Source organism: Solanum dulcamara, chromosome 8 (genome assembly GCF_947179165.1).
Source record: "Solanum dulcamara chromosome 8, daSolDulc1.2, whole genome shotgun sequence".
Taxonomy (NCBI): Eukaryota; Viridiplantae; Streptophyta; class Magnoliopsida; order Solanales; family Solanaceae; genus Solanum; species Solanum dulcamara.
The window spans coordinates 71,071,040-71,186,604 of record NC_077244.1 but is presented as its reverse complement, the minus strand read 5'-3'; the positions used below and the strand labels follow the sequence as shown (position 1 = coordinate 71,186,604).

General features: G+C 33.7%; 12 protein-coding genes and 1 non-coding gene across 20 annotated transcripts in view; 7 read left to right on the top strand and 6 right to left on the bottom strand.

Annotated features, from left to right (window-relative positions):
• Positions 1 to 3,182, top strand: part of LOC129898547 (probable LRR receptor-like serine/threonine-protein kinase At1g74360) — a 4,191-nt gene extending 1,009 nt beyond the window's left edge. The window contains exon 2 of the mRNA XM_055973129.1: positions 1 to 3,182. This exon is cut by the window's left edge and continues 303 nt beyond it. Within this exon, the coding sequence (XP_055829104.1) occupies positions 1 to 2,951 (2,951 nt within the window). The 3' untranslated portion in view covers positions 2,952 to 3,182.
• A 10,219-nt stretch (positions 3,183 to 13,401) lies between these two features.
• On the top strand, positions 13,402 to 15,412 carry LOC129899528 (uncharacterized). The gene is made up of 2 exons (XM_055974529.1): positions 13,402 to 13,594; positions 14,902 to 15,412. Exons 1-2 carry the CDS (start codon positions 13,439 to 13,441, stop codon positions 15,127 to 15,129), a joined length of 384 nt encoding a protein of 127 aa, XP_055830504.1. The 5' UTR covers positions 13,402 to 13,438; the 3' UTR covers positions 15,130 to 15,412.
• Positions 15,413 to 29,599: 14,187 nt separating this feature from the next.
• LOC129899598 (uncharacterized) lies at positions 29,600 to 35,104 on the top strand. 3 transcript variants are annotated; one of them, XM_055974608.1, is made up of 5 exons: positions 29,600 to 30,033; positions 31,801 to 32,041; positions 32,462 to 32,651; positions 32,727 to 33,131; positions 33,369 to 35,104. In XM_055974608.1, the coding sequence occupies exons 1-5, from the start codon at positions 30,029 to 30,031 to the stop codon at positions 34,892 to 34,894; spliced, it is 2,367 nt and encodes a 788-aa protein (XP_055830583.1). In that variant the 5' UTR covers positions 29,600 to 30,028; the 3' UTR covers positions 34,895 to 35,104. The 3 variants fall into 3 exon arrangements, with proteins under 3 accessions (XP_055830583.1, XP_055830581.1, XP_055830582.1); XM_055974606.1 differs by having other exon boundaries at positions 32,462 to 33,131; XM_055974607.1 differs by lacking the exon at positions 29,600 to 30,033 and adding an exon at positions 30,132 to 30,242 and having other exon boundaries at positions 32,462 to 33,131.
• Positions 35,105 to 37,216: 2,112 nt separating this feature from the next.
• LOC129900525 (uncharacterized) lies at positions 37,217 to 39,426 on the top strand. The gene has a single exon (XM_055975521.1). It carries the CDS (start codon positions 37,543 to 37,545, stop codon positions 39,013 to 39,015), a length of 1,473 nt encoding a protein of 490 aa, XP_055831496.1. The 5' UTR covers positions 37,217 to 37,542; the 3' UTR covers positions 39,016 to 39,426.
• Positions 39,427 to 39,543: 117 nt separating this feature from the next.
• Positions 39,544 to 43,590, bottom strand: LOC129901107 (lysM domain receptor-like kinase 3). Its single transcript, XM_055976223.1, is given in 10 exon segments — positions 39,544 to 39,768; positions 39,884 to 39,982; positions 40,252 to 40,390; positions 40,531 to 40,628; positions 40,912 to 41,063; positions 41,290 to 41,395; positions 41,476 to 41,565; positions 41,666 to 41,805; positions 41,902 to 42,125; positions 42,667 to 43,590. Coding segments are annotated over 10 exon segments (1,905 nt in total). The 5' UTR covers positions 43,359 to 43,590; the 3' UTR covers positions 39,544 to 39,603.
• A 3,612-nt stretch (positions 43,591 to 47,202) lies between these two features.
• On the bottom strand, positions 47,203 to 49,779 carry LOC129900445 (transcription factor PIF7-like). Its single transcript, XM_055975415.1, has 6 exons — positions 49,597 to 49,779; positions 49,113 to 49,518; positions 48,706 to 48,792; positions 48,459 to 48,524; positions 47,848 to 48,282; positions 47,203 to 47,492 (listed from the first exon to the last, which is right to left on the bottom strand). The coding sequence occupies exons 1-6, from the start codon at positions 49,728 to 49,730 to the stop codon at positions 47,400 to 47,402; spliced, it is 1,221 nt and encodes a 406-aa protein (XP_055831390.1). The 5' UTR covers positions 49,731 to 49,779; the 3' UTR covers positions 47,203 to 47,399.
• A 2,337-nt stretch (positions 49,780 to 52,116) lies between these two features.
• LOC129900599 (remorin 1.4) lies at positions 52,117 to 53,693 on the bottom strand. Of its 3 annotated transcripts, none has more exons than XM_055975610.1 (5): positions 53,623 to 53,693; positions 53,032 to 53,222; positions 52,684 to 52,852; positions 52,463 to 52,544; positions 52,117 to 52,392 (listed from the first exon to the last, which is right to left on the bottom strand). In XM_055975610.1, the coding sequence occupies exons 2-5, from the start codon at positions 53,177 to 53,179 to the stop codon at positions 52,201 to 52,203; spliced, it is 591 nt and encodes a 196-aa protein (XP_055831585.1). In that variant the 5' UTR covers positions 53,180 to 53,222; positions 53,623 to 53,693; the 3' UTR covers positions 52,117 to 52,200. The 3 variants fall into 3 exon arrangements, with proteins under 3 accessions (XP_055831585.1, XP_055831584.1, XP_055831583.1); XM_055975609.1 differs by lacking the exon at positions 53,623 to 53,693 and adding an exon at positions 53,312 to 53,600 and having other exon boundaries at positions 53,032 to 53,225; XM_055975608.1 differs by lacking the exon at positions 53,623 to 53,693 and adding an exon at positions 53,312 to 53,600.
• Positions 53,694 to 54,973: 1,280 nt separating this feature from the next.
• LOC129898619 (heparanase-like protein 2) lies at positions 54,974 to 61,540 on the top strand. Its single transcript, XM_055973227.1, has 10 exons — positions 54,974 to 55,590; positions 56,406 to 56,662; positions 56,753 to 56,789; positions 57,004 to 57,187; positions 57,570 to 57,718; positions 57,816 to 58,049; positions 58,589 to 58,778; positions 58,869 to 58,994; positions 59,123 to 59,222; positions 60,932 to 61,540. The coding sequence occupies exons 2-10, from the start codon at positions 56,453 to 56,455 to the stop codon at positions 61,316 to 61,318; spliced, it is 1,617 nt and encodes a 538-aa protein (XP_055829202.1). The 5' UTR covers positions 54,974 to 55,590; positions 56,406 to 56,452; the 3' UTR covers positions 61,319 to 61,540.
• Positions 61,541 to 61,788: 248 nt separating this feature from the next.
• On the bottom strand, positions 61,789 to 66,315 carry LOC129898620 (SNAP25 homologous protein SNAP33-like). Its single transcript, XM_055973228.1, has 6 exons — positions 66,150 to 66,315; positions 64,415 to 64,963; positions 63,839 to 63,932; positions 63,554 to 63,690; positions 62,460 to 62,557; positions 61,789 to 62,142 (listed from the first exon to the last, which is right to left on the bottom strand). Exons 2-6 carry the CDS (start codon positions 64,904 to 64,906, stop codon positions 62,043 to 62,045), a joined length of 921 nt encoding a protein of 306 aa, XP_055829203.1. The 5' UTR covers positions 64,907 to 64,963; positions 66,150 to 66,315; the 3' UTR covers positions 61,789 to 62,042.
• An 11,523-nt stretch (positions 66,316 to 77,838) lies between these two features.
• Positions 77,839 to 81,291, bottom strand: LOC129899510 (uncharacterized). 3 transcript variants are annotated; one of them, XM_055974505.1, is made up of 3 exons: positions 80,991 to 81,291; positions 79,663 to 79,810; positions 77,839 to 79,561 (listed from the first exon to the last, which is right to left on the bottom strand). In XM_055974505.1, exons 2-3 carry the CDS (start codon positions 79,802 to 79,804, stop codon positions 78,120 to 78,122), a joined length of 1,584 nt encoding a protein of 527 aa, XP_055830480.1. In that variant the 5' UTR covers positions 79,805 to 79,810; positions 80,991 to 81,291; the 3' UTR covers positions 77,839 to 78,119. The 3 variants fall into 3 exon arrangements, with proteins under 3 accessions (XP_055830480.1, XP_055830482.1, XP_055830481.1); XM_055974507.1 differs by having other exon boundaries at positions 77,839 to 79,516; XM_055974506.1 differs by lacking the exon at positions 80,991 to 81,291 and adding an exon at positions 80,551 to 80,925.
• Positions 81,292 to 84,440: 3,149 nt separating this feature from the next.
• LOC129901873 (U1 spliceosomal RNA) lies at positions 84,441 to 84,600 on the top strand. The gene has a single exon (XR_008769971.1). It is a non-coding gene; the product is annotated as a U1 spliceosomal RNA (small nuclear RNA).
• Positions 84,601 to 92,907: 8,307 nt separating this feature from the next.
• LOC129900143 (secreted RxLR effector protein 161-like) lies at positions 92,908 to 93,510 on the top strand. Its single transcript, XM_055975088.1, has one exon. It carries the CDS (start codon positions 92,908 to 92,910, stop codon positions 93,508 to 93,510), a length of 603 nt encoding a protein of 200 aa, XP_055831063.1.
• A 2,390-nt stretch (positions 93,511 to 95,900) lies between these two features.
• On the bottom strand, positions 95,901 to 99,147 carry LOC129901652 (UDP-glucose 6-dehydrogenase 5-like). 2 transcript variants are annotated; one of them, XM_055976899.1, is made up of 2 exons: positions 99,055 to 99,147; positions 95,901 to 97,485 (listed from the first exon to the last, which is right to left on the bottom strand). In XM_055976899.1, exon 2 carries the CDS (start codon positions 97,478 to 97,480, stop codon positions 96,038 to 96,040), a length of 1,443 nt encoding a protein of 480 aa, XP_055832874.1. In that variant the 5' UTR covers positions 97,481 to 97,485; positions 99,055 to 99,147; the 3' UTR covers positions 95,901 to 96,037. The 2 variants fall into 2 exon arrangements, with proteins under 2 accessions (XP_055832874.1, XP_055832875.1); XM_055976900.1 differs by lacking the exon at positions 99,055 to 99,147 and adding an exon at positions 98,246 to 98,285.
• Between the last annotated feature and the right edge of the window lie 16,418 nt (positions 99,148 to 115,565).

Below are 115,565 nucleotides of genomic sequence, written 5' to 3'. Positions count from 1 at the left end.
TAGGCCGGTGTCGAAACCTCAAGTTCTTGAACTTGTCACACAATATCATTGTTGGTGAGCTCAACTTGACTGGCCTGAACAAGCTGGAAGTTCTTGATTTGACGATGAACAGGATTCACGGGCTAACGATCCCTGAGATTTGTGACAACTTAACTGTTGCAAATATTTCTAACAACAATTTCACTAGTCAGAGTGGAATAGTATTTGTTCACTGCAAGAAACTGAAGTATCTTGATCTGAGCTACAATTATTTGACAGGGAATCTGTTGTTCGGGCTTGATAAGCTGGATGTGTTTTCAGCATCTCAGAATAACTTCCGTGGCTCTCTGCCTTCCTGGTTTTTCACCCAAAACTGCTCCTTGCAAGTTTTGGACTTATCAGAAAATATGTTCTTTGGTGAATTGCCTACATCCATCGCGAATTGTAAACGATTAGTAGAGTTGAATTTGTGGGGAAATAGCTTTTCAGGATCAATCCCTAGAGAGATTGGATCAGTACAGAGTCTGAAGGAAATTTGCTTGGGAAGTAACAACTTTTCAAGTGATATTCCAGACACTCTATCAGGCCTAAACAAATTGGTATTTCTGGACCTAAGTAGAAATAACTTTGGAGGAGAAATACAAGAAATTTTCGGCCAATTGACACAGGTAAGATTTCTCGTGCTGCATGGAAACTCTTATATTGGAGGCATAGTGTCATCAGGAATTCCAAACTTGGTGAACCTTTCGCGGTTGGACTTGAGTGATAACCACTTTTCTGGTCCATTACCAGTTGAAATTTCTCAGATGAAAGGTTTGGAGTTTTTGATTCTTGCCCACAACCAGTTTGGTAGCAATATACCTTCAGAATATGGAGATCTTACTGCACTTCAGGCTGTTGATCTTTCCTCTAATAGGATCAATGGTTCAATACCACCAAGTTTCGGGAAGCTAAGGTCACTATTGTGGTTGATGCTTGCAAACAATTCATTAAACGGTGAAATCCCATCAGAGTTAGGGAACTGCAGCAGCTTGTTATGGTTGAATCTTGCGAATAATCAACTTTCTGGCCCAATTCCTCCTCAACTAGCGAGTATTGGCGCAGATCCAATGCCTACTTTTTCGTTGAATAGGGAAAAGGATAAGCTCACTGCTGGCTCAGGGGATTGTTTTGCCATGAGGAGGTGGATACCAGCTGACTACCCTCCATTTAGCTTTATATATTCTCTATTGACAGGGAAGAATTGTAGAATCCTGGGGGATCGGTTGTTTATAGGAGATGGTTTAATGCCAGTCTGTGAACCTGGTAGTAATGTCCGAAAGAATCAGGTACCAGGCTATATTCAACTTAGTGATAACAAATTGTCTGGTGAGATCCCTCCTGAGATTGGCAAGATGAAGAAACTGAGTATGATGCATTTGGGTGCGAATGAATTTTCTGGGAGGCTCTCTCCAGAGATTGGACAAGTACACCTAGTAGTCTTTAATGTTTCACAGAACAAATTTTCTGGTGAAATCCCAAAGCAGATTGGCCATATTAAGTGCTTGCAAAACCTTGACTTGTCATTTAACAATTTTTCTGGTTCATTCCCAGCTAGCATTAGTAACTTGCATGATCTGAGCAAGTTCAACATCTCTTACAACCCATACATCTATGGATTTGTACCAGAAATCGGGCAACTGCTTACATTTGAGAAGTCATCATTTCTTGGTGATCCGTTGTTGCGTCTTCCATCCTTCATGCACAACTCTACAAACAACACAGAAAGAAACACGAATGACAAACACAAAAAGCCCAAGAAGGTGGGTGCACTTTTGGTAATTATGGTTCTGGTACTAGCTTTCCTGATCTGTGGAGTCATGTCACTCCTTGTCTGCCTCCTTATAAAAGCGCCAAGGGGTTCCCCGGGAATCTTACTGGAAGATACAGAAGGCAGACATGATTCGCCATCAAGTGCTAGTGCATCCTCATCACGGTTGTGTGCATCCTCATCACGGGGTTCTGATGATGTTAAGGTTATCCGTTTGGACAGAACAAGCTTCACACATTCTGACATACTGAAGGCCACATGGAACTTCTCAAATGATAGAATTATCGGGAGGGGAGGATTCGGGATAGTCTATCGTGGAGTCTTGCCTGATGGAAGGGAAGTAGCAGTGAAGAAGCTACAGAGGGAGGGAATTGAAGGAGAAAGAGAGTTTCGAGCTGAAATGGAGGCCCTCAGCGGGAATGGCTCCGGTTGGCCTCATCCCAACCTTGTAACTCTTTATGGGTGGTGCCTTGACGGATCAGAGAAACTTCTAGTCTATGAATACTTGGAAGGTGGTAACTTAGAGGACGTCATTACAGATAGAACAAGGTTTACATGGAAGAGGAGAATTCAAGCAGCAATCGATGTGGCACATGCTTTAGTCTACTTGCACCATGATTGCTACCCTTGCATTGTCCACAGAGATGTCAAAGCTAGCAACGTGCTTCTTGACAAGGACGGAAGAGCAAAAGTCACCGATTTTGGCCTTGCTAGGGTCATGATTTCTGAACATACTCACGTTAGCACAATGGTGGCAGGGACTATTGGTTATGTTGCACCAGAATATGGGCAGATAATGCAGGCCACTACAAAAGGAGATGTCTACAGCTATGGAGTGCTAGCAATGGAGCTAGCAACTGGGAGGCATGCTATAGATGGGGGCGAAGAATGTCTAGTTGAATGGGCGACAAGGGTCATGGGAGACGGAAGGAAAGGGTTCACTAGAGCCATTATACCAGTTGCTCTATTGGTATCTGGCCTGGCAGAGGGAGCAGAGGAAATGTGTGAGTTGCTTAGGATTGGGATAAGGTGCACAGCTGAGACCCCTCATGATCGACCTAACATGAAGCAGGTATTAGATATGTTGATTAGCATTCCTAGCAGCCAACGGGGATCGAGCCGTAACTTTGGATCAAGTCGTAGCACTTCTCCATTATTATGATGGACTTTCTTGGAACTCGACATAAAAGAGTCGATAGTTTGTTTACAGATGTGTAACATACCTAGTAGATTCTTCTTGTAAAACAGTTTCTTTTTTCCCACATTTGTTAGTCTAGGAAAATGTAAGTCAGTTTTGTTTGTTTGGATCACAAAATGTTGTCAAGGACATAGAAATGGATTAACTTTTGAGATTTTTGCTATCAAATTGAAGCAAACAAAAATTTGACCCACCTACAGAGTTACACTACAGTAGGTAGCAAGATTGTCCTCCTTATCAGGTACATAATTTGTCTGGTGCAATTTAAAAGTCTCCATTTCAAGCAAGAGTCCTCTACCACGACTGTGCAATAGCAACTGCAAACAGAAGTCGTCTCCTAATTTCATCCACATCTGATGAAAATCTTAGTATACTTCCACTACATCAACACACCACCAATTGTCAACGCCACATTATTCATTTTCATATCAGGCTGGCTTCATCATCCATGGGAATATAAGCGTTCAAGCATCATACTGATTTCAAGTTAAGGCTCAAACTTTAGATATATATAAACACTGCTAATAGAAGAGCTCGAATTCTTGTCTATGTGCTTAAGAAAATTTAACTACATATAATGTTTAGTGACACTCTTAAAAGGTGAGAGACCTCAATGCAAGGTTGGCTCAACGCGACCAGTACCCTACCATGTTAAGAATGTCTTTGGATAAATTAATGTAACCATGTATTCCATTAATTTAGGGATAACCTCCCATTAATCTTAGCAAGTTTTAGGCATTTACTTAACAAGATTATTTGAAAGCTGCTCCACATTCTTTCAAAGTATAATGGCTCTGTTGAAAAGTAGAAACCCCATCACGTAGGTGTGCAGTCGAAAAAAACAAAATACAATTAGCCTCCTATAGGCTAAACTTGAGATCTTATCCTATAAAGATCCTCTGACCCACAGATAGGAAGCAAATATGCTATAGAAGAAAGATAAACATGCCGGCACAACACCAAGCATGGTTCAACGACTGTGTATCGGTCGATTTGATTTAATTTTATGTATTATCAATTCGGTTTATCGATTTTCGATTTTGAAATATGCTAAACCTCGATTTATCGACTTAGATCCTTAACGGTTCGGTTTTCGATTTAACCAATAAGAAAATATTCATAAAATAATTATATGACTTTTCTAACAATTTGGTGTGGTAAGACAATAATATAACTTTACGGAATACTCATAAAATAAAAACAATAGCGACGAACATGAAAAAACTCGAAAAATGCAACACAAATAAAAGAAGGGAAAAGGCTCAAATATGCCGTCAAACTTTGAGAAAAGACTCATTTATGTTATCCGTTAAAAGTTTAGCTCATCTATGTCATTGCCGCTTGAGAAAAGGCTCATATATGTCATTATTTTTTAAATCCAATTTTGCAAAACCACCTAAACAACATTTAACATTTTTCTATTGAAGTTTTGAATCAAATGTACTTTTTTTGCTTCTTCTTCTTCAAGAACGTATGAAAAACACCAAAAAATTAAATTTCTAACTTCTTTAATTTTTTACGAAATCACCTCAAATTTCAATATTAATATTCCTTCGAGGTAGATATCAAAACTCAATATCTTTTAACCTTGCATTCAACCTAACCTAACAAAACACACTTAAAATTTCTTCAAAGATTTAAAACTTTAACCTCTTTTAATGGTAGAATTTTCTGCACAACTCCAAATCACTTGAAATGTTGAACATAGACATAGTGAACTTTAAAATAATGTGTTTTGAGTTTACGTTCATAATTTCAAGTAATTTAAAATTGTGGCGAAAATTCCACCATTAAAGGACGTTAAAGTTTTGGAGCTTAAATTTTAAATGTGTCTTTTGGATTAGGTTGAATTCAAACTTAAAAGATATTGAATTTTGATATATAGATCAAAGGGATAAAACTATTGAAATTTGAGGTAATTTCGCGAAAAATTGAAGAAGTTGAAAATTTGAATTTTTGATGTTCTTCATATGTTCTTGGTGTTCTTGGAGAAGTAGAATAAAAAAAATACATTTGATTCAAAACTCCAATAGAAAAGTGTTAAAAGTTATTTAAGTGATTTTGCGAAATTGGAGTTAAAAAATAATGGCATAGATGAGCCTTTTCTCAAACAGCAATGACATAGATGAGCCAAACTTTTTAACGGATGGTATAAATGAGTTTTTTCTCAAATTTCGATGACATATTTGACCTTTTTTCATAAAAAAAGGACAATAATGTGAATTGAAGACTAAAGGACAAAGGTAGTAACCAATAAAGTACTGATATTAATATTTAATATTTACTTAGGAGTAAAGTCGTAAATTCCTATTGTCTTAATGGGTTATCGGTTTATCCTATAACCCAATAATTAAAATTAATATCGAATCAATAATCCGATAAAATATTTTTTATAGAACCACCAAAAATCCATTAAGACAATAACCCAATAGCAATAACTTAATAACATTATTTGTGACTAGTGAAAGAGCCCGTTTGAATTGGCTTTAAGTTGGTCAAAACCAACTTAAAGCCCCTTTTCAGCTTTTGGACGTGTTTGGCTAATGCTAACTTTAAGCCAGAAAGTTCTTAAAGTCAGTCAAAAATGAAAAGTTAGGATTCCTAACTTTTTTTTCCTAAGTGCTTAAAGTCATTTTCTTTGACCATGGAAATTATTTTTATATCCCTTATATTTTAATTAAATTCTCAAACTACCCATTTTATTCTTTTAATCCTAAAATTCACATAATTTTCCTCATTTAAGCATTTTTATCCAAACATTCAACTGCTTATTTATAAAAATAACTTTCAGCACTTTAAAGTTCTAAAAGCACTTTATACATAAAAATTACTTTTTTTTAAGTCCATCCAAACGGGCTCAAAAAAGATAAATGTTATGGCGAAAAATATTGTGGAGATAAAAAAGGTAGCCGCCAACAAAAATAGTAAAAGAAATAAGCACAATTGTAAATTTGAAGCATAAGATAGATTCTCAATCTCGTTTAAAAAGCAAAATATTTCAAAAATAAAAAAAATTACACCATCAAATCACCTTTGTAATGTGGATATATATAAGTTAAATAATTCTTCATAAATTGGACATAATGTCTCCAAATAAACTTGAGTCCCATGTGGATTTAATTTGGGTAAAAAACAAAGGGGCACATAGATTGTCCAAGATCAAAGCCGCATAATCCGAAATTTACGATTCAAGTACGGCATATGGGGTTCTTGCTATGAGTTAGTTATGTGTTTGTCTACTAGATTCCACGATCATCAAAAAGTATAAAAGGTGATGATAATCACGTAACATCAAAACAACACAAAAAAACAAGAAAGTTAACAAATTTAAATTCACCGCCTTCCAACAAGTTGAAGAAGATAAAAACCAATTAGTTGGCTAACACAAAGAAAAAGCAAGTGTAGGTGAGATTTGACGTCGAAAAAGGTATTGTCCCATTAATACACCAGTGGAAAACCTATATTCCGACCAAAAATTGAGGCAGGGACAGGGAGGAGCCAGCAGGCCACTTTGAGTCATCAGTTTCAACAATTCAATAATTTTACTTAACTTTTATACACGTATTAAAAAAAAAAAAAGTTAATGATCAAAAATATATTGACTATTATTTTTTGACTTTAAGTCATCGACAGTTTCTTAAAATTATTTTCATAATTCACTTAGACATTTTAACTTGAACTAATACCTATTGAACACCTAAATTATTTAAAATTTATACCTATTAAACACAAAATACTCATATGGCAAAAAAATGACTCTCACTTCTATTAGGCGTGTGAAAGAATTTTAAGTTAAAGAATTTTTTTTTTGGAAAAACTTACCTTTTCTTTTCTTTTATTGACATTTGGCACTGTATAACTAATTTTTTATTTATTTTTGAAAATGATAACTTCTTAATTGGAAAAGAAAAGGCAACCCTCATCCCCTCCAGGTTGCCTACTTCATTTCTCCTGTACATCTTTATTTAAAATTTTCTTTGCTATTTTATTTGTTTTTATTTTTTACAAATGCAAAAACAAAATTCATGAACTAACTTTTTCTTCTCCTGCCATTAATGGACTGCGTGCTATCATCTGACCACCCTACCACCATTATTTTTATTTATATGATTTAATATTAAAATAAAAAATATTTTTTATTTATGATTTCTATTTAGCACTTGGATCTATATAAAAAAAATCTTCTATAATTTATTATTATAAAAAAGAAAAAAAAAAGTAAGCTCGTTGTAGTAATGGAGTTGGGGACGATGATAAGGGGTAGAAAAAACAAAAGGGGAAAGGGTTAGGTGGTTTAGCGGGGGTGTGGGTTGTTTAGAAAATGAGTTTTTTTTTCTTTCTTTTTGGCTGATTATTCATTTTAATATGGGTTAAAATTATTTTTTATTTCTTAAATTAAAAAAAATATTATATTATACTTAGTGGATGCTCCATATAATGGGCCCCACTTATTATTTGTCTTTTTTCTTTCTCCTTATCTTCAGCTGCATTTTGGCTATAAATAGCCCATGTGCGATGTGTAATATAACAACGCAGATACTGAATTCTCTCCACTCTCTCTTTCTCTTACTATCTCTCTTATTAATTTGTTAAGTTAGTTTATTTTATAACACGTTATCAGCACAAGCCCCCATTACTTTGAGCTATTTTAAAAAGATGACAAAAGGGTAAGAATTTTATTTTCTAAAAATATCGAATATTTCTAAAATTGAATTTGTTGTTCTTGATATATCTGGAAAATGCTACTCATCATGGGCATTAGATGCCGAAATACACCTAGAATCGATGGGTCTGGCAGACACCATCAAAAATGACAATACGGTATCTTGTCAAGACCGTGTCAAACCCATGATATTTCTCCGCCACCATCTTGGCGAGGGGCTAAAATTACAGTACCTCATATTAAAAGACCCCCTAAACCTATGGAATAATCTAAAAGAAAGATATAACCACCTGAAGTTGGTCATCCTTCCACAGACACTTCATGATTGGCTCAATCTGAGATTAATGAATTTTAAAAATATAACTGAATATAATTCTGTCTTCTTTAAATTATAACTCAGTTAAATATATGCAGAGAAGAAATTACTGCGCAAGACAAACTTAAAAAAACATACTTTACATTTCCACCCGCAAATATACTCCTGCAGCAGCAATATCGCAAAAAGAGATTTAAAAAATATTTTGAATCACTTTCTCACCTTTGTATTATTGAACGCCACAATAAACGACTTATGCCATTTTTAAAGACGAGAAATATTTTTCCTACTTGCTTAGAAGAAAAGAAAATCATACTACAATTTCTGATAATTCAAAAATTATTGAAGGCTCCGGAAGAGCTACTATATTTCTGCCTAAAAGGACAGGTTATAATAGAAGATGCATTATTCTCTTCTAAATCCCCAAGAAACTTATTAAGTTTTAAAGATATCCGCAGAAATGGATATCATGTTGAGACATTAAATAAAATGAATATTAAATTCCTTGGTATAACTAAGAGTGTCTCAGGCTAGAAATATATTTTGAAAAAATTACCAACTTTGTCGTCTTACCTATATTATGTAAAAATTTGTGCAACTGAAGCACATTTGATCATAAACCATACGTTTACTGACCTAAATACATTTGTGCTATGACATGATCGAATAGGTCATCATAGATCAATAATGATGAAACGAATTCTTGAAAATTCAACTGGACATCCGTTAAAGAACCTGAAGATTCTTATCAATGGTGAATTTTCATGTGCTGCTTGTTATCAAGGCAAATTAATTGCTAGACCATCAACTTTGAAGATTGGCATCGAATCTCTTGGCTTTTTAGAGTGTATACATGGAGATATATGTAGACCTATTAATCTACCTACTGGATTGTTTAGATATTTTATGATCCTAATAGATGCATCATCAAGATGGTCTCATGTGTGTCTGTTATCATCTCGCAACCTGGCATTTGCGAAGATATTAGCATAAATAATAAAATTAAGGGCGCAATTCTCAGATTATCCAATTAAAACTATTCTCATTGATAATGCTAGAGAATTTACATCCCAAGATTTTGATGATTATTGCTTATCAATTGGGATAAAAATTGAACATTCTATTATTCATTTCATACTCAAAATGGCTTTGCAGAGTCATTTATTAAGCGCCTACAATTGATAGTCAGACCTCTACTAATGAAAACAAAATTGCGAATTACTGTTTGAAGTCATGCTATCTTACATGCAGCAACACTTGTACGTTTCAGACCGAAACATTATAATAAATACTCTCCGTCACAATTAGTATTTAGTCATGAGCCAAATATAGCCATCTTCAAATTTTTGGTTCTGCGGTATACGTTTCTGTAGCACCACCACAACTTACAAAGATGGGCTCTCAATGAAGGTTGGACATATAGTTAGGTTTAACTCACCCTCCATAATTCGCTACCTTGAACCATTGAGAGGAGACTTATTTACTGCTTGATTTGCAGATTGTCGGTTTGATGAAACAATTTTTTCATAATTAAGGAGAGAGAAAAAAGAACTCAAAAGAGAAATTACGTGAAAAGTTTCATCACTATCTCATTTTGATCCACGTATCCGTACAGATGAGCAGAAAGTCCAGAAGATCATCCACTTACAAAAAAATAGCAAATCAAATGTCAGAAGAAAAAGGAACTCGAAAGAGAAATTGCGTGAAAAGTTTCATCACTATCTTATTTTGATCCACTTACCCGCACATGTGAGCAGGAGGTCCAGAAAATCATTCACTTACAAAAAATAACAAATCAAATGTCAAATGCATTTACTGATTTGAAACGGATAACTAAGTCATATATTCCTGTAGTGAATGTGTCTGTCCAGATTGATGTCCCAAAAAAACTATCTATTAGTATCATAGCTTCTAAATCCCAAACACGCCTGAAGTGTGGCAGATCATTGAGTTCAAAGGATAAGAATCCTAGAAAGAGAAGCGTGAGAAATAATAAAGATAATATTATAAAAGAACCTCCTGAAGAAGGTCAAGATTTGAGTAATCTTGATATTCCTGCAGAAATCAGTGAACCCGAGACTTAAGTGAATGAAGAACTTTCAATAAGTTCTACCAGTAATGAGATAAATTTAGATCGATCTAAAATTATGATTGACAATGTTTTTGCATAAAATGTTGCACTTAACCTCATGTAAAATAGTGAAAGCTTTGAGCCTAAATCTATTGAAGAATATCGACGTAGATGTGATTAGCCAGAATGACAAAAGGAAATTTAATCAGAATTAGACTCACTTGCTAAACGTGAGATTTTTGGACTTGTAGTCCAAACCCCTGAAGGTGTAAAACTAGTTAGTTATAAATGGATTTTTGTGCAAAAACGAAATGAGAGAAATAAAATTGTAAGATACAAGACATGCCTTATTGCACAAGGATTCTCTCAAAGATCCGAAGTCAACTATGAAGAAACATATTCACTTGTTATGGATGAAATAAATTTTTGACATCTCATCAGTTTAGCTGTACATAAAATTTTTGAAATACATCTAATGTATGTAGTTACAGCTTACCTTTATGGTTCACTTGATATGAAATTTACATGAAAATTTTAGAAGGATTAAAATTGTCTGAAGCATGTACTAAGTCTCGGGAGATGTACTCAATGAAATTGCAAGGATCATTATATGGTCTGAAATAATCAAGGCATATGTGGTATAATCGCCTTAGTTAGTACTTGATAAATGAAGGTTATACAAATGATGTCATTTGTCCGTGTGTTTTTATTAAAAAAATGAAATCAGAGTTTGTTATACTCGCCATTTATGTTGATGACATAAATCTCATTAGAACCCCTGAAGAGGTCCAAAAGGCGATTGGATATCTAAAGAAAGAATTTGAGATGAAAGATCTTGGAAAGACAACTTTGTCTGGGTCTACAAATTGAACATTTAGCAAACGGGATTTTGTCCACCAATCTGCCTACACTGAGAAAATCTTAAACCAATTTTACATGGACAAAGCACATCCATTAAGTACTCCAATGATTGTTCAATTACATGAAGTGGACAAAGATCTATTTTGACTTCTAGGAGAGAATGAAGATCTTCTTGATCCTGAAGTACCATATCTCAGACCTATTGGTGTACTTATGTATCTTGCTAACACAACTAGACTTGATATAACATTTTTTGTTAATTTGTTGGCAAGGTATAATTCATCCCAACTTGAAGACATTAGAACGGTATTAAGCATATTTTACGATACCTAAAGGGTACCATTGATATGTGTTTGTTTTATACTAAAAAAGGTTGTGCAGACCTTATTGGTTATGCAGATGCACATTATTTATCAGATGCACATAAAATTCGATCTCAAACAAGCTATCTATTTACATATGGAAGAACTGTTATATCATGACGATCTACAAAGCAATCTATTGTTGCTACTTCTTCAAATCATGCTGAAATAATAACAATTCATGAAGCAAGTAAAGAATGTGTGTGGTTGAGATCGATGATACAGTTCATCAAAAAAAGATGCGACTTGGAAAATAATGTCAAAGTACCCACAATTATATTAAAAAACAATGTTGCATGCATAGCTCAATTAAAAGATGACTTCATAAAGGAGACAGAACGAAACATATTTCACCAAAATTATTCTTCATACATGATCTCCAGAAGAATGGTGATATAAATGTACAATAAGTTCGTTCGAGTGATAATCTTGCAGATTTATTCACAAAGGCATTACCAACATCAACTTTTAAGCTAAGGTATAAGATTAGAATGCGTCGTCTCCAAAATTTCAAATGAAGTTTTCATCAGGGGGAGTAAAATATGCGTTGTACTCTTTTTTCTTTAATCAAGATTTTGTCCCATTGGATTTTCTTAGTAAGGTTTTTAATGAAGCAGCGCAAGGCGTATTACCAGATGTGTGTACTCTTTTTCCTTCACTAGATTTTTTTTCCACTGGGTTTTCCTGGTAAGGTTTTTAATGGGGCATCACTCAAGACGTATTACGAGATGTGTGTCTCTTTTTCCTTCACTAGTTTTTTTTCCACTAGGTTTTTCCTAGTAAGGTTTTAACGAGACACAACGCATATGAGTGTTCAAGATAACTATATATATTTATTTTTTCACTAGAATTTTTCTTTTATATAGATATTAAGGGAGAGTATTATATTATATTTAGTGGATGCTCCATATAATGGGCCCCACTTATTTCTTATCCTTTTTCTTTCTCCTTTATCTTCAACTGCATTTTGGCTATAAATAGCCCATTTGCAGTGTGTAATATAACACACACAGATACTGAATTCTCTAAACTCTTTTTTTTTCTCTTACTATCTCTCTTATTAATTTGTTAAGTTAGTTTGTTTTATAACAAAAAATCATTTTTATTGCTATTTTGAGTCTTCATGACACATGTCATCACTTTATTTGTTGGTTTCTTGTAATAGCCGTATGTGAGTTACACGCATAACATTTTGTAAGTTAATTATCATTCTATGTTAAATATGTATAAATTTGTTAAGATTGGAGTGTTTAATAGGTACTAGTCTAAGTTAAGGTGTCTAAATGAATTATACGAACCACTTTAAGGGTCATCGATGACTTAAGCCTTTTTTTTCAAGTTTCACACCTTAACTATTAGTTGCTTTCTTTTTCTACCTGAAATATTACCATCGGACACGAGTTATGGAGTACTAAAATACACTTCAAACTTGACTAGGCCGACTATCAAATGTTTTCTTTTTCTATCTGAATTATTAGCATCCACTCAATTAGGTGTGTTTAGTTCAATGAGGAAAATGAAACGAATAATAGTTAGAGAGTGAAATTCGCGAAAAAGTAATCCTCCCTCCATCCCAATTAATTATGAGGCACTTTTCGAATTTCAAGATTCAAACAAGTTTTTTTCTTTTAAATATCTTGAGTTATCAATTATTGTGACTTACCGTACTTTTTACGTAGTTTTCGAATATGTAAATTATATTTCAAAAAACTTAAAATTTTTCCTGTTTAACTTCACGGTCAAAATTAAACTATTTGACTCTCGAAATATGAATAATGCAACATAAATTAAAGCATAAAAAATAATTCAAATATATTTTTGACCATTACTTGTTAAAATAATTACCAAATATGTATATTAACTTGTGAGAGAAGGGATGAGAGAGAGAAAATGAGTGATATCAAGTCATAATAAGAAACAGAGAAACATCTTTGGCATACCTCACGTGATTACTGTATAGAAAGAAGGCCCCTCCACTAACTAAACAGTAGTTTTAACATATGATAGCAACAAACTAAGCTTCAATTCCTATCTCCTAAAACCCCACCACCCATTTGAAGAAAATTAAAAAAAAAAGAAAAAAAAGACCTTTACATACCAAATTACTAATAGATGTTTGTCTATAAATAGAGGTAAGGGGACAGAGTGATACTTACAACTAAATACAAGAGAGAAGAAATGGAGAATAATAATAACAATAATTCCCATGATCAATATGGTAGAAAAGTGATGAAGGATGTCTCTCTTCAGGAGCTGAGAGAGAGGCTTGCTGAATTTTCTAGAGTTAGAGGTTGGGATCAGTATCACAGTCCTAGGAACCTTCTTCTAGCTTTGGTAAGCCACCTCTAACATCTCTAAAAACACAAATACCTTATCTATCGTTCAGAATAAGCGTGATCTTATTATAAATAAATATACATATATTTTTTTGAGTTCTTTTGCCCATATAGTCAATTAATTTGTTTGTTCTAGTTTTCTTTTTAGTCTATTTCCAAAAAAAAAATCTTTTTTCCTCTTTTGTAACTTATTGATTTCAACTTTCTCCATGGCATGCTAAAATCGCAAGATTAAAAGACATTTTAATACATTCTACATATCTATAATTTATGATCAGACAAATTAAAATCATACAAACAAATTAAAGCGGAAAAAGTATGTTTGTTTGTCGATATTTTGAGTGTTCAATTGACCCCATTATAAATACAATAAGGCTTCATCCACTTCAGTTTACGTACATATATAGTTCCATCAAAAAAACATCATTTGAATTTAAGAAATTCACCCTAGATCGAAAAAATAGAGTACATATATGATATCATTTACGTAAAAATTACGCGAATTGACGAGCATCACTAGTTTATTATTTAATATAGCTATAGTTTAATGTAATTACGAATCGCGACTACAATTTAATAAAATTTGCTATTATACAAATTTGGGGCTCATATATAAATCTGGAATCGAATTTAGGGGCTGATATACAGATCTCTAAAGGAAATTTGTATTTTCTTTTGTATTTATATAATTTAGAGCTCATATACAAATCTGTGGGAGCTCATAGACAAACATCTAAAGGTTTGGAATTATATATAAAACGAATTTAGGGACTCATATATAAATCACTAAAGCAAATTTGTATTTGTATATACAATCTATTTGAAAGTCCAATCTATATAATGCAGTGAGATATACAAACGGAAAAACCCTATTTGTATAATGCAACAAAATATACAAATAGATATTAACATAGCAACTGAAATTATAGTTATGTAACGTAATTAGACAAACTGTAACTAAGGGGTCTAATTATGTTTCATGTCCTTACTATTTTTGAAAGTTGCTCTTTATTTACTTGTTGAGGCAAAACAGTCTAAAGTTACTCTTAGCATGTGATATGATATTATTCGTTTTGGACCAAATAAATAAGATTTTTCCTAAAAGCCCTCGACCACACCTAATTAATTATATGTAGCTTCCTTTCGTTTTAACTTATGATTTTGTTCGTGAACCCTAAGATACTTTATAAGAAGGCTGAACTCATCGATGACCTTTTAAAGTTGACACCAATTTTTAGTTAGACATCTCAACTAGACTTTGTTCATTTTAACACCTTATGTCAAGTCCCGTGTCATTTTGAACAGGTTGGAGAAGTGGGAGAGCTATCAGAGATATTTCAGTGGAAGGGAGAAGTTGCAAGGGGGTTACCTAATTGGACATCAGATGATAAGGAACATTTGGAGGAGGAACTTTCTGATGTTTTGCTCTACCTGGTACAGCTAGCTGATGTTTGTGGACTTGATTTAGGTCAAGCAGCACTTATTAAGATTATCAAGAATGCTCAAAAATACCCTGTTACTAAACCTACTTAATTAATTCTCACTAATTAAGCTAGTTGTGGGAGTATGTCCTTTTTTGTGGATTTTAAGTTATAAATAATAAATCGTTAATTATGTAAGAAATATTTTATATCACTAGCCAATAGGCACCCCTCCCCCAAAAAAATAAAAGAAGAAGAAGCTACATGTATGTCTGATCTTGAAATTAAGACAAGTTGCCTATTATAATGTATGAGAATTTTGAGAGTTTTAAGGCATGCAATCGATGAGGCAGTTATATTAAATAAATTTGATGATGTAAAATTTATTTACGCTACATCTATGTATACGCAATATAGCTTCAGATATGTCTGATCTTGAAATTTAAGACAAGTTGCCTATTATAATATATGAGAGTTTTGAGTTTTAAGGCATGCAATCGATAAGGCAATTATGTTAAATGATTTAATGATGTAAAATTTATTTACAATATATATATATATATACTCGAACACATGTTTTTGACATTACAATTGAGTGGAATTTGAACACATAGTAAAATATAATGGTCCAGAAATTTGCATGGGCACAAAAGGATGATTTAAAAAACTACTAATCATTAATTTTTAATTAGTTTAATTTATTTATCTTATTTTTTTTTAGTCTGTTTAAAAAAGAATGTCTCTTTACTTTTTTGATAACTCTTTAATTTCAACTTTTTATGTGACAAATTTAAAAACACATGATTAAAAGATATTTTGATACATTTGACATAACATTAATTTATGATCACAAAATTCTAAAAAAATTGTACATTCTTAAACTTCGTGTCAAGTCAAAATAAAACAAATAAATTAAAACGATGAGAATAGTACCTATTCAATATATCTTGGTTACATAAGAATTCAATCATTTATATGGGGATAAATTTGGAAGAAGATAATTAATATATTCTTAGGGATTGTTTGGTGTGAATAATAACATCAAATAGTCATGAGATTAAATTATGGTGCCACTTAATTTGTTGTTTGGCTGACAAGTCCGGAATAACTTATTTCGAAATTAATAATTAGTATCGAAATAGGTGTTCAATAGGTACTAGTCCTAGTTGAGGTGTCTAAATAAAATATGTTGATAACTTTAAAAAGTCAGAGATGACTTAAGCCATTCCGTCATAATTTGATGTGAAATAAACCGATTAAATGAAGAAATTGTTGGGTTTTAAAGGTGTGAATGAAAAATGAAAGGTTATGACTTTTTTAAAAAGTTGTGACTTTTTTAAAAAGTTGCGACTTTTTAAAAAAGTTGCGACTTTTCTGAAAGATTATGACTTTCGAGAAGAGTTGTCTGTTCCGATATACCACAATAAACACCTATTCACACTACCATTTGTTGTCTATAAATAGAGGATTTTTCTCTCATTTCTAAACATCAAAATTTCTCCTTCTTCTGCACATATATTTTCTTTCAAACAAAGTTAAGTCTTTGGGTGATTTTGTTGTTAGCTTTTGAGTTCGCTGAAATTATTGAAGTTTGAGGTACCGCTACTTCTTTAATAGTTTATCCGTTTTATCTTGGGAGGAAATAATCCATAACCTCGGGTACAGTGAGGGGATTAAATTCTTTAAGGACACACAGTAAATTCTGTGGACTCGGATACTATTTTTTATTTTCATCTTTATTGTTTCTGGTTTGCTAACTTTAATACAAAGGAGTAACATAAATTACCCTCCACATCAGCTGTGCCCAATCACCAAAATATTCTTCACCTTATAATTGTACAAATTTATTCATTTTTAAATTCACAACTCCAAAATAAATAGGAGTAAACGGGAAAAATATAGCCAATTAATTTATTTTTCAATTAAATGATTTTACTAACCCCTACTTTCTTAAGGCTGAAGTTACGTTAAGAACTGATAAAGTAATTAATATGTATATTTTGATTTCCATAGTTTTATAGTAAATGTGATATGTAAAAAAGTTATGTGATTATGCCATGTGTTTTTTTTTGAGTGGACTATTGACACCTTAAAAATTGGCACATAGTTGAACACGAAGAAAATTCGTCAGAATTCATACATAAAAATAACTAAGCTAAATATGGTGGAAGTTTTATTTTTAAGAATGAATAATTAAAAATCTACCGAAAAATATATATCCATAAAGCTAATTAAGGTAGAGAGTATTTTTTTTAAACAAACAACTTATTTTTAGTAAGTATGCAATGGATAATATTTTTAGTGCAATAAACCAAATAGTTAATAAGAAATAATCTCAGTATAATTAATTTCACCATAATTTATCTTATTATAATTTATCCCAATATAACTTGTAATCAAACCAAACGACCCCTTAATTATATAACACGTCACTTATTTTGAATCTAAATAAAAAAGAAAAACACCACTTATTTCAAATTAAATATTACCCAAAAATAAAAAGTATTTGGTGCATGACAACTTCTAATATAACCTTAAGCATTAAGCCACTACCTCTTCCCCTTTTTCCAAGAAAAAAGGAAGAGACGTTCACTTTGCCAACCACCCAAAAGATAAGGCAAAGAAACTGGTTATCCTATGTTGTACGTTTTTTTAAAAAATGATTTTTTTTTAGTTTATTTAAAAAAGATGACCTCGTTCAACATTTTGATTAAGCTATAGTCACACGAGAAATTACATCATTATCCGACTCCACCCTATTGTGTCTAATTTACTAATGATTATCAATTATGAATGACAATTGGGCGAATTATAATGGGTCAAAACTTAACTTAATTCAAATTTTCGAAGATCAGGAAATAAGTCATAAAATGGGTCAAAAATCAAATCAATTTAAATTTGCTTAGGTAGGCAATGGGTCAAGATCTAATCTAATTCAATTTTTATTAAATTTAATTATTTTATTTATGCTTTTAAAATATGTTTGTACATAAAAAATTTTATTATGACTATATAAAATATATCAAAAAAAAATTAAAAATATTTTGACAAGACTTCTCATGATCTAATTTGAGTTACATATCAACTCAATTTATAATAATTTGAGCTAATAAATAAATATATCATTCTTAAATAAATTGAATAAATTAAACAGATTGAGTTTGATTTTGCCACCTTTAATATTAATGAACCAAATGCTTCAATGGTTAATGTATACCTTTTGGAGAGTTGAAAATTATTTGTCTTACCTATCTTTCAAAAAAAAAAAAGTCTCTTTTTAATTTGAAAACTTGTTAATTTAAAATTTACAAGTGTCATATTCACTTATTATGCGGATTGACTATCTGGTACTGAAAGAATCCAGCACAACCCATTTTTCTCTTCTTTTGGACGTAAGCCCACTAAAATATTCTCTCCCCCCACCTAATTTTTCTTCATTGTACACTCAATTCCAACTTAATTAATGACGTTTAACTTGTTATAATAACAAGGTTAACATCGCAAATTACTCATCTCTAGAATCATTCTTGTAAATCGACATTAGCCATTCAGGCCACTCTCAAGATATGAACTCATTCTTTCTTAGTGACTCTTCTTGAAAGTTGGCAAAATTTTAATTTTTTAAAAAAAGATTTGACATGTAGTGTTACACTCGGCTTAACCTTATTATTATCTTAGCAAACGAAAAAAAATAATAAGAAAAAGATAATTTAATTTGTCACAATAGTTATTCTATGTAGGATAATTAAATTAGATTTCGTGCTAGATGTTAACCTAAACTTAGTTGATGATGACTAGCAGGATTAATATATGCCCCCTTCATTTTAATTTATTTGTCCTATTTTTTTAGTCTATTTCAAAAAAAAAATGTTTCTTTCTTTTTTTGACAACTATTTAATTAATTTTAATTTTTTTACATGACACGTTTAAAATCATAAAATTATATGATATTTTTATATATTTGATATATTTTTAATTTAATATCATAAAATTTAAAATTTTATTTATTTTCTTAAATTACGTATCAAATCAAAATTGAAAAATATTTTCTTTGCTGAGAACTACTACCATATCATGTCAAATGTCAATCTTAACGCCATTATCTATTGTACTTTATCATTAACACCACCACCAACATTCCCATAATTAATTTTCCTTTCCTTGTTTATTATGATAATGTTCATGAATAAAAAGGGCAGCTCGGTGTACTAAATCTTTCGCTATAATATAATATAATGTTCATGAATAAAACATCATATATTATGATATAATATAATAAGTGGATGTCATTTTTATGTGGAGCCCACTCAAAGTGGACAAATTGCCCACTAGTCTTTCTCTTTTTTTTTTTGCTATAAAATGCCATATTTTGGCAGTGAAAAACCTATATGAATTCTGATCACTCTTTCTCGTCTGCTCCTTTCTATTTTTTTTTACTCTCTTTTTCTTATTTTGCTAAGTTAGGTTATTTTATAACACATTATCAGCACGAGCCTCCATCACTTTGAGTAATTTTAACAAGGTAACAAAAGGGTAAGAATTTTATTTTCTTAAAATGTCGAATATCTCTAAACTTAAATTTATTGCTCTTGATATATCTGGAAAAGGCTACTCATCATGGACATTAGATGCCGAAATACACCTAGAATCGATGGGTCTAGCAGATACCATCAAAGATGACAATACGACATTTAGTTAAGACCGTGCCAAAACCATAATATTTCTCCGCCACCATCTAGATGAGGGGCTAAAATTATAATACCTCACATTAAAAGACTCCCTTGTAGATCCCAAGCTTTTGATAATTATTGCTTGTTAATTGGGATAAAAATTGAACATCATGTTGCTCATATTCAAACTCAAAATGGCCTTGTAGAGTTATTTATTAAGTATCTACAATTAATAGCAAGACCTCTTCTAATGAAAACAAAATTGCCAATTAATGTTTGAGGTCATGCTATCTTACATGCAGCAGCACTTGTACATCTTAGATCAATAAATTATAATAAATACTCCCCGTCATAATTAGTATTAGGTCATTAGCCAAATATAGCCCATCTTCGAATTTTTGGTTCTGCGGTATACGTGCCTGTAGAACCACCACAACGTACAAAGATGGGCCCTCAACGAAGGTTGGGAATATATATTGGGTTTGACCCACTTTTCATAATTCATTACCTTAAACCATTGACAGGAGACTTATTTACTGCTCGATTTGTAGATTGTCGATTTGATGAAACAACTTTCCCGTAATTAAGGGGAGAGAAAAAGGAACCCGAAAGACAAATTGGGTGAAAAGTTTCATCACTCTCTCATTTTGATCCACGTTTCCGTACATGTGAGCAGGAGGTCAAGAAGATCATCCACTAACTGAAAATAGCAAATCAAATATCAGATGCATTTACTGATTTGCAATGGATAACTAAGTCACATATCCCTGCAGTGAATGTGCTTGTCCAGATTGATGTTCCAAAAGGACCATCTACTAATTTCACAGCTTCTGAATCTCAAACACGCCTGAAGCATGGTAGACCATTGAGTTCAAAGTATAAAAATCCTAGAAAGAGAAACGTGAGCAATAACAAAAATGATACTACAAAAGAACCTCCTGAAAAAGGTCAAGATCTGAGTAATCCTGATATTCCTGAAGAAATCAGTGAACCCGACTGTCACGCCCCGAGAGGGTACCCTAGGCGTGGCCGGCACTCAGAAACCATTTCTGACTTCTGAGAGAACCACTTGGTCTCATTTCTTATTTATTCATCAGCGGAAGACTTAAGAATACTAATGTGGGCTTGTCATAATCAAAGGAAAAATAGATAATTATTAGAAGAAGTAGTTTCTAAGGAGAACTACTCCGATTACATCATCAGACTCTGTCTATGAAGCCTCTAATACTCTTAGATTGTGCCAATGACATGTCCATGGCTACCTCAAAAGAAACATCACACTCAACAATAATAAAAGGATAAGGAGTTCCTTCGAATACAAGAAGGACTCACCAAATAGCTGAAAAGAAATGATCTTCAACGATGCGCCTGTTGAGGATCTCTAACACCTGTATCTGCATCATAAAACGATGCAGGTCGAATGACGTCAGTACGTGGAATGTACGAGTATGTAAAATGGTAGGAAGGTAAGGACAGATATCAAGATACTCCTCTCAATAAAACTCAGCTCAGAACTCAACATCATCTCAACATGAATATGTAATGTAAGTTTAAAATATAATAATAAAAATAATAGTAATAAGCAATGCTTACTCAGTTGGGAGTTTCTCTAACCGACAACCATCACTTATGAGCTAGCGATGATACAAAGAAGCGATGTCGTTGCCACATCCATCCAATACCTTGCCAGGGTAAAGGACATCACCATCTTGGATCCACTCATCAAAGTCCTCTTTTTGGGACTTAAGAGACATAGCCTCCATCCTACGCTGGCTACGTAGTTCTGGGGTTTGAGTAAATTAAACTCTTACCCAACTCGGTGCTCAATACTACTCCCAAAATATGTGCTCATATTAAACTCATCATCTAGTCTCATTGGACTTTAATTTAAATCATCAAACTCATCTCATTACCTCTTCATCAATTATTATACTTCGAAAACATCATTTACATCTCATCAAAACATATTGTTCAAAACATCATTTACTCAAAAAATCATTTAAACTCAATTCTTTTGCTCTTTCAAAACTCAATAAAATACATATATAGTATTAATTCATATCACTCTTTTTATCAATGAAAATATTAAAAAGCCAATATCTTTACTCAAAATATGTGTAAAAATATTCATGAACATCAAATCAATTAGGATTCATGGAAAAGTAGCCATAAACAATAATACCAATAATATGAGAGATAACAATAATAATATTAATGCATAAATATATCAAACTAAATAGAAGAAGAATTATTTCATTTAGAATTCAAGATTTGGATAAAACTCAACTATAACTCAATTATAATAAATTTAAATATTAGGCGCATGGACGAACTCAATCCAATGCTATGAAAGCCTTACATACCTTAAATCCGAAGGTTTACTCCGAATTGGAATACTCTTAGATCCCTAGCCTTTTCTTCTCGCCGGAGCGTTTTGTGTACTACCCGGAGTATAAGAATAACCGGAGTAGTATTTTTATACTACTAAAACTAAAACTATATTTGAGAAGAAGTATATAGAGAGAAGAAATGCTTAAGAAAGCTTGATGAATAAAATGAGGAAATAATGTGGGTATTTATAAATGGGAAAGAGGGACCTAACAATAAATAAAATAATTATAAAAAAAAATCTGAAAATTTAATGGAATATATTGATGTCATGGATGATGTTAAATGGAGGACAATTTATGTCATGCATGATGTCAAATGCATCTAGATGTTTCCATGGTAGGTAAGATGAGTTCTTTTTAACAGAATACTTGTTTTCGAAGTTGCGTTTGAATAAGATAAATTCCTTATTAGGATTTGGTGTCTTCATAAGAATTGTAGATATGGAAGTCTAGTTTCATATCGTTTAAGAATCAACCAATTTGTAGCAACCTACAGTGAGATATGAATTTTCTTCTATCAACACTCAATTCCGTCACAGCACTATATCTTGCAAAGATTAATTTATTTGACCTACTTATACTCCGAATTTGAAGTTATGTTCTTCATGAAAGTTGTAGGTAAGGATGTTGTGATTACCCAGAAATTTGAATCACCTAATTTGGACCAACCTATAAAGAGTTATGCCCAAAATACAGAGGCTGTATTATTTTCATCGAGAATTGAAATACCGACATACAATATTTTAGGGGTTGTTACACCGACACTCAAGTGAATGAAGAACTTTCAATAAGTTCTACCGGTGATAAATAAATTTAGATAGATCGAAAATTACGGTGGATAATATTTTTGTATATAATGTTGTAATTAACCTTATGCAAGATAGTGAAAGTTTTGAGCCTAAATCCATCAAAAAAATGTCAACGTAGATGTGATTAACCAGAATGGCAAAAGGCAATTCAATCAAAATTAGAGTCACTTGCTAAACGTGAGGTTTTTGGACCTGTAGTCCAAACCCCTGAAGGTGTAAACCAATTGGCTATAAATGGATTTTTGTGCGAAAATGAAATGAGAGAAATGAAATTGTAAAATACAAGGCACACCTTGTTGCACGAGGATTCTCTCAAAAACCGGGGTCAACTATGAAGAAATATATTCACCTGTTATAGATCGAATAACTTTTCAATATTTCATCAATTTAGCTGTACACAAAAATTTTGAAATACATCTAATGGATGTAGTAACAACTTACCTTTATGGTTTACTTGATAATGAAATTTACATGAAAATCTCAAAAGGATTAAAATTGTCTGAAGTATGTACTAAGTATCGGGAGATGTACTCAATGAAATTGCAAAGATCATTATATGGTCTGAAACAATCAGGGCATATGTGGTATAATCGTCTTAGTGAGCACTTGATAAATGAAAGTTATATAAATGATGTCATTTGTCTATGTATTTTTATTAAGAAAACGAAATCAGAGTTTGTTATACTCGCCGTTTATGTTGATGACATAAATCTCATTGGAACCCCTGAAAAGGTCCAAAAGACAATTGAATATCTAAAGAAAGAATTTGAGATGAAAGACCTTGGAAAGACAAAACTTTATCTGGGTCTACAAATTGAACATTTAGCAAACGGGGTTTTTGTCCACCAATCTGCCTACATTGAGAAAATCTTGAACCGATTTTACATGGACAAAGCACATCTATTAAGTACTCCAATGGTTGTTCGATCACCTGAAGTGAACAAAGATCTATTTTGACCTCTAGAAGAGAATGGAGATCTTTTTGTTCCTGAAGTAACATATCTCAGTGCTATTGGTGCACTTATGTATCTTGCTAACGCAACCAGATCTGATATAATATTTTCTGTTAATTTGCTGGCAAGGTATAGTTCATCCCCAATGCGAAGACATTGAAACGGTATCAAGCATATTTTGCGATACCTAAAGCGTACTATTAATATGAGTTTGTTTTATACTAACAAAGGCTGTGCAGACCTTATTGATTATGCAGATGCAGGTTATTTATCAGATCCACATAAAGTTCGATCTCAAACATACTATCTAATTTACATACGCAGGAACTGCTATATCATGGCGATCTACAAAGCAGTCTATTGTTGCTACTTCTTCAAATCATGCTTAAATAATAACAATTCATGAAGCAAGTAGAGAATGCGTGTGGTTGAGATCGATGATACAGTTCATCAAAGAAAGATGTGGCCTGGAAAATGATGTCAAAGTACCACAGTTATATTCGAAGACAATGTCGCGTGCATAGCTCAATTGAAAGGTGGCTTCATAAAAGGAGATAGAACGAAACATATTTCACCAAAATTATTCTTCACACATGATCTCCAAAAGAATGATGATATTAATGTACAACAAGTTCGTTCAAGTGATAAACTTGCAGATTTATTCACAAAGGCGTTATCAACACCAACTTTTGAGAAGATAAGATATAAGGTTGAAATGCGTCGTCTCCAAAATATCAAATGAAGTTTTCATCAGGGGGAGTAAAATACGCGTTGTACTCTTTTTTTCTTAACCAAGATTTTGTCCCACTGGGTTTTCCTAGTAAGGTTTTTAACGAGGCAGCATTCAAGGCGTATTATCAGATGTGTGTATTAGTTTTCCTTCACTAGGCTTTTTTCCACTAAGTTTTTCCTGGTAAGGTTTTAACGAAGCACAACATCTATGGATATTGAATATAACTATATATATATATATTTGTTCTTTCATTAGAATTTTTCTTTTATATGGACATATAAAGAGGAGTATTATGATATAATATAATAAGTAAATGTCATTTTTATGTGGCCCCACTCAAAGTGGGCAAGTTGTCAGCTAGTCTTTCTCTTCTTTTTCTGGCTATAAAATGTCATACTTTGGTAATAAAAAATATATATGAATCCTGATCTCTCTTTCTCATCTGCTCTTTTCTATTTTCTCCTACTCTCCCTTTTTTATTTTGCTAAGTTAATTTATTTTATAACATCATAAAATAATTAACCCAAATTGATTATCCATACTGGGGAATTTATAAGGTAGTTCATGTATATGGTTGCATACAATTTAACGCGAAAGGTTTTTTTCTCGCTTTCTCTTATTGAATTTTGAACATGTAATGGTATAATTGTACTACCTTAATCATTAAAATTTTTGAGACAAACTAACATTAAATTCTTCCACCCACAACTACTTTCTTGTCGATGATTAATTATTCGAATCTTGAATAAGAATTGATGTTTAAGGGAAAACTAATTTAACAAGAAAATCAACCAATCATTATGACAACCCAGATAATAACACAAATAATTATCATCTACTTTTGATTTATTTTTTTTTATAAAAAAAAAGTGAAATTTTTGTACGAACAACATAAATGAAAAAAATAATTCTCCTTTTGTTAGTTACAAATTCAGCCCAATAGAGATTCAAACAACTTCAATGGTTGGAAATGTAATCTATCTATAAAAGCAAGTAGAAAGCTATTGAATACATTATAATATAATATCTATATTTTGTTTTTGGTTCAACCATTTGGCATTAAAAATTTATTGCTATACTCCAATTCATTTAAATTCATATTCCATTATACTCAGAAAAAGAAAATTTTATTTTCTAAAACTCGAACCCGCAAGACCTTTAATTAAAACAAATATTTTTTAGGAAAATAAATGAGTTGTTTGCTATTTTATTTTTTTATATTTGATATTTAAGCAAAAAAATATCATCATAAAAATATTTGTATAACCTGAACAAATACTATGCGAGGTGGGGGTGGGGCTGAGGATGATGTGTATTTGAGGATAGAGAGAATACAACTAATGTGAAATGACCGTCATAGAATTGGTTTTTCCTACTTTCATAAAGTGATTTTCTCACTTTCAAGAACTTATTTTCTTTGAAAAAGTTATTATTTTAAGTTTTTTAATGAGTAAATACATCAAATTCTCTCTAAATTTGACAGCAAAATTTACTTTAACACTTTAACTATACGGACGTTTAAATACCCTTCTTAACATCTTCCAAGTGAATTAAATACCCCCCTAAGGAGTGACGTGGTAGTCAGAGTGAGTACACTCACCTAAAAGCACGTGAAAAAATTAAAAATTAAAAAAATTAATTATAAAATGGTACACATGACATTTTTTTATTGGCAAATATATAATTAATATTTTAAATATTTTTTTTATAAGTTAATTTTTTTTAAAAATATGTGAAATTTCTTATTTAGAGATAACTGTAATTTGTGGATCCCATTTTTAATTTTTTTCGTGTCTTTATTTTGTTGTCTTCCTCAAATACCTTCTTCTCTATTGAAGCACTGGTTATATCTTTCTTCTTCCGTATTAGTCACTTCTCCCTTCATTTTCATCTCCTACCTTTGTCCACTATTTTCATTCCACCAACTCTATCAATTTTACAAATATAAACTTTTTTGAATTTTTAATGATCCATTTTAATTCTATTAGTTATGATGCAAAAAATGTGGGTCTATCAACTTTCATATACATTCTTCATTTTTTATTTACGTTGTCAAGAAAAAATAGCTGTAAAAAATATTTATTTTTCAAGGGACAGATTTTTGGGGTGGGGGAGGGAGAGGGTTCGAAGAAGAAAAAGTAAGTATGTTTTTTTTTTTTAAAAAAATGGTGAATGGTGAAGAAAAAAACAACCACTGAAGATTGAAAATCGGGAAAAAATTAGTGAATGCAGAAAATGGTGAAAATCAAAGAAGTAGAAAGAGGAGGGGGGGGGGGGGGTTGGAAGAGAAGGGATTTAACAAGATGGGGGCCATTTGTTAAAAATGTTTAAAATTAACGAAAAATGGGTCTATATTTTAAATTTTAATTTTTGAAAATGTATTTCTTAATTAATTAATTGATTGGTTAGTGTAATGAATTTTAATAAGTGTTTAGGGAAAAAGGTGAATAAGCAAAAATAAAATAAAAATCTAATGACATGATGCTTACATGGCTATGATGTGGTGCTTACATGATTATGATATGGTGGGTGAGAGTGATATTATACTCTTAGAGTGATACTTAGAGTCCGTTTGGATTGGCTTTAAGTTGGTCAAAACCAACTTAATTGCCTAATGCTAACTTTAAGCCAGAAAGTTCTTAAAGTCAGTCAAAAATGAAAAATTAGGATTCCTAACTTTTTTTTTCTAAGTGTTTAAAGTCATTTTTTTGACCATGAAAATTATTTTTATATCCCTTATATTTTAACTAAATTCCCAAACTACCCTTTTTATTCTTTTAACCCTAAAATTCACATAATTTTTCTTATTTAAGCACTTTTATCCAAACACTCAACTGCTTATTTATAAAAATAACTTTCAGCACTTTAAAGTTCTAAAATCACTTCATACATAAAAGTTATTTTTTAAGCCCATCCAAACGGACTCTTAATTCACTTGAAAGTTATTAAGAGAATATTTAAATATTCATATAATTAAAATATTAAAATAAATTTTGCTATCAAGTTCAAAATTTTTTAAATATATTTACTCTTTTTTAATTAATTTAACATAAAAAATGAGATCCATACCTAACACATCTCCATCATAAAAGAGAAATCCTTAAAGCATAACCTTTTTTTTGGTTGGAAGGATCATTGTTTTTATATTAGATAAGAACTAGGTAGGGAGAACGGTTACAATAGGGACAAATCCAGCCATAGGATGTCCAGTAGTACAAAAGCTCATGAAATACTAGCTAGTACATTTGAACTTAGGATATTAATACCACCTCCAACTCATTTCTATTTTACTCTTTAAAAAAAAAATAAAGAATGAGTTCTCCAACTCCTCTCTATTTTACTCTCTATTCTCCATTTATAAAAAGGTGAATAGTAGTACTATTCATATTCTCTATTTCACTTTTTTCATTATTTTAATATTATTTCTATTATGTAAAATCATTAATTATGTATTTACTATTTGTAATTGTTTTCTAAATGTAATATAACATTTAAAAATATATCATTGACAAGTATATTACTTTCATTTTGAATTAATATTTGGAGATGTGGATGTTTAGATCCTCCCATAATTTATGGGCTACCTTACATTAGAAAAAGATATGGGGTAAATTCTCTTCTTCTCGATAGCAAATAGGGCAGTTAGGGGAGGAAGAAACGTTGAGCCAATAGAGATAGGAGTTAAGAGGGTAAACGGCTATGTTGACAAAGCCAGATGAAGAATTTGGTTTGCCAAATCCATTGGTAATTTTGATGGAGATCAGTAGGATATCAAAGACTGATTTGATAGTGAATATACTATTGGAGTTGAAATTCAGAAGGGCTGAGGTCTTGCAGAGTAAGGGAGTTTGTAATCCTATCATGAATTTCCTAGGGAAAGATGAAAGAGCAATTATCAAAATGTCAAGAATTATTGTAATAGATATCTCTAACCTTTTTGCTAAGATCATCTTTATGGATAGAGCCATGGATGAGAGATCGGAGGTTGTCACGAGGAGGGAGATATCCAGTTAAAGTCCTACATATTAACTTTCAAAATATTCCAGAGAACATCAATTTTGCAAATGTTCCAACCAATCATTACACTTTCCCAAAATGAAGCAAGAGGTTGATTGCCATATTTCTTAGATAAACAGATTTTGATTGGTCAAGAGCCTCCAGGTCAGACCCGCTAGCATCGCCATAACTCTTAATTAATAATAATAAAATTCTTCCAATCTATATTACATCATGATTTTAATTTGGGTATATTATTTAAGAAGTTTACTCACCCCTAAATAAGTAAAAAAGTATTTTTTTAATACTAAATTACTCTTAAATAAATAATACGTATTTAATATAATTTTTTGGTTAGGTAAAAAAAAACCTTATCTAAACAAGAGAAAGTTTAGAAACTAATATTTAATATCTTTTTTATATATAAAAAATATTTAATTTAAATTAAATATAAAAATTAAAAATACTATAATGAATCGTAGGAAATATGCTTCATCTTCAAAAAGAAGCATATTTAAATTGTAATTAAATTTACCAAAAAACATATTTAAAAATATTAAAAAGAAAACCATCGTTCAAAAGAATAAGATTTTAGTTCATGATGAATATTTAAAGGGGAAGTGAAGAATGTGTTTTATGCGGCCCAAATTCCGAATTAGAAACCCAAAAGAGAAGGTAATATTCACTCAGTTCATTATATTAAAATATATATTTATTTTTATATTTAAAAAATTTAAAAATAATTTAGTATTAATTATATTTGTTTTTTAATATATTAAATTTATTATATTCAAAAAGTAATATTTTATTAAAGAAAAATTACATAGTTATTCAATTTATGTTTAATTTTAAAAATTAAATCTTTTAGACATTTCTTTCAAATATCTTTCGAAAATAATTTTTTTATCTCAAAAAAAAAAATAATAAAAATTTCACTCTAAACTTTATATTGAATATATTATTATTAAAAATATTTTCAAATCAATATTAAATAAGATTGAGCATTGGTGGATGGAAAGAGGACAAGATAGTAGGGGTGAGAATCTAAAAATATGATGCATTTTTTCATATACTTTGATCACCAAGAAAAATCCAAGAATAGATATAATTGGGGAAAGATAGATCCAATGTCTTGACAAATTCCATGTCTCTCTCTCTTCTCATGTCAGTTACTAGAGTACTAATTATTCTTCTCTCTCCATCTTCCTTTGTACATACAGAGTGGCCCCAGCAGATCCGAAAAGCTCCTTCCTTTCCGCATTTTCCCCTTCCTCCGTGACATTGTACTATCTAACCAGCATCTTTTTCTCCACATCCTTTCCTCTAAAGTTCTACTTTCTTTCCGAGTTTCTTCTACACTTTTGAGTTTATATGGTGATGGGGTTTTCTTGGATTCCTTTCGTGCTACCAAGGAGCTGGAGCTAGAGCTAGAGCTAATCTTGAATGAGAGATATATCTTAATGGGGTTTGTTTTTTTCCCCAAGCTGTTGCATTTTAAAGACTTGGATCTTTAGCATTTTCTCGAAATTCTGACCTTGATGAGATAATCTTGGTGGATTTCTCTTGCTGGGGTTTGTTTTTTCCCCAAGCTGTTGCATTTTAAAGACTTGTTTCTTTAGCATTTTCTCGAAATTCTGACCTTGATGATAATCTTGGTGGATTTCTCTTGCTGGGGTTTGTTTTTTCCCCAAGCTGTTGCATTTTAAAGACTTGTTTCTTTAGCATTTTCTCGAAATTCTGACCTTTGATGATAATCTTGGTGGATTTCTCTTGCTGCCGTTTGTTTTTTCCCCAAGCTGTTACATTTTAAAGACTTGGTTCTTTAGCATTTTCTCGAAATTCTGACCTTTGATGATAATCTTGGTGGATTTCTCTTGCTGGGCTTTGTTTTTTCCCCAAGCTGTTGAATTTTAAAGACTTGGGTATTTAGTAATTTCTTGAAATTCTGACCTTTGATGATAATCTTGGTGGATTTCTGTTGCTGGGCATTTTTTTCCCCCAAGCTGTTGCATTTTTAAGATTTGGGTATTTGGTAATTTCTTGAAATTCTGACCTTTGATGATAATCTTGGTGGATTTCTCTTGCTTGGTTTGTTTTTTATTTTTCTTTCTCAAACTGTTAATTACATCTTTGTTTGTGTATATTTGCAGTGTTGGGATGTTGGTGTTGTTTCATGTTTCTACTCTTTTCTATTTTTGGGTGTTTTTTGTCTGTGCCCCTTGTGTGTGACTTTTGATTTTTTCTGTTCGATCTGTGCATTGTGATCTTTTTACCTTTAGTGATTTTGTTCAGAATTTTTTGTTAAGTAGTGCTTTGATTTTCCATTTCTTTATCTGTATGACTGGTGATGTGTGTTTGTTTCTGAGTTTTTGAAAACTCAAAAGTCAGATTGATTCTCCTTGTGTTGATTGACCCCAAACAAGTTCTTCTTCCTCTAATTGGTTGTTGGATGAGTGGATGTGTGACTTTGTATTTCCAACAGCTATAATTAACCAAATTCCTTAGCATTTTCGAAATTTTGGTTGTTTCATAGAACTATCTCATTAGCTCCTTTGTCGTGATGCGAATGACTCTGAACTAGGTAGATTAGTCTTTGTGTTCCTCGTGGGAGGCCTTTTGGGGAAACCTTAGCATTTTCGAAATTTTGTTTGTTTCATAGAACCATCTCATTAGCTCCTTTGTCGTGATGCAAACGACTCTTCTTTGTGTTCCTCGTGTGAGGCCTTTTGGGGAAAACCTTCGCATTTTCAAAATTTTGTTTGTTTTATAGAACTATCTCATTAGCTCCTTTGTCGTGACGCGAACGTCACTGAACTAGGTAAATTAGTCTTTGTGTTCCTCGTTTGAGGCCTTTTAGGGAAAACCTTGTCATTTTCGAAATTTTATTTGTTTTATAGAACTATCTCATTAGCTCCTTTGTCGTGATGTGAATGACTCTGAACTAGGTAAATTAGTCTTGGTGTTCCTCGTGTGAGGCATTTTGGGGAAAACCGTGTGTGTTTGACCTAAAGCGGATAATATCACACCATGTTAAGAGTATCTTTTTTTAGTCTTCTTGTTCCTTGAAAAAGTAAGGGCATTGCCTGATGGAAATTTTACCGTAATATATTGAAGTTGAGGAATAATGTGCGCCATCCAGTTTTATGTGCATGTTTACATTATATGTTGTGTTGGGTCATAGGCAGGGGACAAGGAGCAGCACATTCTAACTCTTTGTTGTGTTCTGTCCCAGGGAGGAGGTGAAAATGCAGTGCACTAACTATCTTCCAGGATATTACTACCCAAGAGATCATGTTGTCAGCCTTACGGGTAATTCACCATCAATACCCCACAGTGGTATTGCCTGCAACAGTAGTAGAGGCTTCCATCTTGCATCTCCTCCTTTTATGGTAAACGAAAGCCAGGATTTAGTTTATCAGAAGGAAATATTGAGAAACACAATACTCAAACATGATGCAACATTTAGATATCAGGTATATACATGGTCTTTCCTTTGGTTAGCCTTCAAAACAGATTATTGCCATCTTGATGCAATACTCAACCAAGTCTTCAATTTGTTTTTGCATGTAAATGAATTGCACCTATATATCCTTTCATATTTGTGGAATTAACTATCCTGATTTATTAACTTATAACTTGCTCTTTCTTGTGGATTACAATAAACCTTTGATAAATGTTACTTGATTTGGCGCTTCTTCTACCTATATATTCTCTCTTGTACGTTCTGTTTTCTTTTTCTTTCTCCACTTCAGTTCATCCTTTCTTTTGAAGAATGTAGTGTGTTTGATCAGTTTTGGTCTTGAGCAATGGTGACCTTGGGAGTGCTTCATCACTAGGTGATTCACTTAAATACATCATGATGTAGCAAAAGTTTGAATTGTGTTTTCTTTCAGGTCAATGAACTGCATCGCTTATATGGAAGACAAAGGGAATTAATGGATGAGATGAAAAAGAGAGTAGAAGATCATATACACTTGCAGGCATCAGATGCAAATACTTTTGCGTCATTTTTTAGGTCTGACATTTCTGAGAAAACCTTTAGGCACTCAGTAAATCTTACGAGCATTGAACCATATGCATCAGGTAAAGAAATGTTTCAAGAGACCTTAAGTTATGGTGCTGATAAGACTGTTCAACCAGGAGGTGACTGTGTTTCAGGTCAAAACATTTTAAATGAATGCAAAACATCATCATTGAAGAACGATACATCAAGGAAGAGAATGTTGGACCTTGAACTTCCAGCACCAAAAGCCATTAATAATGAATACAGGGAGTCATTTGAGGAAGAAAATCCTGCTAAAAAGACAAATATTTTGATCTCAGAGCTTCGACCTCAATGTTCTTCGAAAGTCAACTTTGTTGCCTCTAGAGACTCTTCCAGTTCTCCCTCAAGTTGTAGGGGTAACTTTCTTTTGTTTGACCTGAATGAACCTGTACAACATTTTGAGTTGGAGTGTCCAAATTCTGCATTTGAATCGAATAACATTCACAAGGAAATCAGGGACAGAGATCTGGAATTACCCGGTATGGCACGTGAAGAATGCTCAACTCTGAATAAAGAAGGTATCCTGAGTTTCCCTTGAGAAAAGATTCTGATCATAATTCTGAAGATGCCATCATTCTCTTTTCCTTTTATTGTCTTGCACAATACCTGCTTTTATTTCTTATGTTGCATCAGTTGTCAGTTTTTCCTAATGACTGGCTTCTCCGTAGGAAATTAGGAATACAGCCTTTCTATCCTAAAAGCTGTTTTAGCATGAAGTTTTATCTCTCATCACAATTTTATATATGCACTTACAGGGAGAGATGAAAGCAACTTGAAGTCATTTGATGAAGTTTCTTCTGATGGGAGAGCACTTCTTTTATGTAATCAGCCAGCATCGTTGTCCTTAGAAAATGTAGACAAGATTCATGCTGAAACCAGAACTGACAAATCACTGCTGATTTCTTCTTGGAGAGATTTTAAGCAGATTCCTGTTGCAGTACAAACACTTCCATGCTTTAATACTGATGCATCATTCAACAAGAGTACTGAGTCCTCTGTTAGGAACGCTGGTCTCACTGTAAAGAAGTTTAATATTATGAACCTAGGTCCTGCGTCCACTCCAACTTCTGGAAGTTTGACTTCTTCCTTTATGCAGCATGATGCAAGTGATAGTACAGGTGAACACATTGCTGCTGTAAAAGACAACAAGTTTTCAGACTACACAAGTTCTGGGAACGGCATGGACTTGAATTTGACACCTTCTACCTGTTTGTCTGACTGCCAGTCTGCACTCTCCTCCGACGAAATTTCCCATCTTAATTTCCCTGGAGGCAGAAATGTAGAGAGACATCAAAATTCCGAGGTTCCCGACAGTAACATGGTTCCTGATTCTACAGCTGAATATAGAAAGTGTACTAGGGATAATCACCTTGTAGATGCTAGAATTGATAGTAAGCTTTCAGCAGCTAATATTTGCATTGACTTAAACTCCTGCATCAAAGAAGATCTTTTATCATCTAATCCAAGTGAAGCAACAAAGTCTACTGCAGAAAGAGATCTGGAAGGTCCTGTTAGCCCAGAAAATAAGGAGTGCTCTCCACCTAGAGGAGATTCTCAGGACATTAATATCAGAACGTCAATCCATTTGCCAAGAAGAGGCCATGATGATCCAATCGAGGAAGTTGACACTGTTGCAGCTGATATACTTATTTTTATTTCATCATCTGTGGTCCGCGGGTACTCAAAGTCTGCCATTGGTGAACCATCTGAAGATTCTAACAACTGTCTACGCCAGCTTGCTGAAGTTGCTACTTCTTTGGCAAGTAGTCAAGAGAATGAAGTTGAACAATCCATGGAAGTCCATTTTCAGCACGATGTACTTTCAGAAAGGACTGATTCCAGTCGGATGAAGCTTAATCTGAGAAAGGGGAACATAGATAATATTCTTAGTCACTTGAAGGTTGCAAAAGAGAAGGAAAAAGGTGTTGCATTGTGTCATCAGCCAAGGAGGGGTCAAGCAAGGAGGACAAAGGATCAGAGGGACCTTCAAACAGATGTGGTGGTACCTGCAGTTAAATCTCTTTTGCATCAGGTAAATGAAACAAATATTGCTTCAAAATCCGGTTCATGTAAGAAAAAACCGAGTAGGAGTAGTTCCAGAGGCAGGAGACGTCCCAATGATGGAGACAGAACAATGTGTTCACTCCTACTGCAGCATACTTTGGATATCAAACATGGGATCACAGGTAGATTTTTGAAAGGTTGGGGGGCGACTAAAAGGCGACAAACTGCTCGGAGAGCTCAGTCTTTTGTGTCTCCTCTCTTTTTAGCTGATGATTAATTAATTTAATGGAGAGTATATTTCTGTATTTATTATAGAGTACAGAGGACTTGATTGCTAGGATTCTCTTCTTTTTTCTGTCTTGGAGATGTTATGTACATAAATTTAGATGAGAATTCATACAAAGTACTTCATTTTTTTTTTTGTCAAAGTTAACAGGATTGTATATAAATCTTCAGCACTAAAGGCTGGGATCCCAAATTTACACCATGGAGCTACATACAGTTGAGTAGACTCAACAAATCTATAAAAGATAGGTCCTACTTCATCTTACAAAGATCCTAGAATAATAGCTACAGGATCATTTACATAGAACTGCACCAATAGCAAAAAGTAATGATGCAGTTCATTTTAGTCCTATGTGAAGGACTGCTTATGCTCTCATAACATCTCAAATTTCTCTCCTTACATATGGTACACCAAATCACTGCTGGGGTAATTCTCCATCTGCTTGTCTGTACAGCCACTAGCTTCATTATTCCAGCTTTCTATAGCCTGACTTGCCCTCTCTGGCATGGTCCAACTTATGCCCCTGAAGCTGGTAAACAAGTTCCAAAGTAGTTTGACTACCCTGCAGTGAAGAAACAGATGGTTGATTTTCTCTGCCTGTTGCTCGCAAAAAAAAATATCTTGGACACAGATATTCCCCTCTTCATAAGATTCTCCTGAGTTAGTGCTGCCTCTTTTACTACCACCCAGTTAAAGACTGCCATGGATATGTTCACATACAAGTTACTAATGACAGAATCAACCACATATTTTTCATGGTTGGCAAATTATCTCTACTTCATGAATTACTCTATATTAGTTTGGAACGGCTGCTTTTTCTTTTTCCCTTTTCTAATGCATCTTTCTGTTCCTTACTTGTTAGATAATCTAAAGTATACATTTAGTTATTGAATTCAATATTCTCTTCATTGAAAAATGAATTTCATAATAAATCCCGATTCAAAATTTATGGACTTTAACGTTTCTTCATAAAAAAAGATATTTTCATAAGAAAATAATATTGACTTAAATGGATAGAATTTTATGACAATGAATTTAAATAATATGTATTCTCGCTTTAATTTGTGACTCTTTTGGTTAAATTTGTATTGATTTGGTGTAAATATCGAGTATCAAGTAAGCATTTTTCTTTATAGATACATACGTGTACACGCATATTATATACACATGCATAAAAAGATTTAAATCCTTTGGTTCCGTTTCAAATGTTTCGAATGAAACCTAATATTAAATGATATTAAAAATTACAATTACTATAACTTTACCTTACACACGAATTGATGAAGACTTTTTCAAATTTTACTTTCTATGCTTATTGTAATTTGTTTGTGAGGATTTACACTTTCTATAGAAATATTTACCTTTGCTATATTTACGCTTGTTCTCACATAAATTTATCAATTCTACCAATAAGATCAAGCTTCTTTCCCATTCCCTTCTTTTTCACAAAAAATTGTTTGGGGTCCCTCTTCCTTACATCTAAGGAAAAGGTATAATTTCAACAAAACTATTATTTTTTTCTTTCTTCTTAACATTTTTTCTTTATTTGGTAGTTAAAAGATTCTTGATTCTTGTTTATAGAATTCAGTTTTCTTCTTGATGATCAAAACTACTTGTTTCTATTATTGGTAGTAACCTTTTGTTACTTTCCTGAAAGCCTCAATGGTATGATTTGTTTATAGCCAAAGTCATCCTTTCATATATTTAAAAATTTTGATCTTTTTACATAATCTGATTTTAAAAATTTGTTGAAGAAGGGTAGCCACAATTAGGAGATCTAAATTCTTGGAATATAAGATTGTTCATCTAGCACATTGAAAATGGAGATGTTGATTAAATAAATTCTAGTATCAATATGCTGCTGATAATAGGGAATATCAAATATATGGCGTAATCTCACCTGAACAAAACAACAACAATATATCTTATATACAGTGTAATCCCACAAAGTAGGGTCTGGAAATCTCACTCGAACAAGAAAGATTATATATTTGATGTCAAGAAATGGAGATGTTGATTAAATTACATGACCAAAACATCTGTGCTAGAGTTTATGTTCTCAGCCTCTAGTAGTGATATAGCCAAATTTGAGCATTAGGATTTTTTTCAGTAGATTGGGCAATAAGAATTTAAATTGAGGGAATGGTCTGATGGAAGTAGCAACTGAAAAGAACATTTTCTTGTCGTTTTGTCCTGTTTTTTTTCCTTAAATTGTTATGAAATAAGTGATCCATAGCATCTCTTTTATTGCTTTGTATATGTTATCTCCTCCAGTTCATATTGGCAATTGTAGGTTATGAATATATGGGTTCCTTCTGTTATCTGCATTTTATGACAGAATGTTGAGTTGTCACACAAGCAATGGATGAAAAAGCATCCACACCTGATCTTCACCAGTTAACATGCCCTTGTTTCTATCTATTTAGGACGCCAAACGTGTGGAGTTGACGGTTCAAAAAGCACTCTGGTACTTCTTGCTTTCAGGTCCTGGTGACTACTCTTGTTTCAGAGTTTTGGCAGTAAACAGAGAACATTCACAAAAAAAGAAGAAGTTTATGTTGCTTACTCTAAACCCCTCTATATCATACTGAACATATCTGCAGGGATGTTGGTTTGCTATTTCATTTCCTTCTCTTACAATGGCTGATGGAATACCTGAAAACTTGGAGAAAATCATGTCTATAGTAAATCGTGTGAGAAGGAATTCAACCGGAAGTGTAGGCTTTGAAATGGGTGAATCCAAGGTCTTGTCACGTTATCTTGACGTTCGAAGAAGTTCATGTCATGATATGTGCAAACATGGTTTTGAACATGATTCTCCAACAAAGGCAAGGATTCCCCGGCCCACGAGAGCAACATTAGGGAAAATCTCAGAAAGGAAGAAAGTACCTGGCTCAACTAAACTACCTTCAGAGATCAAGAGCCAGACAACTTGCCAAGTCAATGGACAGGAAATGCAAGCGTCTACCAAAAGAGTAGCGCATTCTGTAAATCATCAAAGTGATTCCAAATTTAAGCCTTTGGAAGAAAATGCATCAAGAAGGCATCAAAGAAGATACAGTGACAACTTTATACCAGGGAGGTCTTCGAAACTTCAAGAGTCTCTATCGAATGGATCTAGCAGTAGACAAAACCACAGCTGTAAAATGGAGAGATATTGTGGATCCTCCGAACTAAGCAAGAAAAAGAGTGTTGTTACCTCAACTGTTTCATTGTCTCCAAAATCTTCTGTGAAAAAGGTATCGAGCACAACATCCAGTAACAACTCCTCAAGAAAGGCATCTCAACTTAACAGTAGGACTAGTCTTACAACAAGCAAGACTGGGAAAATCAGTCATGAAAATGTGACAAAGAAGACGTCTCATCCTAGAGAATCAAAGACTAAAAGCAACACTACAGGTATTTCCCAGGAAAATAGTAATGCCAAAAAATCCTCTTTGCATAGAGATGGTCCAAAACGAGAAAAGACAACTTCATCATCCCTTTGTTCCCCATCATTTTCATCATCTTCAGGTGGTGGTAGCTCAAGAAATATTGACACAACCACCCAGTCGTCCGTTTCCTCATCTTCATTGATGTCACCATCATCAAATTCAGCAAATGAGTCTGCTAACTGTGATGGAACAAGCTCTAGCACCAGTCAAAATGGAACTACAACTCAGAAGCAAGACACAAAACCTCAGAAGGCTGGACAAGTTAGCTTAGAAAATGAAGATTGCAGTCCCAAACTGCTCAAGTTCAAAAAAGGAAAGACAATTGATATCCAATCCGAGAAAGAAAGTCCACGGAGACAAAAGTTAAGGCAAGTCACCATAAAAGATGAGCGCGAAAATGAAAATGGTAATGCTAATCCTAGAGGAAAAGGCTTGAGAAAATCCACTACTGATGGCCATTCATGTGCTGCGAAAGACAAAGTTATGACAGTAAATCTTCGATCCCATGGAATAGAGGATACAAAAGAAACTCCAAGTTTGTTCAACAATGTGATTGAAGTTACTGCAAGCAAACTTGCCAAGACTAGGAGAAGCAAGGTCAAGGCTCTGGTGGGTGCTTTCGAAACTATAATCTCCCTTCAGGATCAAAAATCCTCTCCAGTAATTGGAAGATCATAACTTACATTTCTCTTTGACCAAAGAATCTGCACGCCAGGTGCAGGATTCCCAGCAGTAATCTGTATGATATTACTTTGTTACTGTCCTTGTGAATATTACTTTAGGTAGTTGTAGAAATTGATCACTCAAATTTGATTTCTAATCGAGTTAATGAGTGCTTAGAACAGTCTAATCAGACAAATTTGGTTGAGCTTAAGACATTCTTCAATGAGTAACTCACCCATGTAAGCTTTCAGTAGCTGAGGCACTTGTTAGCGTATTAAGTCTTACCATAAAGTACTGGATTTTATTCTGCATAACAGAATAGTCCAGACTTAAAAATTTTCTGTTGATGATGACACATAGTTATCCTAATTCTTTATGCCTGTACATATTTGGTCAATGAACAACAGAAATTTCGGAGGATTACTCTGAAGCCAAGTTGAAATCAAAATGTTGTATTAATATTCATGTTTATCAAAACATTCTTTAGCTTTACAAGAAAGGAAAAAAAAATAAGTCCATTAATTAGTAGAACAATGACTGCTGACAGTAGTAAGATTTGCACTCTATTTTAAAAATTAAGAGTTTTGCTTCTTGAAATGCATTTCATCTCCCGTTAAAGACTCCACTAAAAACCAAGCTATCACCTCCTAATGATTCCTCCCACTCTGTGGATGAGGTCCTGATTTGAGATAATGAAACAACCACCTCCCGCATTTCTGGTCTGTTGATTGCATCTTCACTTAGGCACCAGTCTGCTATTTCTGCCATCTGTAGAGTAACGAGAAAATATCAGCTCAATATGTGTAGTTTACTGGCTATCAAATAGAAGTAGAAGAATTAGAGACTTGAACATCATAAATCATAATTTATTTATATTTCCAACCTTGTATATATCTTCCATGGGGTAGCATCCCTTGAGATTTTCATCTATTAAAGATTCCAATGCTGAGTCTGGATCCTCATGTTGGAAAATTTCGTGAATCTGACCATTCAGTTGACACCCTTTTTTGTTATGGAAGACTACGTATAATGTATATAAATTTAAGCTGTAACAAGAAAGAAAGTGATCTCCTGGCATCCATGCTCTAACAAATGCATACATCTCACTTATTCATTGTTTTAGGTTCTTATTTCGTATAAGCTTTTTTCATATTTCAAATCATGTTCTAAAATAGAGTCAATTTTATCCGATAGTCATTCATGTGGTTGTGTTTCATTCTTCAATATATCTCTGCTAAATGGTTGACTTACAATTGAGATGAGTGACTTCATCTTGTTAGGATCCCCTTTTTCACGAATGAGTGCGCGTTTGCCTGTTATTAGTTCTGCAAGAACTACTCCAAATGCAAAAACATCTGTTTTGGTAGTTATCTGCAGCTCTTTCACAGATCTGTAACATATGAGACATCAGAAGCAAATCTTACAAATTCTTCTAATCATATGGTTCTGATATTGCTAGACAATATGGCATTAATGCCATTGTAAAAACAAAATAGTGTTTAACAAGAATATGTAAATTCAGATGCTTACTCAGGGGGAAGATATCCTGGTGTTCCAACTAGGCGGGTCGCTAAGAATTCATCTTCATTGGTTCGACCAACTAGTTTTGCCAGGCCAAAATCTGCAACCTATAGGAGAGAACTTTCTTTTATTTAAGTATAATGAAAACTATAAATTCTTCACTGAAGTTTTTAGTTCGTCTATGATACTAATAAAAATACAACTTTTAGACAGCAGTATTAAGGTAATAATGTTTCACAGTTTTCAGTAGCATCTATCATAGTGATAGATAAGGCAGTTTCATGCATGTCTCATCAGTATGAATGATAAACAATAAAGATTGTTGCTGCCATAATGGGAAAAAACTGTGATATTCAATCATTTATGTACTTTAAGGAGACAAGAAGGCACCTTAGCTCTCATGGCTTCATCCAGTAGAATGTTACTTGTTTTTATATCACGGTGAACATACCGAGATTTTGTATGGTCATGGATATACTCAATACCCCTTGCAGTATCTACAGCAATCTGTGTTCTTGTAGTCCAACTTAGAGGCTTATGACCTGGTTCAGAACAAGTGGATGTGAGCTAACTAATGATTCTGCATAATGCTTCTTTTTTGCCTTTCGAAATCTTAGTTCTTTATATCCTTTCTCCATATTGGTGGAAGCTTTTCGGCATGCCTATACAGAGTTATACAGTTTGTGATATCTTTTAACTAATGGACTATTATAGCTTAAATTTTGTATCAAAATGAGCTTAAGGTTGAATTTACATGTTATTGAATACCTTTTAGCATTGGTTGATGAAGATGTTCATTGAGAGAACCATTCGGAACATACTCATAGACCAAGTAGAGGTGATCATCCCCGCTGGCATATCCCAACAGCTCCACCTACACGATGAAGTCTTCATAAATACTGGAGCATCATCAAAGTAAATAGCAGTTTTTAGTGATTAAATCTGATTACTTGCCACATTTATGTGATGGATCTTGCATAAGACTTTGAGCTCCGCCATAAACTCCTTGGACTTGTTAGACCTCATCTTTTTTATTGCAACTTCCTGAGAATCAGTTTGGTAATTTCCTTTTAATTGCGAGGCACAGCAGAATCTGAGTTGGCTTGAGCAAAAATGAAGAAATAAAAACAAAAGGGCTAGATACCTGCTTCCCAATTGTCCCATAATACACACTCCCATATCCACCTGCACCTATAATCCTAGACTCATCAAAATCGCTTGTAGCTTCTGCTATTTCCTCAAGACTGTATATTACTGGCCTTTCTGATTCAAAAATTGGCATGTCTGCAGAGTTGAACAAATTGATTGTGTTAATTTTCAGTTATGCAATCTTTTCCTGTTTTGCATAAGCTTATCCTCAATAATTGGCAGAAAGTAAACCTTCAGTATGATCTTTATACATGTACTGCTTCTGAAGTGACATGGTTTTTTTTGTACTAAAGCTTTTGGAAATAGCTGCAGCATCCTCCTTGGCGCGTCTCTGCAATCTATTTCTCCTTAGAATAAATATCATCAAAGTGCAGATTGAAAGTACTGTCACAGCTAATAATATTCCGACTAATACCGTCCATTTGTGTGCTTTGTGCTTCTTTCCTGTTGAATGATGGGAAAAACAAAGCAACGAAAAGTCAATTTCTCATAATCAAAATAGCCACTGCTTAATGTATATATTCTCTCAACTCAGTTATTTCCTTTACATTTTATGAAAAGCTTCCCCAACCAAGTATGAGATACTTGATATTTAACTGATGAAATTTGCTACTTTTCTCTTAATACATGCAGGTAAAGTTAACATCATCCTTGTATCAACAAGAGTATCTGAAAAGGACTTCCAAGAGAATATAACACTTGGAGAAGGAAACACATAAATTCGCCAATAGGAGATTTTCTAATTCGCCTACAGTCTAAAGACGCTTATAAGCAAGCTATCTGCTTTTTTTTAATTTGATTTATCAGATGGTCATTCACCTAACAATTATTATATCAAAAAATCACTTTCTTGTTGAAGAAAATTAGAATCCAGAAGAAAAATGACTTTTTTGAGATAATAATTATTAGTTGAGCGACCATTTGAGAAATCAATACGATGATCTAATTGTTTAGTCAACATAGAAATACATAGTTGATGAGATAAAAAAAGAGGTAAATTTCTATGACAGATATAGCTAACCGGTACTTGGTAGAGGAACTCCATTTTTGTACATGGGCACATATATTAGCCATCCAACATCTACAAACTGTGGACTTGTCAAATAAGGATTCAAGTTCTCAATATCACTGACTTGAGAAGAAAGTGAATCTCCAATACTTGACAAAGTATCGTGCTGCTGAACAGTATACGTCACCACAGTCTTCTGTTCATCTTCCACACATCCACACAATAGATGCATAGTTACATTATCCCCAGCCTGATAACTTTTATCTTCTCCACCAACTTTCCAAGCTTGTCCACTATAAATGTCATTAGAAACATTTGCAAATGTATCCCCTGGCTGCAGATTGTAAATCGTGTCGTAGAAATATCCAACAGTTCCAATAACATCTTTGCAAGTGCAAGGTACATTTACTAGGTAGTCTTGTCTGTCATCATAGCTAATCGGCTCGATTGCTGATGCATTGACAGAGTAAAAAAAGGTGATATTCTCTTTTGAGAGACTGTTGTGCTGATAGAGGAACGCGCTGCACATTTTGATGTGATTAGAACATGGAAAAGGGTGGATATTAGTTAATTGAGTTGGTGCCGCAGAAGTCAAATTTGTTGTGATTTTAGGGAAAATCAGAGGAAACAGTAAGTAAAAAATGAGGATACAACACCAAGAAGCCATTTGCCTTGGCATGAAAAGCACTCTGCCTTGTGAAAATAAAAGGAAAGCATATCAGGTCATGAAAATTATGATATTCTGATAGAACATTTCCTCTTTGTCATATCCTATTTGTTGCTTTGTTTGTTGACGTATACAGTAATATAAACATAATGCCACTTTGTCACAGTCTCTCGTAGAAATGCATGGTAAGACTGTGTACGACAGATCCTTGTGATCCTACCCTTTTTCAGACCCTACACATAGCTGGAGCTTAGTGTGTTTGCCATATGTGAAACATATAGTAGTTAGCATGTCATATTGTATTTTACAAAGTTATTGCATCAGTTGGAATTTTTGGATTTTTAATATTCTGCTGTTTACAATGAATACTTGCCGATTTTTACAATGCTACAAATGAAGATACATGAGACTCGAAGTAATGTTGGTGCTATCTAATACTCTCTGTTTTAGTTTGATACGGAATTTTAAAAAATAATGAGTACTTTTGTATCTTATAGTCTTAAACTAAAGATACGTAGAATGTTACCAAAATGTCTTTTAATCTTACAGTATTGAACATGTCATGAGGAAAGTCAAAAATTAAAGAGTTTCCAAAAATGAAAGAGACATTCTATTTAAAACGGACTAAAAAGAAAAATAAAACAACCAAACTGAGATAGATGTTATACTATTGAAATTAATGGGAACAAATTAAAATTGGTGCCGGCGAAGCAAATAAGCTTGCTTTATGATATATGCATGTTATACTATACTATACTGTAAATATCTATCTGTTTTGGAATCTAATATTCAAGAACACCAAACGAATCCTCTCTTGGCATCTCTAGGGCGTCTATGTCCAAAATGATTGAAATTATACAATTTTTTATAGTTTAACCTGTGATAACAAGTTCGTTACGGACAATCAAATATGATTAGTCTAATAGCATCGAATGATGATAGTGGCGGAGCTACACTTTGTACAAAATAAATTAATTGACACCCAACTCTTTTGTGGGGAAATAATTCAGGGTGTAAATTATATTTTGACGATCCCCTCAATAAAATTTTTGGCTTTGTTGTGCAATTGTTCTTGTTATCATTGGACGACTTGCTCATCATGAATATTCATTTTTCTAGTTGCATATGTGACTTGCTCATCATGAATATTCATTCCGTAAGTAAAATGTGTGTTTTATTCTGCATTATTTTTCTAATCACCAATTGTACACTTCATACAATAGTAAAATGCTAACACAATCTTCTTAATTCAGTTGTTATGCCATTCGATAAATAAGCTGTCTTAATTAATTTATGAGCAAGTTGGACAGTTTTTAATATCCCAAGAATTAGCAATATATTCATAGCCTTTTGGTGGTTGTAGCAAACGTTCAACGGGCTAAGAGCAAAATGGGCCCAAACGATTAAGAAAACTTGCAAAATAAAAGAAATTTGTGGTGTAACCACAATATAATCGTAGTGAAAGATATCTGAAATTTTGATGAAAGTAAGTCATTACTTAAATTAATTTATCAAAATTGTACATTTTTTTTTGAAATCTTACAAAAACTAGTATAAACATACTTGTCAGTAACGTTTTAGGTATTATTTTATTCAAAAAAAATCAATAGTAAAAATAGAAATGTTTGACGGAGTAAACAAACATAAAATATTACTGCCAAATATGTTTTATTAATTCGTTACTTACACACGTTTTAAAGCTAAAAAGTTACTGACAGTAACGACTCTTTAAAAAAGGGCAGGGGCGAGAGAATCACCCAATTCACTTCACTTAACCACAAGAACATTCTGAAATATCAAAATCAAAGTTCAACAAGAGAATCTAAGGTTTCATCATATAGCTACTCCATTAAACCATGCTAGCTTTAAAAAAATCAAGAGATTTAGGAAGAAAAATAAACCCTGAAAGCCACACAGTTATGCCCAAAAAAAGGAGAGAAAATGACCCATTGCACTTCATTCAACCACAAGAACATTATGAAATGCATAAACTAGAGTTCAAAAAGACAATCTAAGGTTTCATCATATAGCAAATAATACATTACTAAACATCTAATAAGCCATGCTAGCTTCAAAAAATAAAGAAATTAAGGAGAGAAAAAACACAGAAAGCCACACATTACTGTCAAGTACGTTTATACTAGTTTTGTAAAATTTTCAAAAAAATGTACTATTTTGATAAATGTGTTTAAATAATGGCTTACTTCAGTCAAAAATTCAAGAAATCTTCCTTTTATCATCAACTTGTACTTCTATCGTAGCATTAGTTCAATCCAAAGTTAAAAATATTGGATTGAATCAATTCCCACAATAGACACGGCAGGAAATTCAAAATTCTTCAGATTTTGGCATTTGATGAGCTATTCATTAGTTCCTTCAAAAACTTGATTATTTTTTACCGAGTGACTCTATCAGTTGTTTTATCGAAAAATGCTCCGACGATGTCCATCAATTTTTATCACTCGATATATATATATATATATATATATATATATATATATATATATGACGTTCTTTTAGTAGTGATATCTACTAAAGGAACCCAACAAGCGTGTACCAATGATATATATATGATCATGCTTCTTGAAAAGTCTTTGAAAGAGATTTATCATAAAGTTGCTATTGGACATATAGAATGTTGTAAAGCATATATGGTAAAGAAAATAATTGTCCTTCCTTTTCAAATAATGATACACAAATATAACTCCCAACGTCCATTTCTGTTAGGTCCAGCGCTATGACAAATCAAGATACAAAATGGTCCAACCATCATCAAAAGGCCTTAAATTCTCTAAGCTTCTTGTAATTTAATACATACATGTAGGGACAAGACTTTGTTGCAATATTCAACTCTTATCATTTCTAGAATTTCCCACCAATTATTTTATCCTTCCTATCAACATTTTTTATTTGTCACGTTTTGCTTCAGCTAATTTGACTATTTTTAGAGCTAAATTAAATTAGATTAAGTTAATATTCTGAATTTTAGATTTAGATGTTTGAAAACTATATGAAAAATACTAGACGTTATAATCCTTCTCATATTAATACAATTAAAAAATATATCTTAAAATATTGAACATAATCCATATAGATTCACTTTCGAAAAACGAAACATGACAACTCAAATTAATCGGAGAGAGTAATATATGAAGGTCGTGTGCTGATTCATGTAGAACCCTCACGAAATCATTTCGAGATCATCCATTGGTACCTTTTTTTTTTAGCAAATGATGATCACTTCACGAGTAATGATAAAAAATCAGATATAACAAGATTTGATTCCATAATACTGGTACAACTATGAAATTAGAAGATCTATAAACACTAAGACAATGACGCACTACGGCAAAAACAATTTTATCAGCAACAAATATATACATTAACAAAAAGTGTTAAAACCTTTACCGACATTAGTTAAATACCATTGGATTCAATGTTGGTATAGATTTTAGGGATTTTTTTACAAAGAGTGTTAATTATCTCTAAAAATATATATTTAGTGGCAATTAAGCTATTGTCATTTATTAATTACCGCTAAAATCATTTTTGGTATAGTTTTGGTCTTACTAGGTCGGGCAAGGTAATCGGCTAACCGGGAATTCATCTTCAGAGCTAAGTCCCAAGGAGAAGGGGTTAACATTTGTTAAATTACACTAATAATGCATAAACTTTCTACACTATCAATATATATAAGTTAAATCTAAATTGGAATGAATTTTCTAAAACTTCGTTTACAAGTTGGTTTTAATTAATCTTTTCGAAGATTGAGGATGTAAACGAAACTATTAACGTCTCAAACCAGCACAAAAATACTACTTCAATTTTAGACGATGTCAATAACAAAATTGGTAATCTTAACATACATATTGCTCAAGTAAACTTGTCTACTACAAGAAAGAAAAAGCAGTTAGATATGCTAGATTATTGCACATTAAATTAAACCTAGACGATATACACCGCAATTTATATACCGTACTATATATGTGAAACACTAAAATGCATCAAATGTAGTAAGAAAAATGTGAGTATATAAATATATATTCAGATCGATCATTCTTTTTGCCCTTGGATATTGACATTTTCTTGATTGGCCTGCTGCAGATATTGGGCTGCCATCTCATTATTGAACTCCATCTTCATTGACTACATGTGTATTATAGGAAATTAATTAACAGCCAAAATAAAGAACTCCATCTTCATTTACATTCTTGGATGAATGAAAAGACTGAGATTGATAAACGTATAGTACTACACATATTTTCATTTTTAGTTTGTCACAAAAGAAAATGTAGTACATTAATTATTTTCTTATTTAGAAATAATTTAATTTTATATTTTATATTTTACTTTTAATGAGATGATTAATTTATAATCACAAAAATTTCTGTCACGACTTGTTTTAAATTACAAGATTCAAAAATTTATTTATTTTTTTAAAAAAATAATATTGTGTAGAGCCAAACACGAACACATAAATTGGGCCGGAGGGAGTACTTACTTGAGGTAGAAATGCATTATAGGGGTGGTTAAAAGGGAATGAATTGGTTGCAATATTGGGGGCAGCTGCAGATTTGGTGATTGTGGGGCTGATGGAATCGCGGTTAGGTTGTGATGGAGTAGGAATTGATGATGCCATGGCGAAGTCTGGTGACATGAAGGGAGGACAAAGAGTGGGAATTGATGAAGAGGTTGGATAAATGAGGGGAGACGGATAAGGAGCTCGAGCTAAATTAGCAGTCATATTGTTAAGCATTCCTGCAGTACTACACATGCCCATTCCTGCTAGTAAAGGCATTTGAATATGTGATTGCATTCCGAGAGACATCATCATCATTTGCTGCTCCATATTTCTAGCATTGCTTATCAATTGAACTTGTGCTTGAAGCTGCTTTAAGTACTTTATCACTTCCTCCAGCATTGATGCTTTATCTGTCTGTATATATATATATAATTATGTCATGAAATTACATTATCCTTAATCTATGTTTGGACTATGGATATTGTAAGGGTGATCAGTTGAACATCCTTTGTCAAAAAATTATATTGTGTATATAGATCAAATATTACTTGTTAGATTTGCACATGTGGTAGTTATAAGTTATAACCCACCTTACTTGCATTTGGCACAAACTTCTGTAGAGCTTTCATCTTTTCGTTGATTCTATCACGGCGTCTCTGCACCAAAACCAAGCAAAACAACGGATAACTTGTGCGTTCATATAAATACTATTCTTTCACTACCTTATTTTCTCTGATATTCTAATTAAATAGTGTGAAAGGCTATAGCTTATATACACTGTATACAGTTATATACTAACTTTTCGTAATTAAGGTGCAGTAATTAAATCCAACATACCCTCTCTGACTGGTTATGAACAGCAGCTCTTCGACTGCGTTTTGACAGGTTGGAGCTTTTTGTTTCAGGTTCTTCCTCCTTGTTTTCCTGTCACAAGTCATCCAGTGTGCATGAGAGTTTGATAACATATACGTATTTGAAAAAAGTATACATATCACTGCAAGATATGATTCCAAAGTATTAGTACTATATATAGTACAAGAACGTAGTGGGACATTAGCTAGGTGGCTACTGATATCAAACTAGCTAGCTAGCTGTTATTGCTAAAGATTTGGCTTTTAGCAATCACTTTTTTACGAAGAGACATGAATCCGATTGTTATAAGTATACTTGTAGCATCCAATTTTTTTATTTTGCTGTCGTTATAAAGCAGCTTGGTTTAATTAGGATGTAAAAAGTTTAATTACCGAGCCACCATGGAAGGCAGAATCCTCATTACAAGGCCATGTTACCATGGGGATATCATTGTCCTTAGCACTTGCGTGAGCGCTAAGTTCTACTGTTATTCCACCACCATATAATTGAGGGTCAGAATCTGATGATCTCATCCTCTTTAGTACACCTCTTGTTTGTTGACAACCATAAAATGCATTTTTGTCCCTGTTGATGTTTGCCTGATTTTGGCCATCACTTCCCATTATATTACTATGATTGTGTTTTTGGAAAGTGGCTTGATGCACAATTGATTCTAGTGTGTCACCAGCCTTTTCCCATGTGTGTTTTGTTTGCTCATTGGGGAGGTTGCTTCCAAGTCTATGCATGGCTACTTGCCCATTTTCCCATGTTAACTCTGCAACTTCAGACTTATTGGACCTGAAATTTTTTTATTAAGTAGAAAGCAAGAGAAGTTGAAGAAAAATGTTACAACTAGCTAGTATAATAAGAACATACATGGGATTGGGGTCAACTTGAAACTGATTCTGCTGATTATGCACGTGGCCGCGAGGATATCTGTTCTCCTCTTCTTCTTTTTCTACTACTTGTTCTTGTTTTTGGTGATAAAAATTCCAAGTATGATGACTCATGTTGATGCCTTTGACAGGACAGAATCTACCCTCTTAATTTCTCAGTTACTGCCAGTCCTATTATATTGAGTTGGCTTTCCCTCTTTTATACTAAAAATGTAATTCAGTATCTTCTGGTCCCCTACAGGGTTGTCATATTTAGCTGAGTATTTAATGTATACACACCATGTGTAGTAGCAATAAAAGCCTGGATTTCAAATGGATAAGTTTTGGCGTTTTAGTGTATCTATTTTACTCATTTTCCTTGATGATAGAACTCAGGGGAATGAAAGAGCAAAATTTATTCACCTAAAGATCAGCTGCAAGATCAGGAACGGATTTCTTCATAATCATTAGTACCTTCCAACAAAGATATTTTCCATTTAGATGGGGTTAAAAGCATTCAATGCGATTAAATTTGCCGCCTCTCAATCTGACTTTGGTTGCTCTGACTAGTGATGCAACAACTATTCAAATAAATTGACTGTATTTTATATATATAAAAAAAAAAGATTCAATCACATAGAAGTTATGTCCACTTCATAAGATGAGGTGGGGCTGGTACTTTGTAGTTATCTTTTGTGACTCTCATCCCTGATTTCGTATAAACATTAGTATAAAGTTCTAATTAAGTACCCTTAGATTAAAATTTGGAATCCATAGTATAAGCTATTAATGTAATTAGAAATTTCTTACTGATAACGTAAGCACTTCTGTTGTCACACGTCATTCACTTGCTAGCTTAGGCACCAGGTAGAGGCAGGAACAACATGTTTTCTCTAAGTTAGTTTGTTTAGTTGTGAATCAAACATGTCAAGTGTTTTTGCAACACATTATCATCGCGTGGAAGATTGGACTGGGGAATGTTACATACTCCTCATTTGTGGGATCCCTCCTATTTAGGACTTCCCAAGTACCTCCAAGTTTGCCAATTGGATTCAAGTCATATACTACACTGACAACATAAAAATTTTAACACTATCGCGGTAGTTTAACCTGACATTGTAGGTTGGTTATCATTTTTACCAGCTTATCAATAATGTTAGTTATAGATATATACTGGTAATTACTTTGTAAGTGACATGACTGTTGCATCAAACTTAAACTCTTGCCAGTTATGCCTTTGATTTTGAAGACATGTCAAGTCACAGTTGATTCTGGATAGACATTTTGAATGTTCTTTGCACTAACATTTCAACTTATACTGCACTCAATTGTAAGTTCTTAATTAGACATGGTCTCATGTAGGGATGTCAGGTGGGGACTCATAATCAATTCAACATAAAAGTATTTACCTACTTTTATGAAAAATAAATTTTTAGTATTTCTTGTTTCCATGTGATCCATATTAATTGATGTTTCAGATATTGATATACAATATCCGGAAATTGCACGTCCACGCTTATATTTTGAAAATGGGGTTTATTATGAATCATCATCAATTGCTAAATAGAGACAGTTCACAGTCAGTTTTTCCATTCAAATTCTTTGTAAAGGGATTATTTCTCTTCATGATTGAGATGCAAGAAGGCATGTCTTGGAGCTATGAGAAATGCTCTACGTTTCTACATGTGACCAAGGTTCAAATCTTGAAACCAGCCTCTCTATTTGGACTAAGCCATGACGTATGTCTTTCATATACACATCTAAAATTACATTATGGTTAAGTGATAGATATTCTCACTTTAATCTTTAACCGCCAAGGTTAGCTTGCTTGGTTTAGTGTAAATACCGGGTACAGGTAATTTACCGACATCAGACACTAGGGTTCACCTAATGATTGAGATAGAAGTCCCTGTCTCTAGCTAGCCCTGCTGGCTTCTGAGAAGAAAAAATTGTGGTTCTAAGTCTTCCCGTGTTAGCTATAATGCTACTGTTGGCATTTTATTTGAGACAGCCAGTTGGTTACATGTTACTGTATTGGTCCATCATCAGGCACAAAAAGGTCCACCTTTGAATTTTGCATGCTCATTAGCATACATAGATTATCAAATGAAAATGACAAAATTTTACTTTTGAGCAACAGTGAGTGTAGTTTATCAATCGAAGTTTATGAATGTCAACAGAAGCAGGAGACAGCATGTTGTTTGAGAGGTTGCAAAATATGTCAAGAAGGACTCTATTAATTGTGTATGAAAAGGTTTAGCCTATGAAAATATAGATTCTTCCAGGAACAAGTAACGCGTAAACATGTCAAATCGGTGATAGTTTTGTGCAAGTCTTAAAACACAGAACAATAGCAGCAATTATCACCTAAAACACTTGATTGGCATGAGTTACGTTGTTTTTTCTTTCGTACATATCGTCTAGTAATAACATGCAGCACAACAGAATTAATGCATTTCGATTGCTATTTACCGATCATTGCACACTGCAGGGGCAAAAAATCTTAGGAAAGATTTCAATATAAAAACAATGAGTGAGTATAATTCTTGTGTTAATAGAGTTTCAGATCAGGATTCATTTTCGGGTTTTGTACACTTTTTTACAGTTAGAAGCAGTAACATGTAACAGGTCCAGTCCCTGTTAATCTAATCTTATTTGATTTTTCTTTCACTTTAGATTCTTCATATCTTCTTTTCTCTTCTGCTTGTGTTCTTGCTCCGTTGGCAATCTGATCAATCCTCACTAGTTTGTTCTTGTAATGCTGCAAATTCCTTTTCATAGCAAGCTCCACTTGATTCTACAATTTACCGAAAACAATCATTTCAAATAGCACTATGACAGCTCAAAAACTTGGAGAGTACACTAACCTTTCTCCTTTCCATTTGTTGTTTCGCCATCATCTTCTTTTGATTCTCCCAAGCAAGAAGCGCAGAAACAAGTTCATCATGTCTGAAATTTGGGAATATATCTTATTAAGATACATCTAATTGTAGTATGTCTTGCAACAAAAGATTTAAAAAGTGTCTTATAGGTGATTTTAAATCATCAACTTCAATAACATAAAGAACAATCAATAGTCAAAGTGTACCGCTTTCTTATTTTGGCTATCTGAGCTTTCTCCCAAGCATCAGCTTTGTTTTCAGCAGTTCTGCTTCCTCTTGAAATTCCCTTTTGCATTTTATCATTAGCAGCAGGAGTTATGGCCACTATTTCTGCTGAAGTTTTACCATTCATCGTGGATGGCCTTCTCATTGGAGCTTCAAATAGAACATGTTAAGCAATTTATCCTCATAATAGCTTGCTAAGGAAAAATGACTTTTTAAGTTCTATGCACATACAATGTAGAAGATATTTACACAAACAGGTCACTAACGGAAATGGTAACTAACATGCTATATAATCCAGGGAAAATTATGTATACAGTGTTGACATTTACCTGCTTCTGCTGGCCTAATAACAGGTCCTCTTGTTTTTGTCTGATATTGAGAGCCAGCATTTTCTTCAAGGGAACATATAGCAAACGCGGTAGCTGCAATTGCTGCTGCAAATTCTCCATCGCCCAAGTCATAAATGTTTCTTTTCATCTGGCTAAACAATTAGTATTACTGCAGGTTCCTGTTCTGGTGCCTGCTGATGAAAATTTAGCTACTATTAAATCTTGTCTATGTGCATTTTTGGCTTAAAAAACAAAGTCAGCCTTGATGTAAAATATATACCAGATACAAAAAAGAAACAGTTGGTTAAAAAATCTTGAAAATCAAGAACCAGACAGGAGTAGTATTTGGTTCTATTTTTGGAAAAAGGCAAGCTTGCTGAAGTTTATTTATGTCCTCCAAATGCTAATCCTTTTTTGATGACACTTTCTAAAACTTGAGAAAAAATTAAACAGAAAGTAAGTAGAGTTTTCTTTTAAAGAAGGGGACTAATGTGCTGCCTTTTCTTCTTAAATGAGATGTTTCATTTGCTGTTTGTGCAAAGAGGTGTTTGGAATAACATTTTGCAAAAGCAATGTACTTTTTAATCTTACTTTCCTATACATTATTTTCTCAACACCCTTGTGGCGAATCAAGAATGTACACTTCCTGCTTTCTGAATTGTATATCTAGCTATATTTATTAATATTACTTTTTGTACATATATATATAAGGTTTGATCTAGAATTAAAATACTGGATTCTACCAAATTCGTAGTGCGCTTAGGAGGCAAAGATAAAAAGACAAGCTTTAACCAAATTGGTAGTCTTTTTCTTTTTTCTTGACTTTGTTTTTTCAGTGTAAGATGATATTGGAGGAAAGGTATGTCTTGTTTCTGTTGCATGCTGCAGGGAAAGTATCTGTTCGGAGTTTTCTTGGGTTGATGTGGGCCTATGGTTAGGCCCAAGAGTCCAAATGGATAAGTACTTTGGGCCTCAAGTAAAAAGACCAACTGTAATTTTACAAGACTGGACCTAAAAGTCCTAATTGTTCGTACAATATTTCATGGACCAAACCAACCAGTGAATAGCAACCCAAACGCGGTACAGCCAATTTAAGGATAATTAGGAGTTAGGACCCTAAGCACTTCGGCCAATTGATTTACAAAATATGTATAAAGTATAGAGTAATTAAGATTTCTTAGCCATTTACAAAATGAATTGGAGGAAATAACAATTTTAGATCTCTTATGCATAAAAATGAGATACCATGTAAAAATGTCAAAACACAAGAATAAAATAAAAATTATAAGTGACCTACAAACCAATTCATAGGTTGTGTATATATTATACAAAATATACATAAAATGTAAATATTTATACACAACATACACTTACAATGTCTATATTATATATATTTTGACATTATCAATAAATTAGTTAATCAAACGATATATATCCATAACTTTTCCATATGATCATAACTTTACGAATACAGATTATCGGTGTTTGCTTTTTTCACCTTCATCTATTTTTTTTAATTTAAATTATGGTTATAACTTCACAAATACGGACACTGATGTTTGCTTCTTTTTTTTTTTTACATTCATACTTTTTCTATTTTTTTGTTAGATTAGTTAACAAATACATTCACTTTTTCTTAATACAAAATATTAATATACATATATAACAACATCAACATCTCATTATAACAATTAGAAGATTTCCAGACGAATAGTGACACATTCACTAGTGGTGAATTTATAGTCTAAAATGGGGTATGTGAACTCGTAATTGCTCTATAAAATTAGATATTTTATAAATTAGATAGTTTTAAGTATATATTTTTTTTAAAAAATTGGTATAAAAATATCCGTTAACTGTTAAAAGAAAGACTAAATGAGGCAGTTGGTTTTAATGTTAAAGTTAATTCATAGGAATGAAAAAACTTGACAGATTAGCATGCTTTGGGATTTGACTGATGTTGACCAAGTTGAACCAAATCTTACTCAATTGTGATAAAAATACATTTCTGAAAAAACGAAGAAGCTACTTGTGTAGTTGTATCTCTCAGCCATTGCTGATTTCCTTTTTGACAGTAAGCCATTGCTAACGACAAACACTTTAAGCTTAAGACACCTCACAACGGCAAATCCAACAAACAATTTGACTCTGCTCATGCATTTGACACCTCATTCATTACAAATTTTGTCTATATTTCCTCTTTCTCAGATCAACTGTCTGAACTTCAAGAATGGCAACTGTTTTGTACCAAAAATCCCTTAATTCTTGAATGAAGGAGTGCTAATTGTTGCTAGTTAACACCCCTTACAAAAAGCTCCAAACTTAAGCTGATACAATTTGAGAAATCTGAAACTTACCCTTTTTCATTTCACACGCTTTTCTTGTTCTTTTCCCCCCACCACAAGGTACTATCAGATAAAGCTTGCCCCTTTTTGGCACAGAGGCTGCTGCACATTATCAGTGTTGCTTTTTCTTTCTTTTTGGAACTTGTGCTCTAGTATTGTCTAATTCTTGTAGTGTTTGAGGGTATTTCTCATCTGGGTTCAGTTCAATTTTCAGGTATGTATGAAAGCTATGAAAGATCTTAGCTTTTTATTGTTTTTGTATTCAATTGTGATTGTTGGATCTAGTTCTAGTTAGCTGATTTTGATTGGTTAATTTTCATTTATCTTTTTAATATTGAGTTTTACAATCCATATTTCATGATTAAGTACTCATTTATCTTTTTAATTTTGAGTTTTACAATCCATATTTCATGATTAATTGTCCTTTAGTACTTAGAAAGTGTAACTAATTATCTGCACTTGTCCAGTTTTGTTTTTGAGCTTCTGTAATATCTGACCAAGAAAAGCAATTTGGTTTGCATCCACATTTCATGTTCATGTTTTGTTAATCTGCTTTTGATTTTTTGAGATTATGTTAGGTTCATTTTATCCAATCAATGGAAATAGATTGAATTCATAGTTTTCAGAAAGGCATAATATGTAAACTAGTTGTCGCTACCTCAAGATACTGAAGGGCTCGGCAGAGCTAGGATACCGGAAGGGGGTTTGTTTGTGGAAAATTACATTATATATACCGTCAAAATTATTTTTCATGTATATATTAGATATTGAACCTCCTTGACTTCTTTGTATGTTTACTTCTTTATATTTTGAATCCCTTAGAGAGAATTTTGGTTCTGCCTATGACTGAAGGAGCCTTAAATACGGAATGACAAAATGAAGTTTATTTTGTTAAGATAATCAGCGAATTGCTAGTTTTCTGATGAAAAAGTCATATTTTTCCTCATTGTCATTCATGTAAAAGTTCTTCTATTTTTCTTGAACTTCTCTTAGACTCTTTAACATTTATTGTATCCTCGTCTGTTACAGCCTATGACCGTGTTCAAAGAGGGGTGAAGCTGAGCAGGTTAAAAGCAATGGGCTTCCCACCCTTCTTGTTGATCTTTCTGGCACTGTCTCCTGCATTTCTGGCACAAATAATTGAAGATACAGAATTTGTGATTCATGGAACTGCAAAAATTGCTGAGACAGATGATAATTATGTTTGTGCTACCCTTGACTGGTGGCCTAAAGAAAAGTGTAACTACAACGAATGCCCTTGGGGCTCGGCATCTCTGATAAATCTGGTAAAGTTCTAGTACTAATTGATATTATGGGCATATATTGCTTTGCTAACAGCACAGTTAGCATTCATTATTTTCTTTTGATTTTTTCAGGATTTGTCTCACCCCTTTCTGGCAAATTCTATTCAAGGTTTGCATGTTCCCATCATGTTATAACTTTACCTTAATATTTGAGATCTTGTTGTTCTTATTCTAATTAAAAAAATTTGATTGGTAAACTCTATAACTTCACCTTAAACATCAAATGAACCATCTATTTGCAACATTGAGCAAATTAGACTTAATGCTTCTTCAGAATGCTCATTGATTTCTCATCTGTTCTGACTGCTAATTTGGTGGTGAAGCTTTCAATCATTTGAGATTACGACTTGGAGGTTCTTTGCAAAACCGAATAATATATGATGTGGGCAATTTGGAGTCTCCTTGCCATCCGTTTACCAAGCAGGGGGATGAGTTGTTTGGATTTTCAAATGGATGCTTACAAATGGATAGATGGGATGAGCTAAATAACTTTTTCAATAAGACAGGGTGAGTTATGAATTTTTTGTACTGCTTTCTTGTTCCAATTTTCTTCTACGAGTATGTCATAACTTACTTAAAATTCTTTGAATTTGTTAAGACATATATACTATGAAGTAAATATAAGTGTACTCTCTCTAATGGTAGTCAATTCAACATGGTATTAGATCCAAACAAAGGTCCTGATTTCAAGTTTACTACCTCTTTTAACATGAACTATTTCCACGTGCTTGGCAAAGAATAAAAGAGCATTGGGCCTGCATGTGAGCAGTGTGTTAAGGCATAATGACATAAATAAAAGTGTCCCCTACCTATTAATACCTTAGCTTTTACATGAGGTGGTCACTTCAACAAAGTGAAGTTCATCCCAGTTTTACTGCTTATGCTGCAGAGCACTTGTGACCTTTGGCCTGAATGCATTGCGAGGGAGGCAGCGAACCAGTAAGCGTGTCTGGGAAGGGAATTGGGATTCCAGCAACGCCCATGATTTCATAGATTACACTGTTTCCAAGGGCTACCAAATACACTCATGGGAATTTGGTATAATTGCTGACAATTTCCTTCTCTCTTTTCTTTGTAAATCGCTTGTTTAATAGAAATTGGATTCCCTTAAACAATGGTTCCGCTTGGTTTGCAGGAAATGAGTTGAGTGGTAAGGGGATTGGTGCAAAGGTTGATGCTGAACAATACGGAGAAGATGTTATCCATCTTAACAATCTCATAGACCGATTATATAAGCATTTCCAACCCCGACCACTTCTCTTAGCACCAGGAGGATTCTACGATAAAGAGTGGTATGAGACATTCCTTGAGGTGTCAGGGCCAGGCACTGTCGATGCCTTGACTCATCATATATATAATCTTGGTCCAGGTAAGCTAGCATAAAGTTTTATGGGTAGCTTGCCACTGTATGAAAGCCTCTATTAATTTAATAAATCTAGCGCAAGGATGATCACATCAAATCTAAGCATTGACTACATTTTCCTGGCTCGATTTGTTTCAGTTTATAAAAAGTTTTTTCGTGTCTTCTACAAAAATTATTTGTCACTTAGAATGTAGCACTAGCTATTGACATCATTAGGAGGTTGGGAACCATATAGTAAGAGAGAACTAGTTGATGGAACGAAATTAGATAAATTCAAATTTGTCAACCGACATTATCATTGACAGCACATTTCATTAACATAAATGTTAGTATTTACTTCTGTTAAATTCGAAGTATGACCAGCTGCTCTGATAGTTGTATGATTAACTTTATCTAGCTATCTATCTTTTTCTTGTAAGTGTTAGTGAGGACAGTGAGGTGTTCTATTTGTGTATAAAGTTACATTACTACTTGTGTTCTCTAGATTTGTAAGCCAATTTGCTCATGTTACTCCATTAAATAAAACCATAAAATTTCTGTTTCAGGATCTGACCTCAATCTTGTAAACAAAATTTTAAATCCTCAGCACTTGAATAAAATTGTTGACACATTCAGTAATCTTAGCCAAACCATTGAAATCAATGGTCCTTGGACTTCAGCTTGGGTTGGAGAATCTGGTGGGGCCTTCAATAATGGAGGTCCTAACGTGTCTAACACCTTTGTGAACAGTTTTTGGTAAATTTCTTGGCTGACTTGATTTAATTTTTTTCATTCAGTAATCAGTTAATTGTTTTTGTTCATGCTTTATCTTGAAATGAAATTTAGGTACTTGGATCAGCTTGGGATGGCAGCCAAGTATCACACTAAAGTATATTGCAGACAGACTTTTATTGGTGGAAACTATGGGCTCCTTGACACAAGTACATTTGTCCCAAATCCTGATTATTATAGGTGAGACGATTGGCTTACCAATCCATGGTTGATTCTCTCTACTATTAAAAATTACATTTTCCCTAATTCTAGTTAAGTCCCTGATAATCTGATCCAAAATCTTTATCCTCGTCTTTCAACAAATACAGTGCACTTCTTTGGCATCGGCTGATGGGAAAAGGAGTTCTTGCTGTTAGCAACAATGCATCATCATATCTGCGCTCGTATGCCCACTGTACAAGACATAGAGTAAGAGCCCTGTGGATTCCTGAATCATTTACTCACAGAATTTCAGATGCATCATTTGGTTAGAGATACATTAACTTTCACAGAAAGTAATTTGACGGTTTCCTGAAAAGGAAGTCTTAAACTTACATGCCTAAACACTCTTCTATAAACCTTGTTCATCATCAATAGTAATATTATTACTTCTTGTGTTGCATTGATTCCACCCATTTCTGCTCAATCTAATTGTTTTTAGAGACTAAAACTTCACACCCACTTTTAGTTAGGGGGAAAAAGATGCAATGAGAACCCTACTATATGAGCTTTGCATAATCAGCTTCAAGCCCAGCAGTAACATACCCAGTGAAATCCCACAAAGTAGGGTATGGGGAGGTAGAATGTACGCAAACCTTACCACTACCTCGTGAAAGTAGAGAGGCTGTTTCCGAAAGACCCGCGGATCAAGTGCATCAATCCCAAATAAAAGAAGAAAAAGATAGTGGAGAAAGCATAATGGTTAATAAGAAAAGCAATATACAGTCTACAAGAGTGAAACAATAACAACAGCAAAATAGTGTGATAATCGAAATACAACAAACAACATATGGCAAGAACTACAATGGCACGACTAGTCCTACACCAGACACTAAACCTTGCAAGGCAAGACAATACTCTACCTCTACTACCCTTTTTAACCTAATACGCAACATCCACTCCTTCCTATCTAAAGTCTTGTTCTCGGTAATATGAAGTTGCGCCATGTCCTGTCTAATCACCTCTCCCCAATACTTTTTTGGCCTACCCCTACCCCTCTGCGTACCCCCTAGAACCAGCTTCTCGCACCTCCTCACTGGGGTGTCGACGCACCTCCTTTTGCACATGCCAAAACCATCTCAATCTCGCTTCCCTCATCTTGGCTATCAGCATAATAATAGTTATAATATGCTGAAACCTCTAGATATTGAACATGGTATCCATGTTAGTGTTAAATAGGCAAGGTGTCCCATCACATCCCTGTCCGAGTGTGAGAGAGTTTATGCTAAGTTCCAACACCATAAAAGGCTTATCAGCGGAAAATTATTAGCATTGGAATGAAATGGCCTGAATTGAGAGAAAATAGATATATCAGATTCGTATAGAGCCAAACTAAATAGTTTGAATAGAATGGATCAGAATGGGTATAAGGGATTCATGTAGCCGCTTATAGGATTGAGGTGTAGTTAACGAAGCAAGCTGTTTTTCTTGATTTTAATCATTTAGACCATTTCAACTTGTAACATGTAAAGACCATATATTTAACACTTCAGAAGGAGTAATAATAGCAGGTATTTTATTTAAATGTTTTGATTGTTATAATTGGAGTTGATGCAATTCAGTCTCAACTAGTTTTTTCTTTTCTATGATGCTGTCTCTCCCTTGGTAATTGAGCTAACCGCTCTTGGATACGTTAGAACCTGAGTACTCGCCTATGCTTCTTATATGTTGCTTAAGATAAACGAGTCAATCAAAATGGACAAAAGAACACCCTTCTACCGAACCATTTTGTGGCATTTTGGTGAAGCCCGTTTCTGGTAGCTAATGTTCCCATTTTATACTAGCCATACTGCAGTAATTTGGTTATTCTCATTAGTGTATATTCCGTGAAGCCTTCATATTAACATCCAATGGTTTGCATTTCCCAGCTAGTTTACAAGACTTCAACTTTTCAATTTCCTGGTGTTCCCTTTGTGCAGGCAGGTGTGACATTACTCCTGATCAATCTAAGCAACCAAACTCACTATGGAGTCAACATCGAATCTAGTGCAAGCATCACCTCGCATGTCAAAGAGAAATCAAATCACAAGAGTACTTTCTATCATCTTAAGAAAACCATTTCATGGGTTGGAAGGAAATCATCAGATGTTACATTATCACGAGAAGAGTACCATCTGACTCCACTAGATGGGAACCTTCAAAGCAGAACCATGCTCTTGAATGGAAAACCGTTACAACTCACAGAAAATGGGAACATCCCAAGTTTGTCTCCAGTCCTTGTAAACCTGAAGTCTCCAATATTAGTTGCCCCCTTGTCCATCAAATTTATAGTATTCCCAAACTTTAGCTCTCCTGTTTGTAGATAAGGATTAGGAGATACTTGTGCCTAATAGCTATAATCTGGCACTGTATCTATTCATACCTTAGCAATTGTATTTGCTATAATGGACTGAGCTGTCAATTTGTTTAATATGGCTAGATAAATCCCTCCCCCTACTAGTGTTTCCTGCAACATGTGTCTTGTAATGTAACTATGTAAGTTGTCTATCAACTAGCAGAATTAGATATAGTTGAGTTTCCTCTTGGTACTTTTGGATGTTTTCATGGGACAAAATACTAAAAGTTTATATCTAGATGTTATTGCTGTCTAGCAAACATTTTATATGCTCTCTTAGGATGTCGCATTGCATATAAAGTAAGGAGAAAAAAGATACATTTTAAAGGAAGCTAGACAATACAAATTTTGTTAGTTTGATTACCCAGGAGGTACTCACTGAATGGTTGATTGGAACAAAGAAAAATGGATGTTGAGCATAAAGTATATTCAACCATGTCCTCACTACTAAAGCAGTAAGTTTATTTATGTTTTAAAATTATTTGTATACAATGGTGAAGTAGCAATCTCGTCCTGCCTTCCAAATATCAGACAATTAACTTGGTTTACTGTCATATAATATTGTAAAAGTATAATACAAAGTAACACAAAATAACAGAAGGATTTGTGAATAACTCAAGAATAGTTGAAATGATAAAGAACTGAAGTTAATGTCTGAAAGCTCATTAGCAGGTCCCCGACAGATGTCTACTGGTTTACTTTCGAAGCAAGCGATGAATCCTCTGGTTGGCCCCTTCAACTCTGAAACCAAGCTCATCGACGTCCTCTTCAACATGATCCAATGCCTTGTTCTGCCTGTAATATCCAACAGCATACACAGAATTCTTAGAAAACCTAGAGAACTTCTAGTGCTCGAGAATTTTTTATTTTATTTTATTTTGTAATATAGGACCAAGACTGGTTTAAATGAAGCGACAAGAACAGTGAGAATTCATATAGCTGATGTCAACTTGCTTGGGATTGAGGTGTAGTTGTTGCATATACATAATTCTAAAAAGCAACTAAGTAGCACAGTACTTTAACAGTGACAGCACAATAAGGAGATGGTGGAAGAGGGAGAGAAAAAGAAAGGAGAGATTGGAATCTGCTTAAAAGGATTTGGTAACACTAACCTCTCAATTTCAGATCCCATGTCAACAGCCATGTTCTTGAGCTCCCCCAACAGATCGCTGAGATCTGATAGTCCATCATCTTGCTTTGCTTTCTCGGCCTGTCAAAAATTCAAATGAAACAACAGATTTAGCTTAATTGATATTACGATTCATATTCATGAAACGAGCAAAGAAAGAAAGAAGAGGAAAAAACAAGGAGGAGCACAGACACGCTCAATCCTCAATCTGGTAGTGAAGAATGAACAACGTTTCATCACCACTAGGACTTAAAATTTATGTCAGAACCAATAAGAACCACCTCAAGGTCCAACACCCCAAAGCATAACAAAGAACACAAACTTTTCAAGAACACTACGGTACTGCAAGGATCACACTGTTTTACTACCCTTGCTGATTCACTTTTGGGGTTACAAAAGTAAACTTCTATTAAAAAAAACTCCATACATTAAGCCACATTTGAAAATGGAATATGGTTTTTTCTCAGTTTTTCACTCAGAGATAACAAGGTACTTTAGCTTTATGAGATGCAATGATTCCCTCTAGCAACTCAATTTTATATTTCCTCCTTTCATGAACACAAATAGATAGACTATCCCCCAAACACGTGTAGACAGAGCCCAAGAAGTTCCATTAGATCCACTTGTCTTTTTCCTGTACTCATATTTCCTTGCTCATCATTTAGATAAAAGTGGTGGAGGAGTTGAGTTTCTGGAATTAAATCTTCCTATAAACGATGGAAATATAACAACGTAACTCTAGAATAAAAAGAAAAAGGAAGAGAAATGAACGTAATTACTTTGTAATTTACTCTTTAACATGAATGTTAACCGAAAAATTGCATCTTGAGCGTTAGTGAGAAACATTAGATGAAAAGGTGTCAAAATGCTAGAAGTGAGGAAAGATGCAGAAAAGAAAAATTCCAAGCCATGGGCCTTAAATGTGACCCAAATTAATCAATAGTGCCCTGCATGTTCGATAGTTGCAGGTTTAGGGTGTATTTGGATTTGGACTCTCGAGAACTTCCTTATTATTTTTTTTATTTAAGGAGACTTGTAACAGTATTCTCTATTTTGTCCCGAGTCACATGAACATACCTCAACTTTCTGCAGTGCATTTGTAGGCTCTGGGGGTGGTGTCCGTGAACTTGACCTTGCCTTAGGTGCAGAACTCAATCCTAATTTCTCCCTCTGCTCCAAGTGGTTGCCCCTTCTTTGAACTGGATCATCTGACACTGCACCACATTAACAGAGATCAAACTAGCTATCATTGTCAGTTGACTCAACCTTTCTGTTACTACTACTTTCAAAATCCATCACTTTTCCATCACGATCTTCAAATAATAGTAAATGAATAAGAAGAACAAAAATAAAATGAGCTACTTCTTGTGATAACGGGCCCTGTAATTGGACGATTCGTCTTTGGCTTCCAAGTCCTAGAAAACATGCCTCCAAGACTCCCCAAGAGTTTTTCACCCTGAAATTATATTCAAACATAAGTCTCACAAGGATAACAGGTAACAATTGCAAAAACAGCTGCAAAAAGCAATTAGATGCAAAACATGCAATGATTTTTTTGTTGTTGTAATAAGTACATGTAATGAAGAACTTATCAGTTCAAGAGACATCTTTAAGGGCGTAAGTACTTCTAGGCGGAAGGGTAAAAACAGACTAGTTATGTATACATAAATCTATATCTCCTTCTGAAAGCAAAATGGACAATAGAAGAAGTTTCATCTTAAAATGAACGGACATGAAAATAGGAACTCAAACAGTAAATACAGAAATAAGTTAGTGAAGAAAGGTGCTTCATGAAATGACTACAAAAATTAGCAGAAACATAAAGCATACTAATATGGGCCTTTAATTTAAGATAATTACATGTAATGTTTGACCACAATTATGTCTGCTTTTGCGAACTAGAAAAAAACTTATATGAATGAACTAAACAAGTCATACCCTGCTAAGATCATGGTCGATGTCTGCTGCAGTCATATGGGTTCTTGTAATTTGTTCTCCTTGTTGATGTAAAGTTATCAAAGTTTTTGTTGCATCCCCTCGCATGTCTTCTGCAATCTTCAGGCAGCTATTAACAGATTTTGTAGTCTCTTCTGACCTGTAGACGGCATAGTTTTCCAACTCCTCTACAGTTTGGTTCTCAAATCCTCCAGACTCCCGGAAATCATTCTTGTATTTACTTCTTGCTGTTGAAGTTGAGAAAGCATGTGAAGGAGTCTCTTTAACTTCATCATCATCAAAAAGGTTTGTACTCAAATTTGGGGTAGCTGCAGAAGGCTCCGATGATGTTCTCCTTGATGGTTTTACAGTTTGCTTCTTCTCAGAATCATCGTCGGAATCAAAGGGATTTGATCCAGGATTACTATGGGCCACAGGATCCACAGATTTTTTTCTAGCACTCCAATGTATGGGAGACTTCTTAAGACCATGCATTTTTTGATAGATAGAAAGTAATCCCACGGGGATGGACCTGCTAGATTAAGAAATTATCTGCAGAAAGAGATACAATCAAACTATTAAGCAAACGTTATAATAGAGGCAACTGTTAGTCTGTTACTGTGAGACACGTACAAGGAGGCAATTCAGTTAAAGATCACAACGGAACATCAGCTAGAACATAAAAGATCAGGAGCAGACAACACACAAAAGATAGCAAGAAAGACTCAAACCAAGCTTTATTTAGAGAAATAGCACTGATAAGTAATGGAGAAGTCCAAAATCAAGTATGCAATACTAATATAATACTACAACAACAATAATAAACAACTTCATCTCAATCCCAAGTACTTCCTATTCATTTGTGGGTCTAGAACCGCGGGCCTCTTTTTTCTTTTAAGAGTGATTTCGAGAATCAGACAATGGAAAGATCCATAGCCCAGGTGACTCACAGCCTCCTTCTCACCCAAATAAATGAAATGGGATCAATCGAATCAATAAGCTTTTTTTTTTTAATTTATGGCTAAGAGAAGCCAAATTCATTCAAGTCAAGGGGTCTTACTTTTACTCGGGTTGATTCATCCTTCTCAAATTTAGCTATGATAATGAAAGAGGAAACCCAAGAGCATCTCTCTCTATTTGGACCAGTTCCATTCAAATAACACAGACAAGCGAGGATAGCTTGGTGGTAGTTGAGAAATTGAGTTACCTAAGTCAAACTCTGTTCATCCAAAATCCAACATCAAGGACCAAGAATAATATCGAAAATTTAGGGGATATATAAGTCCAGTTCTATTTACATCTCCAGCATAACAAAACACTGAATTTCAAGTTTTTCTTGTATAGAAGCAAATTCCAGCAATCATCCTTTAACCAAGCAGAAATTTAAGAATATTCCCGATTGATACCCACAAATCATATAGTAAGAAAACCCAAAAAACAAACCCAGAATATAGCAAGAAAGCAAAAGGGGTTTTCCCTAAAGAGTAGGTAAGATAGCTCCAAATGACATAATTCCTGACAATAAAAAATACACACAAAAAGTACAGCAAGAATAGAACAGAAGCATATCACTGAATGAAGTTTGAAACGACCCGTATGAGCAAAAAGATCCTTCTTTTTCCTTCGTAAAACTCAATAAATTCATGAATTGAAATTTAGAACTCAGAGAAAATACACAATTTAGAGAAAGAAAAAAAAGCACCATAACTGAAAAACAGAATAGATGAAAGTGCAGTACCTGAAAATCCGAAGAAGATAAAAGTGTACAAAAAATCTAAGAACTAAAGATACAGGGGATCCCTTTTTTATATACTCCACAAAGAAGCGTGAATGTTTAGACTTTTTGAAATTACCCAACCATTGTCGCATTTTGGACCGTTTCCTCTCCGTATGCCTACGTAGACTGGACTTCCCTCTCGTCAACTCTTTTCTTGTTCTTTCTCGCGATTCAACTTGTATTTTTTATAGCATAATATACAGTATACACCATTATTTTGACCCGCGCACAAATTAATATTTAAATTTGTATAAATTGAATAAGCAGATACATGTATCATACATGATAACTCGTATCTATGTGACATTTTATATGTATTACGTCACTTAGAACATATGTGTCTATTTGTTCAACTCTATATAAATTTTAAGTGTCTACTTATGTACATTCAAAATTGAAGAACATAAATATGAGTTGAGACCAAGTTAAAAGACACATTTATATATTATATTTTCTTAAAAATTGGAATTTGAATATCATGATTTTTATGAGTTTAATTTTCTCCTAAAAAAGAAACTAAATCAATTAATTTGATTTTTAAATTATACAATTGAATTAAATTAACTAAATCTTTTTTTGTCCGTCCCATTTTTGTTAGTTTTTTCAATTGTTTTTGTTTTTGTTTTTTTTGCCAAGGTTTTTGTTAATAACCCTGATACCCGGCCAGTTTACACATGTTTCGACTAATTTCAAAATATTTGTCTCAAATAACTATATCCGCTTAAATTAAAATAAATGAAAGAAAGCAACTAGCGTTTTTTGTTTTTGTTGGCAGAGCTTTCTTTATATGATATGATATACATTCTCCTATATGCTAAAGGGGAATAAGCACACAGGACTTTGACATGCCTGTGTCATCTAAAAGGGCATAACGGGCCTTTCCTTTCCTATCCCATTTCAGAGAGTTCGGCCCACAGCAATTTGTGATTGTGAGGTTTACTATCTGCAAATTCAATTTTGATTGTACTTTGTCTGGACGAACTTGCACAATTGTTGTAAAGAAATTGCTCACGATGAATGATGATTACGCCATGACCAAAATTTAATATGCGCCAAAGTAAATACGTTTATGGCTAATTTATGTGATTGCAGCAAATTGAATCTGCCTTTGAGTTTTACCTTATCTTTGTATCTCTGTCTTTTCGTGTTTAGCCATTTTGCCTTCAGCAAAGTTGCCTACAACATTAAATCACACACTTTTACTTCTCTCTAAAGTACTTATTGGTTTCTATAGTTTGTTTCCAGGATTAAGTTCACACATTTTTCATCTTCGTCTCTATAGAAATCCTAACATTTTCACTTCTCCTTATATTCATGACTTGGCACAATACACTTTAAAAACAATAGATATAATGATAGTTTTACTACAATGTGCATTTTTGAATCAAAATTCTATCGAAATTGAAACTTGGCAACTCATTCGTGTGATATTTGGTGCTTGGTAAAAGCTTCTTGGTACAAAATGTTGTTTGAATGTTATTGGAGATTCTGTTTCCCCATGTTGCCGCATCTTTTTGTCTACATAATAGGAAAGGGACCAAAGCTAAAGGAAATTAGGTTTGGGAAACAACATTATTCTTGGTAGTGGACATTTGGTTCTGATTACCTATGCTGCAATTCCCCAGCTGACTCTTTTCGCTGTTCATTGTGCTGGCTCCTTCTACTACTTTATTGCTGCTCGGAAAGAAGACACAAGTAAAACAGATGTTCCATCTACCATAAGATTAGATGATGAAATTGTTATCAGTTGTCTTTCTACGAGACATAAATGATCTTCCAAAATAGGTTGCACTTATCATCGAAGAACCTCCTGTGCTTCCTCAGAAAGATTTCCTCTTTTATCAACTTAATACTGCCAATGTGTTCCTTCTGCCAATGTATAGAAACCAAGTCTGCCTCTAAACATCTTTTGTAGAGACCTATGAAAAATTTAGTTAGACTTTTAAAATTATAAATATGTCACATAAATTGAAATAAATAGAATAATATTTGTTGGGCCCGTGCTTGCACATATTGCAATAATTATATTATTGCATAACACTATCAAGTGGATTATTTTTTAAGAAAAAACGTAGTTTATTAGGATATTTTGATATAATTAAATTAAGTAGTGATGAATAATTACGAACTAAGTTAAAACTAAATGTTTTTACATGTAACAGATTTTCTAGAATTATAACGACCATAAATCAAATAAGAAGAAAAAGGCAAAGAACTAAATTACTGTAAATGCAAAGAAACTGACTACCCCAAAAAAAGTACAAAAAATAAAATGTACAGAATTTTATCGGAAACTGATGTCATAATGTCATTGTAAGAATTTCATTAACATTTGCTCAACTTAGAAGCATTAGTTTAGTCTAGAAGAAATTGAATTACTTTTATTTCCTAATAGCCAGACACCAATCTCTATAATTACCATATACTCCTTCGGTCTTTAATTATTTGTCATATTTTTTTATGTGCTCATAAAATATTAAAAAAAGGACAGCCCGGTGCACTAAAGCTCCCGCTATGCGCGGGGTCCGGGGAAGGGCCTGACCACAAGGGTCTATTGTACGCAGTCTTGCCTTGTATTTCTGCCAGAGGCTGTTTCCAAGGCTTGAACCCGTGACCTCCTGGTCACATGGCAGCAACTTTACCAGATACTCCAAGGCTCCCCTTCCTCATAAAATATTAATTAGGAAAAATTTATAATATTTTATCCTTATTTATGTTTTATGATATATTTTCTCTTTCTTAAATATCTATTCTTTTAATAACAATTACTACTAAAGATGAAATAAAAAAATAAATAATTATTTTTTAAATTTTTTTTAAAAATGACAAATACTAATTTAAGATAACCACTTTTAGAAATCACAACAAATAATCTAGTATCGAAGGGAGTAATTGTTAAAGTTATGAATTTATTGTCATATAAGGACAACAATTGTAAATTAATCAACGCCATGTATACTGGATCATTACATTACAATGTAGCAAAATCATGATGCTGTATTGCTGCTTATCAAATTTTGACTTTTTGGCCAGTGGACTGTTTCGTTAAATATGAGACCACACCAAAAAAAGACATTTAATAAAACACTTTTATCTATTTGGAAATGATAGATGCCCTTCAGGGAAAGAGCCTTTGCAGTTTCCAGGCACTTCCTATGAAACCAGTAAAATTTAATTTATTATGATATAGAAATAGAACAATTCTTAACGACTAAGGTTACATCGTGACTTAAAAAGCTCATAGCATTCTCTGTATGGTTCACCAAGGAACAAATAATTTATACAACGTTCTTGATAAAGTGTGTCACCACTTTATCTAAATATGTAAGTGGTTAGTGAGAATATATTTTTATTTACTTAATCTAATTTGCGATCTCATGTGACCTATATACATCATCAAGAAAAGTTTGTTTCTCACATAATTGATATAAATTGTGTGAGATTTTTTTAATTTCATTGTGAAATGCTTACATAAATAACATTTCGTTTGCTAAAGATTTGCATTAAAATTTCTCTCCAATAATTAGTATTGAATTCTTTTTTGGTTTAAATCTCACAAATGCTTAAGTATTATAAATGTTAACATGTGGAAATGAATGTCAGGCCAGTATTTTTCTTTTATTCTGATGAAAATGACTTGAATTAAGTTATGGAAAGTTGTTCATCTGGATGGAAAAGGACCACTCCCAATATTATCATACACTATCATTTTGCATAATGAAGTTTTGGACTTCAAATTTTCCATGAAAAGAACAAACTATCATTTTGCATAACGAAATTTAATTTGGAGTTTAACTTATGCACAAACTCATGCTTTCTATGAGGAGAAAGTGATTACTCAACTCTTGATATTAAAGTGGCCTAATTAAGGAAGTTCGTTTTGACCTAACTTTTGAAAATTAGGTACTGATTTTATTATTTTTAGAGAACAAGTAAATATTTTGATGAAAAAATGTGTTAGTATAAACTTTTTATAAAACATAGGAGATTTTTTTTTTTTTTTGGGGGGGGGGGGAGGGGGGGATCAAGTTGACAGGCAACAAAGAATTTTATAGACAATTCATCGCACGTCATGATGTTCTATATAAATCAGTGGACCTGGCTATACTGAATATATTGAATTTGTGACGATTAAGGGCTTTAGTTTTACCATTTAATCATGGACCTTATGGCAGCCTAGACCAAGTTTGGGGGGCAGCCCGGTGCACTTAAGCTCCCGCTATGCGCAGGGTCCGGGGAAGGGCCCGACCACAAGGGTCTATTGTACGCAGCCTTACCTTGCATTTCTGCCAGAGGCTGTTTCCAAGGCTTGAACCCGTGACCTCCTGGTCACATGGCAGCAACTTTACCAGTTAACTTTTCTAATTAAGAATTAACTTTTAGATTATAGGTGGTCCTAAACTCCTATCTACTGAGTCTTCATTTATCAGTTGTATAACTTTTCGAGTTAGAAACGAGGATTGTGGTATAGTGGTCGGTTAGTAATCACTCATTCTTAATTAGAGGTTTTGAGTTAGAGTCTTTGTAGTTTAGAGTTATCTTTGTTAGGAAGCATTTTATCTCCAATGTGGATTGTTCAGCACAAATCAAGATTTAATTAGATTTCAATATGGGTATCGGACAATAAAATGGTACCTTTTCTAGTTGGGAATTTAGTATGTATTTAAAGATCATTGAATTAAAACCGAGAGTTAGAATATTTTATGGTAGGGTACCTAAAACAACCACCTTTTGAGTTTTTGTTTTTTTTAATAATACTATAAAGATGCATTTTATCCTTGATGACTTCATTATCTTATCCCACCTCATTACTCACATTCCCTTAATGTCAAAAAAAATAAAATTACTGCAGCAGAAAATATTTACTCTTTCATACTAAGTCTAGATCAAGTAGGACCTAAAGTGGACATTGCTACATAAATAAACACGTGCAATCATTCAACCTGAGTTTAAATAAAGAAATGGGGTGACTCCAATGTATTTGAGATTGTGGCATAGTTATTATTTGTCATCATCCATAGCGGGGTTCGACAAAAATAAATAGCAAATGTAAAAGAGTGCATAGTGGCACTTCAATTATGTAAAGAATTAAATGAATCTATACACTTGTGAATCTTGAATCAGTTAGAAATTAGGCCTAGTAATTGCTCATGCTTGTGGCTGCTTCCTATCCACCATGGTTGGAACCCAACTTCTTGGTTTCTGTATTATAATGTCTTTGTTGTTGTTGTTGCTGCTTTTGGACTCAGCAATCAAGTGCGATCTCTTATGACCACCTAAAGCTTGGCCTGATTGAGAAATCTTGAAGCAAATTGGACACTCATACCCCTTTAGCTTCTCAATTTTTTCACCAAATTCATCAATTGTACTACTGTCATTGCTGCTATTCATGATGAGTTTGCTATCAGCATCTTGATTCTGCAAATGCTCCGTGCAGCCTTTATTAGTCCTTTTGTGTCTTGCTCTATGACCTCCAAGAGCTTGGTGAGAGTGAAAGCTCTTGTTGCAAGTAGTACACTGGAATTTGTCCAATTTGTACACATTTCTTGGGATTCTAGAAGCTTTGACATTTGACTTTGAGCTCTTCCCTTGCTCTGGCTTCCCATTTTTTACTTTCTTGAGCTTGACCAATTCACCAACTTTATTGCTAGACAATTCAGTAAAAGGATTTAGACCAACACATGTATCCCTTGAAAGAATGATCAAACTCATGGCAACTTCTTCTTGCTCTTGATCAATCTCAGAGACACATGGAGAAGCATTAGGAACAGTTATAGTAGATGAAGTTGCAGCTGTCACATACGTTTTGAACTTTCTTGATTATCTCCTTTTCCTAGTGGGAGTGGTTGTTTCAGTACTACTGCCAGATTAGCTATCCATAACCTGCTTGTGAAAAATTAAATAATTAGCATCATTGTTCCAAGATTCTTCTTGGTCCACAGATGATACTTTATCTGAGTGGCACTTCATTAGTCTGATCAAAGGGTGAATTGATCAAATGAGACCTCATGTGATCCCCTAATGATCTACCACTAGGGAAACTTCTGTTGCAGAACTTGCAAACATGCTTCAATTCTTGAATTTCAACCATTGATCAATTGAATGAAAATTCAAGAAACAAGAATCTATGATCAAGAGAAAAAACCCAACTTTAACTCTGTATAGCATTCTACTAAACCAGCAAGCTAATGATACATAGCAACAACAATGTACCCAGTGAAATACCACTTGTGAGGCCTGGACAGGTGAATATATCAAATATTGTGGCTATCAAATCTTTGACATTTATGGTTGTCAAATGTAAACCTTATCAAGTATACCAAATCTTTGACAAATATAGTTGCCAAATGTGAATCTTATCAAGTATACCAAATCTTTGACAAATATGATTGCCAAATTTCAAAATTTGTGGCTTTCAAATCTTTGACAAACAAAGGCCACATTACAAATCTCCATCTTGGCCTGAGTTTGGCGAATATAGTAAATTTGCTCCATCCTCTCTGAAAAAGCCCATATGGCTAAATTATTCTTGATAAACGTCAATCAAGTTCAAGAAGAGCATGAACTTACTGACTGGAAGAGGTTTCGTGAACATGTCAGCAGTGTTGTATTTAGTGTTAATCTTTTGAACAGAGACTTTTCCTTCAGCAATGTTTTTCCATATGAAGTGATACTTGATATCAATATGCTTCTTCCTCTCATGATACATTTGATCTTTAGTCAAGCGAATGTCATTTTGACTATCACAAAAAAATAATAATACCATCGTGGTGTAAGCTGAGTTCAGCAAATAGACCCTTCAACCATAAGGCTTCTTTGATCGCCTCGGTCACTACCATATATTTTGCTTCGGTAATAGATAAAGTTACTACATGTTGTAATGTAGCTTTCCAGCTGATAGCACAATCACCAATACAAAAAACATAGCCTGTTAGTGATCTTCTTTTGTCAAGATCACCTGCATAATCAGAGTTTACAAAACCAACCAAGGTGTTAGCATTTCTCCCAAACTTCAAACATGCATTTAAAGTGCCTCGCAAGTATATGAGGATCCATTTCATAGCCTGCCAATAAGCTTTACCAAGGAAAGCCATATACCGGCTTACCACACTTACTGCTTGTGAAATGTCTGGACGTGTACACACCATTGCATATATAATACTGCCAACTGCACTAGAATATGGTACCTATGCCATATACCTTTCTTCTTCCTCTTTCTGCGGTGATTGAGCAGTTGATAAATTAAAATGAGCTGCAAGAGGAGTACTAAATGGTTTAGCATCTTTCATGCCAAACCTCTCCAAGACCTTCTCCAAGTACTTCCTCTGGGTCAGGAATAACATGTTGGCTCCTCGATCTCTTTGATCTCCATGCCAAAATTGTCTTAGCTACTCCCAACTCTTTATTTCAAATTCACTTTTCAGCTGACTGACTATAGCCCTTTGTAACTAATCGTGTCTTATACCTTGAATCTTCAACCCCTGGAATTTCATCCTTTTTTCTTGAAGATCCATTTGCAACCAATAATTCTCTTTTTTGACGGCGGCTTCACAAGAGACCAAGTACTATTCTTGTGGAGAGATTCAACTTCTTCATTCATTGCAATCAACCATTTGGCAGAATCAACACTAGAAACTGCTTCTGAATAATTTGATGGTTCTCCAATTTCTTCAGTTTCCTGTGCACCTAAAAAGGCAAATGCAACATAATCTCCATACCTTTCTAGTTTTTGAATTTGTTTCCTTGGTCTGTGTGTGGCTATAGAATACTCATTTGGTTCAACTTCAGACGTCACAACTTCTGAAGCTTCAACTTCAAGAATTTCAACTGTATTTTGCTCCAAAGTTGATGAGTTTGGCTTAGAAGGAATGACAAGTTCAACCTCCACCTACTCATGTACCCTGCTCCTTATTCGTATTAAATAACTTAAAGACTATTTTCTAGGGTATAACATAGAAGATTCATCAAAGGTTACATCTCTCCTAATTATAAATTTTGGTGACCTAGGATCAGGATACTAGAGTCTGTATCATTTCACCCCAGATGCATATCTAAGTAAAATACATTTTTAGCCCTTGACTCTAGTTTTTCATCATTCACATGCATATATACAGGACAATCAAAAAAATTTAAATCATAATAATTAGCAGGAGTACCTGACCACATTTCCTCCATAGTCTTAAATTTCAAAGGTGCAGAAGGAGCACGGTTGACAATATAACAAGTTATGGAGACAGCCTCTTCCCAAAAAACATTTGTTAACCCAGCATTTGAAATCATGCAACGAGATCTTTCCAAAAGAATTCAATTCATCCTTTCTACAACACCATTTTGTTGAGAGGTCATCCTCATAGTGCGATGCTGAGCAATTTCTTTTGTTCGATGGATTGTTGGAGATTTGAAGTTGACCCTTATATGCTTTCCGAACACACAGTGTTCATATAACTCCATGTTTTTAGTACTTTGTTCACATAGGAGACCTCTTTTTCTAAGAATGGAAAGACATTTCTCACTCGTATGCCCAAATCGCATATGCCATTATTTGGTGATGTTGGAATTAGATTGAGTAGAAATTGTAGCAGCACCTGTAACAATGGATCCCAATAAAATATATAATGTACTAGATATGCGTACTTTCATGATCACCAGAGCACCTAGTAAGATTTTCATAACTCCACTTTCACCTATGTATTTGCATCCAAGAGATTCTAAAGTACCCAATGAGATGATTTTTTTCTTTAAATTAGGAACATATCTAATATCGATAAGAGTTCTTACCACACTATCATACATTCTGATTCAAATTATACCTTTACCAAAAACTTTGCAGGGAGCATTGTTGCCCATTAAGAAAACTTTACCACCAACAAATTCGTATGTGGTAAATAAATCCTTATTGGGACACATATGATAAGAACAACCCAAATTCAAAATCCACTCACCGTTAGATTTAAAGCTATTACTAATAGCTAAAAATATTATTCTATCAGACTCATTAGTAGCTACACTTCTTCACCAGAGTCAGTATTTTGGTGCTCTTTTTTATTTTCCTTATGTTTTTCTTTGTTTTTCAACTTATAACACTCAGAAATAATATGACCTTTCTTATGACAATATTTGCACACCACATTTCTGTATTTGGACTTTGACCTTGATTTAGACCTCTCGCTACTTGATTCTTTCTTATTAGATCTACCTCTTACAAATAAACCTTCTCCATGGATTTCACTACTTTCTCCAGTAATATCTCTATTTATCTGTTCTTTTGATTTTAAGATAGATTTGATTTTTCTGTAAGAGATATTATCCTTTCCACAAAGTATAGTATCTCTAATATGCTTAAATGATTGGGGTAAGGAAATAAGTAATAACACAACTTCATCCTCATCTTTAACTTCAGCATCTATATTACTCAAATCCATAAGAATGGAATCAAATGCATCAAGATGTGAAAGTATATAAGTACCTTCAACCATACGAAATGTGTAAAGCTTTTGCTTTAGGTAAAGTTTGTTTTCCATTGTCCTCTTCATATACAAGGTTTTTAGTTTTTTCCACATGCCTTTGGTTGTGGTTTCTGCAGATACTTCACGTAAAACCCTATTTGTGAGATTTAAAATAAAACATAATTTTGTTTTTTTGCCTATGACGGCAAACTTCGTGTCCGTCATAGTTTCTGGCTTTTTCTCATTTCCTTTCAGTCCATATCTAGGCCAGATTTTTCGCAAAGACCTGGCATTAATTATATGAAAACATATTTCCCTGTGGTGGTTACAATTATCTTCAGGTATCTAATGAATTTGGCAGTTCATGAAAAGCTTGAAATACACTTAATGGACGTGGTCACTGTCTATTTACATGGCTCATTGGACCACGACATTTTTATAAAAATTCCCGAAGAATTCAAAGTGTCTTAAGCATACAAGGATTCTCGAGACAATTACTCAATAAAGCTTCAGAAATTCTTGTACGGGTTGAAACAATCAGGGCGAATATGGTACAACCGTTTTAGCGAATATTTGCTAAAAAAAGATATAAAAATGATCAAATTTGCCCTTATGTCTTTATGAGAAAGTCTAGAACTGAATTTGTCATAATAGCAGTATATGTTGATGATTTGAATATTATTGAAACTCCGGAAGAACTTTCAAAGGGAGTAAAATGTCTGAAAAAAAGAGTTTGAAATGAAAGACCTTGGAAAGACAAAAATTTGTCTTGGTCTACAAATTAAACATTTTACAAATGGTATATTTGTTCATCAATCAACATATACTGAAAATATTTTAAAGAGGTTTTATATGTGTAAAACACATCCATTGAGTACCCCAATGATTGTGAGATCTTTTGATATTAATAAAGATCCATTTCGACCTCATGAAAATGATGAAGAGCTTGTTGGGACTGAAATATCATACCTTAGTGCAATTGGTGCATTAATGTATCTTGCCAACAATTTTAGACCAGATATAGCTTTCTCAGTAAACTTGTTAGCAAGATTTAGTTCTTCCCCAACACGAAGACACTGGAATGGAATTAAGCATATATTTAGATACCTTCAAAGCACCATTTATATAGGATTGTTTTACTCAAATGATTCCACATCACAATTGATGAGTTACGCAGATGCGGAATATTTATCTGATCCCCATAAAGGTCTATCGTAGACAGACTATTTATTTACATGTGGTGGTACAGCTATATCATGGCATTTAACAAAGCAAACTATGGTTGCCACTTCCTCAAATCATGTAGAGATAATAGTCATTCATGAAGCAAGTCGAGAATGTGTTTGGTTAAAATTAATAACTAAACACATTCAAGAAACATATGGCCTTTCTTTGACAAAAGACGATCCAACAATATTTGTATGAAGACAATGTTGCATGTATAGCTCAATTGAAGGGAGGATACATCAAAGAAGACAGAACAAAACATATTTCACCAAAATTCTTTTTCACTCATGATCTTCAAAAGAATGGTGAAATAGATGCCCAACAAATTCGTTCAAGTGATAATTTAGCAGATATGTTTAACAAGGCATTGCCAACTTCAACCTTTGAGAAAATGAGATACAAAATTGGAATATGTCGTCTTCGAGATGTTAAGAGATGTTTTCATCAGGGGGAGCAAAATACGCGTTGTACTCTTTTTTTCTTAGCCAAGGTTTTATCCCACTGAATTTTCCTGGTAAGGTTTTTAATGAGACAGCACTCAAGGCGTATTACAAGATGTGTGTACTCTTTTTTCTTCACTAGACTTTTTTTCATTGAGTTTTTCCTAGTAAGATTTTAACGAGGCACAACATCTATAAATGTTCAAAATAACAATGTATATTATTTTTTTGGTAAAATTTTAATAAGACACATTTCATGTGGACATCCAAGGGGGGTGTTATCAACCAAGTAAATTGGTTGTCCACTTCACAATGATGGATAGTCCATTTACTTTTTAAGGAGATAAATTATCCACTAATATTTTTCTCCACTTGTATATATGACTATAAATATAACTTTACTCTTCAATGTAAAAACACAAAAAAAAAAGAAAAATTCTACTACACTCTCTATATTAATACTTTTTTTATATTCTCTTGCTCTTCTTCCTTTATAAAAGGAAATTGTCAAGTTAGTTAGTTATAATAAACACACAATTTAAAAGATATATTTTTTTCATTTCTCGAAATATGGCTCAACTCGGCCATAAAATTAACTTTACATATAAATCAATCCTAGAGCGCCTACCCCAAAACAGCTTTTCTACGGACACCGGAGAGCAAGGACGAAAATCTCAAATTTCATTTCAGACATGCTCTCTACTTTCACCACTAAAAATATACAAGTAAAAATGGACTCCACTTCTGCAAGAAGCATTCCATGGATGATCCAACTGCAAAAATAAACCGGTATCATATGCAACAGGTTGGTGAATACATCAATGCTTGCCTAAACTGTGACCATCTCTGTTCTTGGAACTCCAGGCTTCATCTCCAAACACTTCCTCAATCATAGTGCAGGTTGGTAACAAATCAACTTCATTTTTAGCACAGCTTAAGTACCCCATGTCCCATTCTTTACCATTAGACGGCTCCATCACAAAATCATGCCCACTGCCAATGCCAACACCAGCATAATGACTTGCCCAGTGTTTACAATTATCAGTTTTTACCTGTGGTGGTTCTGAAGAAGCCCCAGCTGCATCAGTGGTACAAGAATTATCTTCGACATCATGGTCAGCCTCTTCATTTGAATGGTGTCTGTCTAGAGACTGAATATCGTGTCCACAATTGCTGTTATTATCAATTAATTCATCGGGACATGCTTCTGACACATCACTCAAGACCTTCTTACTGCAAGAGTTTATAGTCTGATTATCTTCCAAGGTTGCAACACCAGCTTCCTCATCATATGCTTGTTTTTCATTCACATATATCTCATTGTGACCAGAATAATTTTGATATATTGGAGACTCAACCACAGAATCCTCATCTTCATCTGTCATTTGAGCTCCCGTAGCAACAACATCGTCATCGATCTCCTGCCATTCATCATTATCACTGTCTATATTTAATGGATCAAACCTGTTCTGCTTGGCACGCTTCCGCAAAATAAAGACATTAAAATAATAGCTAACGAGATCTCTCCTGCTTCGTGAAGGAAATTCAACAGCAAGGTGGTTCCAGAAATTCCTGCCTAGTGCTGCAGGATTGGAAAATACAACTTCATGAAATAATTCCTCTTCCTCTTCACTCCATTTCTCTGCCACTACCTCTCCCATATCATAAACACCCAATCTAACGAATGTTTCCTCGCCTAGGGCATCCTTAAGTTTCTCCCTTGCTTCCATGATGTGCAGTCGAACACATCCAAAGGAACCAGCATCTTCACAGGAGCACCCAATTTTTCCTGCTCCAATGTTCTCCTCATGGTCTGCAGGTAATTCCAATTTAGGCATTGGAATGGTACATGTCCCAGCAAGTTTATTTTCTTCATCACGATGATCCACAAAATCGGATTCTAGAGCTTGAGATGGAAGATTTGGTCTTTCTTGAGTGCTCTCCTTCATGGACATATTTTTGCTATCATATGCACTCCATTCTGGTAATTCGGCTTGGAAATCTGGTCCAATGGGTACCAACTTTCGAGGAGGATTGTTCAAAAGGGGGGAATAGACCTCCATTGGATGTATAACAACTCTGAATGGAGGATCAATATTGTAATATTCGGAAGCCGTCAATACGCGAAAAGGTGCCTCGAACCTGATGTCTTCTTCGCTGGTGCTACTAGTGGTCCAATAAGAATTTGAAGCAGAGCCATGAACGCCCATTTCAACTGCTTTCTCAGAAGAAACAGGAACTTCAGCCACATCGCAACTATCTAAAGTTTGAGTAAATAAAAGCATTCAAACCATTATTCACAAAGCAGTTAAAACAACGCAAAACATTTCCAGGAATTTGATAGAATAATCTCTTCCTAACCTGAAGTGTAAGAGTTAGGAGGCATTGATTCACACGGAAACTCCGAAAAGGAAACTAGCTGACCACTTGGTTCTACATGTCTTGGTTGCTTGGACGAAACCTCATACAACTTTTCTTCACCGTATGGTCTTTTTTGCACCATATTTAACTGCAAAAGGAAGTAGAAGAAGGTGTTAAGCAGATTCAGGAAAGGGAAAGTGGAGGAGAATTAAGTTCCACACATTCAAAAACATATATTGTTGCAAACAATTCCATAAGACAAAAATGATATCCAGAGCATTCTTCAAACAAAAGATACATGAGAGAGAGATAGACACTACATTCAGCACTAAACACTAAAATGATATCTTTTTAATCATAGCTAAACAGAGCATTGAGAATTTCTAGTAAAAAAAAGATAATTTACATAACCCCAAAATAAAAAGAATTGCCACTAACAAAACACGGCATGTATAGTAAGAATTAATGTCACAACAACAGAAATTAAACTATCAATAGCATAGTAGTAAGGAAACAAGAGGAAAATTCAGAGAGAATGTTTAAGGAAGAAGCAAAATTAGAACCCATATGATAATAAGAACAAATATAGAGAAGTCAAGCACAGTTGACTCTCCGGTAGACATAACAACCCACTCTGTTTCGAGCAAAAATCTAAGTAATAGTTGAAAAGGTTGCCACTCAGAGGTAAAGGTAGCCACAGTAATCATTTGACACGTGGCACGTGTACAGATAAAATGGACTGGCTCAGAAAAGTTTGATAATAAAAATTTAAATACTAAAAAGAATTATTTTTTGTTAACTTTACATGTGCAAAATAAAATAAAATAAAAACAGTTTTTTCTGCTTCAATAAAGCCAAAATTTAAGGAAAAGGATGAGGTTCCTGTACCTCGGAGAAGTCTTGGTAAAATCGAGCAAAAGATGTTTTGATTTGAGCTAATTGCAATCAATCGACAGTCGGATTCAAAAAATCAGATAAAATCTTTTCGTTTTCTTCTGGAAATCGTGACCTAAAATGATTTAATTACGATTTTATGAATAAAAAAACCTAACCCTAGATCCCCAAATTTGAATCCGATGTAAAAAATTCAAAAAATCAAATCGACCAGGAATTGATGCGACGAATCAACAGATCGAGCACGAAGAAAGGCTGATCAAACAAAAGAAAATCCTCAACATCACAAACGAAATAAAATAAAATTGATCCTTTATCTTTCTCAAGAAATCAAAGGATAATAACAAAATCAAGGTAGAAACAGAATTAATTTCATGAAATGACGACAGATCAAACAGATCTGATGAAAAAATCGATAGATCTGAAACCCTAACCTCGGAATTCAATTTCCGCACGGATAAAGCCAAAAGAGGTACCAATCGATAGAGAATGAAACGAATTAGAAGGATCGGAGATCGATTCGATCGTCAAGAAGAAAAATCGAGGTCGATTTGAGGGACGAAGACGAGAAATTGGAATTGGGGAAAAAAATTGTTGACGAAAAAATAGAGGGTAAAGGTGGGTCAAAGGGGAATCGGTTATTGATGTGCCCAAAATAGTAGCACGCGTGGTCAAAAAGAGGCTCCGTAATCACAGGTAATTACGACAAATGCCCCTAGCATTGGAAATAATGGCTGCCCAACTTTGTGCCATTTATTTATGTGCTCAATCTGTGGGCTAAAAGAGTTATGGAAAGAAGTGATGTGACACGTGCCATGTGTTAAATTGTTTTACCATATTTTAAAAAAGTTTAAATCTTACTCTATATTAAATTATTAATAGGATAATAATTATAAATAAATTTCTATTACAAGCATTTATTGATGATTTAGTAAAAATAATCAATACTAACTCCTTTAATTAAATTTATTTGATATCATTTGATTAAGTATAAAATTTAATAAAGGAAGAATAATTTTTAAAATTTGTGATCTAAAATAAATTTTAAATATTTATATGATTATAAATTATTTCATTAAAAGGTAAAAGAGAATTTTAAAATTAAGTAATTTTTAATTATAAAAATATGACATTAAAATGAAAATTTTGAAATTAAATTATTTCTAATTATAAAAAAATTACATTCTTTATTATATAAACTAAAAATAAAAATATGTCACAATAATTTAAGCAAAAGAAATACCTTATTATTTCATATCAAATATTAAATTAAAAATAAAAGTATATCACATCAATTGCAGGAAAAAAGTACCTATTTCATATCAAATATTTTACATTAATGTCAAAAATATTGCATCTTGTATGTACTTTTTTCCTACCCTTTCCCTTACGTGTGAAAAATGTTTTTCCTATTATACCTCTTTCAAGTATACTTTTTCTCTCCATTCTCGTAACACTTTTTCTTTTTTTAGTTAGTATCTTTGTATATTTAGAGCCCATTTAAATTGACTTATAAGTTGTTTATAAATTGTTTTTAATTTTTTTAAGTATTTGGTTGGTCAATTTAAAATTATTTTATACTTAAAATAAGTCTCAATAAATAATTGGGTTTGTTTGAATAAACTTATTTTAATCAACTTATAAGTTGAAAACAGCTTATAAGTCAAAAAAATAGGTTGGGTTGCACCTACTTATTTTTTTCTAACTTATAATCAGTTTTCAACTTATAAGCTGCTTAAAATAAGTCAATCCAAATAAGCTATTAGCAACAATTTAATTTTAAATTTCTCATTGTATTTTTAATTAGATAATTTATAATTATATAAATATCTATGACTTGTTTTTAATTACAAATATCAAAGATTTTTTTTTCATCTTTAAGCTTCGTGCCTACTTACATAACACGTATTTTGTTTCCGTGAGTCAACACTAATATAACCAGTGTGATTTATGGAGGATGGCGTGTACACAATCTTACCCCTACTTTGTGAAGGCAGAAAACTATTTTCGGTAGACTCTCGACTCAAGTAAAAAATATTGAAATAAGTGTGTAAAGAAAATAAAATACTGAAAAATATCATGCTAAAAACAACGAAAACGAGAATAGTAGCAACACCAAATAATACAATAATTAAAACAAGGAGACAGCATATAATACTAAAATTGAAGACATAAGATAGCATCAGAGTAATAATAACAATACATGGGAAGGGCACTAGGCAAATACTCGACTATTTCCCACCATTCAACTCTATCCTCGACATTGATATTTTCTTATCTATAATCATGTCATCGGTAAACTATAGGTGAGTCGTGACTATAGCCATTTATTCTCAAGACTTCTTTGGCTTACCTCTACCTCACCCAATACTCATTATAGCCAACTGCTCACACCTTCTCACTTGACATATGTACATCTCTTCTTCACATGTTCGAACCATTGCAGTCTCGTCTCTCTCATCTTTCTACCATGAAGGTTATTCCCACATGCCTTGGATAAATTCATTTCTAATCGTGTTTCTATTGGTATGTCCGCACATCCATCTCAACGTCATTATTTCTCTACTATTATTTTCTGAACATGCCAGTTTTTGACTAACCAACACTCCGCCCCACTAGACAACATATATAGATAGTTTAACCACTACTTTATAAAACTTATTTTTAAGGCTTGGTGACATATTCTTATCGCCCAAGACACCATATGTGGCTTTCATTTATCCATCTCACTCAACATCATCGTCAATCTCTCTATTTCCTCTAATTATTGACTTTGGATATTTAAAACTTTCGTACTTGGAGATGACTTATGTATATATCCTTACTTCCATACTTGTTAGACAAGTCACATCACCAAACTTGCACTCTAAGTTTTTTGTCTTAGTCCTTCTCAACCTGGACCCATTAGACTCTATGGTCTGTCTCCAAACCCTCCAACTTGTTGTCAACTCCGCCACATATCTCGTCAATCAAAACTATCTACAAATAGCATACACCACGACACCTCCCCTTGGATATATCGTGTTAGTTCATCCAGTACTAATACAAATAAAAATGGGCTAAGAGTCGATCCCTAGTGCAATTCTATTTCGATTAAAAAGTGTTATGAGTCTATTCCACTCTCCTCATGCACTATGGTCTTGGTTGAATCATACATGTTCTTAATTATTGCTATAATTTACGTAACTGATACATATCTTAAGCCTCCAAAATCTTTGTAGCTCCCCCTTCCCGCTCCACTAGGAATTTTGTCCTAACCTTTTCTAGATCAATGAAAATCATGTAAATTTCATTTACTTTAGCCTATACTACACAATTAATCTCCTAATTAATGATATGTATGGTTTATATAGTTGAACGGTCCAACATGAATTCAAATTGGCTTTCGTGAAGTCACTATATTTAATTTAATTTTTTGTGGTAGATATATTTAAATACATGTCATCTATTTGTTTATAGACGTTATTAGTAAATAAAGTAATAAAACAATATGAGTATTGAAGTCAATACATAGTTTGAGCAACATTAGAATTTAAGGGGGGGGAAACAAATTGAACCTAAATTTTATGCTCCTACGTGTTTAGATTTCTCAAACATGAAATTAACGTTTAAACCTTGGGTTTTCTTTCCTATATAAACTTTGCTCATGCTTGGATCTAATGTTTTATTGACTCCAGACATATAAAACGATTGCAACAATGTAGTATAGTATATTTATAAAAGATCGTTCATGGATAAAATCTTTACCATCATAAAGTAGTAAGACAAAAATATTTTATCAGACAAACGTACTCATTCTTTGATAGTTTTTCCCACATAACAAGCAGAGAGGAGAAGCGAAGAAATGCAGTGATATAAAATAAAGGTTGCACTTCCCAAAAAACATACTTACCTGGATGGGGTCAATAGGTGATCACGAAGATCCATGGCCTAGGTTGGTGACCTCCATTGCACTTTGGAGGGGTGCCTGCCTAAGATTGATCCAAGTGATCAAGCCTATGTCATCATTTGTGGCAACAAGGCTTGTGTTCGCGTGGCCCTTACTCAAATCTAAGTCCAATATTTATTAACTTTCACGTTCAATGGTTCGAGCTAGCCTCAATAATTTCTGGTGTTAGTGGCTGCCCAATCCCAATGTTTTTAAAGTTTTGACAAACTGCTTCTTTATCTTCGAAATAAATGTAATATTTGCAAAGCGTTTAACTTGTGCCACAACATAAAATAAGTACTTTGTTAGTGTGAATAAATTAATATGTAAATTATTCGGAGTGAAAGTAGGGGTGTGTATAGGTCGGTTTGGTTTTAAGTATTATTGGTTCAGTTTTTAAATGGGCTAGTTCGATTTTTGATTTAACCAATAAGAAAATGCTTTCAAAACAAATATATGACTTCTTCAACAATTTTCAAAAATCTTGAACATTACTGAAAAAGGAAAAAAGTTTTTTAAGAAAAATATTTTTCTTATTCAAATGCTAATTAGATTTAACCCCAATTAGGATGAAATAATCTCCTAATTGTTTACCGGCGAAGCCTAATTTACCATCAAAGTCAAATTTTTTTAGAAAATAGTTACGGAGAAGAGGAGAAATCATAAAAGGAAGAAGAAGAGAAGTAAAAAAAGAGAGAAATCAAACTCATAGTTCACAACCCTCGGCGTTGCCTCTCCCTTGCTGTTGTTGTTGCAACTTGCAAACCGTAGCTGTCGCCGTTCTTAATTCTTTAGATTTTGAGTTTTGACGTTGTTAACCTAAAGTGGCAAAGCCTAAAGGATAAATATAGTGTGAATTGTGTTGGGCACTGATAGTATGATATAGTGATTATATATTTATATTGATATTTTTTGTTTAATATTTGTGTATGAGTAAACATTAAAATAGTAAATTATTATAGTTTTAATGGTTATCATTTACTCAATAACCTGATATTAAAAATCAATACCGAACTTGTAGGAAATTTGGGTCCACCCATAAGGGGTGCTTAAGGCCCATTAGGGTAATTAAACCTAGCCCTAATATTTCCTATATAATAATATTTACAGTGTAAAATAAAAATATGACTGAAGAAGTATTTTTATGCGGGTTTAGATTGTGATTTAGGGGGTTGTTCCAATATATCGTGACAACCACCATCGGCCAGTAATTCCATCCACGCTTTGACTTTCACTTCCGCTACACTAAGAACACTCAAGTTCTCCTCTTATGGTTTACACGTCATCTAACTAATTTAGATTAATGTGTTACGTGTGAACCTTCATTGGTATCAGAGCCATAGGGTTAATTTTCTGGTCTGACAAATAATCATAGATCTGTTCTGATTTACTGTATGTATCTAGAACTGAATATTTTTTTTTGTACTATGCAATTGAAAATAATAAAACTTTGTAGTATACTGATTTAAAATTACGTTTTAAGTCAGGTTAATGTTATCTTATATCTGGATATATATTTTGACTCAGAACATTTGTCAATTTTTTTCCTACTGATATAAATTTTAAAATCTGTTAAATATTTAGATTTTAACCGATAATAGATTCTGAAATCAGTTTTCAGAGGCTTCAATTTTTTTCTAGCTACAAGGACTACGAAGAGAAGAGAGAAGCAAAGATTTATATTCTCTGATGGCTGAACTGATATGGAGCTTGGTGCTCCATCGAAGGCAGAGAAACATAGAGAAGAAAAGATGAAAATTATATTTTTTTTTGTAAAGTGCCCACAGCAACAGACCTAGCTTCATAATTTTTAAAGAAATATTTTTTTAATGGGTTTGAGAAGTTTTTTTCTGACTTGGGCTTAGAGCCCATATCAATTTTTTTTCTTTTCGCTTTTGCTAACAGAACAAGTGAATGGGCTAAAGGCCCAATTCACACATTGCTGCATTTGTTTGGGCTGATAGCCTGAATTAAAAGATTTTGATTTTATAATTCAAATCCAGATTAAGAAAATTGATAATATAGACTTAATTTTTAGAATATAAATTTAGTATTTAATCTGGAATTATTATCCCAATTAAAAATGTTAATTAGTTTGTCAAATATGTTTAACACGTTTAAAAATGTTAATTTGTTTAACATGAGATTTATATGCTAATTTGTTTAGCAAGTTTAAAATGTTAATTAGTTTAACATTACATTTATTTGATTGTTTTGTTTAGCATGCTTAAAACGTTAATTTGTTTAACATTAGTTTTTTTTGTTGATGTACTCAACATGCTTGAAATACTAATTAGCTTGACAATAAAGTTATTTTGTTATTTTCTTTGCTTGAAAATGTTAATTAGTTTAACGTTACTTTCACGTTAATTTGTTTGATGTGTGCTAAATGCTAATTAGTTTAACATCATTATGGTAAAGTCTATGTTAACATTTTTAGCATGTATAACTGTTAATTAGTTTAACACATTTTATGTAAATTCAGCATGAAATATATGTTACTTGATTGAACATTAATCTTGCTTGATTTGTTTAACATGTGTACTATGTTAATTAGTTTGACATTAAAATTTTGTGTGAATTCATTAGCATGCGTATAAAATTTAATTTGTTTAACTGATAATCCATATGGGATTATAAAATCATGATAGGCAATTATGTTGCCTAAATATGATTAAGATGCTAAGCTAGGTAATTGACTATGCTAATTTTCATGATATTTTAATTTCTGGATGATGATTGGGAACATAGTGAACTCTCGACTCCATGATTAATATATATGTTTATTACCTTAGTCAATTGATGCTTAGTTTCATAATATGTATGTGTGTAGAACATAGTGTAATGACCTTGAGGGTGATTTTCGAAAATTTGTACAAAACACGCGTGAACAGTAACACGCGTGAACAGTAACTTTTTGGGCAGAAAATGCTCCTTTCTTCCCATTTCAATATTTTTCATCATTTGTTTGAGTTCTTGAACTCCTTGAGGTGATTTGAGAAGAGATTTTCGAGGCAAAGTGTTGGGTAAGTGATTTTTGACCTAAAAACTTCCTTTTTCATTAAGTTTTTGACGATTTTAACTCTTAAATTTTAGTTTCAAACCCCAAAAATCTTTGTTTCTTCCCTAATCCGAATTTAAGGAAAATTGTGATTTCCAACTCGTTTTGAGCTCTATTTTTATGGGTTTTTCAACCATGAGTTCCTTATTACCAATAGAATGGGATTGTTCAATAAATTTCCAGATTTGACCCTTTTCGAAAATAGTTAATTTTTGGACCATTTTACCCCCGGTTCCGAAACCTATCAATATGGGTGTCATTGGACTCCTTGTGACGTGTATGTTTCATTGTTGATAGTGGGTTGTCATTCCGGGCGCTGAATTCGAGAGTTGCTTGTCCGGTGGAGGTATTCGAGTGCGGTTTCGGCAATTGAGGTAGGTTTGGCTATCTTTCTTTGAGATTGAGATGGGGTAATTAGTCATTCATATGTTATAGACTTTGGGATGGGGTTGTAGTATGAGTTGAGAATGTTATATATATTATGATGTCCGTGTGGAGGCTTATTTATTAATGTGTTGCCGTGACGGGGTTTATTTATATTACATAGCCCGTGTGGGGGCCTTATTTGTTATCTTATTTGCTTTGAGAGCATGTGAATTATGATTTGCCTAAGAGAGAGGCTTGAGTATATTATTTGACTTGTGATGCCGCCTGAGAGATTGAGTTGGGGGTTTTGAGCATACTTGAGTATTGAAATATTGTTGAAAAAGGGGTGAATATTTAAATGAAAGTGTGTTCTTCCCGTTACTATTTATTGAGGGTGAATATCATGTGTAGGTTAAGTTTTGAGAACTTTGAACATTATACCACATGTGAGTTGATTATTACTTCTATGCATATGTGTTTTGATGCATTCATCCTCATTCATCACATCATGAAACATGGGAAGTTGAGAAATATGGAAATTCTTTTTGAGAAAGAAAATAAAACACCTTTAAACCTTTGTATCTTGAGTCCCTGACCGAGGCAGTTTTCCGGTAGGGTAGTGGATGCATTGTGATCCCAACCTTTGTATCTTGAGTCCCTGACCGAGGTAGTTTTCCGGCAGGGTAGTGGATGCATTGTGATCCCTTGACCACGAGGAGGTGGCAAGGATAATGAGATATTGTGATTGAGGTATATGGTCTGCGAGACCCCCATGGGTCCTGCTTGGTAGCACAGCTCGGCAGGTGTATACGACAGGCTGTGCGACAGTCTTGATTCCACCGTACCACTACATCATTGCATCATCATATTGCATTGCATTGCATTGACATTTGTGCTGCTTGAATTATTTGATTAATTGTGATTATGAGTTGTTATTATACTTTATTCGTGCCACTATATATATAAACTGGCGGCACCGATGCCGAAGTGGGACTTTTCTATATGCAGGTGGAAGCGTTCCTTAGTTTATTTCATAGATTTGATTAATTCCTTATACTCAGTCAGCTAAAACCTACTGAGTACATGTGAATTGTACTCACCCCTACTTCTGTGTCCCTTTTTGATGCAGATACTAGTCGAGGTACCCCACGTGGCAGTTAATATTCTAGCGGATTGTGTATTCTCAAATTAGTGGTGAGGTCCCAGAATTTGGATCGTCACTAGTCTATCTTTATTTTTCAGTCTTTTGTATCATTCAAAGACTTATGTTGTATCTTCAGATTCGAACCTTGTATTAGATGCTCTTTATACTTATGACACCAGGTTTTGGGATAATTTCTTCATTGTTTTTTTTCTTTTCTTTTTATTTAAATTGTGGCATCACTTTCCCCTTTTGGAGTCTTGTATGAGTTTTATTTTTAGGGTTACACATCAGATTGGGTTTTGAGATGTGTGCCATCATGACCTCAGTTTTTGGGTCGTGACACATAGTGCCTTGCGTTTTATTATTTTAATGATTCTCATTTTTTTTGTGTTAAAGAATGAATACTGCTTTGAAAAACATTGTTACTGAGCTAAACAAAGGGTTGAAACTCAATGGTGACAACTATGAAATATGGAATTTGAAAGTTCATTATGTGCTGGAAGAGCAATAGGCTCTGGAGGCCATTAACAACATCATGAATGAGCCTGAGGATGGCCACATGGTTCAACATAGGCATGACCGTGAAACGTATTATGCTTGGCGAAAAAAGGACTTCACTGCTCGCATTACGTTGCTAAGCACCTTGGATGATGACATCCTAAGAGAGTTCAAGGATCACCAAAGGGCAATGGAACTTTGGATTGCTTTGAAGAATAGGTTTGATACCTGTTCTACTGCAAGGCTAAGATCCTTGATGATCAAGTTTGACTCATACAAGAAACGCCCAGAGCATTCAATGAAAACGCATCTGAGGCAAATGACGAACATGATTGGGGAGTTAAAAGATGCTGGTCATGTGTTGACCGATGAACAACAAATTCAAGTTGTCATACGTTCTTTGCCTAGTTCATGAGATCATATGAAGATGCACTTGACTCATAATGAAAGAATCACAACTCTGGAAGATGTTCGGAGGCATCTTGAGTTAGAGGAGGAACAACTTGAGGCTGCAAAGCCAATAGCTGAGTTGCACATGGCAACAACCTCCAAAAACAAAGGTGATCCAAATTAAAGGACTGGGGAAAGAAGAGAGGCCCACCTCAAACTTAGCCAGCTCAGCCTGCTAAATGAGCAAAGACTGAAAAAGGAAAGAATAAACGTCCCAAACGTGTTAATGTTGCTAAAGTGAAGTGCTATAATTGTGATAAGAAGGGTCACTATATTAAGGATTGCCCAGAACCTCCTAGAAAGGTATTTCATAAAATTTGAATTAGTGAACTTTATGTTTCTAGTTCTATTTTACTAATTGAATCTAATCCTTTGTGGATTGTAGACTCGGGAGCAACGGAACACAATGCTTGGGAGCATAATGCTTTTGTTAAATTTCGGCGAGTTTCACGTGGAGCAAAGTGGATATATGTAGGAAACAACAATAAAGTTGTTGTTGAAGGGATCAGTACATGCAAGTTAGTCCTGCATGGCAATCGAGACCTAATTTTACATGATGTTCTCTATGCACCAACAATTCGTCGAAATGTTATTTCAGTCTCTATTTTTCCTAAGCTAGGATTTAACTTGTTTTTTTCATGACACTTATCTCAAGTTGACTTATGATTCAAAATTATTTGGTTTTGGTCATGTGATCGGAGGTTTATTTATTATGGATTTGGATTATGGTTCATTCAATAATAATGCTAGTTTTTCTATGTTTGCTTCTACAAATAAATATGATAGTGATATAAATATATGGCATGCTATACTTGGTCATATTAGCCATCAAAGAATGCAAAGGCTAGAGAAACAAGGTTTGCTTGCCAGCATTGAACATGTGGAATTGTCCGCTTGTGAGAATTGTCTAGCGGGAAAATCTGCACGAAAACCTTTCGGTAAAGCAACTAGAGCTGAATATCCTTTATAATTAGTCCATTCTGATATTTGTGGGCCTGTGACTATTAAATCTAGGCATGGAGCAAGTTATTTCATTACATTTATTGATGATTTTATCCGTTTCAATTATGTCTATTTAATTACCTATAAATCTGAAGCAATAAGTTATTTCAAGCGCTATATAATCTTAGTGGAAAATCAATTAGACAAGAAGATAAAAGCTCTTCGAATTGATCGTGGCCGGGAATACTTATCGACTCAATTTAATGGGTTATGTGATGAAAATGGAATAGTTCATCAGTTGACTATCCCAAATTCTCCACTACAAAATGGTGTTGTGGAGAGAAGAAACAGAACCCTCCTAGAAATGGTTAGATCAATGATGGCACAAGCCAACCTCCCAATTAATTTTTGGGGTGATGCTTTACTTTCTGCCACCTATGTACTTAACCGAGTGCCTTCAAAATCAGTTGCAACCACTCCATATGAGTTATGGACTGGAAGACATCCTGACCAGGGTGTATTAAAACCTTGGGGTTGTGCTGCATATACACATGATTCCTCTCACAAATATGGCAAATTAGGTCCGAGAGGAAAGAAAAGTATATTTATAAGGTACTCTGAAACCTCAAAGGGTTATGTGTTTATAGGTCAACAAAACAGTAGAAGTGTAACTGAATTTGAATCAATAGATGTCACATTCTTAGAGAATGAGTTTCCTAATAAGGGAGAGGTAGGTCAAAACCTATCATTATTTGAGCTAGGGAATCATGACGTACAAGGATCTCTTCATTTGAGTGGGAGTATTTAGCAGATGATAAATTAATTTTTCATCAACAACCTCTTCCATCATCAGGTGCGAATGAAAGTAATCCTTCTACACTTAATGAAAGTGACCAAATGGATCTTGTTCCAAGTGGGAGCGAGATGGTCACTGATTTTGTTCCGAGTGGGAGCAGGTTAAGTGTTCTTGATCTGAGTTGGAGCAACATTGATCCAAATAGGAGAAATAATGAATCACAAACTAGACGTGGTTCTCATAAAAAGACTCCTCGCCGACGATTTGACATTGAAGGCGGTGAATTATTTATGATGCTCCTTTAAGATGAAAATGAGCCTAAAAATATAAAAGAGGCTCTCTCATGCCCTTCTAAGGACAAATGGACAAAAGCAATGGAAGATGAGTTGGAGTCTATGAGAGTCAACAAAGTTTGGGAACTAGTTGACCTCCCTCAGGGACGCAAAACTATTGGGGGCAAATGGGTTCTCAAAATAAAGCTCAAGGCTGATGGCACAGTTGAAAGATATAAGGCTTGACTAGTGGCAAAAGGGTATACACAGCAGAAAAGAATAGACTACGATGAGACTTTCTTGCCTGCTGTTAGGTTTACCTCTGTTCGTCTTGTTCTAGCTATAGTTGCAAGCTTGGATCTTGAGTTATATCAAATGGATGTAAAGACTGCCTTTCTCAATGGAGAATTAGATGAAGAAATTTATATGGAACAACCTGAATGTTTCATTAAAAAGGGCCACGAACAAAAAGTTTGTAGACTTTTGAAGTCTATTTATGGCCTCAAACAATCTTCAAGGCAGTGGTATATACGTTTTCAGAATGTTATCGTATTCAATGGTTTTACCGTGATGGATGAAGCCCATTGCGTTTATACCAAAAGATCAAGAAACAAGTTTGTGATTTTAACATTATATGTAGATGACATACTTATAGCTAGAAATGATAAGGAGTTCATTACTGAGATAAAGTCATGGTTATCATCCTAATTTGAGATGAAAGATATGGGCAAAGCTGCATATATTCTTGGAGTTAATATTTCAAGAGATTGTCCAAAGAAACTATTATATCTCTCTCAAGAGAATTACATTAGAAAAGTTTTTGAACGATTCAATATGTAAAATAGTAGCCCTGTTGATACTCCTATAAGTAAAGGTCATGCCTTGGGTAGTCAAATGTGTCCTAAGACTCCTGAAGAGAAAGAAAAAATGAGCCGAGTTCCTTATAGGAGCGCAGCCGGAAGTCTAATATATGTTATGGTGTGTACCAGACCTGATATCTGTCAAACAGTTGGCTTGGTAAGTAGATATCAAACTGACCCAGGTTTAGCACATTGGCAAGCAGTAAAGAGAATCATGAGATATATGAAGGGAACTGCTGATTATACACTTTGTTACCAAGGCAACAAAGATCTGCGATTAGTTGGATACAGTGATGCTAATCATGGAGGAGATCTAGACGAGAGAAAGTCTACCTCGGGATATGTTTTCTTACTCAGTGATGGCGTCATATCATGGAGTAGTAAGAAACAATCATGTATATCACTATCTACTATGAAAGCCGAATATGTGGCTCTCGCATCAGCAACACAAGAAGCTGTTTGGTTGAAAAGGTTCTTGGAACACTTATTGGATATCACAGAAGATGCTGAACCAGTGTTAGTCTACCGTGACAGTGAGGCTGCAATTTCCTCTACCAAGAACCCTAAGTTTCATTGCAAAACCAAACACCTAGATATCAAGTATAACTTGCGAGAGACATGGTTAAACGCAAGGTAGTGAACATGAAGTATGTGTCTACAAAAGATATGTTAGCAGATCCATCAACCAAGCCTTTGTCTAGAGATGCATTTGTGAGACACACTAGATCTCAAGGCCTACGCAGATTCTAAGATATTTCATTTTGTTTAATTTCCCCATGTTCACAAGACTGATTTTCTTTAATTATCAATAAAGTTGATTTACATACATATTTTACATGTTGAATGTCATGTACATTCGTAGCTTATTTTTTAGTATGTCAGGTAGACAAAAGGTTGGCCTTCTCACATAGGTAACCGCCTCCTTATCTTAGTGATGAGTGGAGATGAGACTGGATTTTAAGAAAAATTATCAAATGGATAATTTGAGAGTTGTCAACTTAAAATCATGAACGTCGCATAAATAATGACATAAGGTCGTTAAGGTGAAAAACGTTCACCTAGTCTACTTATTGAGCCAGGTGTGAGTTAAAAATGATATAGTAGATAAGGAACTCAAATTTAGATACTTATGGTGTCTAAATATCATTTGTACAACATTCTTTACGAGATAAAGACATACGCTCCCTGGGAAAGGAGAAAATGTTGTAGCATGTGTTTCATACCATGTGTGCTAATGTCGACCAATTGGATTAACATAAGTCCATTCTCAACTTATTGTTGTGTGAGACCCAGAGCCTTTATGGTGGCTCAAGATTTGTACCCTTTGTGACTCGGATTGGATACTTGAGACTTAGTTTGATGTTAGCTATCTTAGTGTGCTTCCAAAAGACCATGAATACAGATTCACTATGGCGGAGTATATCTAGAAAAATAGTTAACCTAATATTAAAAGGATCATGAGAAGAGGAAGATCATTGATGGAATCTCATTAATTTGTATCCACTGGTGCACCAATTATAGCTTATGAATTACAATTGTGAATACAAGAAATAATGGTATATGAGATTTTGGAGATTATATCAAATGTGATTCATATGATCTGGGGTACTGCATATTTTATGATCTACTTGCAGGTTTGCACTCAACGAGAGGCTATATACTCCTAACAGATGTATAGCACTTAGCTCTCATAGTATGCTGGTCGCACGGTCTACTTCCCTATATGAATGATTGCGGAGATGAGTTGAGAAAATGTTTCTCAAATTAGATGAGCACTCCCATTATGTGTGAGTGGGAGATGTAGGAAATTTGGGTCCACCCATAAGGGGTGCTTAAGGCCCATTAGGGTAATTAAACCTACCCCTAATATTTCCTATATAATAACACTTATAGTGTAAAATAAAAATATGGCTGAAGAAGTATTTTTCTGCTCTTCTCTTCTCAACAATATATTAGGGTTTAGAATGTGATTTAGGGGTTGTTCCAATATATTGTGACAACCACCATCGGCCAGTAATTTCAGTCGCGCTTCGACTTTCGCTTCCGCTACACGAAGAACATGTAAGTTCTCCTCTTATGGTTTACGCGTCATCTAACTAATTTAGATTAACGTGTTATGTGTGAACCTTCAGAACTGATAACCCAATAAAAAAAATTATAAAATTATTAAATAATCATTAACCCAATAGCAATAAACCAATAACACTTTTTTTTGATTCAGTTTATCAATCGGTTCGATTTTTGCACACCATTAAGTGAAAGTGCAATAATTGGGAAGTACTTTAAAAAATCTATGCAAAATCAGCAGCAATTTGCCTTTGTTTACTTCATGTTTAAAAGCTATGTCCTAACAAATATAAGCCTGGGCTGTGACACAAATTTGTAACTAATGAAAGATGGCAGTGCAACAAGAAAGTCGAGTCTATATTTTGTGTGTGAAGAACATAGTTAGGCATTTAGCCAAAACTTGCCTAACAGTTAATGTACTTGAAAAAACTTGGCTAACAGGGTTTTTTTTCAGGCAAGTTTCTTTAAGTGCATGGTTAGGCAAATTTCTTTGAAATATATTGTTAGGCAAGTTTTTATAAGAGAAAAATGGTCTAGAATTTCAACTAGAGGTTGGTTGGCTATTTACGTCCCCAACAGTACATAATTGACATGATGCATCTATCCCATTGCTGTTCTGTAATCTATGAATCTAAAACTTGACTTTAAAAACTTGGAATTGTTTGCTTTCCTTCAAAAGTAACAAAAGCTATCTTACAGCAGTTGTTGGGAAAAAAAGATACAGTGAAGATTTCGAGTTTGAAACATATGGAGTAGTATAACAATAACTACTATGTCTCAGCCCAAACAAGTTTCTGTCAACTATATGAGTCCTCGATCATGTTTCTCCATTTAATAATACTATATGGATTGGAGTTTCAACAAGAAAATGATCAACCTGATCAAAACATGCCAGATTTCTAATATAAAATGATCATACCATTAAATAGGCTGCTGAAGTTCCCACACAAAAAAAAGATATAAAGAAAAGCATTTTTAACAATGCTATTAGGAAACAACAGTTCAACGTTTGAATGGAAAAGACGAGAATTGGAAAAAGAAATGGATTTTCCTCTCATGTTTAGTGCTTATTCCAGGGGAAGGGAACATTAACTTGCTTATGCCACATCAGGCATATCCTTGAGCCATCCATCTAAAGGTTTCCCAATGGAGTAGACGATGAACCCAATTTCTCTGAGCTTCTGCATATTAACAATGTTCCTTCCATCAAACACAAATGCAGGCTTTTGCATGTTATGGTAAATCTTCTTGAAATCAAGAGTCTTGAACTCGTCCCACTCGGTCAAAAGGCAGAGGCCGTGGGCACCTTTTGTGGCCTCATAAGCATCCCATACTACATTGAGCTGCTTCATCACGGTGGGGCTCATTGGCTGGAGGTGAATTGGATTATCCCAATCAAACTTTTTCATTGACAGATCCTTTCGGATTTGATCTTCAGTGACCTGTGGATCATAGATGCTCAAGTAAGCATTGTCTCCCAATAGGCCTTTGCACACATCAATTGCCGGTGTCTCTCTAGTGTCACCTGTGTCTTTCTTGAAAGCAAATCCAAGGATAGCAATCTTCTTGCCTGAAACTGTGTTGAACATAGAGGAGACAACTCGGTTGACAAACCGATTCTTTTGGTAGTCATTCACCTGAATCACTTGTTTCCAGTAGTTGGCAACTTCTTTGAGACCATTGCACTCACAGATGTAAACCAAGTTGAGAATATCCTTCTGGAAACAAGAACCACCAAAACCAACACTTGCATTGAGGAATTTTGATCCGACTCTCGTGTCCTTACCGACAGCATGGGACACTTGTGTGACATCAGCTCCAGTTGCTTCACAAAGAGCTGACATCGCGTTAACTGATGAGATCCTCTGAGCCAAGAAGGCATTGGCAGCAAGCTTCGAGAGCTCAGCTGACCAAAGATTGGTGCAGATGATTCTGTCTTCAGGCACCCAATGAGCATAAACTTCCTTCAGAGCCTGAATTGCCTTTTTCCCCCCAGGGGTTTCTCGTCCTCCAATTAGAACCCGATCAGGATTAAAAAGGTCCTGAATAGCAGTTCCCTCAGCAAGAAATTCAGGATTCGAAAGAATCTGAAACTTGATTCCTTTGCTGTTATGTGTGAGTATTTTCTCAATTGCCTCCGCTGTTTTCACTGGAACAGTAGACTTCTCAACAACAATCTTATCATTCTTCGATACATCAGCTATCATTCGGGCAGCACTCTCCCAGTATGTAAGATCTGCTGCTTTCCCAGCTCCAAGTCCTCGAGTTTTAGTTGGGGTGTTAACAGAAACAAAGATGATGTCTGCTTCAGAGACATGTTTCTCAACTTCAGTGCTGAAGAAAAGGTTCTTTCCTCGGCATTGTCTCACTATACCTTCAAGTCCTGGCTCATAGATTGGCAGCTGATCACTGTTCCAGGCAGCGATACGAGCAACAGATATATCAACAACAGCCACTTCAATTGCAGGGCACTTGAGGGCTATGACAGCCATAGTTGGTCCACCAACATATCCAGCTCCAATGCAACAAATCTTCACCATTTTTTCTGCAACATGAAACCAGATCAAGGGAAGAATTAAAATTCCCGAATAAAAATAAGACTAATCAAAGATGTGGGATTCTAGAGGTACATCTCTTCGCTTACACACGTAAAATGAGAACTAAATATATTCCATAGAATATCTCTTTCTAGTTATCTAAGTAGAAAGCAACATCTTCTACAACTGTCCTAATCCACCTCCTTAACTCAGATACAGAGACTTTAGATAAAACTATCTTAGATATTTTCTTGCCTTTCTAATCCATATAGAAAAGTACATCTTAAATATAAATGCACAGACAATATATTCAACATCAGTTGACAAGGACAATTTTAACCAGCCAGGCATATGTCCCAGATAGAAATGTCACAACAAAAGAAAAAAGAAAAAAACCAAATGAAACCACCAATTTACTATCAAAGCACTTAACACAACATGGAATAATAGAAAGTGAGGAAAAAGAGAGAAAGACTTTGAACTTTTTAGCCAACTTACACAAAAGTTACCTCTAGGATGTCTCTTCTTGAAAAGACCAAGTAATGGTGCCAAAAGAGCTTGTGTAATGGTGCCAAAAGAGCTTGTGTAATGGTGCAAAGACTTCCATATATATATATATATATATACACATAATGGACATGAGCCTATGGTCTAAGCTAAAAACTAATTAAAGTGCCAAAAGTCAGATTTTTAAGTTTAGTGTGGAACCTTAAACACGTTTTCAAGAGGTACCTTTCTGTAACAAACAAGGGAAAGGAATTCAATTACCTGTATCCTCCTTTGAAACTTCAATGATATCAAGGAAAAACTAGTAAGGGGATAAACAATATTTTCATAAAGGAAAAGGATCTAAATTTGCCCTCCTTTAAATATTTCTGGTGTCAAATAAAACTATGTTGTTACAAGATCGGTCCAAATAGACTTTTATTTACTAAAGGCGAAAACTTTCCAACATATGAGCCTTTTTTTTTCAAAAAGGAAAATAGATCGATTTCGCCTATGAACTATGCAAAATGATCTAGATTTACCCATTGAATATCAAGAAATTTGGATCATCTAAAAATTTAAGGGCAAATTTGAATCTTTTCCCTTTTCATAATTTGTTATATAAAACAAAATGATCAGTTTATGTAGGGCTAAACCAACCCAAAATTCTGTCCATTTTGGGCTAGGGAGGGATTGTGTGTTCGAATCACCAAGGGAACAGAAAGAAAGAGGGAGAGTTCTAAGAAGGGGTTGGTAGAAGTTCTAAAAGGGTGTCAAAAACAATTTCCTTTTTGTATTTTTTTCTAATAGATAAAGCAATTTAATTAACCAAAGGAAAATCAGAAAATCAAGTTTTTTTTCCCTACTGGTACAGTTAAAAAATGAAAAAGAAGCTTGAAGCTTCAGAAAGAATGTGATCATAATTCATATGGTTGATTTGAACAGGTCATTGAGTAAGATCAAAGAAAGATTAATTATAACTAAGACAATGTATTAAATATTGTTGAGAAAAAGATGAAGAAACAAAAGCCATTATTAGAGAACTTGATTTAAATAAAGGCAACACAAAGTTGAGATTAACATGTTGGTACCTGATTAAATGGCCTTCTTTTAGCAACTTTATTTTTGCTTTCTCCTTTGTTCTTATGGGATTGAAAGGAAAATGAAGATTAATTTATAGAAGAGAAAATAAAAGTACTTGACCAAAATCTAAGAGGTGAGGAAAATTGTACATGTAATAAATTTGTTTTCAACATTCTATAAGATTTTAATAAGAGTCAAATTATTCCAATTGAAGTTAATTTACTGAATAATGATGAATATATTAAAGAGTTTCTACTATAAGACAAACTTATCTAAAGTTAATAATTAATGATGAATTTGACTATATATATGATATGAATTCATAGATGTGATGGTCCTTTTAGTCCCTATTAAATAAGATGATTACCAAATATTTAGAAAGATTTAACGGTAGGGAAAAACTAGAGTTACTCTTTATTATATAGTAAATGAAATTTATAGTATCAGATTTCATAGATTGATGAGATTTAAATTTAGACTTTTTCCATTTTGTGCTTTACCTACATGGACAGATTTACTGTCCAAGTTATAGGTATGTAAATTTATGATATTTTTGCAAAATATATTTTTTAGAATTGATCTAATATTATCTGATGATCCCAATAGTTGAAAAAATTGCATGTTGCGTTTAGTTGAATGATGAAACACTTACCATTAGGAACAAGGAATGAGTCACTTAATATTTACTTCTTGTTTAATAAATAAATTAAATGGTGCACGTATATTAAAAATTCTAATCTATATTAGGCTTAAGTTTCATAGCATTAGGCAGTTATTCTTGACCAGTTATAAACCTAAATCGAGGTTCATGCAATTGCCAATATGATCAATATTAGTTAAATTTGAGATTAGTGATGTTTTTAATTTATTCTTTCCTCGTCTATTAATTTTGAAGAGTGTTCTATTAATATTGACATTGTTTGTCATATTTTACCGATGGTACGTCATATTATCACACTTGCATATAGTAAAGTTACTATTTTGGTAACGTGTGCACAAACATATGTTGATTAATTATGACTAATACTAGAGGTTTAAATGATAAAGACTTAAAAATAGCGGGCTCCTTAAATTTGTCTGAATATTTCATTTAGACAATCAAATTAAGTTATATTTTAATTGAATATCTCAATTTCTAATAAAATATTTTAATTAAATACTTTCAGTTCAAATTATATTTTTTTTTGTGTGTCCTCAATGGTGTATGTAGAATTTTCAGTAAGTGGTGTTGATATTTATGGAATAAAAGATTAAAAGTTTAATTATCACATTCATAAGTATATATTCATGAGTTATTGGATTAGTAGTTTAATTTTAAGCTAAAAGGGCTCTTGAGTTCAATACTATTTAACCACAATTTTTAAATTGTATGTTATATTTTGCAAAAATATGCTTGTATTGAGGTTCAAACCTCCAACCTTAAAGAACAACAAGAATAACAGTTGACACCACCAAGAGGTATTAGAAAAATAATGTATTAAAAAGAAAATAAATAATATATTTATTAGAAAAAAAATATTTTAATCTAGGATATTTTGAATTAAAGTATTAACGGTAGATATATTTTTAAACCAAACTATTAACAAAATACATTTTATTCAATTTCACATAGTTAAGGGCATTTTTTGACTTTTTTCGTAAGTAAAATTAATAATTTCTCAGTCTCAATCTACGTGACACAATACTTTTCTTTTTAGTTTATTCCAAGAAAATAATATGACTTTTCCTATAATTAGAACAAATTGATTTTAAAATTCCTCTTTATCATGAATGAAGTGATTAATAGTCATGTAAATATCTAAAATTTATTTTAGATCACAAATTTTTATTTTATTTTTATTTTTTCTTAAATTTTGTGTTTAATCAATCTATGTCTTATAAATTAAAACAGAGGAAATATCAATTTTGCACACAATAATGCGTGTCTCAAACAGTCATGATTTATTGTCACATAAACATTTCACTTTTTTTTTAAACTACAAAATTAAAAAATATTTCTTTTCAAATTTTTTTTTATGTAAAATCAAACAATATCACATTTAAATTAAAATAAAATAAAGTGTCAACTTTGCAAACACTGACGCGTGTCTCAAGCCAGTATAAACAAGCAGATCTAGTTGGTGTAGGTGACAATCTATCTATTTAGTCATGCGCTACCTGTAGTAACAGAGACACATTCGATCAATATTAATCTCATTTCACATCTTCACAATAAATAAATGTCTAATTATATGTACGTAGATAATATTATTTTTAAAAAATTACGAGTTCGTACTACATGTTAATCCCGTTTTAAAAATATAATACAAAATAAATAACACTTTTTGATAGAAAATAAAGTTCTAAAATCCCACCAGCCACTAAACTAAATCAAACTAGGACAATAGGTTAACACGACTTATCATCAAGTTAGAAATTTTATTAAAAAAATTTAAAATATAAAAAATAAACATGCAATATCTATTACATATACTTAAAAGAAAATGACATTATAATTATAGTGTATTTTTTCGGGCAGAAACTATATAATTGACTCAATTACTTGAATTAATTTGAGATTAAGTTGTAGTTAATAGTGTAGTATCCTAAGGGGCTATGATTAGTTAGCAAATAACGAAATTGCCAACATTAAAGCGTGAAAATCAACCAAATATTTCATTGTGAAGTCCGTTCACTAAGCAAGTCACCCCACCCCTCAATAGTTAATTATTTTTCCTACTCCTAAGTCATACTACTACTACTATATACTATAAATACTATTAGTAGTAATTATTTATTGATAGTGAAGATTATGTCAACGAAGAAACAAATGAAAGATGGCAACTCGGGCAATTATGTTCAGCCTACTTTCAGATTTAGCCATCGACACAACGACAGTGAACTCTACGATTCCTTTGAGCTTCAAGAAGTTGTCAAACAGCTAAACCGTGCCCTTGTTAAAGCATCTTCTCCCATCACATCTGCTGTTCTGAATTCTCCTTTTTACAGCAAGTGCTTAGGAGGTTCTTACAAACAAAATGGTAAAGCTTCCAGGAGAATTTCTTACTCACAAATTAAGAATGATGGAGGAGTTGAGAACAGAGCAGATTGTGGAAGCGCGAGGTATAATAGTATATTTCGACGATTATGGAACATGACAAAACAGGGGTTCCTCAGAGGCAAACGAAACCCCTGCAGCAACTCCCAACTCCAGTAATTTAACTGCAGCTAAATACATAAACGAATTCACAATTTTAAATTTACAGATCAGTATCATTACTGCTACTTTGTACTAATATGTATGAACTAATTAGAATAATTATGTATTTTGATATGCATTTTTTCTAATTAATGATGTTAAAGCTGTGTTTTCATTTGTTTTTCTTCCATTAGAGAGTTAAAATTAGCCACTTAATCACACCCCTAACTCCTAGCCAGTTCTCTCTCCTCCCTTCTCCCTCGTTCATCACCACAATTTCTCTACTCCTTGTCCCTCTAAGTTCTTCTTCAGTAGCTCACCACCATTTGAATGAAATTGAAACACTACAAAAAAATGTTGGTTATCCAAGAAAGTAACAGCAACAATCAAGAAAGCTTGAAATAACTGATTTTTTACTAACTCACATAATTTGGGGTATGTATCTGGTATATTCTGTGGTGTATCTGAGCATGTATTTGAGTTGTACCAATGATGTATATGGTGTGTATTTAAGTTATACATATTGTATTTGATATGTATTTGAGGATTTTTTTAAATTAAAGGTGACAAAAAAGTTTCAAAACTTAGAAAAAGTGACACAAGTCTTAATTATTGAGTAGAGGTAATAATTTTAAGATTAGTTTTAATGACGCTAATTTTAAAAACCTCAAGTTTGGCCCTCTCATTTCCTCCCCACCCCACCCACCCCTCCCCATCCTCTACCTCCAACATTATTCCTACCCTTCCTACCATTGCCCTCACCACCATCAACTCCTCCGCTACCACCGTTTCCTCCTCGATCATCACCATCACCTCTTCCTCTATCACCACCTTTTCCTCCTTCACCACCGCCATAAATCATTCCACTTCTTCCACTTCTATCACTAACCTCAGAATTTGTATATGCTTACCCTAACTATTTATATACGAATTATTGATACATTTGATTTGTATAAGTTATAAAAAATTCAAAATTTATATATAATTATCCTATTTGTATATTATTTTTTGATAAAATAGGAGCTGTGACTTAGTAGTTAGTCAGAAAGTTGTTATCTTGTTGTAACTAGTAGTTAGTTAGAAAGTTGTTATCTTGTTGTAACTAGGAGGTTAGTTGTAACTAATTAGTAGTTAGAGGATTACTAAAATATCTAGGACATGTATATAGAGAGTGTATTGTGAAGGCTCTAGAAACACATACAACACTTTCTAATATTCTCCAAAATAGCAGAATGCCCCTAGGGCTAACTTCTCTCTTCCTTCTTCTTCCTCTACACTTAGTCACTAACTTGATACTGCTTTCTTCATGGTATCAGAGCCATAGGCCATAGATATGATCTAGATCGAGCTGCTTGAAGGTCGAAGCTGTCGAAATCAGTGAAGAGGAACAATGTCGGAGGATCTGGACAACGAGCTACCGAAGAAGCTGAGTCATAACCATCAACTGTATCTGAGTGCATCAAACACTTCCGAAGTGGTGTTGATTTCTATTCAGTTAATGGGATCTAAAAATTATTCGGTTTGGAGTCGTTCGATGCGAATCGCCATACTTGGATGCAACAAGATGAGATTCATCAATGGAATATGTAAGAAGGCTAATTTTGGTGCGAATTTGACAGATCTGTGGGAGCGATGCAACGCCATAGTTCTGTCATGGATAATGAATTGCGTGTCAAAAGAGTTGCTAAGTGGAATTGTGTATTCTTCTGATGCGAGTTCTGTGTGGAATGATTTGAAAAAGCATTTTAATAAGGTGGATGGATCGAGGATCTTTCAGTTGCACAGAGAAATTACAACCACAACTCAAGGTACGAGCAATATTTCTGAATATTTTACGAAGCTGCGTTTACTGTGGGCTGAGTTTGATAGCTTAGCCCTTTTTCCTGGATGTAATTGCGAGAAATCGCACGATTTCGAGGAGTTTATGAAGAGATAGAAATTGCTGTAATTTTTAATGGGACTGAATGAGTCATATAAACAATCTCGAGGTCATATTTTGATGTTGGTTCCATTCCTAGCTATTAACCAAGCCTACTCTATAATGATTGAACAAAAAAGTCAAAGATTTATGGTCAATGTGACTGGATCATCCATGAATGGAGAAATAACAGCTCTCATGACAAGTCGAAGAGGAAATTTCAATAGATTCAAAAAGAACATGAATGTGCAATGTGATTATTGGAAGTTGAAAGGTCATCTAAAAATGGATTGCTACAAATTACATGGTTATCCTCCAGATTACAAGTTTAAAAGGAAACCAAATGGTGCTAATCCTATTCATACACATGATGGAGATCCTAGAAACAATGGTTACCAGGTAAGAAGAGAAGAACCTAAAGGAAGAATGTATAATGTTAAGGAAGAATCTTCTAAGTTCCCTGAAGGTATCAGAGGCAAAACACCTAATATTGAAGCTTACAGAGGAGCGACTCTACCTCAGGGCAATTGTAATCAATTAATGAGATTATTAGAGGATCCTTATCGCTACAATCGATTGATGTAATTTTTGGACAAAGAACAACAAGGAGAAACATCTTTAGCAAGCATGGGCAAGTTATCAAATGCAGAATCTCCTAACATGGAAGGTAATATTATTGCATCCAATGTGATTGTACATGAGGAATCAGATACTATTTCAGCATGTTGTGTAAAAGATAAAAGGGAGGAATGGATATTAGACAGTGGAACTACGAATTATATGACATCTAATAAAGAGCTCTTACAAGAAGAGCATATTGTTATTACTGATAAACAGGTGCATCTACCTAATGGTGAGGTAGTAAATATAACTCACACTGGAAATTGTGAAATAATTGATGGCCACACTATAAGCAATGTGCTGTATATACCCGACTTTAGATACAATCGTTTATTAATCGCCAAGATTACCAGGGAGTTGTATTATTCAGTCAATTTCTTTCCTGAATTTTGTATATTTCAGGATCTCTCAAGTGGGAAGGTGTTGGAGATTGGTAGAGAGAAAGAAGGTCTCTATTTGTTGAATCACAGAATAAAAGAATCACAAGACAAGCAGCAGCTGCTCAGAGGATTGATTACTACAAAGAATGTAGTAGATATTATGTTGTGGCACAGAAGAATGGGTCATGCTTCTGTTGGTGCATTGCAAAAACTTCTGGATATTGATCATGGTGATTGCAAACAAGCTTTAGACAAGTGTGAATTGTGTCCTCTTGCTAAACACACTAGAATGGCTTTTCTTGTTAGTGAAACTAAATCTTCTACTATTTTTGATTTGTTGCATTTGGATGTATGAGGTCCTTTTCATGTTCAAACTATTGAAGATTATAGATTGTTTTTGACTATTATTGATGATCATTCACGTATGACTTGGATATATTTGCTCAAACTTAAAAGTGATGTTGTAGTAGTCCTTCGAAACTTTATACAGCTGATCCAAACTCAATTCAATAAGACCATTAAGGTGTTCAGGTCAGACAATGGATCTGAGTTTGTCAATTCAGAATGTGTGCAGTTGTTTCTGGCCAATGGTATAGTGCATCAAAGAAGTTGCGTCTACACCCCTCAACAGAATAGAGTAGTTGAGTGAAAGCATAGATACATTTTGGAGTTGATAAGAGCAATCAGATTTCAAGGGGCCTTTCCTTTGAAGTTTTGGGGGCATTGTGTATTAGGGGCTGTTTACATGATGAACAGATTACCCTCAGTTGCCTTAAAGGGAAAAACACCCTTTGAAGTATTTCATGGTCACAAATGCTCTCTTAATCATCTCAAAACTCTAGGCTGCTTATGTTATGCCAAGAAGCTGCCTTCAGATGATAAATTTGATTCAAGAGTTGTGTCTGCAGTACACATGGGATACTCTTCTGTGACTAAGGGCTATGTGTTGTACAACCTGGTGACTCGCTCATTTTTTTAATCCCGAGATATGCTTTTTAAAGAAGACATTTTTCCTTTTAGGACCAATACACACACTGATCCAATCTTTCTAAATACTTCTACAGGTCCCTTCATATCTGAGCCCCCTGCTACTTTCTTTAATGAGGTATTTACTGATCTTATCTTCTTAAATAATTCTCCTACTAATGGAGTTTCTATTAGTGCAGTTCCTGCTGCTCCTGTCCTTCCTGATCCTGTACCTCCTATTGAGGTACCAACTGTTAGAACTTCTTCCAGACAAAGAAAGCAACCCACTTGGATGACAGATTATGTTTCCAACAGTATTGCAACATCAACTCCATATCCCCTTTCTCATATGTTGAGTCTTGCTAACCTCTCCCCTTCTTATCAGCAGTACCTAACTGCTTTCTCTTGCACTACAGAACCCAAATCATATCATGAACCTTGCTCAGATCCACATTGGATCCAAGCTATGAAAGAAGAGATTCAGGCTCTTGAAGATAATCATACTTGGCAGTTAGTTCCATTACCTCCAAGTAAATATCCTATTGGTTGCAGATGGGTTTACAAAGTAAAATTCAGAGCTGATGGTCACATTGAAAGATATAAGGCAAGATTAGTTGCAAAAGGCTATAATCAAAGGGAGGGCCTTGACTACTTAGATATTTTTTCTCCTGTTGTGAAAATTGTCACAATGAGAAGTGTACTCTCTATAGTTGCTCCTTCTGCCTAGCACATTCATCAAATAGATGTGTATAATACTTTTTTACAGGGTAATTTGCATGATGAGGTGTACATGACCCTACTTGAGGGATTTTCTAGCCAGGGGGAGTCACAAAGCTTAATATGTAGGCTAGTTAAATCCCTATATGGTCTTAAACAAGCTAGCAGACAATGGAATGTGAAACTTACTGATGCCCTACTTACCTTTGGTTTTCTACAAAGTGGCCTAGATCATTCATTGTTTATCAAGAGAAAACATGGAAAGATTGTGGTGATTCTGGTATATGTTGATGATATGCTGATAGCTGGAAATGACTTGGAACTAATTGAGCAAATCAAGAAAGAACTGCATGCTAAGTTCAAGATCAAAGATCTTGGAACTCTGAAGTACTTCCTGGGAATTGAATTCTGCAGATCAGTGAAGGAAATATTGATGAACCAAAGGAAGTATGCCTTGGAAATGATTGAAGAAGTGGGTTTAAGTGGAGCCAAACCATCTTGGACACCACTGGATTTCAATGTTAAATTGGCAACCACAGAAATGAATGAGGCAATAGGAGCAACAAATGATCCAATATTGGAGGACATGAGACCATATCAGAGATTAATTGGAAAATTACTATGCCTGACATTAACTAGGCCAGATATTTGTTTTGCTGTTCAAACCTTAAGTTAATTTTTACAGAAGCCAAAAAGGTCTCATATGGATGCAACATTGAAGATAGTAAGATACATAAAAAGGAATCCAGCCATAGGAATATTGATGAGTAGCAGAAATAAGAGCAAGTTGACAGGGTACTGTGATGCTGATTGGGCATCATGCCCAAATACTAGAAGATCAGTCACAGGTTTCTTGATCAAATATGGTGAATCCTTGATTTCTTGGAAGTCAAAGAAGCAAACAACAATCTCAAGAAGCTCAGCAGAGTCAGAGTACAGAAACATGGCCTCCACTGTCTCTGAAATAATGTGGATTGTTGGATTATATAAAGAATTAGGTGAAGAATTGGAGATGCCAGTGGAGCTTTTTTGTGACAGTAAAGCTGCACTACAAATAGCAGTAAATCCAGTATATCATGAGAGAATAAAACACATAGAAATAGACTGCCATTTCATTAGAGAGATGATTCAAAAGGGACTGATTAGGCCTTTGTTCTTAGGTACACATGAGCAACAAACATATATAATGACAAAAGGGCTACACAGATCACAGCATGAATATCTTATTTCCAAGCTGGGGGTATTAGATATTTTTGTACCTGCCAACTTGAGGGGGAGTGATAAAATAGGAGCTGTGACTTAGTAGTTAGTTAGAGAGTTGTTATCTTGTTGTAACTAGTAGTTAGTAGTTAGTTAGAAAATTGTTATCTTGTTGTAACTAAGAGGTTAGTTGTAACTAATTAGTAGTTAGTGTATTGTGAAGGCTCTAGAAACACATACAACACTTTCTAATATTCTCCAAAATGGCAGAATGCCCTTAGGGCTAACTTCTCTCTTCCTTCTTCTTCCTCTACACTTAGTCACTAACTCGATACTACTTTCTTCAAAATATAGAATTTGTATATATTTGCCATATTTTTATATTGACAAGTTAAATATACAAACGAAAATACTCATAGCAAATAAAATTATAACTATAAAATATAATTAGATAAACTATAGCTAAAAAAACATAATTAAAATAATTATTATAGCTATTTGTAAAATTTCTACAAAGGAAAACAACATAATGAAAGCCCAATCCTACAAAAAATTGTCTGGCTTGGTCTATTAAGGGAACCAATCAGACCCTTATTTCAATTATGCAATCGATTTGACGTCAAATTTGTTGAGTAATGAAGCTAATAAATGAACCACAAAAAATTTGACGGCGATCCAACTAAACTTTAATGCAAAAATAATGAATCTATGTTGTCGTAACCTATGTGAATTCAATACCCAACCTAGTTGGTTTTGAATCTCTCATGTGAAATGGGGGAAAAGTGATACTAATTGGTTAATACACTATTACAAAATAGAATAAATTGTTTTAATTCTTGGATTTGACCTTTGGCTTAAAAAATTTAAGCCACATAACATAGATGTTAGAAAAGTTAAAACATCATGACACTAAAACAAATTAAAAAGAGAGATAAATGTTAATAATATAATGGATAAAAATTAAAATTTCATTACAAAACAAACTAACTTACCAATATAAGAAGAAAGACAGAAAGATATAAAGAGAATTTGATATTTGTGTGTGCACTAAATTGCACAACACCAATGGTTATTTATAATCAATGCTGAAAAAAGAAAAGGTGAGTAAATTAATGGGTTAGGTGAAAAAGTAGTGATAGGGTAGGGAAAACAAAATATAGTAGACATCCACTCATTGCATTATTTTACAACACTCCCTCTTGGATGTCCATGTAAAAAGAAAAAAATCTAGTGAAAGAACAAATATATATAGTTATTCCTAATACGCATTGTTTGCTGCCTCACTAAAATTCTTGCTAAGAAAATCAATGGGGAAAAATCTAGACTAAAGAAAAAAGAGTACAACGCTTATTCTATTCTCCTTGATGAAGACCACGATTCAGATGGATAAATTTTCGCATTCCAATCTTGTGTACCATCTTTTCAAGAGTTGAGGCTGGTAAAGATTTGGTGAATAAATCTACTGGATTATCACTTAAACAAATTTATTGTATATCAATATCATCATTCTTCTGGAGATCATGTGTGAAGAATAATTTTGGTGAAATGTGTTTCGTTCTATCTTGTCACGCCCCGAGAGGGTACCCTAGGCGTGGCCGGCACTCAGAAACCATCTCTGGCCTCTGAGAGAACCACTTGGTCTCATTACTTATTCGTTCATCAGCGGAAGACTTAATAATATTAATGTGGGCTTGTCATAATCAAAGAAAAAATAGATAATTCTTATAAGAAGTAGTTTCAAAGGAGAACTACTCCAATTACATCATTAAACTCTGTCTATGAAGCCTCTAATACTCTTAGAAGGTGCCAATGACATGTCCATGGCTACCTCAAAAGAAACATCACACTCAACAATAATAAAAGGATAAGGAGTTCCTTTGAATACAAGAAGGACTCACCAAATAGTCGAAAAGAAATGATCTTCAACGATGTGCCTGTTGAGGATCTCTAATACCTGTATCTGCATCATAAAATGATGCAGGTCGAATGACGTCAGTACGTGGAATGTACGAGTATGTAAAATGGCAGGAAGGTAAGGACATATATCAAGAAACTCCTCTCAATAAAACTCAGATCAGAACTCAACATCATCTCAACATCAATATGTAATGCAAGTTTAAAATATAATAATAAAAATAATAGTAATAAGCAATGCTTACTCAGTTGGGAGTTTCTCTAACCGACAACCATCACTTATGAGCTAGCGATGATACAACGAAGCGATGTCGTTGCCACATCCATCCAATACCTTGACAGGGTAAAGGACATCACCATCTTGGATCCACTCATCAAAGTCCTCTTTTTGGGACTTAAGAGGCATAGCCTCCATCCTACACTGGCTACGTAGTTCTGAGGTTTGAGTAAATTAAACTCTTACCCAACTCGGTGCTCAATACTACTCCCAAAATATGTGCTCATATTAAACTCATCATCTAGTCTCATTGGACTTTAATTTAAATCATCAAACTCATCTCATTTCATGTTCATCAATCATTATACTTCCAAAAACATCATTTACATCTCATCAAAACATCTTGCTCAAAACATCTTGCTCAAAATATCATTTGCTCAAATTCATTCAAACTCAACTCTTTTGCTCTTTCAAAACTCAATAAAATACATATATAGTATTAATTCATATAACTTTCTTTTTATCAATGAAAATAATAAAAAGCCAACATCTTTACTCAAAATATGAATAAAAATATTCATGAACATCAAATCAATTAGGATTCATGGGAAAGTAGCCATGAATAATAATTCCAATAATATGAGAGATAACAATAATAATATTAATGCATAAATATATCAAACTCAATAGAAGAAGAATTAATTTATTTAGAATTCAAGATTTGGATAAAACTCAACTATAATTCAATTATAATGAATTTAAATATTGAGCGCATGGATGAACTCAATCCAATGCTATGAAAGCCTTACATACCTTAAATCCGAAGGTTTACTCCGAATTGGAACACTCTTGGACCCCTAGCCTTTTCTTCTCGCCGGAGCGTTTTGTGTACTACCCGGAGTATAAGAATCACCGGAGTAGTATTTTTATACTACTAAAACTAAAACTATATTTGAGAAGAAGTATATAGAGAGAAGAAATGCTTAAGAAAGCTTGATGAATAAAATGAGGAAATAAGGTGGGTATTTATAGGTGGGAAAGAGGGACCTAACAATAAATAAAATAATTATAAAGAAAAATCTGAAAATTTAATGGAATATATTGATGTCATGGATGATGTTAAATGGAGGACAATTTATGTCATGCATGATGTCAAATGTATCTAGATCTTTCCATGATAGGTAAGATGAGTTCTTTTTAACAGAATACTCTTTTTCGGAGCTGCGTTTGAATAAGATAAATTCCTTATTAGGATTTGGTGTCTTTATAAGAATTATAGATATGGAAGTCTAGTTTCATATCGTTTAAGAATCAACCAATTTGGAGCAACCTACAGTGAGATATGAATTTTCTTCTATAAACACTCAATTCCGTTACAGTACTATATCTTGCAAAGATTAATTTATTTGACCTACTTATACTCTGAATCTTAAGATATGTTCTTCATGAAAGTTGTAGGTAAGGATGTTGTGGTTACCTAGAAATTTGAATCACCTAATTTGGACCAACCTATGAAAAGTTATGCCCAAAATACAGAGGTTGTATTATTTTCGTCGAGAATTGAAATACCGACATACAACATTTTAGGGGTTGTTACATATCTCCTTTTATAAATTCTCCTTTTAATTGAGCTATTCACGCAGTATTGTCTTCGAACATGGTCGTGGGTACATTGATATAATACTTTAGACCGCATCTTTCTTTGATGAATTATGTCATTGATCTCAACCACACACATTCTCTACCTGCTTCATTAATCACTATTATCTCAGCATGATTTGAAAAGTAGTAACAATGGACTGCTTTGTAGATCGCCATGATATATTAGTTCCTCCGTATATGAACAAATAGCCTGTTTGAAATAGAGATTTATGTGAATCCGATAAATAACATGCATCTGCATAGACAACAAGGTCTACACAACCTTTGTTAGTATAAAAATGACTCATATCAACAGTCCCCTTTAGATATTGTTGAATATGTTTGACACCTTTCCAAGGTCTTTGTGTTAGGAAAGAGCTATACCTTGCTAGAAAATTAACAGAAAATATTATATTAGGTCTGGTTGCGTTAGCAAGATACATAGGTGCACCAATAACACTAAGATATATGATACTTCAGGATCAAGAAGTTCTTCATTCTCTTCTGGAGGTCGGAACGGATCTTTGTTCACTTCAAGTGATCGAACAACCATTGGAATACTTAAGGGATGTCCTTTGTCCATGTAAAATCATTTTAAAATTTTCTCAACATAGGCAGATTGATGTATGAAGACCCCGTTTACTAAATGTTAAATTTGCAGATAAAGACAAAGTTTTATCTTTTCAAGATCTTTCATCTCAAATTCTTTCTTTAGATATTCAATTGTCTTTTCGACCTCTTTAGGGGTTCCAGTGAGATTTATGTCATCAACATAAATGGCGAATATAACAAATTCTAATTCTATTTTCTTAATAAAAATATAAGGACAAATAACATCATTTATATAACATTAATTTATCAAGTACTCACTAAGGCGATTATACCACATAAGCCCTGATTATTTTAGACCATACAATAATCTTTTTAATCTGATTGAGAACATCTCCCGAGACTTAGAATTACTTGCTTCAGGTAATTTTAATCCTTCTGAGATTTTCATATAAATTTTGTTATCAAGTGAATAAAGATGAGCTGTAACTACATCCATTAGATGCATTTTAAAATTTTCACGTACAGCTAAACTGATGAGATATCAAAAATTATTGCATCCATAACAGGTGAATATGTTTCTTCATAGTCGAGGCCGGGTCTTTGAGAGAATCCTTGTGCAACAAAGCGTGCCTTGTAACTTACAATTTTATTTCTCTTATTTCATTTTCGAACAAAAATCCACTTATAGCCAACTAGTTTTATATCATCAGGGGTTTGAACTATAGGTCCAAAAACCTCACATTTAGCAAGTGAGTCTAATTCTGATTGAATTGCCTCTTGCCACTTTAACCAATCACATCTTCGTCGACATTCTTTGATAGATTTAGGCTCAAAATCCTCACAGTCTTGCATAAGATTATTTGCCATATTATATGCAAAAATATTATCCACAATAATTTTTGACTGATCTAAATTTATTCCATCACCAGTAAAACTCATTGAAAGTTCTTCATTCGCTTGAGTCTCGGATTCACTGATTTCTTCAGAAATATAAGGATTAATCAGATCTTAAACTTCTTCATGAATTTTTTTATAGTGTCATCTTTATCATTTTTTGTGCTTCTTTTTCTTGAATTTTTATCCTTTGAACCAATGGTCTACCACGCTTCAGGCATGTTTGGGATTCGGAAGCTATGACACTAGTAGATGGTCCTTTTGGAATATCTATCCGAATAGACATATTTGCTACAGGGATATGTGACTTAGTTATTCGTTTTAAATCAGTAAATGAATCTGGCATTTGATTTGCTATTTTATGTAAGTGGATGATCTTTTGGACCTCTTGCTCATATATAGCAAGTGGATCAAAATGAGATAGTGATGAAACTTTTCACTCAATTTTTCTTTTGAGTTCCTTTTTCTCTCCCCTTAATTGTGGAAAATTTGTTTCATCAAACCGACAATCTACAAATTGAGCATTGAATAAATCTCTGATCAACGGTCAAGGTAGCAAATTATAGAGGGTGAGTCAAGCCCAACATATATGCCTAACCTTCATTGAGGGCCCATCTTAGTGCATTGTGGTAGTGCTACAGACACGTAAATCGCACAATCAAAATTTTGTAGATGAGTTATATTTGGCTCATGAACAAATATTAATTTTGACGGAGAATATTTATTATAATTAGTCAGTTTGAGATGAACGAGATCTGCTGCATGTAAGATAGCATGACCCAAAACAGTAGTAGGCAATTTTATTTTCATAAGTAGTAGTCTTACTATCAATTGTAGGCGCTTAATAAAGGACTCTGCGATGCCATTTTGAGTATGAACATGAGCAACAAAATGTTCAATTCTTATCCCAATTGATAAGCAATTTCAATCCTCATGTATACGTTTTAAAAAGCTAGGGGATTCGATGTCAACCTGCAGTGATTATGGTTTGGCAATTAATTTGCCTTGATAACGCATGAAAGTTCATCATTTGTAAGAATCTTCAGTTTCTTTAATGGATGTCTAGTTGAATTTTCTAGAATTCGTTTCATCATTATTAATCCAGGATGACCAATTCGGTAATGCCATAGCACAAAAACATTTAAATCAGTAAACTTCTGATTTACGATCGAATGTGTTTTAATTATACTAATTTTTGCATAATATAGGCCAGAAGACAAGATTAGTAATTTCTCCAAAATATATTTCTGGCCTGAGACACTCTTGATTATATCAAGGTATTCAATATTCATTTTATTTAATGTCTTAACATGCTATCCATTTTGATGAATATCTTTGAAACTTAACAAGTTTCTTGTCGATTTAGAAGAGAGCAACACATCTTCTATAACAAGTCTTGTCCCCTTAAAATGAAATATAATAGCTTTTCTGGAGCCTTCAATCAATTTTGAATTATCAGAAATTATTGTAACATTTGCTTTCTTTTTAAGCAAGTAAGAAAAGTATTTCTTATTTTTGAATATGACATATTTTGTTCCACTATCAATCACACAAATATCTTCATGATTGATTATTGATCCAAACAAAATTTGAAGCATATCCATATTTTCTTACAAAGTAAATATTACTATTAAACATGTCTATTATACAAACTTTATTTATTTACAGGGATTACAAAAATATAAAAATACCAACTAGCAAATCCAAAAATACCAACTAGTATAAACAAATGGAAAAGAAAATTGTCTAGATTATAGCGAGCTCATCAGTAATCATTTTTTCTTCAGGGATTTCAAATAAATCAGGTACATCCAGATGTATAGGCTCAATATTATCTTTAGAGATAAAATTTGTCTCTCGATTATTATCACTCTTTTTCAAGAATGTCTGATAGAGCTGAACCAGACGCTTTGGGAATCGACATGTACGTGATCAATGCCCCATTTCTCTACATCTATGAAGTACACTTTCTAAATTTTTCTTTTGTATGGCTTCATATTTTTCACCCTTCCATTTATATTGTTGGTCATTCTTTGGTTCAAGACGACCATCATAATTATAATTTCTTTTACGACCACGGTCACGACCACGACTGGAGCCACAACCTCTTTCTCGTTGGTTATAATTTGCCTGATCCACTTTAGGGAGTGACATAGAACCAACGGACCGACTTTCATGATTTTTCATTAATAGGTCATTATGTTGTTCAGCAATAAGAAGTGTGAAGGTAATTCAAAATATTTTTTAAAACTCATTTCGCGATATTGCTGCAGGAGCATATTTGTAGGAGGAAAAGTGGAGTATGTCTTTTCAAGCTTGTC

What these genes read in the sequence shown, in the direction of transcription:
- LOC129899528 (XM_055974529.1), top strand. Translation starts at nt 13,439, where the DNA reads ATGGAGAATAATAATAACAATAATTCCCATGATCAATATGGTAGAAAA. An exon ending in GGAACCTTCTTCTAGCTTTG is followed by an intron (nt 13,595 to 14,901) that starts GTAAGCCACCTC and finishes CATTTTGAACAG; the next exon opens with GTTGGAGAAGTGGGAGAGCT.
- LOC129900525 (XM_055975521.1), top strand. Translation starts at nt 37,543, where the DNA reads ATGGCTGATGGAATACCTGAAAACTTGGAGAAAATCATGTCTATAGTA.
- LOC129900143 (XM_055975088.1), top strand. Translation starts at nt 92,908, where the DNA reads ATGTGTCCTAAGACTCCTGAAGAGAAAGAAAAAATGAGCCGAGTTCCT.
- LOC129901652 (XM_055976899.1), bottom strand. Translation starts at nt 97,480, where the DNA reads ATGGTGAAGATTTGTTGCATTGGAGCTGGATATGTTGGTGGACCAACT.
- LOC129898619 (XM_055973227.1), top strand. Translation starts at nt 56,453, where the DNA reads ATGGGCTTCCCACCCTTCTTGTTGATCTTTCTGGCACTGTCTCCTGCA. An exon ending in CGGCATCTCTGATAAATCTG is followed by an intron (nt 56,663 to 56,752) that starts GTAAAGTTCTAG and finishes TGATTTTTTCAG; the next exon opens with GATTTGTCTCACCCCTTTCT. An exon ending in CCCACTGTACAAGACATAGA is followed by an intron (nt 59,223 to 60,931) that starts GTAAGAGCCCTG and finishes CCCTTTGTGCAG; the next exon opens with GCAGGTGTGACATTACTCCT.
- LOC129899510 (XM_055974505.1), bottom strand. Translation starts at nt 79,804, where the DNA reads ATGGTGCAAAAAAGACCATACGGTGAAGAAAAGTTGTATGAGGTTTCG. An exon ending in TCCTAACTCTTACACTTCAG is followed by an intron (nt 79,562 to 79,662) that starts GTTAGGAAGAGA and finishes CTCAAACTTTAG; the next exon opens with ATAGTTGCGATGTGGCTGAA.
- LOC129900445 (XM_055975415.1), bottom strand. Translation starts at nt 49,730, where the DNA reads ATGAGTCATCATACTTGGAATTTTTATCACCAAAAACAAGAACAAGTA. An exon ending in CTGCCTTCCATGGTGGCTCG is followed by an intron (nt 48,793 to 49,112) that starts GTAATTAAACTT and finishes GACTTGTGACAG; the next exon opens with GAAAACAAGGAGGAAGAACC. An exon ending in ATAATGCATTTCTACCTCAA is followed by an intron (nt 47,493 to 47,847) that starts GTAAGTACTCCC and finishes ATACACATGTAG; the next exon opens with TCAATGAAGATGGAGTTCAA.
- LOC129898620 (XM_055973228.1), bottom strand. Translation starts at nt 64,906, where the DNA reads ATGCATGGTCTTAAGAAGTCTCCCATACATTGGAGTGCTAGAAAAAAA. An exon ending in TCGACCATGATCTTAGCAGG is followed by an intron (nt 63,933 to 64,414) that starts GTATGACTTGTT and finishes ATATAATTTCAG; the next exon opens with GGTGAAAAACTCTTGGGGAG. An exon ending in ATGGGATCTGAAATTGAGAG is followed by an intron (nt 62,143 to 62,459) that starts GTTAGTGTTACC and finishes TGGATATTACAG; the next exon opens with GCAGAACAAGGCATTGGATC.
- LOC129899598 (XM_055974606.1), top strand. An exon ending in ATGCAACATTTAGATATCAG is followed by an intron (nt 32,042 to 32,461) that starts GTATATACATGG and finishes GTTTTCTTTCAG; the next exon opens with GTCAATGAACTGCATCGCTT. An exon ending in CTCAACTCTGAATAAAGAAG is followed by an intron (nt 33,132 to 33,368) that starts GTATCCTGAGTT and finishes ATGCACTTACAG; the next exon opens with GGAGAGATGAAAGCAACTTG.
- LOC129900599 (XM_055975610.1), bottom strand. Translation starts at nt 53,179, where the DNA reads ATGAAAAGAAACATTTATGACTTGGGCGATGGAGAATTTGCAGCAGCA. An exon ending in ATAGCCAAAATAAGAAAGCG is followed by an intron (nt 52,545 to 52,683) that starts GTACACTTTGAC and finishes CCCAAATTTCAG; the next exon opens with ACATGATGAACTTGTTTCTG. An exon ending in AACAAATGGAAAGGAGAAAG is followed by an intron (nt 52,393 to 52,462) that starts GTTAGTGTACTC and finishes GGTAAATTGTAG; the next exon opens with AATCAAGTGGAGCTTGCTAT.